At 44.9% G+C, this 143,328-nt stretch overlaps 3 protein-coding genes across 3 annotated transcripts in view; all 3 read right to left on the minus strand.

Annotated features, from left to right (window-relative positions):
• Positions 1-2,082: 2,082 nt before the first annotated feature.
• On the minus strand, positions 2,083-17,670 carry UQCRC1 (ubiquinol-cytochrome c reductase core protein 1). The gene is made up of 13 exons (XM_081184808.1): positions 17,515-17,670; positions 15,265-15,405; positions 13,662-13,748; positions 12,050-12,179; positions 10,245-10,443; positions 9,288-9,367; positions 7,641-7,756; positions 7,046-7,189; positions 5,362-5,522; positions 4,799-4,884; positions 3,978-4,066; positions 3,187-3,262; positions 2,083-2,335 (listed from the first exon to the last, which is right to left on the minus strand). The coding sequence occupies exons 1-13, from the start codon at positions 17,587-17,589 to the stop codon at positions 2,271-2,273; spliced, it is 1,449 nt and encodes a 482-aa protein (XP_081040934.1). The 5' UTR covers positions 17,590-17,670; the 3' UTR covers positions 2,083-2,270.
• An 11,825-nt stretch (positions 17,671-29,495) lies between these two features.
• On the minus strand, positions 29,496-60,991 carry SLC26A6 (solute carrier family 26 member 6). Its single transcript, XM_081184093.1, has 21 exons — positions 60,896-60,991; positions 54,642-54,816; positions 52,970-53,109; positions 52,036-52,146; positions 50,860-51,035; positions 49,890-50,054; positions 47,085-47,237; positions 45,267-45,349; positions 44,205-44,352; positions 42,574-42,687; positions 41,163-41,240; positions 40,665-40,760; positions 39,416-39,522; positions 38,774-38,843; positions 37,687-37,779; positions 36,301-36,393; positions 35,616-35,702; positions 33,927-34,127; positions 33,004-33,058; positions 31,388-31,524; positions 29,496-30,035 (listed from the first exon to the last, which is right to left on the minus strand). Exons 2-21 carry the CDS (start codon positions 54,770-54,772, stop codon positions 30,012-30,014), a joined length of 2,262 nt encoding a protein of 753 aa, XP_081040219.1. The 5' UTR covers positions 54,773-54,816; positions 60,896-60,991; the 3' UTR covers positions 29,496-30,011.
• A 10,771-nt stretch (positions 60,992-71,762) lies between these two features.
• Positions 71,763-143,328, minus strand: part of CELSR3 (cadherin EGF LAG seven-pass G-type receptor 3) — an 87,844-nt gene continuing 16,278 nt past the window's right edge. Inside the window, exons 2-36 of the mRNA XM_081183906.1 lie at positions 127,228-127,860; positions 115,753-115,975; positions 114,576-114,691; positions 111,895-111,983; positions 111,068-111,225; positions 108,499-108,662; positions 107,663-107,788; positions 106,654-106,823; positions 106,205-106,390; positions 105,863-105,973; positions 105,150-105,318; positions 104,641-104,782; positions 104,097-104,217; positions 102,483-102,666; positions 101,369-101,470; positions 100,024-100,038; positions 96,005-96,099; positions 94,156-94,365; positions 92,187-92,370; positions 91,316-91,465; positions 90,210-90,396; positions 89,848-90,015; positions 89,137-89,263; positions 88,579-88,785; positions 87,691-87,865; positions 87,000-87,112; positions 85,949-86,028; positions 85,372-85,498; positions 83,840-83,953; positions 83,316-83,452; positions 82,377-82,483; positions 81,352-81,525; positions 80,502-80,702; positions 77,832-78,954; positions 71,763-77,345 (exon numbers count right to left, since the gene is read on the minus strand). Coding sequence (XP_081040032.1) covers positions 77,318-77,345; positions 77,832-78,954; positions 80,502-80,702; positions 81,352-81,525; positions 82,377-82,483; positions 83,316-83,452; positions 83,840-83,953; positions 85,372-85,498; positions 85,949-86,028; positions 87,000-87,112; positions 87,691-87,865; positions 88,579-88,785; positions 89,137-89,263; positions 89,848-90,015; positions 90,210-90,396; positions 91,316-91,465; positions 92,187-92,370; positions 94,156-94,365; positions 96,005-96,099; positions 100,024-100,038; positions 101,369-101,470; positions 102,483-102,666; positions 104,097-104,217; positions 104,641-104,782; positions 105,150-105,318; positions 105,863-105,973; positions 106,205-106,390; positions 106,654-106,823; positions 107,663-107,788; positions 108,499-108,662; positions 111,068-111,225; positions 111,895-111,983; positions 114,576-114,691; positions 115,753-115,975; positions 127,228-127,860 — 6,416 coding nt within the window. The 3' untranslated portion in view covers positions 71,763-77,317. The remainder of the gene's footprint in view (positions 77,346-77,831; positions 78,955-80,501; positions 80,703-81,351; positions 81,526-82,376; positions 82,484-83,315; positions 83,453-83,839; positions 83,954-85,371; positions 85,499-85,948; positions 86,029-86,999; positions 87,113-87,690; positions 87,866-88,578; positions 88,786-89,136; positions 89,264-89,847; positions 90,016-90,209; positions 90,397-91,315; positions 91,466-92,186; positions 92,371-94,155; positions 94,366-96,004; positions 96,100-100,023; positions 100,039-101,368; positions 101,471-102,482; positions 102,667-104,096; positions 104,218-104,640; positions 104,783-105,149; positions 105,319-105,862; positions 105,974-106,204; positions 106,391-106,653; positions 106,824-107,662; positions 107,789-108,498; positions 108,663-111,067; positions 111,226-111,894; positions 111,984-114,575; positions 114,692-115,752; positions 115,976-127,227; positions 127,861-143,328) is intronic.

A 143,328-nucleotide genomic window follows, 5' to 3' on the forward strand; every position in this document is an offset into this window, starting at 1 on the left:
TTTGTTGCGGGGTACCCCACAGAAAGAAGGGAAGTTACCCATGGTCCATGGGCTGAACCCAGCACCCTCCAACTTGTCATTAAATAAAATTAATTTTGACTGCTTCAATAATCTCCTGCTATAGTGCCAAAAGGTTTGTACTACACCCTCACCCAATTTCCCCCCAAATGTCCTTTTTTTTTAAAAAAAGTCACGCCTACTTTAACATGTGGCCCTTAATCATGAGCTAATGTGGCCCTTGACCCCTCCAACACCCCCCAAATTAACCTCCCCTGTCTTATGTCAGGAGGCTTAAGGGAAGGTAGGAGATATCTTGACAGCTATAAAATGACCAGTCCACTCCTCCACCTCAGCTCTGAGACCATATGTATGGCCACGCATTTTGTTCACCTAGTGCTGTACAAGAAAGATGCTGTAATGGAACACACCAACCGGGAGAAAAAGGATTAAGGCAAAATTATACCCATAAACTAAGGTGGAATGGTTTATTGGCCCTGGAAGTTAGTTTTTAGATGTTTAGCAGCAGATTCAACGAGCCAGAGCTTGCAATGACAGTTTCAGTACAAATTTCAGCAAGAACATTTTAACAATTTCAAACTTGCCTAATAAACCGAAGGTTCAGACACCGATTGTAAATAAACACCCAGATTCGGCACAAATGGTTTATTTATTGGATTAGTCTCAAGTCCTATGACTAACTCCTGGAAGCTCTGACATTATTCCTAAACCCACTTGTCAGGGCAACGTCTAGAAATGAAATGGAACTTCCAAGGATACGTAACCCAAGAATAAAACATTAACAGTGACTGCGCTGCAAGAGTTTAAAAGTAATAAACTAGTGCCACCTTGTGGAGAAACTTTGCTGGATTCAGTGTGGGATTTAAAAGGCACAAGAGAAGCTGGGCTTTTAGAAATACATGTTCTGCATATTCCTAGCATATGAAAGATACTGAATTTGGAGGTTTGCACCTTCTGATCCACATAATCAATATATGAATAACCCCCTCTTCCAACATGTGGACTGCCATCTAGTCGAAACAAACCACCAAATGCAAAGCCACTGAATAAGTCCACTGTGAGGGTAAAAATTATTGATGATTCGATAGTTGCAAATTCCTAAGTGAACTATCCCAATCTGTGTACTGCTAAAACTAATGATTGGCTTGCTGCTTTTTCACCCGCTAGATTCCGTACTGCTCTGAATGTTGTGACAATTCTTAGTAGTTTGTCTCAAAATGTGTATCTAAATTTAAGTTCTTGAGCAAATGCGTATTTAAATATATATTATGGGAGGATTTTAAAAAAAACTTTTAAATGTGGAAATGGAACAATCTTATTATTTGTGTAAACTGCTCTGGGAACACAGCTGAGGGCTATGTAACAGTATTTATTTTTAAAAGCATTGGAGAAAAACATCACACCACCACTCTGCTCTCTAGGTAAAAGGAAAGAAGTGCTTCCTTTCCTCTAGTAGCAGGGAAAGGGGCAGCGGCAGTAGAAATCCATGTACACTGGTACCTTGGGTTACAGACGCTTCAGGTTACATACACTTCAGGTTACAGACGCCGCTAACCCAGAAATACTACCTCGGGTTAAGAACTTTGCTTCAGGATGAGAACAGAAATCGTGCTCCGGCAGCGCGGCGGCAGCAGGAGGCCCCATTAGCTAAGGTGGTGCTTCAGGTTAAGAACAGTTTCAGGTTAAGAACAGACCTCCGGAACGAATTAAGTATTTAACCCGAGGTACCACTGTATCCACATGCCACCTTCTCCTTCTTCCTGCCTATTTGGTGCAAAAAAACGGAATGAAGCCTCACAGTTTCCCACTAAGGCAAAAACACTAATTCCTGCTTGCTTAAGGCTTCCCCCCTCCCTTCCCTGTGAACTCCTTTCATAAGCTAAAGCAAAGCGCAGGTCACAAAGTTTTTAAAGAGGTTGTTGCGAGGGTTAAACGATACTGGAGACAAGTGTAAGCAAGATTTAAACGGTGAAAGTCCTCCCTCCTTGGAAAGATGAAGAAAAATGCCCTCAGCCCCCATGAGTCACTTCCATTGCAATTTAGCCATAAACACTGGATGCCAAATCCATTTAAATTTAATTTATTTAGCTCTCTGGGACGCACCTCTTACACAACGATAAAGAAGAATGTTTGTACAGCAGTCATGGAGCCCATCTTGCCACTGGCACACAAGAAACCCACAAGAACAGACCCAGAGGGGAGGGCCCTTCATTAGCCTCGCTGCCTCGCTTCCATTCTGCATACAACATAGCCTAGAAACGGAGCCAGTACATGGCGCTGCGGATACGGTTGTAGTCCGGAAGTTGTTCGATGGGACCTGAGAGAGAAAGAGAGTTGGTCATTAGAAAACACAGTCAGGAAAACATCTGGCATCATTGCTGTCCCGCTCCTCTCTAATCCACACTAAAACTATTATGGTCTTAAATCAGCTAAAGCAGAGCTAGTCTTACCCGACGGCTATGAAAGGCTTAAGATCAATTGTAACAATGTGTCTCTCTGTCCTCGGCTCCTCAGAGCCCAAATCCCCATAGTAGATGTTTGATTCAACAACAGGGCAAAATCCAAGTCTCAGACAATATGGTGTTTGAGGGGATTTTATAGACTCCCAGTTTTGTCTGGAAAGCCCCTTCCAAAGAGCTTTGCTTTGAAGACTTAGGTGGAAACTTTAATGACTGCAGTGTGCAATGGAGGAATCACCAGCTCCTTTAAGTAACCAAGCTGTTCAGGCAGGTTTTCCAAGGGAAGCGTTTCCTTGGCTGGCAGTCAAAGATGCAGGAATGCTGCTACAACGAGCCAGCCCACCTGCTAGTGTTGCATAAATGAAACTGACCCCAAATGAAGCATTTTACAAATGTTGCCAGAGCCCTTCTCGGTTAAAATCGTAGCTCCCTCGTAACGGGAGATGTAAAAAGGGTGGCGTGCAGACTTGTACTGCCTCAAGTGCTCAGATCAAACCTGATTCGCCAAATGCAGCAGGTGACTAATTTGGCATGGCTAATCTGAAGCAGCTCAAACAGAGATGAAGCCAAATAAAGGCCAAAATAGGTAAGTTGTGTTATGAAACACCCTCCGCCCCCCAGCAACCAAGGTTTCTAATGAAAGCAGCTACCATTTATGTCCTTTTTCATCTCCCAAGAAGATGAAAACATACAAGGCATAACCACTTACCAACTGCTGCAACAGCTGGGCATCTGTCATAGAGATATTTGCTCCAGACTTCCCGAATTGTTGCTGCATCAACCGCCTAGAAGTGTCAGAGAAAAGCAGAGGATTACACTTCAATCAATAAAGTCGGAGGTATTACTTTTCCACTACCCAGCAGACTGCTAGCCAAGTGTCATGGCTGGCAGAACTCTCAAGCTGGAAGGATCTCACATGGTTCAGCGATTTCTAAGATCATCTACAATGTCTTTCCCTCAAGATACATAGGGAAGCTTCATAATTTTCTGCAGCGCCTGTCCAATTAGCCTCAAACATGCCAGCACTGAACTTCAAGAATCACAACACGCTTTACTAAACATTTTTGTATGTTGTGATCAGGGTTCCAGATCTAGGCTTGATTTCCTGAGTTCTCTAAGTTCACTGCTGATGAGCAGGTGGTTACATATGCTGTACAGATACTTAAGTTGAACATAACCACCTACCCTGTTTCCCCAAAAATAAGACAGTGTCTTATATTAATTTTTGCTCCAAAAGATGTGCTAGGTCTTATTTTCAGGGGATGTCTTATTTTTCCATGAAGAAGAATACGATACACATATTCCAGGGAGGCCTTATGTTCAGGGAGAGGCCTTATTATCGGGGAGGTCTTATTTTGGGGGTATGTCTTACTTTTGGGGAAACAGGTTAGTTGTTGTTAAAAAGGAACTATGCAGAAGGTCCAGCTTTCAATGACAAGCATTATGTTCCAGAAATGCAAGTATATTTAACTTCTCCTTTCATTTAATAAAGATACCTACAGAAATTCTGGAATCCCATTCTGCCAGAGATATCCGGCGTCCGTAGTTCAGCAGATGGCTTCCAATATTCTCACATGCAGGAGTGGTACCTGGAATATATGAATTTGTCAATTGTCAGTGGAAACCTTAAGCTGTGTTTTAAGATGTAAAGAACATTATGTAAGACTATGCAAGCAGCACCATATAACAGGCCCTGTTATATGGTCTTTTTAGAAATTCATTTCAGAAAGCTACAATAGAATAGACTTGTTTCTGGCCGGAGGCAAGAATCCAGGCAAACAAGTGGCATTATCAAGGGTCAGATAGAAGTATCTGGAGTGTCATATTGAGTCCCAGGACTATCTTAAGAGACACTCCCTGCTTTTCTCCTGGGAAGGACTGGTTCTTCAAAGATGATGGTTCCTATAACATATTTCTGCTTCATCCAAGGTAATGATCTTAACCATATGCAAGCGGACTAAAATTCATATAGTTGAGACTTATTTTAATCTCATGTCAGCTCCACTTATTTTCTATCATGGAGACAAATGGATCTCATCTAGGAAGCTCCGAATCTGAACCAAGTGATAAAGACAAGAGGGAGCAGAAGAAAGACTGTGTCGTTTCTGACGGGCAGATAATTGCGTTACCAACAGTAGCCTTCCTGCTCCAGAGGTTGCACACAATGGACAGGTAACAGGAAAAAGCTTACTAGAATTTATAGACGTCAAATAGCTTGGGCTTTATGTCCAAGTGAGAGTCAGGCACCTGGAGAAACATTCAAAGATCCACTCAGAAAGTGCAAAGTAGGAACTCCCCAACTTTTTTAAAACAAATCATACCATCCAGTTGAGCCATCAGTGTGTTACGAACAATGTTTTTTGCTCTCTTCACCTCGCTGTCGGTCACACTGGTACAGAGGCGCATCCTGCACAGGAAGCGGAGGGGAAATGTTAATCAAATGCCAACCACTTTTAGGTGACTCTGCCTTTCATGTTTTCGTAGGCTCAATATTAAATCTTTACTATGGTTACTAATCAGTAGACAAAACCTGAGAGGTGCAAGCCATATAAGAAGTGATCAAAAGGCAGCACAAACATGGACAAATGAGTTGATATCCTGAATGAGGTGATGTCTGTATATCAGCCCTCAATGTTATTCATATTCTTTTCTATATAACACATGTAATGGATGTTTCTTCCTCAATAGACTTAATTGACATTTTCAATACCTATGGCCCCAAGAGATTTGCACGTGTCATAGATAGGTTGCAGTGAGATACATTGTGAAGCCTTATACAGTACTGTCCTGTCTACACCTAGTCTTTGTAAAGCTAACTCAATGTACTGACTCCCCTGCAGTGCAAGTTTTGTAGGAACAGAGCTGGCAATGAGCTCATACTCACCATTCACCCTGGGCAAAGTGCAGTGTGTCTTCAACATTCAAAGCATCAGTAACAAAATAGAAACCGAACAGACCTGTGTCAGAGTAGCACGTGTTGAAGGATTGGAAACTTTGACACAGCTTGTTTTCCACAGCAATTCTAGCCAGCCTGCTTGACTGATTCTGTAGGTAAAATAATTATGACCAGTTATGGCCATCTGGTTTGCCCACCAAACCCACCAAGAAGTTAAAATTAAGGAAGCAGAAAACACAGACATCATAGACCACTGTGACTGTGGATGAAAACCACCTGCACTCTGTGACAGAGACTGTTCCTCAGTTGCACAGATACTATGAGAATGTAAGTCAAAAAACCAAAGGGGATAGCCTGGCAATTACTGCTTTGGAGTTTGTTGCAAACTTGCCATGTGAGAATCCCAAATCCTTCCCTTGCTCAGTAAGCAGTTTCATGTTGCACTGCAGTCACTGCTCTCTCCACCCCCCAAATTTGGGGCACTAGTTGTTGCTGTTGTTTTTGTTTTTTAAAAACCAGACTGAATACAATGAATGAGACCATTGTCTCACTTGTCCCATTTTCAATTACCCTAACCAGAAACAGATCAATTGGAGATATTAAGGGCTGAGCCTGGGGTTTCTATATGCAAGGGACATACAACGAGCTACAACCCTCGTCGACACCTGCCAGAAAGACATCAAGGAGCACATTCTCAGATTTATATTCATGTTGATAGTCAAGGATAAACACACAACAGTTTGTGGTTCTATTCTCATGACTAGCAGTAGCTGAATTGTCTAAGTGCATGAAGATAGCACAAACAGGTACATCAAGAAGTCTTGACTGTTCAAAGTGCCTGAACGCTGACCTACTCAAGCACTGCACCAGCAGCAAAAGCATGTAGTGAACTGATGATCAACTCTAAATTATTTGAGTTCCCTCAATGAGACTTTAAATCCAAGACATGTAATCTTGCCTTCCGTAAGCCTATCCTTTTCCGGAGACCTGCATATCCGAATGTGAAAGGCAAGAATCATTTTCCAGGCAACTCATGTTTACCTGACCGTGTTAGATTTGAGGAGACTCACTGAATAGAATCCCTCTCTATTCAGGAATTATGGTTTTTGAAAATACAATCTCCACAATACACTCTTCAATGGAAACAAAAATATTGGAAGCATATAGCTATAATGGAGAATATCATTTTTTGATTTTATCATAATTTGAGATTTCAGCAAGGATTAGAGCCTCCAGACAGTTTAAACAGATTTGGCATTCCTTTATAGTGGAAGCATCAGAGAAGCCTAGCAAATCTGGAACTATGCTTGGTGATCTGATAATTTAAAGGCAGCCCTGTTTAGGGAAGTTTTTAATGTCTGATATTTTATTGTGTTTTTTGATATCCTCTTGGAAGCTGGCCAGAGTGGCTGGGGAGGCCCGGCTAGATGGGCAGGGTACAAGTAATAGATGATGATGATGATGATAGTCTACCTGAACTTTGCTATTTTAACTCATGTGCAACTAACTCAAACACATCATCAAATTAAGGCCACATTTTCACACCATGGGTTCATCTACCTAAAACTGCAAAATGGTGTATAATTTTGCTAGCATACAAAATGGAAATACATGTGGGAGGAGACTGTTACAAGTAATGCAAAATAGATATCCCAGTCCCATAGGAACTTACCTTGCCACCACCAAAAGTAACATCGTATCGCCCAATGACTGCATTAGCTACCAGAAGGGGAATATTGTCTGGATTGGCCCAGCCTGGTCCCTCCACTGCAATAGCAACATGAGCCAAAGGCAAATCATCATCTCTGACTCTGATCTGGAAAAACACACACATGAGAAATGAGTTCAGGTTTCAGGAGTAGACTGTTGCACTCTTCTCTCTCACCACTCTTCTCTCTCACCACATATTGCTGATAGATGGCACAGAAGAGGGCAGAGCACATTTAAACAATAGGGGGGCACAGGAATCCATATGCGGGATCTTTGTGCCTGCACATTCTAATCCTATACTTGGGTTTTCAGCTTCAAAATATGTATAAATACAGAGCAGCCTCTTACAATAGTTTGCCCAAAAAGAGGGGTTTGACAAAAAAAGGAGCGAGGGAGGCTATATTCTGGGGTGGTGAATTCAAGACTAGAATACAATTTTGCTAAACTAAAGGAGTCGGCAAACTATTTTATCACTATTAAGAACTGCCTAAGTGAAATCGACACTTTCTGAGATTCACTCTCTGTTTGTTGAGAATGCCAAGTATTTAAGACTCTACCTCACTCCCAGTGAAGCGGCAGTACGGAGGAATGGGAATTGTGTCTTCCTTGTATTCATAGGGAACGTTGCCAAAATGCTGCTTGGCAAGGTCCACGACTTCTTTGTGGCTGACCCCTGGTAAAGAAAGCAAAAGGAGTGACAACAATACAATGGCTTCTGTTTTCGAGAAAGAATACAAAAAATATTTTTTGTTGTTTGACAGCAGCATAACATGTTAAAATCTATTCTCTGATAGCTCTTTGGACAAAAGTACAGTGGTGCCCCGCAAGATGAATGCCTCGCAAGACGGAAAACTCGCTAGACGAAAGGGTTTTCCGTTTTTGAGCTGCTTCGCAAGACGAATTTCCCTATGGGCTTGCTTCGCAAGACGAAAACGTCTTGCAAGTTTGTTTCCTTTTTCTTAACACCGTTAATACAGTTGCGACTTGACTTCGAGGAGCAACTCATAGAACGCAGTGTACATAGTAGCCTTTTTTGAGGTTTTTAAAGACTTTGGTGATTTTTGAAGCTTTTCCAAAACTTCTTTTGCAGCCATTTGGTAAGTTAAGCTTTTAAAACTTTTTTGGGGGGGTTTGGATTTTGGGTTGGGGTGTTTGGAATTCAAGGACTTGGTGTTGGGAAGGGGTTTGCAAGAATCTGGAAGCTTGTGTGTTTTTTTCTGCATTTTTATGATTTTCTGTGACCATTGGGCCACTTTGCTGTTTTTTTAAAAAAAATCTGGATTTGAATTTCTGTGTGCTGGGTGGCTGGGGGAACAGTTGGGGAGGGGTTTGCAAGAATCTGGAAGCTTGTGGGGTTTTTTCTGCATTTTTATGATTTTCTGTGACCATTGGGCCACTCTGCTGTTTTTTTAAAAAAATTCTGGGTTTGAATTTTGAAATGCTCTTTACAGTATGTGTGACTTTAAAGAGCACTTAATAAACTCTTGTTGTACCAAATTTGGCTTTGTTTGGACTTTTTTTGACCATAGGAACGCATTAATTGATTTTCAATGCATTCCTATGGGAAACCGTGCTTTGCAAGACGAAAAATTCGCTAGACGAAAAAATTCGCGGAACAAACTAATTTCGTCTTGCGAGGCACCACTGTAGTTTAGCAGAAGTTTACGCAGTGCAAATTGTCACAGGAAAGTTAATTCTCCCACCCCAATGAAAATTTATTCACCAAGTCTATCTACTCAAAAGTCTTTTACTACATAAAAATATTTTATCTGCTTTCATGTGAAACTGAAAAAAAGTAAACAGGCCTATCTGTTAGTTTAGGCCCTATTGATTTCATTTTCACTATGCTGTACTAGCAGGAACAAAACTGGGAATGTGGTCCATTCAGTTCATAACACGGACTCAAAAGACATGGAATATGATTTAGCCATGTCTTGATTCTAAGCTTCCTTGACCAGTTGTTAAGCATATATAGGGTGTAGTGTGTACTTCCAGAAAACATTCAAAAAAAATTCTGACAAAGGTCAGTGAAATAAAGGAACTGCAAGTACCACCAGGGGAAGTTGATGGGCTGATCTGACTTGAGATATTTTGCCATCTGCTCTATGCTGGCCCCTACTGTAATCCTATTGAAGTTGTATATAATTGTACATCAGACGAGTCTAAGAAAGATGAATTATTCCTAACAGTAAACTAGTACCAACCTCCAGCAGCTGCCAGGACCATGCGAGGGGCTTTGTAGTGAGTCTCAACATATTCTGTTAGATTTGCACAGGACAAATGCCTAATGAAAATACAATAAATACATTAAATATGAAGAGATGAGTTTCTTGTGCAGTTTTTACACCACTGCAAGTCAAGTACTCCTATGTTAAGCACTCTGGAGACCTTGCCTTTCCTTCCTAACAGATAGTAGCTGCAATCTTAATTCCTGTTTTTTTTTTAAAAAAACACACAATGGTTCTAAAATATGTATAACTGTGCACAGGATTGTAATCAATGTCTCAGTCACATGGATATTAACATGAGAATAATTTCATTGGACTTGGAACTGAAGAGATGCCAATCTGGATCTCTGCTCAGAAGGTAAGTATTAGACAAGCCACTCTTTCTCACCCAGAATGCTGTATTTGGAAAACGGGAACAACAGTGATCAATTCTTAATAAAAGTTGTAAAAATACAGACTGTCAAGTCCTTGGCAACATCTTGCACTACTGATCTGCTTTCAATTGCAACTTCTTTCTAAAGTTTAGTATGTTAAGCTTTTAGTCCTGTTGTTGAAAAGACGTTATCCCTCTTCTTTTCAACATCTGTTAAAATAATGCAGGAAGTCCCAGGTTCAGTCTCCAGCATCTCCATGTAGGACCAAGAATGTCACCTGCATGAAACCCTGGAGAGCTGTTGTCAATCAGTGTCAACAATATTGAGCTAGGTAGACCAGCGTTCTAACCTGGTATAAAGTATCCTATGCTCGCCATGGAAATACACACCTTCTCTTTGCTTCTGTTAAAGCCCTTGCTACCTTATGTATTGTATGATACACCTTACCATTTATTTCAGTTATTTACTTCAAACAAGAACCTCCATAAAATATAACCTAGCAGTGGAGGGGAAATGATTTCAGATGCGCTTTATTAGCCAGGAAATAAGCTCTCCTTACTTTGCATTTGCTGTTGTTCCTTCAACAGTCCGACTCAAAGCAGTGCCTTGATAAGCTGTAGCATGCAGGTAATCAAAGACGACATGGGACAAGCTGCCATCAAGTTCTTGCATTTCTTGAAGGATGACATTCCGCTCCTTTTCAATCTGGGAATCCTCATAGCTGCTGTTCTGCACCACATCAGCCAGAATCTCAATTGCTAAAAAAAGAAAAGAAAAAGGGGTGGGGGGTGGGAAGAGACATGCTACTTAAGACATATTTTCTTGCCAAACTGAATGGAGAAGACAACTAGACATTCTTGGGCGAGAAATGAACTTGCACACAGATAAGCAGCAGTGGTTCCCAATTAGCTAATAATTGCAGCTCTCCTGTTTTTCAAAAGCCAAGCCATGGACCTAATTTTTGAAAATGTGGATATCTCTGCTGTAGTTTCTGGTATGTGAATGGTGCCACCATACCCCTCCCCCCGCCAACATCTCCCAGTGCAAAACGGGTGTGCATCTTCTGGGCTGCGCTCCTGCATGAGTCACACGACCTGTGCGAGAGCATGGTGCCCCAAACGTGTTTTGGGGCACTGCAATGTCACATGTTTTCGGGTGCTGTGCTCTTCACAAGAGCACGGCCCCCCAAAATGGGATGTTCTGGACATTTGACGGGTGTGTGCCAAAGGCACCCTGGGATCCACAGACCACCAAGTGGGAACCACTGGCCAATGTTCGGAACTCCCATTGTTCTAGGAGCATTTTGCGATAGGAAATTTCATTAGACCAAGCAGTTTCTGAGCTCTGGGCACAGTACTGTGCCAAAATTTGAGATTAAAACTGCAGAATGGAAGGAAAGGAGTACCTTTTTTCTGCCTCCCCACTTCCAGCTATTCTCTTAAGACTGGAGAAAAAAACCCTCTTAAGAGTATTAGGGGGGTGGGCAGGGGAAGGACTAGACTATGTGAAAAATGAACATAATATTTTAGCTGCAGTTCATTCATTTTCAGCTTTGTATTTTTGTTATTAAAAAGCATGCCTAGACATTCTGTTTTTGTGCCCATAACCTATGTTTAAGGTGCCATTTAGCTCCTAGATTTCATATCTCAGTTTCTAAGACTGCTACCGGCATATAGCATTTATGGCATCATAAAGCTACCACACAGCCAAACCCCCAATGATGACAAATAGAACACATCATCTTATTTCCTGCCTGTCATTCTTCTCCATCCTGCTGGTTTTATACTTCCCCTGCTTCTATTATTCTCCATCCCTACACCTCCCAAAATCTAACATCTCATTTGAGTTTACATCTCAGTTGCTGTTATATGGACTTGAATGAACAGTTCAAGTGCTTAAACTACAAAGCTTTTGCTAGCATATAGGGTAGGTGGTCCATGCAACTAGCATTTCATGAAATAATCAAAGAGTGAAATTTCTGCAAAGGCAGCACAATTTTACATCTTTTGATAACTGCTGGGATTACTGTGGCCAATTTTGGCCATCTGAAAGCAATTGCTTCTTGACAGCAATAATGTAACCATTTGTCCAGCCCTGGGCAACTTCCTTTAGGAAACCACAACACACAGGCTGCCAAGTGGTTAATACACTGTTATAATGTGGAAAATTGCTTCCTGCTGACTGAAATTGGCTTAAATCAAAAGCCATTATTTTGTGTGGAAGTGCAATTAAAATATAGCCTTCTACAAAAACCCTGTGGATTTGTTTTGTCCTTTGAAAGCTAATTAAACACAAATGCAAAGAAAGCAATATCCCCGCCTGCCAAATTCTCAAGTGTAAAATAACACAACCCAATGGCACTACCTTTGGGCAAATCTTTGGCTAACGCTTTCATGAAGAAGGCAGTCTGCTCACGAGAGGTGTAACTATTGAGATGTGCCCCCATGCTCTCAACTTCCTTTTCAAATTCAAGACCAGGGCGTTTCTTTGTACCCTAAAGAAATACAGATAGACAAACAATTGGATATCTGGGGGCATAATGAGTACGTAACAGTAGCTGAAGCACCAGAATTTTTAACATATGTGGAAACTCTCAAATTGCACAACAGAACACAAATTCAACTCAACAGTCACAAAATACTGCCACAGAGCATTTAAGTCCATTAAAAAAAATCTTTAAAAAGTAGTCTCTTTCAGAATGCCTTAAAAATGCTAAGCATTTAAAGAATTCACTCTGATGTGGTAAGCACAGGATATGTACAAATAATATTCACCACACAAAGGACATGGTATTCACTTTATTACATTTTTATTCTTTCTCCTCAACGAAGTGGAATATGAGAATTTGATTTCAGCCACAGAGAATGGGAGAAACATTAATTAAAAACAGGCTGATTAAATTTACAGACACACATCATGGTGGATCAGAGAAGAATCAGTGCAGCGTTATAAAGGTTATTCATGCTCTTCTCAAATACACTGAAACTATCAGATAGGTATGATCCAATCAATCTGATTTTTCTAGAAGTCCTTGCCAGAGATCACAGCAAAGTCATGCACTCATTGCCAATGCTGGTCTTTCTTTTTCCTATTAACTTGTATTGTCCTGATTATCTTTATGTGGGTTGTCAAGAAATAAGACTGTGTAAAAGAAATTGGGAGGGAATATGCGCTTAATGTGCTTCCTAGAGCTAACCTTGGCTGGCTGATAAATATTTCATGAGATACTAAAAAACAAACGAGGTAAAGTGTGAATTCCAGTTATACTGGTCTGTAAAAGGCATTAAAGCAAAAGTATGTATCTTTGCTGTTGGTTTGTTTGTGGACTGGGATATAAAGGATCAGAGGCAATATCATGCTTAGGGAAGGAGGAAGGAGAGCAGGCTGCTAAGATCCTAAGGATTCTGACTGAAAGATCCTTGCTTAACAGAACTCTAGCTGACGGGGCTAGCAGGATTCAAAATGCCAATCAACTGTATCCAAACAAGACAAAAGCCTGCTCCATGATCTAAGGAAACATCATGCAAAATTTGGTTGCAATAGCCTTAAAAAGGTAAAGGGACCCCTGACCATTAGTTCTAGTCGTGGCCGACTCTAGGGTTGCGGCACTACTCTTGCTTTATTGGCCGAGGGAGCCGGCGTACAGCTTCCGGGTCATGTGGCCAGCATGACTAAGCCGCTTCTGGCAAACCAGGGCAGTGCACAGAAATGCCATTTACCTTCCCACTGGAGCGGTACCTATTTATCTACTTGCACTTTGGCGTGCTTTCGAACTGCTAGGTTGACAGGAGCAGGGACCATGCACTGGGAGCTCACTCCGTCGCAGGGATTCGAACCACCAATCTTCTGATCGGCAAGTCCTAGGCTCTGTGGTTTAACCCACAGCGCCAGAGGTCTCCAAATACATAGTGAACAGACAAACAACTCTCCAAAAATATATAGAAGATATTGAGAAGAGAATAACTTGTCACCTCACCTTGAAAGCCAGGTGTTCCACAAAGTTGCCAACTCCATTGTTCTTCTCAGTTTCATAGCGGCTTCCCACTCTGATCCACACCCCAACCTGACAAAAAAAGAAACAATGAGTAAATACATTACATATTAGACCAATTTTCCAGACATTTGTCTGCTATTAAGACAGAGTGCACAGAAAGCAGTAGTTTACCTACAATTTCCACTACACAAAGAATAATTACACTCTTAAATCCCTATTTCTCCCTGTATTTTGTAGTTTACAAAGGCTTTTCTTACTGAGGCACAGCCTTTCTACTAATTGAATTTGTTCAAAGCATAATTGGAACTGAAAGTACAACAGGGGTTTGGTTCTAAAGCCTCCTCAGTGGTGGCACCCCTGGTGTGGAATAGCCACCACAAAGATGCTTGCCTGGCACCTTTCTTATGGCTGTTTTCATGCCAGACTAAGACCTTTTCATTATTTTAGGCTCTTAAAATCTTAATTTTTATCCCACTGATTATATGCAGCAATGCCTTTTAAAATATTGTCATATATTGCCTTTTATTATTTTATGCCTAGGAATGGCTTGAGTGTAGGTACAGCTTATTAGAACAATAAAGGTGTCTCTGTTTCTAGCAATCTGGCTGAAGTTATTTATTCTACTCCATGGCCTTAAGGTACTCCAAGTGAGCCAGTTACATTATAGAAGAGTGTTTTAGTAAGAAGAGCAATTCTTTCCTTTAGCAGCAAACTGTCTTTAAAACTAAAGCCCTAAAAACAGGGCTGCTGTTTAAGAATATTTGAAGCCTATAATGGGCAGAAACCAGTAAATATGCCAATGGGATGTCAAAAGCGTAATACACTCCAGAATTTCACTAGCCTTTCATACACTTTTCAGAGCCATTCAAACCTCATATGACCAAGATACGTTCTTCCTGTATCTTCTTACAATGTCTATCACCACTCTAGGTGAGTTATTTATAGACATTAACCTTGAGAGAAATATTTCCACGTTGACTTGTCTACTGAGGTCAGAGGTCCTGTGTGCCTTGTAGAAGATTCTGAAGCATATTTTAGGGAATGGCTCAGCCAGCTGGTCCTCACTGTTGCCCTGCCTGAACTGAAACTGAACCCAAGAAAATACTCAACGGCTATACGCTGAAGAGTAGATCAGTTGCGCTGGGCATGTTTCAGGAACATTTGCCTGTCATTCTGGCCTTCTCACGGAGAAGCCCCAGATAAGCTTCCACAGGAACCTTAGGGTTCTTCAGAATAAAATCTGAGAATCACTGCCATTGATCAGCAACAAGCAAAGAGCAAGCAAGCAAAATCCAAAGATGCACTGTCAGTTGCTGCTTCATAGCTGTGAATTCCTTTTCCTGGAGAGTCACTGAAGTCAGAACATTTTTTTGAATCAGTGAGAGGAATTATTTAGTGTTTGCTCCTCATTTAGTTTGATATTTATCTTTTAGAATTTTCTTTTCTGTTTTTCAAAAATAGTACTTTTTAACTTGAAACTCAGAAAGATGGCACTTCAATAAAAAATAGCAAACTTTAACTGAAGATAGGCCCAACTGAAACAACAGAGACTCTAATAATTTTCAGAACCCCATATTATGCTTACCGTACAAGTAGGCTGGCCAGATTGTTCAGAAGCCACATGTAAGCCATTGTCTAGAGTGGTGACATGTGTCTCAGGAATATTATGCAGCACCTGAGCATAAGATGCAGTGCTTCCTCTTCTTGTCAAACTCCATAAAGCTGGCTAAAGAAAAGTTTATTGTCAAAAGCACAATTCATATAACAAGATATATACACGAAGAGTCATATAAAGACATCAGATACATGTGAAAAATTACTTGTATGCAATTTTAAGTTGTTACAGAAACCACCTGATGAAATGTGACCACCACCAAAAAAAATATCCCAGCATTAATACAAAAAATAACTTCTGATCAGAAAGAGGACACCATGGTATATGCATACATCATATACCTGTATGGAGTTTTCAGTACAGTCATACCTCGGGTTACAGACGCTTCAGGTTATACGTTTTCATATTCACAACCCAAGCGTCCACTGTATTACATCACCGGTATCCAACTGACCTAACCAATTCCTTTCTATAAGGGTCCAACACAGCAGAAAATCAATTTTTGTTCAATCAACCTCAATTTTAAATATAAAGAAGCACTACAGAGAGATGGCTTTACAACTTTCCACTGACTGAGCTGAATGTAGCACACTTTTATTGTATTTTGTCTCTAAGATCTGAAACATCCCATCTACAACATTGCAATAAACATTTATAAACAACTATTTAAAATTTAGCTTTCTGCAAAAACCCAGTTATTTGCCCTGGCAATAAAGGAGAGCCCAAAGCACTCAAAGTCAATAGTCACTATAAAAGGTGCTGCTATTAAAGATATTGCCATTTGGCAGTAGCAGGTAAGTGGTATCTAAATTACAAAACTGAAAATGACAAATTCTCCATCCAGTCCCATTTATTGTTCTAATGTATAAATCTCACTATAACCTACATCTTTCATAAATAGGACTGCCTCAGATTACTGCCCACCAGCTTAGCATGTGCATCCGTCAAAGTGTAATGATGAGCAATTCTATGTCATGCCTCCCTAGCCACTGAAATTGCAAACGGAAGCAGGCATTTCGTAGACCCCAATGCCATCCACCCACAGAGGGGTGCCAAATACATCAACTCCAAAATTACCTGTTCAGGAGGATTTGCAGAAAAAAGCTTTACAATCATTGTACTATTAACTAAAAAGAATGCCTTATGAAATCTTCCTTCCAGTACTGAAAACTACATCTTTTAAAGTGAAAAATGAGGTTTCCCCAAATAAACTTGTGAATTGCTACATTAAATCTTTGCAAATGCACTTGAGGAAATACACAAATGAACACCACAAAGCATATAAATTACCTGTAGCAGAACATTAAACTTAAAGGTATTAAACTTGCCCCAAATACTAAGTCAAAATAATGCTTATCTTTCTACATAGATTGATGACAGAAACAGCTCATTATTTAAATTCAATGTAATCATTTGGGAAACGTCTCTAACAATTAAAGCAACCCCAAATTTCATTAAAAGAACTGAACTCCTAATTCCATTATCCCATGAATCAAATCTGACATGCGCACATCAGAAGCTTATTTTGCAACACAAAAACAAAAAAGGAGAGATTTTTATATCCGCATAACGGTGGCAAGTTGGCAACTTCTGCCCAATCTCACTTAAGCTCAACAATGAATTTAAGAGCTCTGGGACTACCGCCACAAATGTTTCGGAAAACATGTTTCTTCCTCTTTTTTTGGACTGTGTTCCCACAACGCTACCCAGCAAGATGTGGTCAGTACTACACGCCTAAAATGAACTGGACCGCTTGACTTCAGAAAGAAACCCTGCCCCTTCTTATGAAGTCTTAGAAAGGCTGCTCGGGGCGCAGGAAAAACACTCTGCAGGTGCTCAGAGGCACGTTTTATTTTTGCTCCAAAGGACACGGCCAATGTGGGGATATGGGAGGGTACGTGGCGATGCTGTCAAAATGAGCACCGCCCCAGCAACAGCAGCAGCGGGGGGGGGGGGGCGTGAAGGTTGGTGGGGGGGCTGCAACCCACGATATCTGTAGAATGTCACGATTTGCGCTTCCATCGCCGGCAGCTCTCAGCCACTAGGCCTCGCCCGGCTGGTGAAATGGGCGGCCTGGACGGGCGCCGTGACCTTCGCGAGCGGCTTCCCCCCGGGCTCCGCACACACTCCCCGCTTCGTCCGCTCCCCCTCTGCCCACCACCGCCGCCCCTTCCTCCTCCTCTTCCACCCCGTCAGCGGCCCACCCGGTCAGGCACTCACCGGAGCGTGAGGACCCCGAAGAAGGGCCCGGCTGGCCACACAACCCGCGGCCCGGCACACAGAGGACGCCGCCATCTTGCCGCCTTAACCCCGGCAGCTCGGCAGGAGGAGAGGGAAGAGCGCATGCGCGGGAGGAGGAAGGGGGGGGGAATCGGAGATGAGGCAAGACATCCGCATGCGCAGGAGAAAGATTGTAGGACCCGTAGACGTCGTAAAGGGACTGTCTGTATTCAGAGGGAGTCACCAGAGAGAGATAAGAAAGAGTTAAGAGTCACACACACAGGCTAAACTTACGGTAAAAGATTGAAGGCCGCCGTTGGTTAGGGGCTTCTCCATGGGCGTCGCTCGCTTGCGTCATTTGAGGGAAGAGGCCTATACCTTGCATGGGAAGCCTGAGTGGAGAACTTGTTCCATTTTAGACCGGAAGTGTGTCAAGAGGAACTAGCAGTGCTTTTGGCGAATCTTCTACCTCTATGAGGGCAGAAGCCCATGCTGTTTCTTTCAAAGTTAGCCCAGAATCTGACCGCCTGCTTGTGTGTTTCCTAAGATTTAATTCTTTCTCTTAAACATAAAAAGTCAGAGAAAGGGAGGCTGAAGAGAAAAGAACCCACCTCATTAAATGGACAGGCCATCTTCCGCCGTCCCGGGAGAGAGAATTTATAACGAGGGGGTTCCAAATTGGGTCTTTGAACAGGGTGAAATAAAGCCTAATTTCGTTTCTGCTTTTTCCCCTGACAGGGACTCAAAGCGGCTTACTGCTAAAATAAAAGCAACTAAAAACGGGGAAAGCGATCGTTTTAAAAAATCAAACATTAATAGAATCAAACTTCTAAAAATTCATCTATCCTCATTTTAATCTAAACGGGAAAATATTAAAACGACACCTGCCTTGAGAGCAGTACATGTGAAAAGGATCTAGGAGTCTTGGTTGACCACAAACTTGACATGAGCCAACAGTGTGACGCGGCAGCTAAAAAAGCCAATGCAATTCTGGGCTGCATCAATAGGAGTATAGCATCTAGATCAAGGGAAGTAATAGTGCCACTGTATTCTGCTCTGGTCAGACCTCACCTGGAGTACTGTGTCCAGTTCTGGGCACCACAATTCAAGAAGGACACTGACAAACTGGAACGTGTCCAGAGGAGGGCAACCAAAATAGTCAAAGGCCTGGAAACGATGCCTTATGAGGAATGGCTAAGGGAGCTGGGCATGTTTAGCCTGGAGAAGAGGAGGTTAGGGGGGGATATGATAGCCATGTTCAAATATATAAAAGGATGTCACATAGAGGAGGGAGAAAGGTTGTTTTCTGCTGCTCCAGAGAAGCGGACACGGAGCAATGGATCCAAATTACAAGAAAGAAGATTCCACCTAAACATTAGGAAGAACTTCCTGACAGTAAGAGCTATTCGACAGTGGAATTTGCTGCCAAGGAGTGTGGTGGAGTTTCCTACTTTGGAGGTCTTTAAGCAGAGGCTTGACAACCATATGTCAGGAGTGCTCTGATGGTGTTTCCTGCTTGGCAGGGGGTTGGACTCGATGGCCCTTGTGGTCTCTTCCAACTCTATGATTCTATGATTATTAAAATGCCCCCCATCCACCTGTTGCACAAAAGTTTCTTCAAGGCAGTGGGACCTGCAACATGATGTTTCAGCGTGGAGCATTGATGTTCAGGATTTGGTAGTGGCTGTGTTTAGTGAGATGGAGCTATGAAGCCACCATCCTGACACTTGTGCTGCTCCTGCTTTCCTGGATGGGGCTGGGGGCAGGGCAATGGTGAGGTTGGGGCAATACAGCTCTTCTGCCGGTTTAACCACACAGCCCTGATCTCACTGCCACCTTGTCCCAGGCCTGTTAAAAAAAAAAGTGTCCATCCCAACATATGCGCTGCCCTCTCAGGGTATTCCATTCCACTCCATCTGGCCACTCTCCTGATTTTCCGTTCCCTCCCACAACAGCCAGGCCACATTCTGTGGTTGCTGAGCACTTTGTTTTTTTTTATAATATATTTTTATTGCTTTTTTCCAGTTATCATATCAAACATCAAAAGAAGAAAGAAGAAAAGAAAAACAAAAGAAATCCAACTTTCAATTACATTTTTCCATAACTTACTGGACTTCCCCACATCTCCCTCACCCTGCTTTCTTAACAATAAAATGTCAGCAAATTAATGGCTTGTTTCGTGTGTTATTAATATTTTCAAATAAATCTCTTTTAGGTTCAAAATGCTTATTATCAATTTACTTTTACTTTAAACTAAACACAATATTATTTTAAACTTTAGTCCTTTCCAGGTCATATCTTAATTTCCAATATACAAAATCTTATTGCTGGAGCTTAGTTTCCCAGGTCATGCAAATTATTGGCATTCATATAACTTGTAATATTTTTGTAAATAGTCCTTGAATTTTTTCCAGTCCTCCTCCGTTGTTTCTTCTCCCAAATCTCGGATTCTGCCAGTCATTTCGTCCAGTTCCATATAGTCCATCAATTGCATATGCCACTCCTCCAGTGTGGGCAAATCTTGTGTCTTCCAGTGCTTTGCGATAAGTATCCTTGCTGCTGTTGTTGCATACATAAAAAATACTCTATCTTTCTTTAACACTTTCTGGCCGACAATGCCCAGAAGGAAGGCCTCTGGTTTCTTAGGAAAGGTATACTTAAATACCTTTTTTAACTCATTGTAAATCATTTCCCAGAAAGCCTTTACCCTTGGGCAGGTCCACCAGAGGTGGAAGAATGTCCCATCCGCCTCCTTACATTTCCAGCATTTGTTATCAGACAAATGGTATATTTTAGCAAGCTTGACTGGGGTCATGTACCACCTGTATATCATCTTCAGAATGTTTTCTTTCAGGGCACTACATGCCGTAAATTTCATACCGGTGGTCCATAACCTTTCCCAGTCCTCAAACATAATGTTATGCCCAATGTCTTGAGCCCATTTTATCATGGCGGATTTAACTGTCTCGTCCTGAGTGTTCCATTTAAGCAGCAAGTTATACATTCTCGAAAGTACCTTTGTCTTTGGTTCTAACAATTCTGTCTCTAATTTCGATTTTTCCACCTGGAATCCTGTTTTTTTGTCCAACTTAAACATCTCTTGAATTTGAGCATAATGAAACCAGTCTTGCACCTTATGCTTTACTTTTTCATAGCTCTGTAATCTCCAATTGTCGCCTATTTTTTCTAACATTTCCCCATATTTCAACCAACCGGTCTCCATATTGGGTCTTTTTCGGGCCTTGGCCTCCACTGGTGATAACCACCTCGGGGTCTTACTTTCTAATAAGTCTTTGTATTTTATCCAGACCATAAATATTGCTTTTCTGACAATATGGTTTTTAAATGTTTTGTGAATCTTAACCTTGTCGTACCACAAATATGCATGCCACCCAAAAGCATTGTCAAACCCCTCTAGATCTAGGACATCAGTATTTTCCAGTAACAGCCAATCTTTCATCCAGCAGAAGGCTGCAGCTTCATAGTATAACCTTAAGTCTGGCAGGGCAAACCCCCCTCTTTCTTTTGCATCAGTTAGTATTTTGAATTTTATCCGGGGCTTTTTGCCCTGCCAGACAAACTTCGAAATATCCTTCTGCCATTTACCAAAACATTCAGCTCTGTCCACAATCTGAAGGGCCTGAAACAAAAACAACATCTTTGGCAATACATTCATTTTTACTGCTGCAATTCTACCCAACAAGGAAAGTTTCAATCTTGACCAAATTTCTAAATCCTTTTTAACCTCTAACCAACATTTTTCATAGTTGTCCTTAAACAAATTCAAGTTTCTGGAAGACAAATTTATCCCCAGGTATTTCACTTTTTTAACCACAGTTAATTCCGTTTCTTTCTGAAACTCATCTGTTTCTAAAGGTGTCAAATTTTTAACCAAAACCTTGGTTTTTTGCTTATTCAGCTTGAATCCCGCCACCCGACCAAACTCTTGAATCAGTTCTAATACTCTTTTTGTACTAGATTCTGGCTCCTGTAATGTCAAAACCAAGTCATCTGCAAAAGCTTTCAGTTTATATTGCTTCTCTCTGACATGTATTCCTTTTATCAGCCGGTCCTCCCTTATCATGTTCAAAAGCACCTCCAGGACTGAAATAAATAACAGAGGGGATAGGGGACACCCCTGCCGTGTTCCTTTTTCAATTTTAAACTCATCTGTCACCACATTGTTCACAATCAATTTAGCTTTTTGTTCTGAATAGATTGCTTCTATGCCATTTTCGAACCCCTGTCCCACTCCCATCCCTTCCAAATTTTTCTTCATAAACCTCCAGGAAATATTGTCAAAGGCTTTCTCCGCGTCAATAAAAATTAACACTGCTCTTGTATTGATATTTGTTTGCAAAAGTTCCAAAATATCAATGATATTCCTAGTGTTATCAAACAAATGTCTGCCTGGGAGAAAGCCTGCCTGGTCCTTGTGAATTACTTCATTTAGCACTCTTTTAAACCTACTTGCCAAAATGTCTGCAAAGATTTTATAATCCACGTTTAGGAGTGAGATGGGACGGTAGTTCTTTAGTTGGGTCTTTTCAGCTTCCAGTTTAGGAATCAATGTGATGAAAGCTTCTTTCCACGTTTCCGGTGTCTTCTTCCCCTCCATAATCTGGTTACAAACCTCCATTAGTGGTTGTGTCAAATAGTCTTGGTTGCTGAGCACTTTGGGTCCTCTTTTGGCTGCTTATTGTTACAGAAGTCTGGAAAACTCTTTTTACTATGTGAGCAGGGTTATTTGGAGACAAGAAATCTGTTTTTGTCCATTTTAAACATTTTTCTTATTTATAGCATTTATAGCTTACCTTTTTCTCCAAGGAACTGAAGGTGGCATATGTGATTCTCCTCTTCCTCATCTAATCCCCACAATAACCTTGTGAGGTAGGTTAGGCTGAGTAGCAGTGACTGGCCCAAGGTTGGCCAGAGAGCTTCATGGCCATGTCCAACACTCTAACCACCATACCATACTAGCTTGCAAAACTATTTACCAGGGGAGAGCCCCTATTTCCGGTATCCATCATCAGCAAACCCTTGACCTTACTTTGCCTCTTAGGGCAGTTTTGGAGACACCACTTTGAAAATGGCTGTCATGTGTGCCACTGTGCACTAGAGGCCACTATCTTCCTTTCAGCCACCGCTACAACTGCTTATTGAGATGAGTTGCAACTGCTCTATAATAAGCACAAATTCAGAGTAAGACTAAACATTCTCAAACTTTTTTTTTATTTAAAGGAAACAGTGGTGGTTTACGCTTTGCTTCAGAAGCTGTTTTGGTAAAAAAATAAAACAAAAACTGGGCAGGCGATTTATCGGAAAACCTATAGAGTTTACAGTAGATGGGAAATAGCCTTCACCAGTGTTGCAGCAGTTGGGGGGGGTGTTAGCAAAGTCACTTAAAGCAGATGGAGTCCAGAGAGAAAAGAAATCTTGATATCACTTTACTGAGGAAAAAACAGGATAGTTGAGAAAGGAACAGAGAGGTTTTACTTTTTGCTTTACTTCAGACCTTGTACAGAGCAGGGAGACATTCAGCTAAACATGCAGAGGAAAACTCCCTCAGAACTACCCAACCAATTATGGCACGTAATACCTCATCAAATATCACACCACTGTGCACGGTTACTAAGCAATACCTCCAACTGTCCACCTCTTGGCTAGTTGACTTTAACACTTACCGTTAGACTGCTCAAGGAATGATCTCTGCTGTTGCACTTTGCACAGGGGGTGAAGCTATAGACCTTGACACTAGTGGTGTTGCTGCTTACTTGGACAGGGTAGGATAGGCGCTGGGGAGATCAAGACTGCATGGGTGGCACCAGCAAGAGAGCCAAATTGGTCCCAGTGGGGCACCTCTGTAGCCTGAACCTCACCACCAAGTTAGCATCATTTTCACTGGTGTCAGGGGGATGGCACTGTGGTCTAAACCAGTGTTTCCCAAACGTTTTTGGGCAACGGCACACCTGTGAGCCGGAAAAAAATCTCGCGGCACACCACCATTAAAGCCCCGCCCCGTGACGTCAGCGCGCAGCGTCACGCCGGGAGGGACGCACAAAAGCGAAAGTTTTTTCCCTCCCCCTTGCCGGGGTGGGAGGAGGCAGCAGAGCGAGGGCAGCTGAGGCGGCGGCGGCTGTTGTGGTGGTGGCGGCGATAGCGGGCGGAGGAGGGGGCGGCGGCGGGAGTTGCTGCTGCTGTTGTTGCTGCTGCTGCCCGGACATGCCGGCCTCCTCCTCCTCCGCTGTCTCGCGATCCTCCCTTTTGCGCGCGCTGCCCCGCCGCTCGGCACCACCACCGCGGAGCCGCCCCCGGCTCGACGCGGATCCTCGCCGCCGCCGCCGCCTCTCACCGCCCGACTCGCCCGCCTTCCTCCCACGGCACACCAGCCGATGTCTCACGGCACACTAGTGTGCCGCGGAACACCGGTTGGGAAACACTGGTCTAAACCACTGAGCCTCTTGGGTATGCCGATCGGAAAGTTGGCTGTTCAAATCCCCATGACGGGGTGAGCTCCCGTTCCTCTGTCTCAGCTTCTGCCAGCCTAGCAGTTTGAAAGCACGCCAGTGCAAGTAGATAAATAGGTACTGCTGTGGTGGGAAGCTAAATGACGTTTCCGTGCACTCTGGTTTCCGTCACGTTGTTGCGTTGTGCCAGAAGCGGTTTAGTCATGCTGGCCACATGACCCGGAAAGCTGTCTGTGGACAAATGCCAGCTCCCTCAGCCTGCAAGCAAGATGAGCCCCACAACCCCATAGTCGCCTTTGACTGCACTTACGGTAACCGTCCAGAGGTCCTTTACCTTTTACCTTTCTTCCCCATCATCAGTGCTGCTACTGCCAATGTGTAAAGTGGGATATTAGCATACCTTCCAACACCTCAACAGCAAAATCCTGGGACACAATCTTCCTTGACACCATCTTCCTGTTTTCTTCTCATGAGAGGATGGCAGCCGTTTTGGACATAATGATCTCGCACAATTTCACAGCCTGATTTCTCCCCCCAAAAAGCGCTTTTCTCAGGCACGGTGCCCAAACTGCATGCTTTGGGGTGCTGAGCGAGATCATTGCCCCAGGAAATATCATGGTGAGAAAATGCTCAAGATCCAAAATGTCAGCCATTCTCTCACGAGAAAAAAACAGGATGTCCTGGTTTTTCTGGGACACTTGCGGGGTATGGGATAGAGGACTCAGACAATGACCCTTGCTGTAAGAACCAGTTTGTAGTGCATGTGCGCACACAAGAAACTTGCCTGGGCAGGCCTGAGACACAGCTTAGTGCAGTCACAGTGGCCAAGGGTGATCAGCTACGACTAATCATTGGCAGGGATACCTTGCCCACAGTGTTTCATGTGCTGGTAGCCTCGGTTTGCATTACTGCAATGTGCTCTAAGTGGGGCTGCTTTGGGGCGTGGTTTGGATGTTTCAGTTATTGCAGAACACTGTGGCTGGGCCAGGGGAGAGGAACCTTTTTCAACCTGAGGGCAGAGGAAGTTTTAGGGTAGCACAACCAATGTGGTTGTACTGGGTGCTGAACTGCAGGAGATGCCACAAGAATACTGTAGAACAGAGCTCGAGAGGTGGGGTGTGTGTATGTGAATTTTAGCATAGCAAAGAGCACAAGCCCAAAGTACAACACTGCTTAGGGCCACATTTCCTCCCGAGCAACCTTCTCATATCTCTGCTGCATCAATGTGTTTTGCTGCTGTCAATGTTTTAAAATGTTATATTATTTTGCATAACTTACATTTTATTATGTGCTTTGTCAGTTATTTTGTGCCCTACTCTGGGATAATTTTTTTTAAAAGAGCAGGTTAGAAATCTTCTAAATAAATAAATTATATTTTAGCCTCCCCACCCCCAGCACCACCACTCAATTGAGCAATGAAGCCGAAAATTCCTGGTGAATTAATTATGAAGGCCTTTTATGTATTATTTAGGTTGTATTCAATTTTTTTGTCTCAGCAGTCAAATGTAATGTCATTTGGGCCTTTGGGCTTTGGGTAAAATTCTGAGTCACTGGAGGGGACTTAAATGGAGGTGGGAGGATTCTCAAAGGAGCACATCAATCATACAAATTAAAACCATGTAAGGCTTGTTTAAGAAAAGATGGGGTGAGCTAGTAAAAACAAAGCAGGACAATGTTGAATAAAACCCAGGATTAGATTTATAGCAATTTACCATCCCTGATTTATCTGAAAATAAGTTATCTTCTGGCAGCTTTGAGGCCAAAATCCAAAGGTCGCTTGCCAGAATGTATAGAGATTATTATTATTTCTGCATTAGCAACTGCTAACACTGAAACATTAAAAGTACAGTTACATTGTTTATCTGCAATCCCATATAGCCACGAAAGTTATATTGAACTAAATCAGGCTCTCTTGTGCACAGCAGAAGCATGGAGCCTTTTTTAGCCTGAGGTCCACATTCCCTTGTTGGCAACCTGCTTGGGGCCACTTGTAAGTTGTGGGCGGGGCAAAAAGCAAAAGTGGGCGGAGCAATGGGTGTGAACGTTACCATTGTCCAGTCGGCTAGTTTTTACTTGCCTGTTGTGTGTACACCTTCGCACGCCCCTCTCTGTCTTCCATCCAGGGCAACCAAGGGTTATCCTTCAAGCTGTGAGATACAAGGCATGTTATTCTGTACCAGAAGGTAGCCTTTAATGGTGAGCCATGAAGCAGCCTCGCTTCCCCTTCCATGGCCATGGTACAACCAGAAGAAAAACTCTGATCCTAAATCCTCACTGCCTTGTGGGATATCTTCAGGAGAAGAAAATGCTAAGGAGTAAACCCTACATGAATCTGGTGGGATCGCGCCTCGTGCACCTCCTTCTGGCAACTCCTGCAGACTGTCAGTATTCTCAGCACGCAGTCAGAGGTAACTGGCCTCCCCCGGGCAATCGGCTGAGATACTTGTTGACCTTCCCGTCTGCGTCTCCCGGCAGGATACAGGCAAGGCCATAAATCGGCGATCCTCCTCAAACGTGAGAAGAACACACCTTCTTCCTCCTCCCTGCATTCCCCCAGGGAGGGGAAAAGAGACAGACAGGAGTCTATTTACATGTCTTTTATTCCTGTCATTTCAGCAGTACAGAGAAACGTGTCTGCACTCTCCAGACTCCAGCAGTAGAGTCACAACTCCACCCCTGTACTTCCAGTACAGGTCAGATGACACTCTGAGCTAACATCCGGTGCTCAGTACAGAGAATAGACTGCCCCTTTCCCCCAATAGTACAGTTCCAGACATCAACATCCTGTTTTGCATTCCAGCCACCTGCAGCTGGCTTTTGCATTGCTGCTTTTTTCTGACACAGACAAGCTGGTGCCAAATGTTTTGCTCTGCCATAAGAAGGGGGACAGGAGGAGCCTTGAAGTTGCCCATCGACAGTAAGCTCATGGACAGCAGATTGAGCTGCCACACAGCTCACAGTCTTCCCCATTATGCTGAGATGGATTTATTGTTATTTGAGCTATAAAGGTAAAGGTAAAGGTACCCCTGCCCATACGGGCCAGTCGTGATCGACTCTAGGGTTGCACGCTCATCTCGCTCAAGAGGCCGGGAGCCAGTGCCGTCCGAAGACACTTCTGGGTCACGTGGCCAGCGTGACGAAGCTGCAACTGGCTAGCCAGCACCAGTGCTGCACACGGAAACACCGTTTACCTTCCCGCTATAAAGCGGTCCCTATTTATCTACTTGCACTTAGGGGTGCTTTTGAACTGCTAGGTGGGCAGGATTCGAACCGCCGACCTTATGATCAGCAAGTCCTAGGCACTGAGGTTTTACCCACAGTGCCACCCGCGTCCCATAATTTGAGCTATAGTCATTCTAAATTTGCATATATACATATTCATTAGCATTTCGTGCAAATCCCTGTCTTGTTTAGTCCTTTTTTGGGGTGCTGTGTAAACCCTAGCAGGGCGGCCCAGCTTTTCATACCAAGATGGCCGCAAGGGTACTTTAACATGGAACCTGCAGGCTGCTCATAGCCTTGTCACGTGGAGGTGGCGGCGGGGGTGGGGGGAAGCAAGCCCAAAATTTGACGCGCCCCCACCCAACCCTCGTGCTGTCTTCCCAAAGCTGGCTAAGTGAAGTTCTGGGCTTTGGGAAGGAGACTCTAGGCTCAGGCAGGGTCCTAGAGCCCTCCCAGCTCCTCCCCAAAGCTGGGAAAGTGCTAACCAGGCATTGGGAAACAGGCAGGAGAACTCTAGGACTCTGTCAAAGCCCTCATGCCTCCTTCCCAAAGCCCAGTGCCTCCATACCTGGCTTTGGAAAGGTAGCACAAAGGCCGTTTGTGTGTGTCAAAGGTTACTGAGGGCCACAAAAAAGGCATTGAGGGCTGCAGATAATAATAATAATAATAATAATAATAATAATAATAATAATAATAATAATAATAATAATGATGTATTATTTCTGCCACCCATCTGGCTGGGTTTCCCCAGCCACTCTGGGCGGCTTCCAACAAAAGATTAAAAATACATTAAAACATCAGTCATTAAAAACTTCCCTACACAGGGCTACATGTGGCCTTTGGGCTGTGCATTGGACCAATCTGTGCCTAAACCATAGAGACTCATGTGTGACTTGGCCATTATGGTAATTAGCAGCTTTTGGATAATAATTCATTTCATTATTTAGATTTGAAATGTTAACTTATTTTACACGCGATGTCTAAAATTCTCATTAGTTGTTGACCATGCTCTGAATGCATCTGAGAATGAACTGCTGTTCCATTCTGCCCTAATACTTGGGCAGATTATTCTGGAAATAATTTGGTATGATGGGAACCATAAATTGCATAAGTGATAAATCATGTTACAAAAGTTATGTGCGTGTCAGTTGGTGGCAAGAGTCCATGGGGTTCCAGGCAGTCACCCAGAGTCTGTGGTCCTCTGGAGAATTGAGACACGGCAGAAACAATCATAGCTTTAAGAAATACAGTTTATTCACCTATTTACACCTTCAGTCTGCATGGCAGGAGTCCAGATTTTGGTCATTTCAAGCATGGTCATTTCAAGAGAGGCTTGTATCCTGCAGAAGTGCAGCCCTGGAGTCTAAGGCATCTCTCCCATCCAGCCTGCAGCCAGCCTCCCCAAAGATGGATCTCAGCCTTTCTTCCTCTTTTTCTTTCCCAGAACCCCTTGCTACCAGACTCCCTTTTCCTGTCACCTCAGACACACACGCCTTGGCAGCGTCTGTCTCCCCAAGTCAATGGATTCCTCTCAGATGGCCCATTAACCCCTTTTAACAGATTTACTCTTCACTAGGCCAGCCAGGCTGGTTTGCATAAGCCAGCCCAGGGATTCCTGGTCTGGCACAGTCCTGCAGCTTGTACTTTCATCCATTAATAAAAAACCTACCATTTATTAATTTTTAGGGTTTTGGGGGGTCCCCCACAAATTTATAACAACAATAATAAAGGACATAGTATATCATTTCTTAAAAGAGTTTTCCTAAGTAAAATCTGTACATATTTACATTTTTCTTGACCTTGGGGTTCGGGTTTTGCATTCATTGATTTCTTCTGAAGTGAATGGAGTTTAGCAAAGCTTAGAAAAACTGGAACAGCACTCAGGCAGAACAAAAATGTATGTCCGAAATATTTTCTGCAATTACATCAGTTGTTAGTCGCACTCTGCTAAATGTATACCTCACACAAAATGAGCAAGGACATTTGATATATAAGATTCCACATATTTAAAACAAATTAAGAGGTGGGCGCCAGCGCATCCCACCCATTCCAGTGGGGCTCTTTCGCATGAAATCTTTCTCAGGTCAGACTTCCATTCATTTATTATTTCAATACATATATAATTTTCCAGAAGCAGTAATATTCCTCTTGACCTTGCCTCCTGTATGTTGTCTCAGCAAGCTGTAGTTAGGGTCTATTGAAATGGGGCAACTTCAAAAATATAAAGCTGCTTTATACAGAGTCCGTCTAGATCCACCTTTTCTGCTCTGGATGATGGCGGCTCTCCAACAGGTCCTTTTTATCACTGATTACTTGATCCTTGTAACTGGAGATGCCACAGACATGGTTTTAAAACTGCAATCCAGGAGAGAAGGAATAAGTAGGGACCCAAGACCCCAGAGGGAATATGTTAGTGTTCTGCCTCTCCAGCTTGATAGGCACTTAGAACAGGTAGAGAATGCTGCAGATGACCCTGTGCTTCACCAAATTAGTTGGCAGGATTCAGTGGAAAAATCCAAAAGTAGCCATAGCAACAAGTGAGGCACTTCCGATGTCTGAAAGGGGTCTCCCCCACCTACCCCGACAGGGATTGTGGAGTTTGGAAGTAGGTGGGCAGGAAGGCCCTCAACTGAGTCTCAGTTTCTTGAAGGTCCCAATAAATCTTTTTTTAAAAAAAAGCCAACACACGTTCCCACCACCCGGTGGTGGAGAATCCCACATAACTATTTTGAAAAGGGCAATTCATACAGTCATCTGAAAAGGCGCTGGCTCCTCTGTGAGAACTGGAGGAGCAGATGATTCCGCTGGTTACATTTTAGTGGCGTTGTTATCCTGTGAAGATGAAGAATAAAGTTGCTAGCATTGATTTCTGAGAGAACCTCAAATTAACTCAACATTTCTCTTCCGTTTACTTGTTCACTATCTGAGGTATCCATATCTCTGATAGAGATGTATATAGATTCCTCTAGTGCCTGTTCAGTCATAGACTTTACATGTCCATCGAAGAAGCTGTCAAGATCTGCCTAAGGAATAACTCTTGTACAAACTGGATGGAAAATAGCTTCTTGTTTTCACAACATCCCCTCTAAGGGAGCTTCCAGGCCAGCAGTTTACTGAGCATTTACAAGTAACTTGCACAGATGTTATACAATGTCACTGGCTTATTGAGCGATCATCCTGACATGTCTGCACGAATGTTACACAAAACTGCCAGTTAGAGGCTGTTATCCTACAATTTCTACTGCAATTTCCCATCACTTTTCTTGTCAGACTTTTTGCAACAAGAAAAGTGATGGCATAATTTTACCAGAACATGCGGATCAACAACCAACATTTGTGCAAACAGACTTGCCTGCAATTAAAACACATATGTTGGGGGTTTGCATGACTGCTCAGGTATGGAAATTCCTACAAGATAAGTCCCATGTTACAGTTGTGGAAGCAAGGTCAAGGCGAAGAAGTAATGACTTGCCTCAGGCAAACCAGTAGTCCAAGGCAAAGAAGGCATTTGATCAAGCAACTTCCTGGTTAGTATATTGGCTGTGTCTTAGTTAAACCAATGTATAGTGGTACCTCGGGTTAAGAACTTAATTTGTTCTGGAGGTCTGTTCTTAACCTGAAACTGTTCTTAGCCTGAGGTACCACTTTAGCTAATGGGGCCTCCCGCTGCTGCTGCGCCGCCGCACGATTTCTGTTCTCATCCCGAAGCAAAGTTCTTAAACCGAGGTACTATTTCTGGGTTAGTGGAGTCTGTAACCTGAAGCATCTGTAACCCGAGGTACCACTGTACATTTGATGGGCAGAGCACACAATGGATGGGGGCAGTCTCCTTAGTACGCTTGAGATATGGTGCACCCATTCTACAGATCTGGCTGTGGAGTGTGCACTGGCCTTTCAATGTAGGGAGGCCTAATGACATCTATGATCAAACCCTGGGCTGAGCAAGGAAGATGAAGAGGTCCACTACTGTGGTCCGAATGCCTGGCTTGGAAGTACCAATGCGATATTGCCCTGTGAGATTTCTAGGGCTAAAGTTTCCAGCTAGAAAAGAAGAAAAGAAAAGGGAAAGGGAAAGGGAAAGGGAAAGGGAAAGGGAAAGGGAAAGGGAAAGGGAAAGGGAAAGGGAAAGGGAAAGGGAAAGGGAAAGGAAAAGGGAAAGGAAAAGGAAAAGGCTAACTACGTACTGTGACAGTTTGTGGCAAGCTCTCTCCGCGGTTCCTGATAACATAGGTAACAGCGTCATGTACAGAAGGGAAAAGGTGCTGCTTGGTGATGGTCTGGCTGAAGAAATTGCCTCTTTCCAGCTGGGTAATGACGGAAGCTACAGGGGGAAAGACAAGGAAAAGCCACGTGAGGGTGCCGTTTCAGCCCACTTCCGCCAACTGATGCCAGCCACACTAACCATGAATGCTTGAATCTACCTATCACCTGTTTTTTCCTCTAAACTAAAAACATAGGGATTTGCTGGCTGGATCAGACGACGGGTTTGTCTCCAATGGTGGCCACCCAGATACCCCTGGGAGCTCACAAGCTGGGCATGACGTAGGAGCCAAGGCACAGAGCAGTTTCTTCACTTAGGGCCAAACCAGGCATAATGCTGATGTGGGAGATCTACGATTAGGACCTCCCACTGAGTGTGAGGAGTGTGTCTGCTTAACTAACTAGCAGCCCCCTGCAGTTGCTCTGGGAACTGGTGCTCTGGAAAAGAGTCTTTCACCTTTTCATCCCTTTCCCTGATCTAAATCATTCCCGGATGCTATTATCACCACAGGGGAGACGGGAGACACTTTTGCCCTTGAAGTTGCTGATCTAATGGGGGGGGGGGCAGAGGAAGATTTAGACTGGGCAAAGGTCGGCTGCTGTGATGCCTTCCAGATGTTGTGGGACCCCAACCGGTAGCAGCTGAAGCAAATGTAGTGAATTCTCAGCGTTACACAAGGACATTTGTGCCACATATCCTGAATTGTTAACAAGAGTCAGGTTCAAACTTTAGCATAAGCAACTGTGCATCCCACTGTCATTTATCACAAATTATAGTCACTTATGTCCTGGACCCTCTGCCACAGCATCTGAATCCCTGGCTCCTTCTGCCCTTCAGTAGCACATTTTTAACCAATTCAAAGGCTTGATGGAATAATGTGACGATGAAACAGAAGAAGTCCAAAGGGCAGGAGGAAGTGCGCATCCAGGACAAGGCCAAGAATGGAGGAATCACCAGCGAAAGAAGATGCACACACTCTCAGGTTAGGTTCGGCTTTGGGCAATCGGATCCCTCCCCGGGTGGCAGTGAAGAAGCAGATCAAATGAAAGGAACGTTCTTACCAGTTAGTTTCTTTAATAATCACAGCGAGAGACAAAGGAATGCATATTTCTTCTAGAAATGGCGTTGTTCCCAGTAAAGGCTCACCTCCTCCCCCATTAATCTACGTCACTCCTACGTCAGGTAATCTGAGGTTGTTGCCTCTGCTTTCTCTGTTCTATCACTCTCAGAGCCCACCTAGTCTTAGCCGAAGGGGGGGGGGGGTCAGGAATACTGTTCAAAGATACTGAACCTGCTAGCCGTCTCTCTCCTGGTGTTTCCTCTTCTAGCTGTTCCTCACCCAGTATTTCCCAGTTTTTCCCCTCCAAACTATGCCCCTCTGCAAACCACTGTTCTAAATCAATACTGTCCTCCTGCCCTTGGGAAGGTTCAGGAGAAGGGGGGCAGCGGCTCCCACCATTCCTCCCCAGTCCAGCCCCTGACAGGCTATGACTTGCTTATTGCAGTATGGCTGACCCGTGACTTCCTAGAATTCCTTACCATGGCAACCGACGAGAAACACGTCCACTTCAATCTCTTGGAAATCTCTAAATATCTGCCAAGGACAACAAGCATAAACAACTGAGACAAGATACTTCGCAGGAACCTGAGGGGTTGCATTTGCCTATCCTGCCACGGCAGGGCAGCTTCAGACACTAGGAAGTTATTCCACAAAGCCCACATGTTATCTGCATGGACCTCCCTGTGCAATCTTCTGCAGAAATCAATGAATTTTATGTGGGTAGTAATGGCCATTGGGCAGTGGTTAAGATGTCTGCCAAAGAAAAACTGAGAAAATAAAATGCCTTCCTCACATTTGACTGATTTGGATTATTTGGTGTCTTAAATGCCAGTAATTTCTGTGACAGATGTGATTGGCCAAGAGAGAGAAGCAATTAACAGATGAAAGCGGGTGATGAGCAAGGTTCAGAAGCACAGATTAGACATCACAATGTAATCAAAGCCACAGTTTGTTGGAGACCCCTTTTGAAGGGCCAATGAGACATGATGTTAAATCTCTCCTTTAAAGTTAGTATTAGCACCAGTGGGGAATGCAAAAAACAAAAACCCAAAACAAACACCAGCTTCAGAGGAGGGATTTTCCTCAGGACTCCAGCAGGGGAGGAAAGGTCTTAATTCCTTCTCTAATCCTGCTACATATCAATCCTCTCTTCACAGCACCTTCAGCTGGTGCCGTCTGCATTTTAAGAAAACCTACAGGTTTAGATGCAAAGCTGCATTTAACCTCACATGGAGTTTGGCTCTCAGTCATCTAGCTGGAAGTCAAGCAGCTCAAGCCATCTGAAACCCCTCCCTTTCCAGGAGTCTTCCTCATGAGGCAGATTTGCCTTTTAGATTTGGCTGCACACAGAACAACTCTCTCATGGCAGGTGTCCCTCTCCTGGTTGTTGTCCTCTCCTTACGTTTTTAAAGGTCTTTATGCAGACGGTGTCCACAAAGTTGACAGGGGTGAGGTCCAGGATGAGCGAGTGAAGAGGAGGCTTCTTCAGTCCCAGGGAATGCAAAGTGGGTTTGCCAGAAGGTTGTGGTTGGCTCTGGTTTTGGGGGGCCAAGTCAGTCACACTTCCATTAGCAGCAGTGGCTGCTGTGTCATCTCCCTGCTCCTGCGAGGAAAGAAAAATCACAGTATTTTCCCCCAACATGAAACAGTGTTCTGGCCATCAGGTTTTCTCAGGTTGGTTCTGCTCATAATGTGTCTCAGCAACACTAAGGGTGGGTGAGAAATTCAATTCATTTCACATTTAATTTGCACATTCCAAAACACTACATGGAACAAAACACAACCACCCTTGGAAATTCACACTTCTGCAAATTTCGCAGTGCAGTTCTTTAGTCAAGCAACATGCACAAGAATATACATACCACAGTAAAGCGTGCCTAAAAATGCATATGCTAGCGCGCTTATATTAATATGACAAACGTGATTCATATTAAGGGAAATATAAAAATTAGGGAAAATATGCTTTGCACAAAATCTGCATATATGGCAAAATTGCATACAAAATGCGTATATTAGAAGTTCAAACTGAAATGCTGCTGAATTTTCATAAGGACTTTAAAAATAATCACAAACTGATGTGGAAATGTGGAGAATTGAAGTTAAGATTGGGAAAATGAGGAACTAAGAGAAACCAAAACTGGCAGATTCACCCATCTCTATTCAGAAAATGTACAGAGAGCTGCAGCTGCAGGCACAGGCCTTTTGGAAAAGGAGCAGGGGTGGACTTTGCTAATCTTCAGCCTGTTTCATGAAGACCGGGAAGGGTTAACACCAGCAGGGTGAGCCCTGCTGATGCACATCAACTAGGAACTCACCTGGGGTCACTGCTCAGGGGCGTGCCTTAGGCTCTGACCTCCATAGGCTTTGGATGGGGCCATGCCCCCCGGAATCCTTTACTGGAATACCCTTCAATACCTGGGGGAGGTGATGGCGCTCCCCCCCATACATCTCCATAACAATACCCACACCAATGCCTAACCGCCAAAACTGAGAAAGTTGTGACGGTTTGCTACGAGGTAGGTGAAAAACCAAATGGCTGGTGCCAATTTGCCAAGTGGAATAAATTCCTACCAGGCCCCTTAATGGCGACCAACTGAGGTCCATAGCAAGGTCAGAAGGGAAACCTTGAAGGGCGGGCAGGAAACCAAAGGAGCTGAGAGGCCAAAGAGGGAGATTCTCGGCCGTACTTGCCTTAAATGAGGCAAGCCACACCCCCTGGGCCAGCCGATGCGGGGATGATGCGGCCGAGGATTCCTCAGATCGCACGGGGGCTGGGAGCCAGCCTCCGTACGCGTGTTGGGGGCGTGAGGTCCACAACCCCACCTCCTCTCAAGGTCGGAAATGGCTTTGTGCCACAGCTTTTCTAGCAGCTCTGGTGGAGAGTCACTTTATCAACAGTATGAAGGGTTTGCGGCAAGTCTACTCAGAGACAGACCAACACATTTTGGTGCCTGAGACAACAAATCCAGATTGTTCCCCACAGTACCAAACATCATCATCATCATATGGGTTTTACTCATATGATCATGTTAAATGCCTGCTCCCGGAAATGTTGACCACAACTTTCTTTCATGCCCAAATTGATAAATACCTGTGCCCTTGCCTCCATATCTATATCCACAAATGCCAGGTTGTTGCTCCCAGAGTCACACACTGTTTTGATCTGAGAAGCCATTTTCTGTTACCAAAACAAGAGCAGAACAGAAGTCCGAGTAAACTCAAAGCAATTGTGTCTCCATGTGACATTTTGAGAACCTCCATAAATTACTTCTGGGACAAAGAACAGAAGGCAGAAGGAACAGAGAAGTTACATCTTCTATAGAAAGCTTCAAACCCTGTGCCCTTGTGGCTGGAAGATGTCCTTGAACTATGACATACACGATAGAGCAAGGTGTGTGAGCATTTGTAGAAACTAGACCCACTCTACTGTTCATTGATCTGGCCACTCCAATCCCCATCAGCTCCAACCAGCATGGCCAGTGGTTGGGAATGATGGGAGTTGTAGTCCAACAGCATTAGAAGGGCTACAGGTTAACTATCTCCGAGTTAAAACATGGCTGGCTTAGGGCTGTATTAACAAAATCTGCAAGTATTTACAAAACACCAAAGGTCCTTTTAGCAAAAGTGTGCTTAGTGTTATGTGTGAACAGGTCCCCACATGAAAACAATGATTTAGCCGCCTTTCCTTCTTGCCTCAAATTATTTATGAATTAACTACACACACAATAAACTTCATGGAAACACACTAATTAGTAATTTAGAAGAAAATGATCCACTTTTGCCTTCTTGGCTTCCTTCTTGTCTTTCTTCTGCTTCTTCTTTAGGGCTTTTTTCTTCTTTTCAACAAGACGGTCCACATCAAAGCCACACTGAAAAAGAGACATATATTTATGTACCAGCAGCTATTGGTTTTAGCAAGGTATAGATCACTCTAGCCTGTTTGCTTGCTTCCTATGTGCTCCTTGTACGTGTTATATAGTGATACCCATAGCCATGGTCTATGAGCCTCTTTCATACTATGAATTCTGTTTGGCTTCTGAAAATGAGGCCCAAGTGGCCTCAGGTAATGGATCAGGTGAGTAATTTAGGTGCTGCTCTATTGTTAGAGGACCAAGCATTGACAGTGGCATGAAGAATCTTGCTAAGACCAGTGCAACTGTAGTGCCCCTTCCAAGATAGAGAGAAGCAGACTACAGCTATTTACACTCTGGTTGGGACCAAAACTTTGGGAAACATGTCTTGCCAGTTCTTAGAGGACTCCACTGGCTTCCAATCTGTTTCCAAGCACAATTCAAAGCACTGGTGCTTACCTTTAAAGCCCATCCTGGTTTAAGATTCAGATGTCTGAGAGAACTTCTTTTCTCTGTATCAACATCCCCAAACACTAAGATCTTGCTCCAGTGCCCTCCATCAGCTATTGTCAGAGGGCTCAGGCATCTCACTTGTGGAATTCCCTCCCCAGGATAGTTTGTCTGCTAACTATGCTAATATATTTTAGGCACCATCACTGTGAGTTTAATTGTATGCCCCTTTTCCATGGCAAACGATGCTCAAAGCAGATCACAATATTGGAAAAGCGTACATAATAAAGCAGTGAATTATCCTGAAATGTTGCTCGAGCAACTACAATGTCTAAAAAAAATTAAACTGTCACACAAATATTAATAGGCTAATCAAAATGGGCTCATGCTAGTGAATATATATTAAGATTAAAGAACCTGCAAATAGTTAATACAAAGGCCCAACAACAGGAATATAAGAGCATAATCCAAACAGCAACAAAACAAAATGAAAAAACCCACACCCTGTTCTCCAAAACAAAAATCTTACAGCTGTCCCAACCCAGCAGCAACCCTTCATTAAGACCCATTCACACCCACCCACCCACCCATCCTGATGGCCTTTGCATGCTGATTATGGTGGGACTGAAGAATGACTAAACAGGGCTTCAGTCTACGCCTCAGTCCCTTTCCTTTCTATATCAAATGTGAGCAGAGAGGACTAAGAGTACTGTGGGAATAGAGACTCTGTTGCATTTGTTTGTCTTTTCCCTCTAAGCGGAATAAAGTCCAAAGCCATTTTATTTAATGCATTGGTCAGCATGGAAACCCTCTGCCCCCCCCCCCGGAAATATGAGGGACATCTTCTGAAGCCCTCCTCACCTTCTTCTTTAGGGCTTCTGCATACAAGTCAGCATTAGCAAAATAGATCGTAGCGGAGGAGCGGAAAATCTTCACGCCTGGGATCTCCTCAGCCTAGAAACAGAACAAAACAAGGAGTTAGTACAGTGTCACAGTAGCTTGAACCCAAGGAGACTTTTGTTCAGATCCCCACTAGGCACAAAGCTCACCAGCTCGCTGTGGACAAATTACAATCTAATATCCCTCAAAGTGGTGTTGTGAAAATAAAGCAGAAAGTAAGTCCATGGTTGATCTCCTGTGCTTCTTGTTAGGATTCTTGCCCCGTGTTGCAGTCATGGAATTGGTTTTTTCACATGACGGTGTGTGTTTTCATTCCACATAGTGAGAAGTGACGGAGACAGGATGTTTGTATTACTGTGTTTCCGTGATGTAGGACGTTTGTTCCTTTGTCTCTTTCTCTTTGCTGTTTGATGCTGATGAGAAAGGAGCTGAGTTAGAATGCTCCAAGTGTATTATATGTAAATAAAGTAGTTTAGCCAAAATGCTGCGCTCCTGAGTCTGTCATGCTGACTGCCAAGACTCTGCTGATCCTGAAGTGTGCTGATGCCTGCAAGGCATCAATTGCTGTGATGTTCGGGCTGGATAAAGCTTTTGAAGCTCCAGAACGACCGACCAGGAGGGAGAGAACATGCCAGTCGGGCATGTGTCTCTGCTGGATGCCTACTCATGTGTAGGACCTCCTAACAGGTGGGATAAGTATTTGATAAACAAACAAACAAAAAAGACTAGGCTTTAGTATAGGGCATGTGATTTCTGTGGCTAGAAATCTGGATTTGAGCTAGCACTTGGTGAAATGCTTTGTGGTTGAACAGAGGTTGCTCCTAGTAAGATGTGAGCACAAGGGCTTGAGAAGGATAAATCCTTCTGCATCTTGGGATTGTCTCAACCCAGCCCTCCATTAGACATGCACACCTTCTTGACTCGTTCCGCTCATGTTTGCTTTGGTCCAAGAGGAAGCACAGTGCTTTGTTTTTCAAAGCACACACGCCATTTTCTACATAGCCCCTCCATAGTCATCTCCCCAAGTCATTTTCCAAATGTACTTTACCTTTTGATATTCAGCTACATCTCTGTAAACATCAGTTGTGGGCACTTGTCCTAAAATGGAATAATGGGGCCTTAGAGAAGATGGAAAAAGAGGGATTAGCAAAGACTCTGTTCAGTCTACTTAGCAACAACTTAATGACACCTGGAGTTTTATGTTGATGGAGAAGTTGCCAAATTCATATGGGTGAAAGTTGGAACTTGTTCAATACACCAGTCTGAGATTATGATAAGTGTCAGTTCTGGCGAGAAGTATCTCCTGGGAGGTGAACACATTGGTCGGACATCACTACACTTTCATCATTACAGACTGCTGCATTGATGAATGCCAAAGACCTAACACAGTTCCTTTAATATTTATTTCTTCCCAAATGTCTGGCCACTGGCTGTCCTTAAGAGGAAGGGCTATGAAGTGCTTCTGTTCAGGCTAAAACTACTGGTAATGATAAATCTTTCCTGGCTATGGCTTGCTCTTTGCTTTGGCTCTGATTCCTGGCTTGATCTTCTGGGTTCCTGGCTCAGCTCTGTCATTTTAACCGAGTGGCACCAGGAGGTGGTACCAGAATGCTACCATTTTTCTGCTACCTGGCAAAGTGCCATTCCCAAGCCCAAGTCCCCTCTCCTCTGCAGGCCAAGGAATACTCACATCTGGGTCCGGAAGATTACGGTGAGAAGTGAAAAGGCCACAGCAACCCCCAGCCCCATGTCAAGATTCAACACAATAGTAGCTATAAAGGTTACAACCCAGATCAGCTGCAGAGCATGGGAGGGGGAGAGAGAGAAACAATAGAGAAAGTGTAAGTACAATCGCCCCCAAATATCAACAGAAGACTTAAGGAAAACTTGCTGAACTATGCAACTGTCTGTCCTGATCTACAACTGTTCCCTGTTGCACCAAGCCATTGGGACTGTTCAGAAGCTTCAAGGCAATGACACAGAGGTCTATTGCCTCCATGGCAACTGCAGAGTTATCCAGTGGGTGGTGGAGGGTGGCTAATATACATTATGCAGGCTACTGTGGAGCCCCTGGCTGCTACTATGCATTATTGTTATATTTATACCCCTGTCTCTTTACTGAAGTACACAAGGCAGCATAAAATAGTGCAATGCAAACAAAATATGAAAGATAGCCTAAAAACTAAAGCAGAGCTAAAACAATAGCTTTAAGCCAGCAATTTTAAAGAGAATGCATGGAATCATCCAGGGATGTGTTGTTCCTGCATGTACCAGGAGGTGCAAGGAAGCATGGATCCTGGATGCACCGCGGGACGCATGGTAACCTTCATGAAGGCTGTCGCTTTGATCATGTAAGCTGAGCTTTCTGCACTTCACTGCAAAGTTTGCAACAAGCCCAACATTTATGCCACTGCCATGTGCCAGGAGCAGCAGGCAAAACAGTCGCTGGGGTAACGAAGCCAGACACACAGCAGGGGTCTGGAAAATGCTTCAATAAATACAAATTATTTGCTAGCGAGATCTGCAGGAAATACATATTTGAATGCTGCCCCTACTTTTCATTTTTGGGTAAAACAACAACAACAGCAACATTCTGGCACATAGAAAACTAGAATGTTGGGGATAAAAATTCTAGCACTGAGATTCCTTCATGACTCAAGGGTTCTATGTGCAGGGATTCCCCAAACCCCCACTCCTTAGGGGAAGCATTCAAACATGCAATCCTGTGCATTTTAGTTAGGGAGGACCAGTTTGGTTTCACATATTTTTCCAGGTGTCTGCTAGAGAGACATCTGGTTTGCTGTTCTGGAGTTTAGCAAGAACTGCACTGCGCGATTGTGCTGATTGTGTGGCGCAGCAGTGTCAAAGCAGGGCCACAGCAGGCTAGCAGATGAACAGACTTCCCCTTATTTCTATGGAGCTCCTCTTTTCTTCCTTACCAGGTCAGTAACATTGGATCTCCAGAGCATACGGATATCTCTAAACTGCTTGAACATGCCCTTCAGGTTGACAATAATGATGGAAGCTAAAATGGCCTGAGGAACAAGGAAATTGCAAAGATATAATAGAGAATCGGCAGTATCATAACACCCACAACACAGAAAACAACAGAAAAGTCTCAGTTTAAAGAGACTTTTATCGCATAGTTGTGAAGTCTTCAAAGGGAGATGCGGCTGTTGAGTCTTGTGCTTAAATGATAGTTTTCTTCAATATTCTATGTGCCTCTCTGCTGCTGCTGTCTTTCACAAGCTAGATACATATGGCGCTGGCACATATGAAGACACCCCCTGCCCCAATAGTTAATCCCACCAACAGGTAAAATGAAACAAACAGTATACTCCTGTGCATGTTTACACAGAAGTAAGTCCTGTTGAGCTTACTCCCATGTGTTTAGGATTGTAGCCAAAGACTGAGAGCACCAAGTTTGTTTAAAGTACCTTGGGCAGCTGTTCAAAAAGTGCCCCAATCTTCAAGATGGTCACTAGGAGGATGAGACAGGAGACCAGGGCAGCCACCTGCAGAGGAGAGCATAGAGATGAATAAGTGCAAGCCTGGTTGGAGTAGAAAAGGGCAACCCCCCCCCCCAATGCACACACATACACCCTCCCTTTCTTAAACTACTGACGACATTCCATTCGTTTTCCTTGTGAAAAGCCTAGAGCTCCTCCAGACTTATCGAACATTCCTCCTGTTTGGATTGCACAAAGCTGACATGGAGGTTAGACTATGCCTGGTCTTTACTGAGAGCCAGTGTGGTGTAGTGGTTAAGAGCGGTAGTCTCGTAATCTGGGGAACCGGGTTCGCGTCTCCGCTCCTCCACATGCAGCTGCTGGGTGACCTTGGGCCAGTCACACTTCTTTGAAGTCTCTCAACCCCACTCACCTCACAGAGTGTTTGTTGTGGGGGAGGAAGGGAAAGGAGAATGTTAGCCGCTTTGAGACTCCTTCGGGTAGTGATAAAGCGGGATATCAAATCCAAACTCTTCTTTACTGAGCATTCATCCTGATTTGCTTGCAGGGTGTTTATACCCCGTTCCCATGAATCATTCATCCAGTGCATTTCCTCCTTGCTTTTCCAATTTGGAAAAAGGACTGCCTCTTTTTTTTTTAAAGGGGGGGGGGGCTTTGTTGCACTGGAGTGAAAGAGCGCTTTAACCCACTTTAGTTGTGCAAAGCCATGTTTCCCAGAAGGTGCTCAAATTCCTCCTGAAAAACACTTGACAGTCTGCAGCAGGGGTCAGCAAACTTTTTCAGCAGGGGGCCAGTTCACTGTCCCTCAGACCTTGTAGGGGGCCGGACTATATGAACGAATTCCTATGCCCCACAAATAACCCAGAGATGCATTTTAAATAAAAGCACACATCCAGCTCCTGTAAAAACACCAGGCAGGCCCCACAAATAACCCAGAGATACATTTTAAAGAAAAGGACACATTCCGCTCATGTAAAAACACGCTGACCATGCGCGGGCTGGATTTAGAAGGCAATTGGGCCACATCCGGCCCCCGGGCCTTAGTTTGCCTACCCATGGTCTGGAGGCACCCCTAGGCTCATGCCTTGCCCTCAGACTGGATACGGTTCCCTGTTAATGGATAACCAAACCATCCTCAGCACATCATTTGTGCTCTATGTTCTGTGAAAATAATGGCAGGGAGAGGGAGATTTGAACTAGGCATTTGATGCAAGAGAGGGACGACAAATCCTAGTTACCTAACTTAGCCCAGGATGCGGTTCCATTAGCTCCAAGTGAGCTCTCTCTGCAACCCTGGCTCCAATGCTCAACAGCTAGATTTAGAAACTGCTACCTGCTCCTACCAGAAAAAATATGACATCTTACATTGGGGACGTACCTGGCTGTTGCCTCCAGTGCTCTCCTGCACAAGGGAGCGGGACATGGAGCAGCTGATGCTGTAACATTGGAAAAAACTGCCCACGAAGTTACTGAGCCCCAGGGCTATCAGCTCCTGCAAGAGACATACCATGGAGAAGGGCTGAGAGTCTGCGTGGCTCTGTGGTCCAGTTTCCCATTACACAGGGCTTGACACTCAAAAGGATTGACTAGGATGTTCCTATTGTGCAGCCTGCTCTTTTAAGGGCTGCCTGGCCCAAAGCCAATTTAAAGATCAAGGACCAATCACAGGCCTTGAAGATGCCCGTCAACAGCACCCGGACCAGAGACTGAGCAGGCACACAGGTCATGGATATGCTGCATTTCTGTCCATAATTAATACAATCATTTCTAAGTGTGCATCTATGCATATAGTTTAAGATCTGCAAATTTTATGCACACCTGCGGCCTGTTTGGTCTTTTCTTTGGTTTCCTCACCTTTGGTGGTGTACAAATGGCCAACCTGGGACTGACAGGCAGAATATGTGGATACCCCCCAAACTGAAGACCCACTTGTCTCATAAGTACTCATCTATCCAATGATAAATTAAAACAGATGATAAGATGGGTCAGGGAGCCCAACTTCATCCAGAAGGAAGCATCTACAGATCAATCCACATCTGACTGTTATGTACTGAGTTGAATAGGATCCAAAACGCAGCAGTCTGATTGGTCCTAGAACAATAGTATTCAGAATGCAGCAGTCTGATTGGTCCGCAGGAGCCACCCAATCCAGCTCCAGGTGGAAGTGAATCCACAACCTGATTGGCCTACAGGAGAATCCTGGAATTAGCCAATCACGTGCAGCCCATTGTGTAAATAATGTATATAAAGCAGATATTTGGGGGGAAAATGTGTCATGCAAATGCAATAACCATATTATAGCATAACAGTAGTTTTCAAGCTGTTCAGACTCAGGCCTCACTTTCAACCCAAACATGCATTAGGAGACCCATTTCTTAATCATTTGCCATATATTTGCATGGTGGTATGTCTCCTGCTGCAGCCCACCTAGGATCAGGCTGTGACCCATTAGCGGGTCCTAACCTGCCAGTTGAAGACCAGTGTAGTACAAGACAGAAAGAAAAGCCAGTCCATAATAAATGAAGGTTTGTGTCTGAAGCAAGTAATGTAAGCAACAATGTAAGTCTGAAGTAAGTAAAGTAAGCAATGCAAGTAAGTAAGTAATGCAATAATCCTAGCCAACACAAAGGAAGTCCAATGATCCAATTGCTCAAAACAACATTACTTCACCGGCTGAACTTATCAGTTGTACTGACTCATACTGACTCAGCAGAATGCTGGTCATAAATCAGTTTCAGCTTATTACCTTAGTCATGAATTCCTGATAATCATATCCTGAAAATGCAAGATAAGCCACATGTGAAGCAACACCTGTACTCAGCAAACCCTCAGGAAGAAGGTTCTCTTGAAGCGCTCTCAGCGTTCTTCACAGCTCTACAGTGCCCGCTTCCTCCACCCCTCTCCAGGAAAAACATAACAGAAGCAAAGGCAGAGAACACAAAGCAGCGACAGGGTAAAGGTGAAAGTAATGAAAACCAGGGAGCCAGATAACGGCCAGAGCCTCCTTACCTGGTTGCTGTCCACTTTGTAGCCATGCTTGAGAGCAAAGATCTTGCCGAGAGAGATAGCAATAACGTAGCTAACCATTGCAATGGCAAAGGCATTTCCTACCACCTTCTCAAAATAGTGTACTTTGGGGGCCTGAGGGGGTCTCATCCTGCAATAAGGAAACACAGACGCAGTGAGGCACTTCTGGTCCACAGACAACACAAGGCAAGGCGAGTGAGGACAAGCTTAATGCCTCCCTGAGCAATTCTTCTCTACCTGGAGATGGGTGTGGGTTGAGGGGGCAGGAAAGGGAGCTCAGTTTAGTTTCCTTGGGCCCAGGGGTGAGGAACCTCTGGGTCATGGGCTAACCGGCCTCCCCCATCTGGCCCGAGAGGTCATTTTGGCCTTGCATCTAATGTCATATATTTGGCGTCAGGAGTGGGGCAGGAAAAGGTTTAGCTCAGCCAAATTGTGTTTTGCAGGTGCCACTGATCAGTTGATTGAAGCCATTGCACAGGGCTTCACAAGACCGGCCAATTGTCACCTCTTGTGAAACCCCTTCCAAAGCACTTTGAGGCCCATGTCTGTGCCTGCATGGTTTGATTTCAAACTATGTGAGCCAAAATGGGTAATAACAGCTTTTTGCAAGCTCTCAGACCCAGATAAATTAACCAGTGCACAATATGATCAAGTGAAAGTGTGGATGAACCCTTATTATACATTTTCACCATGAGGTCCCTGAGTGGGTTACAAAATTAATATCCTCTTAAAACAAACAAGAAAGCCAACAAATATTTAAAACGACAGTACCATAAATTACAGTATTGGAGTAGGTCTAAAAAATATTTTCCAGCTGTCAAAGGCCAGGGAAAACAGGTGCATCTTTAGCAATCAATTGTAGCTATAAAGTGAAGATGCATCTCTCTGTCAGGAGAGACTCCAAATTCCCTCTCCCAGGACACTACCCCCTAAACTTCTGAAAACAGCAGAGCTAGCAAGAGAGCTTCATCTCCCCATCAGCACCCAGGAAGAGAAAAATTGCATGTCCTAAGGTGGTTATGGGAAGCAGCCAGAGTGACTCACCCGCTGGGGATTTCACCCACGATGCTAATCGCAAAATTGTCATTCAGCTTGGCAAAGTAGGAGATCACTGTGGATATAATAATCTGAAAACAGGTGGCAGGGTGAGAGGAAGGACTTGGCTACATCTAAGCATTGTTTATATGTTCATCCACTTTCCCCCCATTCAAATTCAACCAGAGTAGTCCACACTCACATGCATTTGAATTCAAATTCAAATCAAAGGATTCAAAGGATCAACTTTGATCTTTCTCATTCATGCCTGTAGCCATTCCCTTTTGTGTTTGTCCTTGCCTTCTAATTTGTTGATTCTATTATGCCTAGTAGAGACCAACAGGACATTTGTGCAGGTAGCTGTGTGCATGCCTTTTTAAAAAAAATCCCCACCCAATAAGTGTGCAAAATCACAGTCGGGCAGTGGTAAATCTGCCTGTGCATTTTTCTGAGTTTGTGCAAATGTGAGGAATCAGAAGAAATATATGTATATACTGTATATATAAGGCCAGTGTGATTTGCCTGTGCAGTATTCAGGTTTTGTACAAATATGAATGATCTTAAGAACTGTCACCTCTTCTGCTTCTCGTTTCTGATTTCCAAAGGTCACAAGTCAACTCCTATTGGCAGATCCATGAGTAAATATGAGCAATTCCCACCCAGAGGTAGATGGGATGCTCCTGTCTAGTGAAAGCTAAATGTTTGTAGCATATTTGTTAGGGGAGGCAGGACTTTTGTTAGGGGGGTCAGATTAGTTGGTTGGACAGTTAGTTAAGTATTTCTATTGTTTTACTTGATCAAGGGGGGCAGCTGCCCCCCTGCCCCCCTGCCCCCTCCAGCTACACCCATGCTTGTAGAATGAAGCTGATCTAGACTAGACTAGTCTGCCTCAGTGGCGTAGCGTGGGTTGTCAGCACCCGGGGCAAGGCAAGTAATTTGCACCCCCTAACCCGTGGATTTGCGCCCCCTAACCCGTGGATTTGCACCCCCTAACCCTAACCCCCAGATGTTGCGCCTGGTGCGGCCGGCCTCCCCTGCACCCCCCCCCCACGCTACACCACTGGTCTGCCTTGACTTTCCATAATGGATAATTGCTGGCTATGCAAACACAATCAAAACTACTGAGTAGAGCCTCCCAAAATATGGGGGAGATCAAGACGATTTTGCCCATTTAACTAACCTGGACTGTGCAGAGAAAGCACTGCAGAGTCAATTCCAGAGAAGAACTCCATGTTAAAGGTCCAGTAGCATGGCTTTCAGGTTGTCATCTTCCATTACAGAAGATTCCCTGGGTTGTTCAACCGCTGGATGCAGAGCAGGTAGGCGCTTTGGACCCACCCCGAAACCTGGTACCCTCCAGATGTTTTGGACTCCCACTCTCATCAGCAGGCTGAGGCTGTTGGGAGTTGTAGTCCAAAACATCTGGAGGGCACCAGGTTAGGCACAGCTACTTCAGACACAGCCTTCTTGGTTGCAGCCCCCAAACCTAGAGCCACCTCTGAAGCGAGATATGCCTGGCCCTTTTGTTACTCACTTCTGGCTAAGCAGCAAAAAGTGCTTTCATTTCAGTGGTCCTTATTAAAATACTGCTTTTTAATAAGAACTTAGCTCCTGCTGCTTAGTTATTTTAGTTTGTTAGTCTTCCTTATAATTGTTAAACATGATTAAATAAATCCCATTCATTTTTCCAGAAAGTTCTAAGGATGATTTAATAGCTACTACATTGTTGTTTCTTGCTAATTTATTGTTTGTGAGCCCACCATGCTATTTTTTTTTTTTAAATAGAGGGACAGGGTAGAAATCCTAGAAATACAGAGAATAAAGTACCGTGAGAAGCTCGATGGGGATTGGGATCGGAAGCTTCTTGCCAATTTTGTCATTGAGCAGCTTCACAAGCAGGATCGAAACCATGGCGACCAGAGAAGTGACCAAGGTGCCCACATTGGTATTTGGCAATTTTGAGCAAACTTCCAAAAAGGTCTGTAGGGGAGGCACAAAGCAGGGGAAGTAATTGTGAAAGTGTGAGCACGGAGGAAACGTGAGAGGAGCAACCAGAGACCCCAATGCAGTGTAATGTTCTGCACTCCCTTCACCTTAACTCGGGGATAAATATGTGTAAACAAACCATATTTCTTAAAGATACCACCATTTCTGCTGTGCCTCAAACCATGGCTTAGTGTCAAGACCCCTGTAATTTTGCTAATGCTCAGCAGCGATTGGGGTGGCTGGTAACACTATGGTTTGTGAATGACCCTCCTTTGATACAGACATGCTGATCTCTTTTATTGTGGTGGGTTTCCATTTTTAATGCTGCTTTCTTGGTTCGTCCTCCTTATATTTCAATTGATTTGAATGATTGTTTATTGTTTAGATCCCATCTTTAAAGAATAAAAATATACGGTATATTTGCAAGGAAAAATACTAAGCAACAACAATAAAAAGAGCCACGCCCGTGATCAATGGCGGTTGTTCTTCGTAGCGTGGCATGCATAAAAGCCAACAGAGGAACGGTTTTAGTATTCTAAAATCTTTTATATGCCTTCCTGTGGGTCCATTGGGGCAGAAAGGAGGAGTATTAAAGGACTGCAGACAAAAGAAACAAAGGCGCCGACACTTGTCCCTTAAAGTGAAGCGATTCTCCTCAACCCCCAGTTGATCTTTGCTGTAAATTACATTTCCATGAGACTTTCTCTGCTGTGGGCACACTTTGCAACCATTGTCAGTGGCAATCTGCTGACAGCGGCAACATTCCGGAGGAGAAAATAGGGATGTTTCATGTTTTACCTCCATTCCGATACCAAGGCCTTGTCCACACCTCACCTCCCTACTGCCACTTCCCCCCACAAAAACCTGCGGTTTACTGCTGAATCAGACCAATCCATAGATTGCCATTTGTTTTGATTCAGCAGTAAAGATCATGTTTCTCAGGGGAAAGCTGTGGGGCAAAGCAAAACTGCTCAGACCCGTGCCAAGGAAGCTCAGGACAAGCGGAAAATTGCTTGCACCTGAACTTTCTGGGTGCTGGACAAGCAGAATTGTGGAGGAGCCCTCTCTGCCTGACCCCTCTCTGGCCTTCCTTGGTTCTTCTCTGACTGTTGTATTCATTTTCTCAGAAATAGGCTGTCCTGCCCTGACTATGGAAGCAAAGCTATTTATTAGTAAACAGACCACAACAGCTTCCTTCCTTCAAGGCTTAAGAATTGTTAACCTCACAGTGAATCTAAGTGTGCCTTTTATAGAACCACTGCGCCACAAACATTTTCAGAAACATTTACAGTCTTTATAGGGGAGCTGGTGGTGATGGTGGTGTGAGGAGAGCTCTTCTACAGTATGCATGCTCACACCAATAACGTTTTCAAAAAGTAAAATAAAAGCAAGCATCCAAAATCCCCCTAAAAGAGGCAAAGCGGCGATCTAACTGGGGTAGTGATTTACCAAAGCTGCATACCAGAAAATGGGAAACAGGTGCATTTGGCATGTATGGATTTGTGTGCGCTTAAAATAGCATGGAATCTTTATATTGGGATTTATTACACCTGCCAGACATACCTAGTGATTCAGAAAACACAATCCGAATCCCTGGAAGCCACACAAGGGAAGGCACTGGCATCTTCCTGGAAGCTGTGGCACTGCACTTGCCATGATGGGATGGGCAGAGCAAGGTGGCTCTGAGGGTGGGGTAGCTCCAGGGCAGTGGAGGCCAACCTGCTGCTCTCCTGACCTCACCCTCCCTCGCCCTGCTCCGTCCTTCTCCCAGCAAACGCAGCCCTGCAACATCAGGAGGAGGCCACTGTCTTCCCTCATGTGGCTTCCAGGGATTTAGATTGTGTTTTCTGAACCTCTCTGTGGCATGAGAGGATGAGTTCATTCACACAAGCTAGAGGAACAAGCATGTATAAAAATGTCATGTGGAACATGGTTAAGAAAGGGCAGGAGTCATTGGCACCCTTGGGGGGTTTCCCTCCCAATGCAAGTAGCAGCCTCAGGGAGACGATCGGTGCTTTTTTCTAAAAAAATGTTTAAGGGTACTCTCATTTTGACTCAAGAAAATCACCATTTTATAGTTTAAATTGGGAAAAATAAATATAGTAAATGAACAAAAGTACAAAGATCCACAAAACGTTTAGGGGTGTATGCGTCCCCTTGCGTCCCCCCAGAAAAAAGCACTGGAGACTATTATTGTTTGGACCTCACAGCAAGTGGGGAGGAGGTTTTAACTCTCCTTTTCTAATGCTACAGTCTGGCTGCTGTTTGGTAAACCTGCCCAACAAACAACAACAAACAAACATGCATATTAATAGCCTCCGTAGATAAATAGGTACCGCTCTGGCAGGAAGGTAAACGGTGTTTCTGTGCGCTGCTCTGGTTTGCCAGAAGCGGCTTAGTCATGCTGGCCACATGACCCGGAAGCTGTACTCCGGCTCCCTCGGCCAGTAAAGCGAGATGAGCACCACAACCCCAGAGTCGGCCACGACTGGACCTAATGATCAGGGGTCCCTTTACCTTTACTTTAATGTTGGCTTTACATCTAGCATGTTGCTAAGATAGCTTCCAGCTCCAAAAGACTTCAAACTCCTCCACCGACTCCTCTCTAGCCTAAACCTGCCCTTTCCCGGGCCCAACTGTACTTACATAGATTATTGACAACGGCCCTGCATACTCCTTCACAGTCACCCCAAAGACGTACTTCAGCTGGGAGATCAGCACTTGGATAGAGGCCGCTGTGGTGTAGCCCCGCACCAAGGGCTCAGAAAGGTAGGTGGCCACAAACCCAAACTGAAGCAGACCAAGGGCAATCTAAAAAACAGAAAGCAGGGGGAATAAGATCCTAATGTTGTCTCTCACACACAACTCCCATCCAGAAATCTCCCTGTGGGACAAAGTAGATATGGGGGTGTGTCGCAGAGGTATCTTGCTATGAAGCCTGCTGAGACTTGCCAGAGACCCAGGACAGAAAACAGAACATAAGATCAACCAATTCTGTCCCTGTGAGATGGGGCCAAACATATAGGCTTATTTAAAAGCCTGTCAGGTTGCAGGAGAAAAACCTGAGACTTTAGAACAGGGGTAGACAATGAGCTAGAGAATGTTGCTAGACTAGAAAAAGTGCATTATATTAGGGAAAATTACAAACAAACCCAAACATATTAGAAGAAATATGCATGGAAATGTATACAACCTTGTGTGTGAACTTCTAAAATATATTTACAGTGGTACCTTGGGTTACATACGCTTCAGGTTAAATACGCTTCAGGGTACAGACTCCACTAACCCAGAAATATTACCTCGGGTTAAGAACTTTGCTTCAGGATGAGAACAGAAATCGTGGTCCGGCGGCACGGCAGCAGCAGGAGGCCCCATTAGCTAAAGTGGTGCTTCAGGTTAAGAACATTTTCAGGTTAAGAACGGACCTCCGGAACGAATTAAGTACTTAACCCGAGGTACCACTGTACAATAATCACAATCTAATGGGGAAATGGGCTGGACTGAGCTTAAGGCTGTAAAAATGATGAACTGAGACATAATTGACAGATTCATTCATTCCTGCCTCCTTTGTTATTGTTGAGAGAGAACATGCACACTTTTGGGTCCCACCACTCACCTGAAATATGCCGACCAAGAAGGCGAGTGCACCCACCAGTTCCACTCTGGCAGCATCCCTCAGAGTCTCATTGACAATGGTGACATTCGAACCATTAACTGTCTCCATGTACTTTCCGCTTGGTTCCAGTGAATCTGTCACACTCCCGATCATCACAGAGATGATAGCAAATGGGCCTGTGAGGAGGAGATAGAGGCTTGGGCCAAGAGATCAGCTACCTGTCCAACCTTGCATCCCCACAAGAATCCAGTCCTCTTTTGTCACAAGCTCAGTTGGCTTTGCTTATCCATCCACATCACCAAGATGGCAGGATTTGCATTGGGTGCCACAGGATCACAATTTAGGGCCAGAGGAAGAAGATCCCAGCTTCCTGCCTTTAAGAGTATTTTGATGATGATGATAAAATAATAATAATAATAATAATAATAATAATAATAATAATAATAAGCGATAAACCATCAAACATTAAAAACTTCCCAAAACAGGGCTGACTTCAGATGTCTTTTAAAAGTCAGATACTTGTTTATTTCCTTGACATCTGATGGGAGGGTGTTCCACAGGGCAGGTGCCACTACCGAGAAGGCCCTTTTTGAACAAAGAGGGCTTGTCCCCTTACACCTCACCAGTCACCTGGTTCGAGATAGCAAATGAGTCTTGTGAAGCAGGGCAAGAGGCAATTAAGCCAACTTAAATTAATTTGAAGATGTGTATACAAAACTGCCAAGTGGAAAATCAGAAGTCATTATTTCCTTTTTTAAAATTTCTCTTCTTATCTCTTTTAAAAATCTTTTTTTCTCTATGATTTTTAAACACTGTTCTTTTTCGTTAACTCTTATCTATATTTATGTTCTGTGATGGATGGAAGATGAGAGGCAGGGCAGAGAGGATTTCCCAGATTAGGAGGCTGGGGAAGAGAGGGAAGCCCCCAGGTGAGATGTTGGGATGTCTTACCTCCCTTGGTGTGGATGAAGAATAAAGCTATAACCTAGATAGAGGGTTTTGTATTTTCCTATATTTTCCTCTTCTCTTCCATCTTCTTCTTCTTACACCTTTTTTTTTTTACCCTTTCCCTTTTCTATTTTTCCTCTCTGCTTTGCTTTTATTGTAGTCTTTCAATAAAAACTGAACTCCTACGCAGATCCCAGAAGGCCTCTTCTCCCAGCATCCCCTGCTCACCCACAGAGATGTGCCTGGAGGTCCCAAAGAAGAAATACAGCAGGACGGGATAGAAGGCTGAATACAAGCCGATGACGGGAGGCAGCCCTGCTAGAAGCGCATAGGCCAAACCTGGGCAAAATAAAGGCGGTGTTAATACGCAGCCAATGCTTGGTACCTTTGCTTAGAATGCAGGCTCCATTGTATCCTAGGCGTCCCACTCAGACGCGCTGTAGTTTTATCCACCCACCAAGCCTATGTATGCAGGCAACTTACATGGCCTCCTGCTATTTCCCAGCATGGTTTAGTGGTTACAGTGTCAGACTAGGAGTCTGGGAGAAGCAGGGTTCAAATCCCCCATTCAGCCACAAAGCTCACTGGGTCTCCTTGGGCCGGTCGCTGACCCTCACCCGCACCTACCTCACAAGATTGTGGTGGGGTTTAAATGAGGGGTGGGACCCATACATGCCACCTTGGAGAAAAAGGTGGGATAGAAATGCAACAAGGTTGATAAATATGAGTCTGTCTCAGAAATTCCAGACTGCACCCTTCACCTACATCCCCTTCTCCTCATCTAGCTTTTTTAGCCAAAGCTTTGTCTTCCCCACAGTCCTCAAGGCCGTATTTCTAACAGTAACTTAAATCGGAAGCATGTTTTCATTTGAGTTCCCTGTCCAGTAGTGTTTTGGTATCTGGCAGCTCCTCCAATGTTTGTGAAAGTTCAGCACAATATAGCAGAAAGACATGGCCTCTTGCTAATCTGGTGTCAATGGCACACCTATGCCAGGTACACAGACAAGGACCTGTCCACTTAAGACTGAAACACAGAAGGGCCACAAAACCTCAAGGAGGCTCTTTGCTCTCCAAGAACAGGGGAAGAAATGGATGACAGTCAGGGCTGCTGTTAATGGCCTTGTGGAGTACAAGGTTGACAACTGGCTCCCTGAAAGCTTACCCTGAGGGAGATGCATGATTCCTACACTGAATCCTGAGATGATGTCCCCTAGCAGCCAATCCTTGACTGGGTACCGCGGTAGCCATTTCAGGATGGGGAAGAACTTGAACAGCAAGGACTTTGCAGTTGAACTTGAGCATCTGTGAGGGAAAAGTGCAAAAAGGCATGTCTGAGAGGGAAGTTTGGTCTTCAAATTGCACTGTGGCCCAGCAATGGAAGAACTGGGAGGTCAAAAATACCCCGTCCTATCTTGGGCATGCCTCTTCTTCCAAGAACATGACTGTTAGCCAGCAGGTGTCTCCTTCAGAGACAGAAGGGACCAAATTCCACATCTGTAACATTTGGGCAGATGTGGAGGCTAAAGGAGGCAATGAAGGAGGTGGGACTGCCCTACCTACCGCTAAACTACTCATGTGAAAAGCACAGCCTCTAGCTCTTCCTGCCCCTTTCGGTTCAGGGACTTGGCCAGGAGTTCAGCAGGGCTTGGGAGGGGAGGCTCCGGACTTGAAGCCCTCCCACAGGCCTTCTGACTGGTAATTGGTGGAAGGAACTGGCTAAAACCCAAAGATTAAAATCTCTAAAGTGGTAGAAGCAAAAGCGCACAGCACCCTCCATTTTCAGGGTTGGTGTACATGACTGTGAGCCACTTCAAAGGTACAGTTCATATGCACATAATATAGTCCTTTGAGGTCTGATTCACTTGTGACTGCATAAGGGAGTCTCACATCTTTGTCCATGGAAAAAGTCCTTGCCTAAGGAAAGCTTGCATATCAAGGACAGGGTTCATCTAAAGCCCCTTCTCACAAAATGCCAGTATTCCATGGGAAAGAAGGTTTTGTTACAAAGGGAACATGCAATGCCCTCCACTACCAGCACCACACATTCGCTGCAACCCTAAGTGGAATGACATTAGAAGGGAAATATCTTGTCTGATGCGTGTTCTCTGTGACAAGAACATGCATTGAGGGTTTTTTTTCTTTTAAGGGAGACTAGTGGGATCCATGACAAAATGTTGCCGCATGGAGTGCTGTTGTTCATTGTGTCAGCCAGCTAGCCAGCCAGCCAGTCACACCCTCCTCCATGATGCTCCATTCCAGACCCCCTCCACCGAGTTTTCAATCTATTTCCCCCACCCAACAGTCAGCGTTCTGTAACTACCATACTTAGCTGTCATTAGCCCTTTGGGTGGTTTCCTGCCCCTTAAGGCTTTTTCTTCTGAAAAGCTTTTAGTAAACCTTGGGTAATCCCCAAATAACTCCTTTTTGTGTGATGGTGGCATTTTTGGCTCTATAAGCAACAGCACACATTTTATTTTATTTTTGTCACATTTTGTCACACAAGCATCAGAAGTAGAAATAGAAAGAAGGATAAACCAATGGAAGTGACTGGAGCACTGGTCTATGGTCCTCCTGGTTTCTAATCAAGTCATTCTTCTTTTCAGGCTGTGTAGATCCCATACATTTAAAGCATACAACTTACCCCAAAGAATCCTGGGAACTATAGTGTTTGGAGTTGTGGCTCTTAGGCTGAACTACTGTTCCCATAATTCTTTGGGGGAAGTCATGTGCTTTAAATGTATTGGTATGTATACAAATTCAGGGCTTGCAAGTTCCACAAGGTGCTCTACAGCCTTCCCAAAAAGTCCCTTTAGTGAGCTATAGAAACATCATACCTTATCTTCTGGATCTTGGTAGAGAGAGAGGTTGAAGGAGCCTCATTTCTCAGGCCAATCGTCTCTAGTTCAGCCTCAGTCAATGTATGATGCTTGGCCCTGGAGCGGCACGAATCTTCGTTTTCTTTCATCTCCTTGGCAATAATGCCACCTGCTTTATGGACTCACTCTGAGGCTAGGAAGAGGGGAAGGAAGCAAGAGGGCCATTAAGACCACCTGCCACTCTGAGAACTTTGCAACCTTGGATTCTGCCACACATTTCCTTTTAAATGGGCCTGGGAATAGAGCATTTAAAATAAATACAGTATAGGCCAAGGATGTGGAACCTGTGGCCCGTCTGTGGTGGTGACAGCACTGGGCTGTTTCACCTAAGTGCCGCAACACTTGGGCCTTTAATACCCAAAGACTCCAGCCAACATGGTCAATGCTCAGGACAATAGGAATTGTAGAATCATAGAATTGTAAAGTGTGGAAGGGACCCAAGGGTCATCTAGTCCAGGAACAACATAAACGGAATATAGAGGTTCCTGTTATATGAAATTGTGGGCAACTCATGTCATGCAAGAATGAAATAACACAACCTCTTTAAAATAAAGCTAATAACCAGTTATCTGATGCTGAGCAAAATGTTGGACCTCTGGCCTATAACTCCGAGAAGTCAAATGAGGTTTCCCCTGGCAGATCGGGACAAATATATTACTGTTTTAGTGGCTTCCTTTTTAGTCACAATTTTACCTGAAAGGGTTCCCAATGAACCATCCTTTTGGGGAACAGACAGGACAAAGCAGAATATCTAAGTGCACATGATGACAATGTGACCTTATGACCCTTGACAGCTTCACCCTTGTCCTTTTAATTATCCCAGTGACCTGAAATGCTTTATACTGTGATGCCCATAAAGGTATTTGATTTGCAAATATTGTTCAACAATAGTCCTAATATACATTTATAATTCATTTTGATATTATTATCCAATAATATTTGTAAATGAATATAGACAGACAACAATAATTGCATATATATAGAAAGATTTATTTGTTTACAGACATTTTATGGAAAAAATTGAAGAAGAACAATTATATATAAAATGGACAAAGACAATGCGAAAAGTTAAAGACGACATAAAAAAGCCGGAAGGAGGAAGGAGGAAAGTTCGCTTGGGAGACTAAGAACAAATGTGAAACATAATGTATGTGTATGTATAGTATGTAACTAAAAATTCAATAAAAATCATCTAAAAAAAAAGGGGGTATTTGATTTGATAACCAGTTATCGGATGTCTGAAGGCTACTGAAGGCCTGACCATTTCCTGAGCTGGCATGCTTGCGAAACAGAGCAGGTGCATGACCCCATATAGTCCAGCACAAGTGTTAAGGGAGGAAGCAGCAACTGAAGTTTGAGGAGGGAAGGGAAAGGATTGGGGAAATTGTGGCCCTCCAGGTGTTGCTGAACCACAACTCTCATCCTCCAGATCATTGGCCATGCTGGCTTGGATTTATTGGAGCCGTAGTCAAAGAGGTTCCCCATGCCAGAACAAAGTGGAAGTCTTCCTCTGGGCAGATTTAAGGCCCCCGGCCTCCAGAAAGATCATAGGCTGGCAGCAATGGCCAAACATCAGGCATCTAGAATGCCTAGTTGCCTACTGTAATATCAATTATATTAATTCATTCATATACAATTGCTGTGTGGGCACTCAGTGTTTGAATGGTAAGTCTGTGGCAGCAAAGCCTACCCTTGTTTTAACCATATTGTACAAAACATCTCGAAGGAATAAAACATATACAACCAATTACATATATGGAAACAGTTTTAAATCCAATACATATATAAATTCAAGTATCTTCAGAAGATGAAGATGGTGCTGCTGTAGGAGAAGAGCTGTAGCTCAATGGCAGAAGATCAGGTCCCACGTTCAAAGCCTGGCATCTCCAGGTAGAGTTAGGGTCAGAAACCCAGAGACCTGCTACCAGTCAGAGTAGACGGTACTGACCTAGATGGATGAATGGTCTGCCTCAGTATAGGGCAGTTTCTTATGTGCTTCTATGTAAGAGGCTGCAGTGTTGTTTTCTCTTCAGAACTGTTGTGCAGTTCTTTAGGTGCAGCACAGCTAAGAACATATTTATTGCTCTGCAGTTTGCAAGTACAAGTAGTATTCCCTGCCGTGCACATTTTTTATAATGTTTTTAATTAACAGCACAAAGTTCAGTAACTCGTTATATGCTTTTATCATTTCATGCATAGGCTGACTTGGAACGGCCTGCCCTGCTGAGTATCTATAACCATCTGAGGTTTACTTTATGGGAACTATAAAATGATGACGCACATTTCCAATATGAAATTGAATGCATATTTTAAAAGCATTGTTTATATTTACAAAGGAATCAGGCTCTCTAAAGAGTGGAAGATTTGACACTAGAGTTGTCTTTTTAAGAGACTGCTTTTTCCTCGCACGATGGAGAATTCATAAGGGTATTCTGTTAATTGTGGTACTCAGATCGGTGCACAGAAGCTAACACCTTCATCTTGCAGCCTATGGGCTAGTTTTATGATTTAACAATGTTATAACTTAAGAAGACTCTGATAGCATATATGACTTGTTATGCCGAAATTTTTATTGCTCGTAAAAGTGTTGTGAAATGATTGTTTGTAATGAGTCTTAGTAGTGATCCTAGGGCTGTGTACACACCATACATTTAAAGCACCTCTCCCTAAGAGTCCTGGGAACTCTTTTTCAAGAGGAAATGTGCTTTAGATGTATGGTGTGAATGACGACAACAACAACAACAACAACAACAACAACAACAACAACAACAACAACAACAACAACAACAACATATTTATACCCCACCCATCTGGCTGGGTTTCCCCAGCCACTCTGGGCGGCTCCCAACAGAATATTAAAAACACGATAAAACATCAAACATTAAAAACTTCCCTAAAAAGGGCTGCCTTCAGATAATAATAATAATAATAATAATAATAATAATAATAATAATAATAATAATAATAATATATTTATTTATACCCCGCCCTTCTGGCTGAGTCTCCCCAGCCACTCTGGGTGACTCCCAATCGAGTGTTAAAAACAATACAGCATTAAATATTAAAAACTTCCCTAAACAGGGTTGCCTTCAGATGTCTTTTAAAGATAGGATAGCTGCTTATTTCCTTCACATCTGAAGGGAGGTCGGGTGCCACTACCAAGAAGGCCCTGCAGCCTATCTGTTTCATTGGGAGTAAACAAAGCAAAACTAAAACTTAAACCAAGTCAGCCATATAGCCATTGTACTACCTTGCAGAGAAACTCATGAGAAAATTATCTCAGTTAATGCCCTAGCTAGCCCCTGCCCCCTCTCTCTAACAACTCCTTGTCCCTCCAAGCTGAGCTCTATAATTGGGTATAAAGGTGGCATTAACTAAGATTTTATTTCCTCCTCAAGAGGATGCAATTAAGGACATGCCTCCCTGGCCAACTAGATGCCATTTAAGGACAAGTCTAGGTGTTGACTGAAGGAGCAAGTGAAAAGGTATAACTTGAAATGCCCTAAAGTTAGACTCTGGACTGCAGGCATTAGCCATTTTGGAAACCTCCCTGGGCACTTGAGGACAAAGGCAAGTGGAACTGCACTACATAAAGGCAGGCACGCAAGGATATGTGTAATGACTCCCCACTAGGTACTATTACAAGGAGAAACTGCAGGGCACGTTAAATGCATTTTCCATCCAATGTGCCGGGTCTGAATAATGAAAAAAGCACCAGCTAGAGTGGGAGGGAGGAGACTGGTAATGAATGAGATTTGGTGATTTACTCCCATTGCAAATATCAGCTTCAGAAGAGGGATTTTCTTAAGAGCCCGCAGTGGAGAAAGGGGCTAAATCCCCTCGTGTCTGCTCTGAGCCTGTTAATTATTAGCACCCTCAAAGGAAGATATTCCCTTTTTAAAAACATGCAGATTAGGCCTTATCCACACTTCCTCTTGTCATGTTGCGTTCCCCTGGGGAAACTGCTCTTCAGTGCTCAGTCAGAAAAAAAATGGCAATTTGGGTTTCCTTCAGATTGATGATTGTTCTAATTTATTGCTAAAGAGCAGGTTTTCCCTGGGAAAAGAGTGGGGAAAGGGGAAAACCGCTCATCCCTGTGCTTTTAAGGCATGGGACAAGCAGAAGTGTGGACAAGCCCTCTGACGCAAAGGAGTATTTGACCCCATATCTAGTTTGGCCCTGATAAATGTAGCAAAAAAATTACACTGGAGGATTCCTCTGACAACAGAGAAAGGTTCTGATACCACAAAATACAATATAGGACCAGGACAATGTGGGGAATCTTTGGTGGTCCCAGGCACCCCATCTTCCCTATTTGGATTTGTACCCCAAAGACCACAGGAACTTGTGGGTGCATGGAAGGTAAGCTGTAAGCAAGCACAATTTGTGACAGTGCACAACACCATTGCTCGTCTTTTATGGCATCATCCTTAGCTTCCAATTCCCCAAGCTTAAGCCAACATGAGATAGCCTTACATTGCTCTTAAGCCTGCAGGTCTTTTGGTCACCAAATGTAATAGAATTCTCAGCCATCTGGATCAAATCACAATTCACAGAAGTACTTGTGGTCAGCCGTGACAATTCATCTGGCAAGTTTATTTATACCCTAGAATTTTTTTACTAGTCTACAAATACTGACATGGTGCTATTGGGGAAAATAATATTTTTTGGGGGGAGTAGGGTGCTGAAAGGGAGCACATTCAGTCATTATTTTAGGAGTCCACCTAGACATCTCCATAAAAGGACACAAATTTGCATAAAATATACATATGGTAATATTGTTATGTGCACCCAAATCTCTAAGTGGTGAGAGACATCGGGGTGCCAGCACTTTCCTTGGAATGAAGGTCAGTGAAAACTGGTATATTGGTTTTATTTACACATCTATGCAGGCTGCGCATAAGATGGAAGAGCTCACATCATTAACTCTCCAACAGATCTTGCTCCCCCATTAAGTTTCCAGGGAGGCTCCCAAAGCTATAGCTTTGGTTTCAGCACAGAGAGCAAGTCAGGTCTCTGTGCCTTCCTAGCCGAGACAAGAGAGACCTGCCCTGGCCTATTGTCCTGGACTTGGCCTCCAGCCAGGTGAGGGTGGGGGATAGGGGAGGAAGAAGACCTAGCCCCTCCTTATGGAAGCATCACTAGATAGTTGTTTCTATGGCAACACATCTGTACTTAGGTACATAAGAAGAGCCTGATGGATCAAGCCAAAGGCTCATCTAGTCCAGCATCTTGGTCTCACAGTGGCCAGCCAGATGCCTGTGGGAAGGACCAACTCTTGCAAAAAGGATGCTCAACATGCTTGGTTAGGGCCATTAATGTAACAAAAAAACTAGTCTGGCCATTTTCAGCAGTTCCTTCTATGACACACTCCCATCTTACAGATATAGAATCCCAGGTCTGGAAGGACCAAAACATATCATTCAAACCACATGCCCCATCCTATAACACTACACACACATAGATGAATTATAATTTAAATAATAACCCAATGCACCTCACCCCAGAATAAAGACTGATCTGTGCACCTGCTCAGTCTGCTTTGCAGGCACTTACTGCTGATGGGCAACTTCAAGCAGTTGGGTTGAAGAATTACAACCCCCCCCCCAAAAAAAAAAGAGATGGGAGAGGGAGAACTAAGGGGGCAAACCCTCTCCAACAGATCGATGAACAGGACTAAACACGCTCACTGGATTTTACACCAAGTTTTCAGCTTCAGCCAATCCCAGTTTCCTGTTGAGCGTACCTCTATAAGGCTATATAAGCACTGCACCTATAAAGTGCATTTGAAGCACATTTTCCACCTCCTTCAAAGAATCCTGGGCATTGTAGTTTGCTCAGGGTTGCTAGGAATGGGAAACTACAGTGAACAGTAAACTACAGTGTCCAGAATACTTTGAGGGGGGAAATGTGCTCCAAATATAATTTAGAGATACCATGTATGCAACCAAAGCTAGGTTTTCAAATTTCCACACTAGTTATATTCACAATTTGCATTTTATGTGTATAGCGAGGAGGACAGCATAGCTGTGGCATTCAGATGGCAGCTAATCTCTCTCTCTCTCTCTCTCTCTCTCTCTCTCTCTCTCTCTCTCTCTCACACACACACACACACACACACACACACACACTCCATTCTGTCTGTACCAGTAGCTCCTCCTTCCCTTCCCTGGGGAATGCTAGAAAGGGAATCCCAAGAATCACCCTCTTACCTGATGTGTGATAAAAGGCAGCAGGATTGGCAATGTGTGCTGTGGCCGGACGGCTCTCTAACTGTGTGCTCCCCTTTGCTCACTATTAATACCTGACGGTGATCTTTGAGACACCACTCCCTCCTTGGCTCCCTTGCAGTTAAGTTGACTGCACTACGTCTTGGGTCACTGGGTTTCCGTTCGCCATAAGCGCGGCTCTTGGGCTTCCTGGATCTGAGCCATGGGGTGAGCAAGCTGATGGACTCATTGACCCAAGAAGAGAACCTAGATATAATGGACACATGAACATGCTGTAGAAGGAACTGAGGGGCAGGTGGGGCTCATTGACATGGGAATGTAACCCATCTAGGAGATGGAAAACTCTGATCCTAAAGAAGAAGAAGAAGAGGAGGAGGAGGAGTTTGGATTTGATATCCCGCTTTATTACAACCCTAAGGAGTCTCAAAGCGGCTAACATTCTCCTTTCCCTTCCTCCCCCACAACAAAAACTCTGTTAGGTGAGTGAGGCTGAGACTTCAGAGAGGTGTGACTGGCCCAAGGTCACCCAGCAGCTGCATGTGGAGGAGCGGGGACACAAACCCGGTTCCCCAGATTACGAGTCCACTGCTCTTAACCACTACACCACGCTGGCTCATTAAACATCCATCTATATCTGTAATCAATAAAATGGTGGCCATTTCTGATCCAGATCATTGCCTGTTTGCCATAAAGCAAGACTCCGTTTAGGTTTTGTCCTAACAAGTTAGAATTGTTGAACATATCCATCTTCTAATAACACATAAATCTTAAAATCTAAAGCATCTAACACAGTAATAGTTCTTAAACATTTATTGTTACAAATTTTAAAAGGAGAGCTTTTGTTTAAGTCCAAAATGTTACCCAGTTCTGTATGAAAGCTCACCTGCAGAGGTGGGGATATCAGGTGGTGGGATGAGTTTTGTTTCAACTTTTATGACTCTCAATTTTGTCATGTTTGCATACTCCCCACACAAAATGTATTCCATTATTTCTAGACTAGTAATTGATAAGCCAAACTTCAGGTACACTTTTGACCTTCAATTATAGATTGACCATCCAACAAACTTCAGATAAACTCTGGCCTTGATCATTAAAATTCCTCAAATAACCCTTTGACCCTTAGCAACGGGGATTTAACTCAATACTCTTTCTTTTTTGTACCCAAAGCCCCTTGTGGATTTTATGCTACCCAGAATTCATTATGAACTGGCTTTGTCTTTGCGTCCCCCCCTTAAAGCAATCACTATTCTTTGCTTATTTACACCTCCAAAGACTTAGCCATCCTGCATGACCATTCTCATTTGCCTATACTACAGCCTACCTTTATAAAATAAGGTATTTTCTGTTTCTTGTTAAGAGATGGATTGGTGCTGTGCTCTGTTGCCATTCTTAGCAATTCCAGAAAAGCTAAATAGACGCTCCCCTTAAGGAGACTTTTTTTTTTGTTTTCTTTGGTTCTCATTTAAAAAAAAACCCACGAAAACACAGCTGCTGCATTTTAAATTAAATATTTTATTGTAGTTTTTTTAAATTGTGGGATGTTATTTAATAAATAAAAAAAGAAAATTTACCGGTACATTTGCCCTTCTAGAAGTTTCTCAAGAAATGTGGGATAAGTAACATTGAATAGGTTGATTTCCCCCCCTTGGTGTAATATGGAGCCTTTTATTTCTGGTACACCTTGTGCCTCTGATGGTTTCAGCTATGAGCAGTGCTTTTTTCTGGAGGTACGCATACCCCTAAACATTTTGTGAATCTAAGTTTGGCCTCATTGAGGGGAAGTATTTCAATACAAGTAGGAAATTGAGAGTACCCTGAAACCTTTTTTAAGAAGAAGAAGAAAAAAGCACTGGCTATAGGTATAAGTTTTTGTATATCCTGAAAGTCATGTGCACCACACACCTGTTCTCCCCTTTCTTATGACGCTACTCTGCACTTACCTGCCTGTATCTCATTGCAAATATCTGTGTAACCAGTTTTATCATTTTTTTCTTGTGAATGAATATAACAGCCAATGCCAGCCTTGGTTTGGTTTGGTTTGATTTGGTTTAGTTTCATGTGTTTATTCCAGGAAGTTCTATTTTGTTATATGGGCTATATGGGTAACATTTAATAAAAATACTTTAAAAAACATTTTATTTCCAAGTCTCCTTGGGATAACCCATGGGAAATAAACGAACTATGAACTGAGGATATAAACTGTACCCAATTTATTTATTTATTTTTTGAGGAACACACTTCTAGACACAGGTATCAGGCAGTGAATGGCAAGACTAGGTGCTTCCTCCCCACAAATCATTGTGACTGGAAATATTAGCATAAAGTCAGTAACTGGGTGACTACCACCGTCTCTGCTCCATCAGTGTGGGTATGTTCACATCAGCCAGTGAGAATTCAGAAGCAGAGTGCTTTAATTGTATTAGTCTCATCTTCCTTCTCTGTCCCTTTTCCTCCTCATGAGTAGAGCCCTGCTGGATCAGGCCAAAGGCCTATCTAGTCCAGCATATTGTTCTCACAGTGGCCAATCATAGGTCAATGGGAAGCTCACAAGCAGGACTTGAGTGCAGTAGAACATGCTAGAATCTGAAGGCTTCTTCTTTGGGTTCAGAGGCCTAGGGTAGAGGTGGGCAGCCTCATGGGGTCAAAGCTGATCTTTAGGCATCTCTAACCCTCCTTCAGGACTCCCCTCAGGCCACAGCCACTCCCCAGACAACACACCTCACACATTCTGCTCCATGTCCTCTTCTAGTACTGTTGTCTGGCTGAAATGTTTTTGCATCTGAACTCATCTGTGTATAAATAAACCATATAACATAAAGATACCAGCCTCTGTTCTAGTATCCGTTACTGAATCTGTTATTGAATCTGAGGAGACTCACATTGGAAATGCAAATGCTCCTGGCAGATGTGTCTTACAATCAGCAACTATTGGCTAGTGCTGGTGTTTGCCAAACCCTGGGGAACATGGTGTGCTCTTTTCTGTGGAATCGTGGCCCATGCTATTATGAGTTACACACATGGAAGGCCCCAATCACCTTCCTTATCTTGTTATGAAATTGTAGATCGCAGAAGGCAATTCAATCCTTTATGTACTCCGTGACCTTGATAACAAGATCAGATGTTGGACTGTGGTGGGTTTTGTTTTTGTTTTTTGTCTCGTTAAGTTCTCTGTTGCTGAATCATGACCAGAGGACAGCATGCCATGCCACCTTGTTATTTTTAGATTATTACAGTAGGAAATGAATTAAATGACAACAATAAAGCTTGGGTCACACACTCAAGATGCAAATGTGATACAGTCAAGCCAATGAGAGCGATCACGGGATTTTCCAGTGCTTCATATAGCCCATGCAGCAATGCCATTAGGAAATTTCAGATTGTGAACTTAATGGTCTTATGGGGGTGGAGTCATCTTTAGAATGATGACAACATATTGTTATGAATTTGTGGGTGCCAGGCTTCTAATCCCTATAAATCTAGCTTCTGCTGCTTCTGTAACTACTGGTCTTAAGTCTTATTACAGTGATAGTAGCTTGTGTGCTACGCTTTTCTAATCTGAGCCATGCTTTCCTCAGGGAGTTGAAAATGTTGTTCATATCTGTTTTGGCACTGTCATTAAAACATCTGTTCTTATTTGTCTCTGTGTGCCACAATTCTGGTCCATTCTCTTTCCTCTTTTTGGCCTCTCCTCTTACACCACAAAACCTATAGCCCTCCAGATACAACTCCCATCATTCCTGACCTTTGGCAGTGCTGGCCAGAGCCAATGGTATTTGCATCCTAGGACCCCCATCCCTGCTTTATATAGTTAGCTTTGCTTGCAGTTATTCTGTTTAAGGTATCAAAAGAATTATTATACAGCCTCCAGCCAACTACCAGTCTCCCAAAATTCTGTTCTTCTCCATAATTCCATTACTAAGCAGTTTTTATCTAGTGCACAACCATTAAAAATGTAATAGACTTGTAGGATCAAGCCAAAGGCTCATCTATTCCATCACTCTGCTCTCACAGTGGCCAACCGTGGTTTGTTTTGCTTTTGCTCTTGCTTTTATTATGTATTTTGTGTTTTTTATCTTGTATTTCTATGTAGTGAACCGCCCTGAGATTTTTGGATGAAGGGCAGGATACAAATTTAACAAACAAATAAATAAAAATGAGTGTTCAAATATACGTCAGGCTAGCTTCCTCGTGAGGTGATTGCCAGGGCCATTAAAACAAAAGAGGGAAAGGGGCTCTGTGCCAGGTGACAAATGGGTGGGGTCCCTCCTCCAGCTCTTAGATGGTTAGAAAGACAAAGCCTGAGTTTTTAGGGAAAAACTTTGTGTGATGTTAAGAAGCTATGGGGAAAGCAGCAAGCAGAGGGTTAGAGAGCGATGCTTGATATCTGTTTGAATCCGAGGCTGCAGCTATGAGAGAAGCAGGATCTTTTTGGGGTGTTAACACTGTGAACCCCTCCATTGTAGACTCAGGTTGCATATATGTGTAAATAAACCATATATCATAAAGATACCAGTCTCCACTGTGCCTCATTTCCAAAAGGAAATGCAAACCCAAAGGGGAAAGCATCTGGAACCCCTTGAGTCTTGCACCACCTGGAGACTGGGATGACATCAGAGGACACACCCTACACAAACTCTGCTCCATGTCTTCTTTGAGTGCTATTGTCTGGCCGACATGTTATTGCATCTGAGGAGACTCACATTGGAAGTGCAAATTCTCCTGGCTGATGTGTTCTACAATCAGCATCCACTGGCAAGTGCTGGTGTTTGCCAAACCCTGGAGAACATGGTGTGCTCTTTTCTGTGGAATCGTGGCCCATGCTATTATGAGTTACACACATGGAAGGCCCCAATCACCTTCCTTATCTTGATATGAAATTATAGATCGCAGATGGCAATTCAATCCTTTGTGTACTCCATGACCTTGATAACAAGATCAGGTGTAGGACAGCAGTGGGTTTTGTTTTTGTGTCATCTTAAACACTTTGAATCATGACCAGTATGCCACCTTACTATTTTTAGATGATTATGGGGGAAATGAATGAAATGACAACAATGAAGCCTGGCTCGCAGATTCAAGACCCAAATGTGATGCAGTCAAGCCAATGAGAACAATCACAGGACTTTCCAGCAGGCCATGCGGCAATACTGTTAGGAAATTTCAGATTGTGGACTTAGTGGTCTTATGGGTGTGGGGTCATCTTTAGAATGATGGCAACATATAAGTGTATATCACTTCACCAACCTCAAAATGTGGTTGCTGCATTTGGAAGGGGACAGGGCAGAGAATGGTGTTTGGGGGCAGACTCCAACTCATTCTGCTGAGTGGGGCCCTGGTAGAGTTTAGAAAAGGTCAACTGAAATGACCAAGGGGATGAAGTGACTCCCTGGTGAAAAAAGGCTGAAGAATTTGGGACTTCTTAGTTCAGAGAAAAGGTGAGAAAGCAGCAACATGATAAAGTTTATATAGTTTTGCATGGCATGGAGAAACAGAAAATGGCAAATGTAAGTACAATCGTACTTTGGTTCTCAAACAGAATGCGTTCCAGGGGTCTGTTCGACTCCCGGAACCGTTCGAAAATCAAAGCGCGGCTTCTGATTGGCTGCAGGAGCATCCTGCAACCTATTGGAAGCTACACTGGACGTTCAGCTTTTGAAAATCGTTCAAAAACCAGAACACTCACTTCCGGGTTTCGATTGTTCGGGAGCCAATTTGTTCAGGAGCCAAGGCATTCGGCTTCCAAGGTATCAGTGTACTGTACACATTGGGGCAAAAATGGTCACAGTCATATATTCTGTGTTATGTACTGAAGTTGTCACCCTGGGCCAGCAGGGGGATTCTGTAGATAGTTTTCACTCAGGTCCCCCTATGCAAATAAGGGATTGAAAGTGATGTTCAGTGATTGGGTAGTTACAGAAAGTGGTTACTGTTGCATTCTAGTGGAGCTGTATATAAGCAGGCTGGCTGAAGCCTTCAGTTCAGTTCTGTTCTGGCCTGTGAATAAACACGAGCTGTTTGAAGAATCGCTGTTTCGTCTGATATGTTCACCCAGAACTTAACATTCCGTATTATTCTATTTGAGTTTGTTTGTTTTTGTACAATCAAGCAGTGTATAAATTCTGTGAAATTAGTAAATAAGGCTGTTCATTTTTGGACGTCTAATAAGGTTGAACGTTGGACAATTCAGGACTGATGAAAGAAAATACTTCACACAGCACCTAGCTAAATTATGGAACGTTGTCCCACAAAGACAGTGGGGGGGGGGTCACCAGCAGCTTGGATGGCTTCACAAGAGGATGAGTCAAATTCTCATAGGATAAGATTATCAGGGGCTACTAACCCTGATGGGTATGTTCTACCTCCTCAGTGAGAGGTGGCCTGCTTCTGAATAGCAGCTGCTGGAAAGTGCAGTAGGGCAGAGTGCGCTTGTGCCCAGATCCTGCTTATGGCTCCCCTTGGACACCTGGCTGGCCATGGTGAGAACTGATCACTGGACCAGACAGGTCTTATGTCTATAGCAATATGGCTAGAGCCAAGAGCAAGGCAGACTTTAGGCTTTGTTCTTCCCCTCCTCCTATCCGGTTACTGGCTATTGGATTCCCATTAAACCACTCCTTTCCTTATCTGCTTGTTCAAGGCTGAATTGCCACTTAAGCAAGAGAGACACAACCCCTCAATTAAGCTATAAACGAGGTCCTTGCAGAAAAGGACCCAGAGACCTTTCAGTCTTATCACTTATGCTTTCACTCTCCTGTGCCTGCCTAGTTTTCTTTGCTCGCTTTCTTGTAGTAGGTTCTTGCTTCTTACCCGCCCGTGAGTTCTCTTGCTTCATAGCTAATTTTCGGTCCTCTTCACAATCAGGAAGGTGCAAATCCTGTGTAGACAAATGGCATCCCAAAGCCAGAGTACTGTAGCAGCTGAACTGCCAGTTGGACTTTACCTGCTGTTATGGCTGCTGGCTGACAAGCTTAACTTTAATTTTCAGTTCCTCAAAAATACATATAACAAACAATCCCCATATTACCACCCCTCACAGAAACATCCCACGCATAAACAATGTTAATGATGTAGTCAAACATTATGCAGGTCTGTGTAATGGTTTAGAGTTGGTTACATCAGGTAGGTGCCTTCCACCCTCTGTTTCAACCAATTTTCCCAGAGTGAGCCATGCAGAGATGGCGGTGAGAGGACAACACAATCCTTTCCAGTTCCCCGAATGGGCCATGCAGTTTCTTTTCTTTCTTTTTTAAAGAATTTTTTTTAATTAATAACTTTTAACAAATCAATTTATAAATCAATATAACCAATTACGTTTCCCCCCTCCCTCCCTCTCCCACCCTCCAGAGACTTCCCTCAGCTCCCCTCTCTGATTTGTTTATACATATGTTGTAAAATTGTACATATCATTGCCTTATCTATCATATGTTCTACTAATAAATTTGTGGATGTTTATTCAAAACCTGCCAAGGAGTCCAAATCCTTTTGTTGTCTTTTTAAATAGCTAGTAAATAGTGTATAAAACCAGGTCAAATACATGCTGGAAATGTAAAGAAAAAGAAGGTACTTTGTATCATATGTGGTGGGACTGTAGAGAAGTAAAAATAAAAGGGAGATGATATATAATGAATTGGAAAAAAAATGTTTAAAATGACATTTGTTAAAAAACCAGAAGCATTTTTGCTAGGGATTTTAGGACAAGACCTGCCAAAGAAGATAAAGAACTTATTTATGTATGCTACAACAGCGGCAAGAGTCTTGTTAGCACAAGGATGGAAGAATGAGGAAATCCCAACAAAAGAACAATGGAAAGAAAAACTGGTGAGTTGTGCGGAGTTGGCAAAGTTGAAATATAAGCTGCGTGAGAAGGACAATCGTGATTTCAAGGAAGAATGGGCCATGCAATTTCAAAGCTGTCTTTGTGTTTCTTAGCGCTCCAAGATGCCTAGTTTCTCCATAAGGGTTTGTGTTCCATCTTCCTGTGGATGATGTTGAGATTCCTGCATTGCTGGGATTTGGGCTGGATGACCCCCGGGTCCCTTTCAGCTCTGCGATTCTACTCTGCTAACATCCTGAAGCAAAAGAGAAGATGGGGAGTGCGAGATGCCTGCCACTGTTTGTGTGAACACGACAGCTACATATGACCAGGGAAGGTTAGAGGTAAGTGAGGTGTGTCATATTGCAACGTATTGTAACTGCTTACTCAAAGTTCTTTTGTTTGGAATCGAGAAAGCAGAGCATGAGTCAGCACGGGCGTAACTGAGCATGTGCAGACAGCAGAAGAAGAAACCAGACCTACACAAGCATCAGCAGGGAACAAAGAAACATAAACTGTGCATGGCTGTAGTTCAAAAAAATTTCGATCATTTATTTATTTGTTAAATGTGTATACCAGCATTCATCAGTAGATCTCAGGGCAGTTTGCAGGATAAAAGGACTGTTCGAGGCAGTTCTCATTAGACTCATTCTGTGGAGGCTGTCCTTTGCTGCAGAAGAGAATAAAGGGGGCACCTAGCTGGATGCTTCAGATTTTTTTTTTTAAAAAAGATTGTCAAGGAAATGCCCTTGGGTGTTTGTCCCAGGTGGGATTAAACAAAGACATGACCATGAGGAGTGCAAAGCAAGGCACCCAGCTAGGGGCATCCTCCGCACCACCGTGCCTCTAGGGTTAAGTTAGTAGATGTTTTCCAATATTTCCATCTGCAGCCATGAAGAAGATTAGTAGGTCTTTAAGCAGTAAATCATTATGTTCATCTATAGATTCAACAAAGCAGGCCTTGGATCAGGTTGTATATCACCTGTCCCATAACAGAAGAAACTTCTTCGGAGATTCTTTTTCCAAAACAATTGTACCAGTTTGCAATCCCAACCATATATGGAAATATGGAACATAGCTGTTGACATCCTCTTCAACATAAAGCAGTTGAAAGAGATATTAACCTGTGGCATTTCGTGGGTGTCTAGTGCCATCTGTGAATTGTTTTAAAACCACTTTCCCTCATTTTAGCAAACACTGACTTCAAAGGGTTTCCCCACCAAGTTTTCGCTAGTCTGCGTTGTCAGTTCCACAGTGTACATGCATTTCCAATACAGATTTTAATGAGATTAGATCCCCTGTGATCACATCACAGATAATCTTGTAGACATTTGAGGGAAGTTTTTTTTTAATGTCTATTCTATGTAGAATTAAAAACTAGTTGTTCAAATGTAGAATATACTAGTTAACAGTTCAGGATGGTTGACATTCCATCAGTGGGACCTGATGTTTAGGAGATGGGCACAATTCAAAGTGTTGGTGCTGACCTTTAAAACCTTAAATGGCCTCGGCCCAGTATGCGTGAAGGAGCATCTCCCCAGAGTAGTTGGGGAGGCCTGGCCAGATAGGTGGGGTATTATTATTATTATTATTATTATTATTATCATCATCATCATCATCAAAGCTTGTACAAGGTGACCTACTCTTGCTTTTATATCTGTCAGTGGCTTTTAGCAGGTATAGGCAAACTTGGCCCTCCAGATGTTTTGGGACTACAAATCCCATCATCCCTGACCTCCGTTCCTGTTAGCTAGGGATGGTGGGCGTTGTAGTCCCAAAACATCTAGAGGGCCAAGTTTGCCTATGCCTGGCTTTTAGTCATGATGTATCAACAGAGACTCTATGTATCAGTTCCTGGAGATGGAGGACAGGGGAATGTTCCTCTATTCATGCCTTGCTTGTGACCACCCAGTCATTTGACTGGTTTCTGTTGAAAATGGGACGCTACAGTAGAGTGACCTTTGGTCTGTCCTAGCAAAGCAATTGCTCGTATGCCCTTTACAAGCTTTTCACTCTGGAGTCAGCTCAAATAGTAGCTGGAAGAAGAGAGCAAGTTTAAGATTGTTCATGGGGTGGAGTGGAGGGTGGATCCATGGTTTGCTGTAAATATTTATCCCTCTTCACTCTTCAGAGGAAAATAAAACTCTGGTATGCTCAGTAACGCATTTCTTGAGTGTTCCAAAGTTGGGCAAAGCTATTGGGTTACTTTTTCTTCCTTCCATGTTTAGCTATTGTTTTCAAAGAGATACTTATCCAACTATGATGACTGACCATCAATAAAAAAAATAGTAATCAATTAATGTCAGTGCTTTTTTCTGGGGGGACACAGGGGGACACATACCCCTAAATATTTTGTGAATCTAAGTTTGGCCTCATTGAGGGGCAGTATTTCAATATGAATAGGAAAATGAGAGTACCCCTAAACGTATTTTTAGAAAAACAGCACTGATTGATGTCATTCATGATGAAGGCTGCAAGCCTTTGTAAAGCTTACCCGTGATTAAGTTCCACTGTACTCAACAGAAATGACTTTTGAGGAGACATGTAGAGAGGAGTGTGTCCTACACACATTTACTTGGAAGCAGGTAGGCTGTATTGAAATGTGGGACTTAAATCTTGAGGAGGTAGGCACAGACTCACATTGTAAATTGAACAGAATAAGCCCTACAGTCCAATAGTTCTCCAAGTGATTCTTACTGGTTTACCAGGGTGGTTAACTAGGAGCCCTTCTGGTGTTGCTGGACTACAGTGCCCATCACCGTGGACCATTGATCACGCTAGCAGGGACTTATGGGTGCTGGAGTCCAACGACATCTGGAGGGCCATAGGCTCCCTAGTCTTGTTCAGTGGGGTACCATTTTATCCAGTGGAGAGGACCAGTCTTTTAATTTCCTCATCCACATAATGAAACTTTCAAAAACCCTGGAACTTCAGCATGGCTCATCATCATATAAGCACTTCTGCCATACTTTTTTCCATGAATGAAAAATTTAGAAGAAGTAAGAAGCAGACAGGCACAAAACGAGGGAGCCACACTGTGTTTTATCTTTTATTTCCAAATCTGTTGCTTTCATGGTACAATTTTACATGGCTGGGGAGGACGTCCACAGACCTCTCTCTGCCCCTTGCCAACAAACTGGAGAGGGGGAGGGAAAGACGAAAAATAGAATTAACCAACCAAAACAAATGCTCTCCAGAGCCTAGGCCACCACATGTACAATCAAAGAACCGCTCTGCAGATTCGCACGGCAACTTCATCTCCCAGGAAAGAGACGGGGATGGGGAATGCCTCCTCCCAGGAACATTCTGAGCCCTTCAAGGCAGTGATAAGAGTGCCAGCTGTCAGCAGCAACACAGCAAACACTAGGAAGGCATGAGAGAGGCTGACACTTTTGTCTACAGCTCAGTGTCATTCTTTTTGGCACACATCTCTGCGAAGCGTTTGATGAGTTCGGTGGATCCTTTCCTTACCCCCAGAGAGGCATGCAAACCTCTTGGGCAGAAGTAGCGCCTCTGAACATGACCCATCTGCTTTCTTCCTCAAACTAACAAACAGGGTTGGTGTTGTTAAAGGAGTGCCCTGGTAGACCAGGACAATCTGCACACAGCTTTGGTGGGTTTGATGGCCCCGCACCCCTCCAAGACAAAGCCATGTTCAACATGCTGGGAAGTAGAAGTGGAGGTTCTGAAAATGGAAGCCTCCTTCTAAGAAAGATCTGTACTGATGCAGTTATGTGTGTGTGTGTGTGTGAGAGAGAGAGAGAGAGAGAGATGAGGGCTTTCCTTTGATGGCATGGCCTCTTCTAGATATTGAATTGAACCCACAAGAAAACATAGCCACTCACCCAATCAAGCCCTTCCCGAAGAGAGAAAAATCAGTTTAAAATGAAAACAGAAACTCCAGTATTCCACCAACCCACCAACTAGCTTTCTTTTCTTTTCTTTTTGATGATCAATAAACATTGCAGACATCAATTGAATTATAAAGAGGGTAGAAAGTACAAACAGCATTCAAAGAAAGTTAGGAGACAATCTTTCTTGAGATCAGTGGAACAAAGAGAAAATCTGGATCCTGGTTTGGCTATATATACATACACAGACTGAAAAAACCCCAGTGTAAACAAGCTCTTTAATGGAGCCCAACAGGTCACATTCAGGGATGATGAGTACACAAAGGACTTTTGCATTCAGCACGTCTGGAATGATCTGCACTTTTACATGAGAAAGAAGTTGCATTTCATTTCTTTTACATATTTGCACAAAAGCATGCCTGGGTCTTTGCTTGCTTCTCAGCCTCGTTTCCTCCTAGCTTGATTCTTATAAACAAGTAAGTTCTGCTTAATTCTTTTTTCTGGCCCCAACCCCCCATCTTCTGCCTTTGCAAGGGTCAGTGATAACTGTGCCCTCTGCTTGGCAGCAGAGGTAGATTGCCACCTGCCTCTCGGCTTGGCACATAATGGTTTCCTCCATTTCTACATGGGAGGGTAAAGGCATCTCTGACCAAAAGCTGGAGCAATCCCACCTTTGCTCAGGCAACAAGTGGGAAAGGTCAGAAGGCTAACGGGAGCCCTTTCCCTCCCAGGGTAACAGACTGTGGAATGTATTTGAGAATCATTAAAAAAGAAAAACCCCATTCCTTTTCCTTAGTCACAGTTAGACCAATCAAAAGGCGTCTGGCCTGAGCGAGTGGAAGGGGCGGCCACAAGCCAGCTGCCACCCACCTTGGACCATCAAAGAAAAAAAGTCCCCCAGTGTAAACATTAAGTCAGTTTTGTTTAACATTAAGCTGTAGCATTCTGTGGTAATAAGGCAGTAAACGGAGCATTGTCGCCGCTGAAAGTGAGTTAAGAGACATCGACATGCAAGGGAAGCCTGAGATTGGAAGTAGATCTTATATAGCACCAAAAGACCAGTTGCTTCTCTTATAAGCACAATCCTCTCGGCCACCAGAGCTAGAAATTTAAACATTCAGACAGATATGTGGTACACTCCTGTGTGTGTGTGTGTGTGTGTGTGTGTGTGTGTGTGGTGTTATTTGGAAGCAACCTTCTCAAATTAGCCCTGTATTTGGAAGAAAACAAAATTAACATATCTGGGAGGAGGCTGCCTTCTCCCTAACTTGGAGATTTTAATGGATGGTTCTGCTTTCAAACAGGCAATTCTTGGTGATGGTTCTGAGAGAACGCATTGCCACGAAGGGACTGTATCACTTGCCCTTATGAACATTCAAGTCCTACTCTCTGATCTGGGCGAGGGCAAGGGTTTTATTGGTTGTTCTGTAACACTTCCTCAGTGTCACCACATTATTGCTGTCTGGAAAGGCACTCTTCCGCTCTGGCGCAATAAAAGTGGGGCACTTTTCCACCTACCTCAGCCCATTTGTGGAGTGAAAAGTCACAGGATTTCTGCAGGAAGCTTATGGGACACACACCAACTTGTTTGTCTACCTTGAAACTTTTGCAGGAGCAAACAGTACTGGCAGGGATTGCGTATTACTGCCCTGACACCATCATGAGCGCAAATAATCACAAATGCACAATGAAAAGGTGATCTGGAGAGGCGCAGAGTCCTAAGTGGAGTTAAACATCACTAGTGGTACCCCACTATTGCTTTTTAAAAAAGTGTGGTTAAAAAGAAAACAAACATTTGTGCACCGAGGCCCCAAAATTAACTGGGTGCCCTTGAGAGTTGACTAGACAGCCACACTCCCGGGACAAAGAAGAAATGAGTATATGGGCACCCAAAGGAAGAGTGGAAGAAAATGTGAAAAGCAAATTAGAATTACAGGTTGTTGCTTTATGTGTGTTTGTGTGCATTTTGCATTTCTATTTCAATTGAAATAAGCACAAGTGCAGTGATGAGGGCCGTTTCTTCTAATGCCTGGATAGAAAGGATGGCTTTTGACAGCAAAGCAGCTTTTCTGAATCTTTTAAGGCCATTGAGAGCTATAATTTGTTAAAAACAAAAGCACCTGGAAATGCATTTGGTTTAGAGCTGGAGAGGTGTGTGTGTGTGTGTGTGTCCATGTACAACTACATACTTCATTTCAAGACAAGAGAGAAATGCTTACAGTCCAGGGAGTAAGAAATCATGTACTGTACTGTGAAAAAATGAGCAAGTCAAAGCTATTGACTAATTCTGGAATAAGTGAGGCGAAAGTGTACAGTTAAAATGCTTTGGTACTACTGTAATGGGACTTAGGGCTACAGTCCTTATGCATACTTACTCACTAGAGAGTAAACTCCATAAAAATAGTGGGACATTTCCATGCAAATAATAGGATTGCACCATAACATGTATAGGATTGCGCCATAACATATATAGGATTGCACCATAAATCACAACTGGATTTCACTAGTTTCTACCTAGAGAACATATTTGTGTTGTTTTGTATATATGCACACCAGGACATGAACTGCTAACTGAAAACGATGAATGAAGGATTTCCTCCCTTGTTTAATTCGGTTGTGGTCTATAGCTCATATTCGTAGGTTTTCTAGATCCGTATCAGTATCCAAACTGCAGAATTACAGAGAGAACTCCTGGAAGATTAGCACTTGCTTATGAATGCCAGGAGTCAGTGGCAGACCTGAGCAGCAGCATGAAAGGTATGGAGAGATGGTGGAAGCAAGTCAGGTGCCACTTCTGCGTAAGCTTGGGGTGCCACTCTGGTACCCTTCTCCAACCTGGTGCCCTCCAGATGTTTTGGGCTCCCATTGTCCCTGACCATTGGCGACTATGGTACTGATACTGATGGGAATTGGGGAAGGCTGGCACAATGGGATAAGCCTCAGATTGACATAGATACTTCCTGAGTAATCAAGAACCTTACCACATGTGGATTACATCAGTGGTATAGCATACAACAAATATAAAATAATGCTATTCCACGGGTGGGGAAACCATTGAAGGACCCTTTAAAAACAAGGTTTTGAAAATAATGCAGAAGAGCATCCTGTCAGTTTAGGCCAATCACTGCCAAGATGAATGAGATCAGCATCACATTAATGGAATGTCTGGAATCCTCAGAATGCTTTCTTCTTCACTTGATGAGAGGGAACATGCAGAGGTTGGGTGGAAGGAAATATGTTTTCCACAAAGGATTTCTTTTGAAACCTCAGGGCGGGGGTCCCATTCAAAATGGGATGCTTTGGAGAATTCTCCAATCTCTCTTTCAGCTTTTAGTGAAGGTTGCCCATTTCCTGCCCCCACACACCCCAGGAAGGACTTCTGAACTTTTGTTTTTTAAACATATCATTCTGAATTTTTCAATACTGTGTGATGCCAAAAAAATTCAGCAGGTGGCTGTAGTCAGGGGTAGATCCTGATCTGCTAAAATCCTGCTGCTGTTAAATGTAAGAGCCCCACGGGGGAAAAAACAAGCCACCCTGTTTTCGAAGTTGTGTCCTAAACACTGTATACCATGACATTCACACTCAGGGCCCAAGGAACAGGAAATTGGTAGGAGAAGGTAGGCTGACAGCAAAGCACCGTGGTTAATGCCCTTGTCAAGAAGGAAGAAAATGAATGAGAAAGAGGAAGAGAAACGCAAGTTTCTCACGTGCGCCATGGCTGGATCACAGCTAAGTTTAGGAAGAAGCACCTTAGAGGGCTCAGATTCTTCCATCTCTTCACTGTCAGCCCAGCTCACAGGACGGATGGTTCCCAATAACCACTCTGGCTGCAAAAATGTCTGAGAAGAGGATGGAGGCCATGTATGGAAGAGCATATAAAATATATGCGAGGCCTCTAAATTGAAGCAGTAAAGCTGTGCCCACATGGGGAAGCATTCACAAGAGCTCCACGAAAGCTCCTGGCTAAGGGAATTTTGGCGCATTCAAGGGTCCAATCACGGGACTGACAGCTTGGGCCAGTGGTGGGTATGTTTGGGCCTGCCCCTTCCCCAGCAAGATGGCCGCCACTTAGTGCTGCCACCATGAGGATGTCAGGCAGGGGCCTGCCTAAAGGGCAGTCTGAAGAGGGCCTTCAAATGATCTGTCGCTCCATTTTTCCTACCCTGCAAGGCCCTCCGAGCCTTCACTTGGAGAAGAAGCCTGCATAGAATCATGCCACAGTTCGGACGTTATCACTGCCAAAGACAAATGAGATCAGCATCACGGCAACGGAAACAGCAGGACCGTAAAAATAACCATAGAAATTTCTCTTCTCTCTGATTACAAAGTTACAAAAATGTATAAAAAACCCCTTCCCGGACCCTCCCACCCTTTCACGGTTGCACAGAGTATAGAAATGTATCAGAAAGGAAGATTTCAATTGGTCTGGGTTGTTGTTGTTGTTGTTTATATGATTTGCTCATGGTGTGTTAACTTCCCCACCTCATTCCCTCGGAGCAGGGAGAGTGGCCAGTGTGGCACAGAGGTAGCCCCCCCCCTTCAAAGACACCTTTCTTCCGCAGCCAGGTCTTGCCTGACTCTCGGCCCACGAGTTCTCCACGTGGTTGATCTGGGCCCCCAATCAGCCTCAGTCCTTCCGTGGTAGCTGCCCTGAGGGATTCCCAATCCTCTGCTGGAAGTGCCTGGCCCCAGCAACCATTCCTGCTTCTTCCTTTGTTCTCACAGCAGCTGGACCCCTCAGGAATGACCTTCACTTCTTGTTATTCTTTGCAGGGGGGATTGGAAAAAAGGAAAGATATAATTAAGATGGACACTCCTTTCTTAAGACACCTAAAAACAGAACATCTCTGTTCAGAACGAACTGTGTATATGAGTTTAAGGAAATGTGCCCACCTCCCCAGATTATGCCAGCAATTCTTCACAATTTTCCAACTTCCTGACTGCTTCCCAATTTTCAGCCAAAATTTCTCCAGTGAGAATTTTCAGCTCAGTCCTGCAACTGATGGGGCTTTTAGACCACACTGAGTGGTGGTGAATCCCAAGCACCTAGTTCAGGGCAAGAAAATCACAACCCTTCCTGATATGCGAATACCTTCTCCACCCTGAATCAAGATTTTCTCTCGTTCAGCTGTTTTCTCTTCAGCAAGGAGATCCACATTTCTAAATTCACCCACCTTACTTGATAGGTCACAGGCAACATGAATTGGACCAAGGAGGGGGGAAATGCCCCCTCAGAAAGGAAGCCACTTACTCTGAGTCTGGTGAGAGCTCGGAAATACTGTGGGATGTTGCAGAGCGAGGTGGTGAAGGGCACGGCATGGAGGGTGTTGAGGAAGTCTGGGCCACGGAAGGCGTGGGTGTGGTCTGTGGGCCTGAGGGCGTGCTGGATGATTGCACAGAGGACAGGACAGAGGAGTTAAAAGATGCTAGGATGGAAGAAAGGATATCTAATTGCTCTGTGGAGGGGTGGCGGCTGGGGATGGCTTCTAGATTTTCTCTAGAAGGGAGCCTCCTGGAGAGGAGTTCAAGGTTTTCCCTGGAAGGCTGCTGTCTGGAAAGAGGCTCCAGGTTTTCCCGGGAAGCCTGCCTGCCAGGCACTATGTCCAGATGCTCTCTGGAATTAGATCTTCTGGATAAAAAGTCCAGCTGCTCTCTCGACGTCTGCCTAGCTGTTGCCAGCTGCTCCCTCAGAGGCTGCTTCCTGGAAAGCAGATCCAGCTGTTCTCGAGAAGGGTCTCGACTTGGCAGTGTGTCCGTCCGATCTCTCGAGGCTTGCCTGTTCGGCATAGTGTTTAGCCATTCCCTAGAGAACTCCCTGACTGCTCCCCCACAGTCTAGTGGTTCTCTTGACCCAAATCTACAGGGCAAAGTATCTAGATGGTCTCTAGATCCCTGCCTCCTGGGTAGGGTGTTCCCGTGATCTCTTTGATCGTGTCCAGAAGCTGCTTCTGCTACATTTTCTTGAGACCCATGCCTGCTGGGTATGCTTGCAAGGTGTTCTCTGGACCCGTGGCGGCTGAGGATGGTGTCTAGGTGCTCCCTCGACCCAGGCCTGTTCAGGATGGTGTCCAAACGCTCTCGAGAGCCGTGCCTGCTGGCAACCGCTTCGAGGCACTCGCCGGAGGTATTGCGGCTCAGCTGCTCTCTGGACATCTGCCTCCTCATCAGCATGTCCAGCTGCTCCCGGGAAGAGTAGCGGCTCGCGGGCTGAGAGAGGCTGCCTGTCCCCGAATAGATCCTGCCGTAAGAAGCGGCGGGGACGGCCCGGTGGCCCAAGGTGGAGGTTTTGTACCAGGAAAGGTCGTTGGCCATCCTGCCCACAGAGGGCAGGCCTTGCAAAGTCGGAGGGTACTGGAGCCGATTCTTCAGGATACCTATACAATGTAAACAAAGCAGAAGGTGAGAAAGGTGAGACTCTTTCCCAGGGCTCTCTCCAAGAGCTTCCCATTGGCAATGCCCATCCTATCTATAGTCATCTTACTCTATCCTGTTTCCTAATAGCAGGTCACTTTTGCATTTCTATTGATAGGAGAAAACTTCCTTATCCTACATTTACTCTTCTCTGCCAATATCCCTCCTCCTGTGTCTCTCTTTATGGCCTCTTCCTGCTGTTTCTGCTTTCTTGAAGAATCACCTTATCCTCTGTATGTCCACTCAACCGCTTCTATTTTACAAGTGCTACACAATGTTGGAAGGATTCTATCCTTCATTATGGCAGAACCTACACTCTGGAAATCCCTGTCCACGGAGGCGCCTTTTCTGTATTTTTGGCATATGCCAAAACCTTTTTTTAATGCTACCCCAGACATGTTCATTTGGCATGTGTTATAACATGCAATTGCACTCTATTAGGCATATTTTTAAATTGGCTATTTTTAAAAAAATCTAGACTATCTTGTTTTTAACATCTTGTGTTTGCTGGTATTTCAAATGTATATTTTATGTAAACTGCTTTGTGGCTTTGATGATTAAGCAGTATATAAATCCTCTTACGTGAAAAATAAGGAAGGTCATACTAACCACTGATAATAATACATTTACTAAATTTATTAGCCACGTGTTACGGTTGTATTTGAGCAGATTATTCTGTATTGCAACACAGGGGTTTGTTTATACCAAGTCAGAACACGGGCCCATTTATCTCAGGATCCCCTCCTATACTGACCAGTAGTAGCTCTCCCTGTTTGAGACAGGAGTTTTCCCCAGCCATTTCTGGAGACATCAGGGATCTTTCTCATTCAAAGCACGTGTTCTAACACTACACTATGCCCCTGACTTTCCCTGGACCCCAAGCTACCCAGCAAGCATCATGGATGAGTAGGGTTTTGCCACAAGGCCATCTTAGAGGCCCATGTAGGCCTGGACCACTTCCTTCTGAGCTTCTGAGCCATAATAAAGGCCGTGACAATGAAATTATGACACATGAAAACAAAACAAGGTGCTCCCCCTCCCTGGACAAAAGAAATAAAGGAAAAAGGGGTGAGACATAATCTGAATAGCTTTAACAAATTCATATTTCAGTGCAAATGCACTCATTACTGAGGGAAATCATGCTTTTGTGGAATTTCACAGATGATGATGATTAATTCAATTTATATACCACCCTTTACCCGAAGACCCCAGGGTGGTGTACAACATTAAAAACATAATTGACATAGCATAATAATAAAAGACAATGAAACAATCACGGGGTGGGGGGTGGGATTCATAATAACAGCTCTAAGCTGAGTGAGTGTGACACAATTTGATCCACTACTCATAAAAGCAGCTGTGATGCTTATTAAAAGTAAAATAAAAAAAAAAACCAACAAGCATCTGAGTGGGAAGCCCCCTTTGAGCTTGAGGCCTGGGCCACATGGCTCTCCCACATTGGCCCTGCTTGCCACTACAGTGCCCTGGCTGCAGTTTCCGTTTCTCTTACCTTTCCGCTGCCTCTGGGTCTGGGTGAGGGAGTTCTCATCGCCACTCGTCAAGGCCAAGTCCGGCTGGTTGTTGTTGGCAGCATCCTTATTGGCATCGAACCCAAGTTTCCGCTCGGAGCCCCATTTCTGGAGGGAGCAGGGGTGAACTTCGCATTCGCCCAGCGCTGGCCAATAGGACATCAGGTCATTGCCATCTACATCTAGAGGGAGGACATGGCTGGTATATTACAAGGTGGACAAAGTGCATCTCAGCAGATTAATGGGAGAATTCGCCAGGGTATTGACTATGTGCTGAGGGGAAGAATTGGTTAAGTTTTTCATCCTTTGCAGTGGATGGTGCAAAACTACTACGGATTGGCACATTGCCAACTCCCCCCCGTGTAGCAACCACTGCATGCTGCGCAACTCTGGGGGCATAGAAATAACAAGTGCCTGGACGACACCTGTACTGAAGGTAATATACAGACCATCAGGTAACGCCCCCTTTGGGATGTTTGCAGAGATCTCAGAGTGTCTGCATGAGTTGGAAGAGATCATGCAAGAAGACTAAGACAGCAATTAAGTATTTAGTTTAATGCACATGCACAATTATTTTTCTTCTTCGCAGTGAAATGCAGGCTCCTTAATCTTAAGAGGAGCTACCCACAGGCAAATCCTTGACCACTGGGCCATGTGGGCTGTGGATTACAGGAAATGGAGTCCAAGAGACCACAAGATCTACACTCCTGTCTTAAGATGTGCGTTCCATGTTTTGTAATGGGCCCCGACATGTTACACAGTGCATAGCTCAGAGCTTGTTGCCCAGCTTGGCCTGAGAGTCAAGGTGTTTCTCTGCCCAGGGGCACTTGCCTTTGGGTGTGGTGTTGGAAGGGTTGGTGAGGAGCCTCTCGCTGTGTGCTGCCCTTCTGAACTGGCGCTGGAACCTGCCGCGGAGATGCACGTTTTCCTCGCTCTCTGATGATGGAATGGAGAGGCTGCGCTCTTCGTCGAGAGAGAGGTCGCTGTCCGAGTCAGAGTCTTGATCTGAGCGGTGATATGTAACACATGTAAAGAAGGTGGGGTTGAGGGAACAGCTTTTCAAGTGATGGCTAATAGCTTTCCAGTGTATAAGCTGCCCTCTCCTGAGCAAGCTGAAGTTATGAACTCTGCCAAACTGGAACAATGGGTCGGTCTAGCAGCACATACCATGCCATTGATTCAAAGCCTCTAAAGGACAAAACATTAGAACGGTGGTTCCCAAATGTTTTGGGGCCACTGTCAGGGACTGGTTGGATGCAGAGGAATTGTGGGAAGAACCAGCTGAGGAACCCCGAAGGGAAGAAGGCTCAGAGCCCAGGGAGTGGTGGTGGGACAATGATGAGTGGTCAGATAGAGAAGACTGGGAGGAGGAGGTGTCGGAAGCTGAAGGGGCAACAGGGCTGTGTGAGCTGGGAGAGTCTGTGTCAGACAGCAGTCCAGGATCAGAGGCAGAAGCTGAAGCAGGAGAAGAGGGAAGCTAAGAGGCAGAGATGAGTCAGGCTGGTGAAGAGTCACAAGTGTCTCCCCCTCCTGCTGTGACAAGATCCCACCCACTGGTCACCCAGAACTAGAAGAGGCATGAAAAGATAAGAGAAGTTAGTTTTGCACAGGCACAGTCTCAGATTGCTTAGGAAAAATCCTGGAGGGGAGGGAACTTGCTACTTCTTCCCTTCCCTAGAAAAGTCTGCTCACTTAGTCACTTGCCCTTGTTGCAGGCCTGTTATATATAAAGATGTGTCAAGATGGCATACAGCATTGGAAGATTTCTTTTTAATTTGGGATCTGGAGACAGCCCTTCATCTTTGACAGCCACAGACTTCCCTATCAGAAGCACACCTCCTGGATTTTGGCCTTACCTGGCCCTGCATCACGATGAAACATTGCTATGTCAAGGTCTGTTGGACCAGCATGGTTGAGCAGGTTGTTATCCAGAGCAGAGCCTTGATGCGCCATCATGTTCTCTCTGAAACTCGTAAGAGAGAAATACTCAGAACTCTCGCCTGTCTCTTCAAGTAAGAGGTCAGAAATCAACGTGAGGAAGTGCACAGTGGTAAAAAGGTTTGTTAGACAGGCCTAGTCCATGGAAACCTATCATAGGGTGGAATTCAACATAGCGCTAATGTTCTGTCAACGCAAGCATTTCCACATGCCTGATGGAGCAATTTCCCCTCTCCTCGTCCCACGTGTTGTTCTGGGAGTTCTCTCAATGCTTCAGAGCAAATCCTTGTGTAGTAGGGAGGAAAATTGGGGAAAGCGCCATTGGGCTAGTGGGAGTCCTTGCACTAGCTTCTGCTAGCAGAACTGATTAAGAATCATAGAACTGTAGAGTTGGAAGGGACCCTGAGTCTCATCTAGTCCAACCCCCTGCAGTGCAGGAATTAGTTGAATCTGGCCCATAGTAAAAGTAAAGTCCATGAGCTCTGTTGCTGGTACTATTATTATTATTATTATTATTATTATTATTATTATTATTATTATTATCATCATCATCATCATCATCATCATCATCTCTGTTCTTTTGGTAATCTCTGTCCTGCATCAAGAGAGAAATGTGGAGGTGAGGGGTGTCATTTTGAGGGATGGGAGGGAAAGAACCATTCCGATCTGCATTGTCATTCCATTTGCTTTCATACCTAGCCTTGCAAACAGAGGAACCGCAATTAAGTCCCAGGGGCTGCTTTGGTCTCCAGCGGAAAGGCTACCCTTTCTCAGAACGCAAGTGCCTATAGCTGTATGTTCTCAAGTGGTGCTGGGGGTGGGCAGGACAGAGACTCATCCCTGCTGCTGCTGCTCACCTGAGGTAGCCCCGCTGGCTGGAATGGGTCCGAGCTGAGCGCACACTGCTGACAGAAGAGATGGTGGAGGCTCCCAGGGTGATACGGATGAGGCCGCTCTCCTCAAAGAGCGCTGTGTTGTTGTAGGCGTTGGGACCCTGGAGTGGGAGAGTGGGGGGGGAAACACACACCACAGAGTAGCCTCTCTAGGGAGATGCTTGAGGCGCTTCCATGCCCACCTGTCAAAACTGGCCTGCCCAAGAGTGGTTCAGTTCTGGATTTGACCCTCAGGCTGGAAAAAGGCTCCCCTTGCCCCAGATAAATTAAAAGGACTATTTCCTTTAGAAGTAATGAGGGAAGTAGGAAGAAGGCCTGAACCCCTTCAGGTAGGGGTAGGCCAGGTGACTACAAGGCAGTCCTCCTGCACTTTTTGATCACAGTGTTAAGGTCTCCTTGGGGAGAGGACAGTATCCTAGGCTTTAGATGGAGCAAGTTATCCTCCCATCTCCCTTAACCCAACAAGTAAGATCAAACGCAGCTCCCACCTGACCGCTTCTGGTGGATTCCTCGCCCTGACCCTTCTTGCCAAGGCAGGCTAGTTTCCAGGCTTCCTGTACCTCCTTGTTCAGCACACAGAACAGAATCAGTACTGCCAAGCCCTGTGGGGGGATAGGGAAGAGGGGCTGTGAATCTGAAACTTAGAAATTGGTGTTACACTGGGTCAGGCCATTGGTATTCGGACTAGAAGCAGCTCTCCAGATTTCAGGCAGCTATACCTGGAGATGCCAGGGGCTGAAGAGGAATCTTCTGTATGCAGCACATATGCTCTGCCACTGGCCTATGCGCATTTACTGAATCTGAGCAGCAAATGCCATTTATGAGTCACCAAAGGTGGACCAGGAAAGTGGGGTGCGCACCATCCACTTGTCCTGTCTTGCATGGCATATGGCAATCTAAATTCTTCCTCCGTGTTACGGAACATGCACAAAACCACTACTACATAAATACTGAGTGTTAATGATCTAATTACCAGAATGACTACATTAGCTTTCCGCTAGAGGGAGCAATTAGACTCTATGTGAGCTCAAGGATAGGAAAACTCTACATAGAAGCAGGCAAATATGAATCATCAGATACTCTAAACATAAACTACAGGAAGCTCTGTGAGTATAGAGATCTAACAAGACTACAGCAAATCAGAAGTACTGAAATAAGCATACGTACAGCCACCACCGGATATCTCAAAATGTCTACAAAGTCACACGATATTTAATCTGCCTTTAAGTAATATTTTGCAAGAATCTTAGCAAGTGAATTCTAGGGTGGTGGTAGATTAATTTCTGCTCCCCCTCTATATGTTTCACTCATTAATTCCTTGCTTCCTATTTATTTTTTTTCATGCAAATGCCTTCTGTAAAAGCTTTAATGTATGTACTTGAAAATAGGGGTGTGCAAATCTGGTCAATTTTGTATTCTCTGTTTTTGACCCCACCCCCTGGTCTTAAATTCAGTTTGCTGCATTTTCAGTTTGCAATGTGTTTTAAGGAAAATTCCTCATGTGCATTTTGTACCACGTACTTTGGTTGGAGAAATCCATGGCAAAATTTGGAAACAGCATGCATTGTTTTGGAAAATGTGAATTAGGTAGGTTCATATTAAAACACAAAATGTCTTGCTTCTGGACTGGAAGGGCTGCCATCATGCATTGCTTGATATGTTAATCACCACACACTTGCTGGCTGATATATCAATACTTACAAAGCATGTGCAATTTACAACAAATGTGCCAGTTGCGTGTGCAATTTATTTAGGTCTGCACACCCTCAAATGTAATGTAATGGAGCAATCACACCAGATTGGCGCATGTGACTTGATCCAGAGAAATTTTCAACCAGTTCTGTGAGTGAAGAAGGTGTAGACTTATGACTCCCAAACCACATGTGGTTCGTTTGGGGGAACTGGTGATAATTAGTTATGTTCTGCAGGATTGCTCCCAGCAGAAGCCACTATCCTCTTTGTCTGCTCCACCGTATCCTGATTCCTGCCTGACCATCTTTATCCTAGCGCAGAGAGTTACCTGAAGGCTGCAGAGGACAGTGTAGAGGTAGTGGAAAGCCAGGACACTGTTGTTGACAGCCAAGAGGCCAAAGAGCCAAGCAGTGCTAATAACTAGAAGCAGAACGAAGGAGCTTCGCAGCGTCATACTGGAGAGAGAGAGAGAGAGACGGAGAGAAAGAGCCACCCAGAAAGACAGACACAGAGGTTAGAATCTGTAGTTGAGCTGCAGGGCAAGAGACACTAAGGAGGGTCACAAACCCATTTCTACACAGTCCAGCCACACCCATAAAATGCTCTGGGAACAGGCTCCCAACAAGGCAACTCTTTACTGCTGAGGGCGCAGGGTGTTTCCCTAACTCACAAAACAAGTGACAGCGGCCAATACTAGCTGAGTACTGACAAAACTCACCACTCCTGCCTCAAGCAATTTCAGTTGTGGAGGAGGCAGACAATCCCGATGACATTTAGAAGGAGAGCATCTCAAGGCAGAGTGACAGAAAAGTGGAAGGACACTTATGGGGAATGGAAAAGTGATGCTCAGGCACTATAGAGCACGTTTCTGTCTGAGCAGATCATTGTGATAAGTTAATACTCACAGAACTGATTTCTTCTTGGCTTCCTTCTGGCCTGGTGAGCACAGCATCTTTGCAACCAGCAGAAACATCACCCCATTCATCTGGAAGCAGACTGGCTAGTTAGGAACAGGCACTCAAGCTCTGTTTTGTTTTATATTTATTGTCTATATCCCACCCTTCCTCACTTTCACGATCCAGCTGGTCAACATTGCCCCCACTGTCTTTGAGGACGCTGTATTTGGTGTGCATTGCACAGCTGGCTTCATTGGACTCTGCAAAAGAAAAACTTTGTCTCCCCTCTTCCGATTCATGGGACAGGGCAAAAGATGAGAAGATCGCCAAGGATGGGGTCACAATGCTTAAAGGCTCACAAGCCCCCAGAATCATAAAGTGTGGAAAAGTACATGAAAGTTGAGCTGGATCAGGCCAGGAGCCGATCTGTGTCCAGCATCCCCAAACAGATGCCCACAAGAAACTCGCAAGAAGGACTTGAGCGCCAGACCACTCTCCTCTCCTGAGGTTTCCAGCAACTGGAATGCAGAAGCATGTTGCCTCTTACACTGGAGCAACAGCAGTAGCATCTTGGCTGGTACCAGGGATAGCCTTATCCTCCATGAATCTGTCTAATCCTCTTTTAAAGCCATCCAAGTTGGTAGCCATTACTGCCTCCTGCGAGAGCCAATTCCATGCTTTAACTATGCGCTCTGGGAAGAACTACTTTCTTTTGTCTGTCCTGAATCATTCAACATTCAGCTTTATTGAATGTCCGCAAGTTCTAGTCTTTTAAGAGAGAGAGAGAGAACTTTTCCACTTTCTCCATGCTGTGCATTATTTTATTCACTTGTATTATGTCACATATTTCTAGAGACTGGACAGAAATGATAAAATAAGAATGAAGGGCCAAATTGGGGGGGGGGAGAGGAGAGAGAGGAAAAATAAGTGCAACACTAAATATCAATGACAGGAAAAGGAAGCAGAGGTACAAAGAATGTGGACCAAATATGCTGAATAAGGAAATGGAAAGGCTACAGCATCCTGGCAAAGAGACTGAAGAAATGTGAGAAGTGCTTACCACAATGACAACAGCAATGGGCCCTGCAAAACTCCAGATCAGTTTATCATGGATGGAAATCCAGCAGAAATCTGGATTCCCAAAGCCCTCTGGATCTAAGCCAACAGATAATCCTGTCCAAAAGGAAGGAAGAAGGTCAGCTGAACAATGTATTATGTTCTACATTCCTAGTCAATATACTTTCCACATCCTTGTAGGTCAGTGTAAACCTCCGTTCTCCTTTGATCTACTCAGCTTCTGACGCAATCATGAGCAGGAACGCTACAAACAGAACTCTCCAGTGGTCTTGCTTTTGAAAAGGCTTTTATACCCCAGGAGGCTCATTTCTATGACAAAGTTTGAGAGCCTCTGATCTGTGAGACTTGCTGCTGACTAGCCACTCAAAAGAAGACCTGAAGTCTTGGCTCCCCAAAGACATAGGCTTATGACTGACACAAGCAGTTACCCGTAGCATTTCAGCTGAGCAATGGCTGTGGGAACTGGGGCGATCCAGACTGCAATGCCTGCAGCTTATGCATAACGTCTTGGTCACATGGCATCGCAGAAAAGGCACAGTTTGAAGCGCTACTGTAGGTTTGTTCCAAACTAAGCACATTCTGCATGTCAATTGCCAGGATACATTTCTTTCTAGAGGCAGAGAGAGAGGGGGGGGGGAAGGAAACCCTCACTTCCTAAACACATCTGCACTTACCAGTGATGATGGCAGGGACGCCCCAGCCAATGGCGTAGTAGAACCTCATCGCTCCATAGTTGATGTTGCGGGCCTCCATCTGCATGCGGTAGATGTGGAGGCCTTGCACAAAAAGCCAAGCAAAAGTGGACAGGAAGAAGTAGTGGAGCAAGATGGCAATCACAGTGCAGAAGAACTGAAACAAGCAAGAGAACCACAATTCAAAGATGTCCTCTAAAACAGCGTGAGTAGCTTGCCCCTGATCTGAAACTAATATTTTACAACATTTCCCTTAAGATATCTATTGCTTCAAGGGAAGTGGGTGGCGCTGTGGGTTAAACCACTGAGCCTAGGGCTTGCCAATCAGAAGGTTGGCGGTTCAAATCCCCGCAACGGGGTGAGCTCCCGTTGCTCGGTCCCTGCTCCTGCCAACCTAGCAGTTCGAAAGCATGTCAAAGTGCAAGTAGATAAATAGGTACCACTCCAGCAGGAAGGTAAATGGCATTTCCGTGCGCTGTTCTGGTTCATCAGAAGCGGCTTAGTCCTGCTGGCCACATGACCCAGAAGCTGTATGCCGGCTCCCTCGGCCAATAAAGCGAGATGAGCGCCGCAACCCCCGAGTCGGTCACGACTGAACCGAATGGTCAGGGGTCCCTTTACCTTATCTATTGCTTCAGGAGCCCAAGGCATTTTGTGGCCTGAGGCAAAGATCAAGATGCCTCCTCCAAAATTCCATGTGCAGCAGCTGACAAGTTTGGCAGCTGAATCTTATTTCAGTACTGGCAATGGGACAGTGTCCTAGACTAAGAGCAGCAGTCTTAGTTGGGGGGTGCAGACCGTGTGGCACACATAGCTCAAAGCCTCCAAACATGCTGAACCTAGGACTTGCCTCTTGCTCCTCCTCCTCACCTGGTTTTCAGTGCGGTTGATACCCAAGAGGAAGAGCAGCTCGGAGAAGAAGAGGGTGACCGAGATGTTGCAGTGGATTCCCCGCGTGTTGGACTTGAGACCTTTCAGGCATATCAGGAAGGAGAAGGCCAGCAGCAAGAACAGAAGGGAAAGGGACACCAAGGAATAGGTCACAATGGCCAAAGTCTCCAGGTCACCTTCCAGTTGCTGCAAGGAGAAACCAAAGGCAAAAGGAGAAGTCAGAGAAGGAAGCACACAGTAACCTGATGGGCATATTAACACCAAGCCATGGTTTATTAACCATGGTTTACTAACTACCAACAACACTCTTGTGGCTCCATGGTGTTTCCTTGCCAGCCACTCCTGGAAATTAGACCTCCCACTCATTCCCTGCTTTATACACTGCACACGAGTAAACAAACATGGCTGTCTCTGACACATCTAGTTTGGTCTTTAACGATACCAAGGCCCACTGTTTTGCTTTTTATCTCTGGCCTCTCTGATCACACCTCACTTATCACTTTCTAAGTCTTGCTGTGACCTTGTCATCAGTATTACCTCTCGGTGGGAGCTGTCCATCAGGACCCCAAAGGTGCCAAACTGGGAGCAATGGCAGCGAACGTGCGTGGCGTTTCGATAAACAAGATCACAGTCCCGGGCTGTCCAGAAGCCAGTGGGCTCAATCCTGCAGTCACAAAGAAATCCAAAAAGAGAGGCCTCAAAGGAAAGAGTCTTCAAGGTGACATTTTCTTTTAGAGGCAGGCATGAGGATACTCACTATGAATTATGCTTGAATTATTGACCTTTTCGGGTCAGACTCAGGTCCATTGATTTTAATGCATTTTCTCTGAGTATAACTAACAATAGCTATCACCCTATATCTTTAAGTTACTATGGAGGGTGCCTGCGAATGGAATTCAGCGTGGCATTAAGGTGAACAGTCCATCAATGTAAGGATTTCTTTTTGCGCCATGGAATCTACCCCCACCTCTTCCCTGCACACACACCCTAAATCTGTTCTAGTGGTTCCCCCCCAATGTTCTGGAGCAGATTTGGGGATGGCACAGGGTATGTGCAGGGGGAGGAACACCTAACTTGAAGACCGCTAATTGTATTTATGCTTTGAATAATTTTTATGCCCATCATGGAATCCATTGGGCAAAGGGTGGCTTAGAAGCATTTCAAATGAATAGAATAATGTCAAAGGCCTCAAAGTAAAAAAGGAAGCGAAGGATGGCTCCCTGGGAAAGAGGCAGCAAAGCAACTTACTGGCTGGAGTGATTCCACTGGACACAGAGGGGCTTGCTGCGGTTGGCTGTCTCCAGCAGGCGGAATTCTAGCACTAACGGGGTTGCCAAAGTGCTCTGGAGGAAAGTGTGGTTGCTGAAGACAGATACGCTCACTATGGGGGAGTTCATAACAGGGTTTTTGGGCAGCCTGCAAAGAACAAAGGCAGCTTGTTACTTGATGCCACCTGGCAACACCACTGGGCCCAGACTGGTCCATGCAATGGGAGAGTGGGCTATTGCTGACCAATCCTCAGCAAACTGTTTATGGTCCATTCAAGTCAGAGTTGTAGGACCTGAGATGATAGCAAAGAGCCCAGAAGAGGAGTAAGCAATGAGTGGTACCTGAGATTGCGCCGATCCACCTGGTAGCGGGCAGGAAGAAGTCCTCCTAGAGTACGGTAAATTATGAGGATGAGGATGGTTACAGCAGGCTCAGGTTCCGGCAGGAAGTGCTTGGGAGGGGAGGTTTCCACAGTGTCATTGGTTTCACTGTTTACCAGTGTCAGTGCTGCTGTGCTGGGAGCTGGAGCTGGGAAGGCAGAACAGGAAGGAACCAATGGTATGCACCATTTTGAGGCAGGACAGAAGAGGAGAGAGGTGCCTAGCATTGTGGTGGTATCATCTCTCAAGTTCTTATACTTTGACTGAGCTGAGCCCATTGAGCCCAACGGGCCAATCCTTTGAAGCAGAAGGAAATTCCTCCCCCTTCAACACAGGGGTATGGAACCTATTTGGCCTATTTATCTCCCTCTAACCCCAGGAGTGAATTCTTGACAGATGGGCGAGATCACACACCTGTCAATCATCTGACATCATAGTGACACCAAGTGATTGACTGGTGGGTGGTCCTGACCACTTGTCAAAGTCAACCAGTGGGGTGGGCACGGGGTGATAGTGACCAAGCAGCATTGAAACCCCCCAACCGATCACCTGATGGGCAGAGGGTTCAAGTCTGCTTTCTTCAGGCATTGACCATCAAACCCTCCCATCTGCCAATATATCACCCACCCATTGAGCGGAGGTAATCTGATTAAACAAGGTGTGGTTTCACAAAAACGGCAACATGGGCCAAATTGGAATCCCTGGTGGGCCAAGATCGGCCCATTTTTGTTGCTCAGAAGGTGCTGCCTCCCACCAGAAACTTCTCCTGAGTCTTTCTCTCATGGGAAGCAAAGGGCTTCTTCTGTTACGAAGCCAACTGATCATAAACTTCTAACAATGCTTCAAGTAAATTAAACAGCCCTTCTCCAAGGGTCCAAAAGAAAAACGAGAAGCTCTCCGAGGGGGTTCCAGCCACAAGACATCCGTGTGCACTTTGCTCTTTCCCCACAGCACTGCCCAAAGGAACATAAATGTGTGCCCAGTGCAACCTGAATGAAGCATGCTGGGAAGGTGGCAATCACTTCCTGGTTACCTTGGTCTGGGCCTGGTGGAGCTCAGTCACTTACCTTCCACTTTGTGGGGTGTAAGGACTGAGAGGGGAAGCACAACGTGGGTGTGTGGGTCCCACATGACCTGGCCACGGAAGAGGGTGCTGTGATATCGGGGGTAACGCCTCCTGAAGTGGGTGTGGTTCTCCATGCGGTCAATGCTGAGCACTGCATGGAGGGGAAGAGAGAGAGAGAGAGAGAGAGAGAGAGAGAGAGAGAGAGAGAGGAGCAGATACGAGGTCTCTGAGTTGGCCTACCTGAGTGAATGATGAGAAATGAAAAGGGCCCCTTGGCCAGAGAGATGCTTCCAGCTTCGATGGGAAAACATGCATAAGGGTCAGGTAAGTCACAAATATGCTGGCTTATGTTTACCGGTGGAGCATGTTTGATGCTCTCAGAGCTACTTTCCACAGTGGTTTCTAGCAAACAGAGATTTGCACAAGCAATGTAGTCATAGGCATCTGTTTGTAAGAGAAGGCCTGCTTCGGGAGGTTTCCTGCCCAACTGCAGAAAACATACCTGTATTACTTCTGCATGCATGAAGCGTGAAGCACCTACATGGGACGAAGCCAATGGCTTGCCAACACTTGCCCACAAAACTTAAATGGAACAGTGTAAGGCAGGCCAAGAAATGCATTCACACCTGACCTCCCACTGGTGTGGCATTCTAGCAGTCCACTCCCCCCGTGCTGCCTTGCCTCCACCATTGAGCCTGTGCTACTCCAGCCTCTAGCCCAGAAATCCAACACATCCTCAGGAAGCCCATGGCTGCCTGCAAGCCAGGAGTTCACAGATGGTGGCGTAGATCATACAGACCTTCAGGGTCGTCAGTGAGCTGCTTGCGGCCTTCCAGCAACACCTCCCCTCCCCACGCAGTGCTTCTACTTACCAATATTAGGGGTCACCACACCAACAGGGTTGAGGTAGGTGAGTTTCATGTTGCTGGCCAGTGTGCCCGTGTACTCTCTCAGCTGTTCCATCAGTCCTGCGCTGCTGTGGTCATTCTGCAACAATGCTTCCCAGTGCTCTTGGTTATCTAAGGCCAGCACCGAGCTGCCAGCCCGAAGCAGGTTCTACAGGGCAAAGATCAGAGGTGGAACATCAGAGGACGTAAAAATCCTCCTCATACAATGGGCTGCATCCAACTCAGTTCTACTTAGAGTAGACACAAAGAAATTAATGATCCTAAGCAAGTCATGTCTATTAATTTCAGCAGATCTGCTCTGTTTCTGCTTCAGTTTCCAGAACCATTCGGTTTTTAAACCATTTATTTCATTTGTAGCCCACCATTCTTCCATGATGGAGCTCAGGGGAGCATACATTGGTTCCCAGGCAATCTCCCATCCAGGCACTGACCAGATGGGGAAAGGCTGTATCTCGGTGGCTGAGCACATATTTTTAATGCAGATGGTCTCAGGTTTAATCCCTGGCATCTCAGTCTTAAACTGGATGGGTACATGGATCTTTTAGGTGGGAGGCTTAGCACAGAAGAAAGGTAATAAGTTGCCTTTTCAAATCAGGCACTTCTTGTCTAGACACCTGCCTCAAGAATCTATTAGAGGCTACTTGTTTTGAGGCTTTTGGAAACTGCAGACAGTAGGTGCAAGAGGCTTTATTTTAGAATTATGCAAGTGTTGTATAAGGCGGATTTGGGGTGGAGGGAAGACCTGGGTACAGAGGTGACAGAGGAGGGGTGGCTGGATATTTGAAGAGCAAATGCTTCTGATCAGAGTCTTTTCCTATAAGCCTGTGAGCAGATGGGTATACCACACAGGAACCAATTAAAAGTATGTGTAGAAAGGGCAATGGGAAATGTGGGAAAGGTTGCGAAGATACTAAGATTATTTTCTCATGTGGCAGTCGTGCAAATAAATAAAACAGCGCAAGGGAAAGGGGGGTTTGGATAAAACGAAACAGGTGAGAAGAAATAAAGGGCCTCTAGATTCACAAGTTATCCCGTTGAAATGGTTGTTTGAAAGAAACATTGCTGCCGTGAGAAAATGCTCGCAGATAAGGTGCACACAGTGAAAAGAAAGAAAAACAGCACTTGTGGAAACTTGGCACTTTGCTCCAAAACTCCTAATGACCACCCCCAATGGCTTCATATAGATGCTAAATAACACTGGGGACAAAATGGTGCCCTCTGGAATGGCTGTGCTGCGGGTACAAAGAGCATTCCCCAATGTTACCCCCTGGACTTGAACATGCTGGTGGAAGAGGAACCACTGTAATACTCAGATACCTACCCCAGAAGTTGATGCAGGAGGGCACCATGGTCAAGGGTATCGAAGGCAATAGCATAATGTGATAACATTGAGGAAGCATTGTAGTATAACCAATGAAGTCCAGTGTAACTCCACCCTAGTATATGGAGTTGTGTACACCTCACTTGGCTGGCGCTACTGCACTGCAAAATTCACACTAGCACGAATTTCAGTTTGCATATTGTTTTGAAAAGCGCTGATTAGGTATATTCCGCTTGAAATGCAAACTGAATCAAATTGCTCCCCCCATCCTTACCTACAGCTAAGCCATCTTTGCTCAAGATGTTTTAAATATCTTAAATCATTTTTATTGTAAGCTGCCCAATCTAGAGATATGGTAAGGAAATAAATAAGCAAGCCCTGTAGCATGAGCGTAGCAGGTAGGAAATGTCCAGTTATGTTTTGTGTTTTTTTGGCAGCATCTTCTGTGATCAGCTTCATAGAGAAAAGCATCTAAGCCCAGAGACTCCCCCTGCCACCCACTTCCTTGAGGTTTCTACCTGCCAGGAGGATGGGCGAGCAGCTTCCATGCGGCCTAAATCCCCCTCCATCCATGTTCCTAGCATGCTCAGTAACCAGAAAAAGTCCCCTCACCTCGTTGAAGTGGGCATCCTGGGTGGCTGTCAGGCCAAAGCCATGCTGCCTGCTCTCAAACGCCATCAAGTGGGACAAAAGGCGATAGGTGATGTGAACATCATTGCCGAAGTAGCGCTCCATCTGATCAGTCACTGCCCGCAGTTGGTGGGCCAGCTTCTTGGCTTCTATGGTGTTCAGTTCCGTCTCGTTCCTTTCCAGACCTTCCAGCTACCAACACAGAAAACAAGGGAGGTGGGTGTGTGGGGGACCATGCAGTGGCTCTAGGAACTGAAACATAGCTCCTGTTTTTAAAGAGGCGCAAATCACACAGAGAGGAAAGGGGCTTCTTATGATGTTGCTGATGAAGTGGTGGGGATTAGGGACCACTGGAAACCGTGAAACAGAACTAGCTAGAGGTGAAACTGCCACTGTGTCCATGACCAAGTTCTAGCATTTACTGTGCCAACAAGGGAATGAGAGAAGAGAAACATCCAGTTAACAGATGGTTCTGATATTTAATCCCCTGGGGGAAAAGGAAGCAGAAAAAGAGAGAAAGAGAGAGGATTTTATGGTAACGCAATAAAAAAGGTAAAGGACCCCTGGTTAAGTCCAGTCAAAGGTGACTATGGGGTTGTGGTGCTCATCTCACTTTCAGGCCGAGGGAGCAGGCATTTGTCCACAGACAGCTTTCTGGGTCAAGTGGCCAGCATGACTAAACTGCTTCTGGTGTAATGGAACACTGTGACAGAAACCAGAGCTCATGGAAATGCCGTTTACCTTCTAACCACAGTGGTACCTATTTATCTACTTGCACTGGCATGCTTTCGAACTGCTAGGTTGGCAGGAGCTGGGACAGAGCAATGGGAACTCACCCCGTTGTGGGGATTTGAACCACTGACCTTCCGATTGGCAAGCCCAAGAGGCTCAGTGGTTTAGACCATAGCGTCACCCGTGTCCCTATCTCTTAATAATATACAGCCCTTAACACTTGCCAACAGTTAACCTCAAATTTCTGTACTTTATCCCCACCCTCACCCTGCTTTTCTCTATGAAAGAGCCATATGGATCTTAGGTAGAACTATCTATGCTAGGTTTCTTTACCATGCCTGGTGTATGTGATGTCATGTAAGCAGGATGTGTAAAGGCATTTGTTTCTATAGAGTGATGGAGCAGATTCCCTCTTATTGATAGGGTGGTAGAAGCATCCATCTAAGTATTTGGCTAATGGTATAACAGTGGAGGCAGGAGTCTCACTGCAGAGAGATGGGGTGGGCAGAAGCTGCTCATTCTGCTTTCCTAACGTTCAATTAGCTGTCTCTTCTAATTCCAGGCAACTCAACTGAGTGGTAATTGATCAATCTGACTGGATGGCACACAGTTTATGGCCTAGTCAGTTTCAGCCCTAAGGGGAAGTTCTGCACTTTGAATGCCCTCAATGGGCTACTTAATTTAGTCAGACCTCAGCATCCTTTATGCTTCAGAAGTTATTGCTGTACAAGCCGCTGCTTGCACTGTCACCTTTGCTGTGGGTCAGCAGAATCAAACCAACAGATTTGGTGCAGGCTTTTTGCAGGAACGAGTTCAGAGTCATTGCACAAAACAGGCCAGGAAAGTTTGAAAACCACTGTTTTAGCATAAACGTAGGCATAACACTTGGGAGAGAAGCCATGCACTGCTGACAACATTCATTCTGAAGCAGGTTGTATGTATGCAGCCCATAACACAGATTATCTGCTGTGCAGACATACTAGGGCAGTAAGTGTAGGCTTTGCACAGATACTGTGTTGCTTATGCAACTCAGAAATACCACAACTGTGAGCCAAGCAAAGCCCACCCAGACAGGAGACAGACAGACAGAGAGGGTTACCAATGCTGAGAGCTCCTTAAAGGCAGGTGATGTGCAGTTGAAGAGATCGGGTTCCAACCAGCCTCTTTCCTCATCGCAGTGCCGAACTGCTGCTCCTAAGAGAAGGAAGAATGCCTAAGTTAAGAAATGCGTGACTGAGGAGGACATTCCCTGCTGTTGCTGCTGCCTCCCACTAGGAGATTGTCAGGGCAACAGCATCATGCCAGGTCAGGCTCACTGAACGAAGCATTGGCAATACCACCAACACAGAACACCAGCATCAGTGAGGGAACAGATTCAGAGGAGGCTGCACAGACCCTACATTAGCATCTACGAGCCCTTTGCTAAGGTCACCACCCTGATTTTACATTCACAAATTTGAATTTTGTGAGAGCCCCCGCCCCCCAATGCTGGGGTTAATTGTTTTCAAGCTAGGCCTGGGAGAACTCACCAGTCACAGATATTTCAGTTACCCCATGAATGGACAGATAAAAGCTTTTGAAGGAGAGGGGTAAATATTATGTTGTGCAAACCCTTATCAAGCTCAAAAACAATTTCTGATTTGTAAGACTTTCTGGATTACCGTAAGAGTCAGTTGAGACGACTCCACAAAGAAGGATCAATGCACAGCTACAGCAAATCAGAACTGATGTAGAATTAAAATTTCATTGGCCAAGCTAATATAGCTTATTATCAGCCTCTGGCTGAATGCGGTCTTTTCTGTTTTTTGCCTTGTGCACTCCTGAGAATGAACCATCTCTCACTGTACGCCTGCAGAGCCGATCAGACGAGGGGAGGAAGTTTTGAATCATGATAATGATTTGTCAAGTGCTACTGGGAGGGACAACTGCTCTCCAAACCAAGATTGCAATTTTTTATTTTATTTTATTTTAAAATGAAAACCGGGTTAGTTCTCATACAGACATCCAGCAAGTTTGACCAACTGGTTGTATGGGACTTTAGCATGACTAGGTTTCTCTGGATTGGGGCAAGATTTTATTCCCTTATCAATTATGTTTGCAGAACTGATGCTTCTTTGACAGTGACACATTTGATAAGGAAAGTTGGGGAGGACTCTAGAGGGTAGGAGGCATGTACAAACATAGGGAGAAGGAAGGAAGAGCTGAGGATCTGAGTGAAGCATGAAAGATCCACACCCAGGACAAGTGGGGATCCCTCGCTAAGCCTCTTTTGGGAAAAGGCAACAGCTCAGTGGTAGGACATCTGCTTTGCATGCAGAGGATTTCAAGTTCAATTCCCAGCATTGTCAGGTACAGCCGAGAAATTCCCCTGTCTGAAATCCTGGGGAGCTGCTGCCTGTCAGTGCAGACAACACTGAGCTAGATAGGCCAAAGGTTAGACTCAGAGCAAGGCAGTTTTCTATGTTCCTCTAAGATTCTGAGTGACAGCCAGATCAGATGTTACAGGCAATTGTCTAATTTGGAGAGACAAAAACGGAAGATGATGGAAGAGGCTGCATGGACAATTTGGAGCAGAAAAATGCCATCTTTCCTCCACTGTTTCTCCACTCCACATCACAAGCCATTTTTCAGTGGGGAGGAGAGGTATGTTTGGGGCAAAGTACACATGTTTGCACATAACGTCTGGCTTAGCCCCGACATGCCACCTGCATGTTTTAAAATTTTCTGCAACCCAAAGGGCTAAAGACTTGCATGTTTTAAGTTAAAGAAACGTGACAGTCCCAAATTGTGTTTAAGCCACAGAACACTGCACTGGAGCGCAAGGTCCCACCATTTGTGGCACCAATCACAGCCATGCAGCTTTCTAGAACACTTGAATGTCACCAGCATCACAGAAAGCCAGAAGGCCCACACTAACAATATCTATACAGAAGTGATATAGATATCTAGTGGGAGCATTAAGACACCCTTAATGCTATATTCCATATCACAAACAGCACTGACACCATTATCAGCATGACCTGCGCCATCTGCCATCCTCACCGGTGGCACTAGATGTGTGTTCAGCAATGACCTGAATGGGAAAGACATCAGCAAAGTAACAACAGCTGTGATCTCTAATAGTTCAAAAGCATGGCAGGTGAATCTGTCATCTCTGCTGCTTTACAAATGGGGAGGGGAAATGAAGTTGTGGCAGGGCCGGGATTGTGTAAATCAATGCTGGAGTCAAACGAATGCTGCTCCTTAGCAAGTATGGGCTTCTATATCCGAGCTGAGATCTCCTGTGTTGAATAGAGTGTCCACAGTTCAGTCAACTGAGATCCCCCAGGCAGTCGCTAAAGCTTCTACAGTGGAAGGCTACCCATTCTGCTAGCTCAAGATTCTAGGCTCATTCCTTCACACTTTTTGTTAAACGCTCTCAGGGAGAAAGTCTGGGAAAGTCCTTTTGAAGGGCTAGGATATCATGAGCCCTGCAGATCTATGTTGCTCAGCTGGTCCATTGGTGCGATGGGCGGATTGTCTGGCCCTCATCTGTTGCCTGTAGGGCCAGCTATTACTACAGGCTGTATGGCCGAGACTGGACTGGTCCCTAAGTCACCCAGTTTTTGAACATATATAACCATCTTCCCTGAATCAAGATCTGGGAGAACCTGTCCTGAGTTTCAGCAGCAGCCAGAATTACAGCAATGAATGTCTGGCCCTTGTGTCAGTCTCCAGCCCCTTCACAGAGCAGTGTAAAAAAACTACCTGTAAAAAACTGAGGGGAAGCATCAAGGAAAAGGTTTGAGCAGTTAATCATGCAAGGCTCTTGGGGTTAAACAACAATAGCAAGAAATTCAGCCTGCCTGAAGCACAAGAACTAGAATCCAAAGATTGTACATGTGGTGTTATAAGGTGGGGTAGAAACTGAGCTTACTCCACAGTAGAAAATGTTGCACGTGAAGATAAGTCTGCATGCAGCCAAACCCTCATATTGTACAATTCAATGCCCTTCTTTCCTTTTCCTCTTTATTAGAAAGTGGCACCCTGGGCTGCTTTTTTGAGGTGTGCACCTAAGACATTTAAAGCAGACACAGAGGGAGGCTAGTGCCCATTGGGATGGATAGGGTGGAAAGCAGGGAGGCAACACTACACGGAACCACAGCCAGTGATAGATGGAGCCTGCTCTGATTTTGTCCCCATCATCCCCCACCTTGCTGAATTCTACAAGAGCAAAACTGAGACTAAGGAGGAGAATGCTGACAGCCAGTGCCACCCCCTAAGTAAGGAGGCAAGTACGTGGGGGTTGGCTAAGGGCAGGCAAAGTTTGGTGGGGTAGTGCCCCATCTGTCCAATGGACCAGCCTCCACTGGCATATACCTAAAAATGTAAAGGGTGAATGCAGCAACTGAGGGTCTGCAAACATGTGTATTTATGTATTTTCATCCAGTGAGCCAGGACTGGCTGCATCTCCTTGCTGAGAGCACACTTGGTAAAACACGTGGCATGGCCAAGACAATAATTAGCAGAAAGCAAGAAAGCCAACACAACAGGCAACAACAAGCCAATTTCTTATGTTCGTACTAGCTTTTGTCAACCCGTGCTCCAGCATCATCACCACCATCACCATTATTATTATTATTATTATTATTATTATTATTATTATTATTATTATTATTATTATTATTATTATGTCCTGAAACTGAGAGGTGGAAAGCAGGCACAGTCTACACCATTGGCTGTGCTGGCATTCCAGCTCTCAGTTTCAGGACTCATTGGTTGGTAGGGATGGTTGAGGAATTGCTCATAATTCCTAAGAGAACATCAAGGCAGTAAGCAGAAGCGGAAGCAGGTTATACAAGCGCAGAAGGAGTGGGAGGAAACAAAAAGGGGGAATTGCAGGCCATTTCCTGCAGATTAGTGTCTGGTGAAAGGCAAAGAAGCTGAAGGTTCAGGCAGGATTACAAGGAAATCAGGGCCAAGCAAGGCAAGAACGATAGTGCCAGTAGCCCTTGCAGCTGATGGGGAAAGTGTGGGGTCCAGCGGTGTCTCAAGCAGGAAGCAGGGAATGGAGAAGCCACACAAAGCAGCCCTTATAAAGCAGGTGAGGGGAGGAAAAGAGACAGCAATAGGCCTTACCTGCACCCCGCAAACCTGCACAGGTGGAAGAGAAAGAAACGTAGAGAAAAGGGACAACATTAAAAGTTCTAAAGCAATGCTAATGCACTGTGAGTTTCCCAGGAGAGTCTCTGCTGAAAGGCAACTGTGCAGAAGGTTCCCACTCCTGTGTGTGTATCGATCCTCAAAACTTATCCAAAGAGTATGTTTACCACAAAACTTATATGTACCACAAAACTCATCCAAAGAGTATATTTGGATTCAAGCGAGCAATAGCTTAAACAAAACAACGGTGTGACTCCCCTCCCCCAATCTGTAAACATTCCAAGGCAACCCATCTCCTTGAGCCTAAAAGACAACACTTCCCCAAATCATTCTGCCAAATGCTGTGCCTTGATCAGAGCATCTATATGTGGGAATGAATGGGACCACCCAATGCCCTGCAACCGACTCCTGACTAAGGACGACAGTAGTACAAGGCAGTGTGAGAACTAATAGGTGAGAATGGAAGGGTAGCATAAACTTGAGGAGAAACCTCCTAGTGGTAAGAGCTTCCTAGTGGACAGGTTGCCCCAGGAGATGATTGGCTCTCATTTGCTGGAAGTATTTATTTGTTGATCAGATAAATAGTTGTGCTAGTGCAATGGGGCTTCCTCCCTCTCTTCTCCCCTGTGCCACCCTTGCACCCCCAATTTGGCCCCCTCAAAGCAGCACATGTGGGGGGGGGGAAGAGGAGAGATTGTTCTGTAGGGCAAGCAGAAATGCTTGCGCTGACTAAGTGATCTCCTTAGCACCTCTGTGAATTCCACCCTACATCTCTCACCTTTCCACCCAGTGGCAATCAAGAATTCAAAGGCAGTAAAAAACACTAGAACAGCAACAAAAGTACAAAGGAAAGCACAGCAACAAGAAGGCTAAGATAATGCAAAACAACCACCACCTGTTAAAAGCACCATCAATATATTTACAAATCAGCTTGTTGGGTGGCTCTCTGACAGGGATGCTATTTAGATTTCTGCACTGAGCCGGGGGTGGGCGATTGGGCTGGAGGATCTCCAAAGGTCCCTTCCAACTCAAAAATCCTGAACCCTGGCAGCATCACTAACACATTTCTATTTACTGTCAGAAATAGTCTATTGCCAGGACAACAAACATCTTTGAGCCTACTTCAGAAGGCCCAATTTCTTCAAAATCTTATTGATGACAATGGCTCCCAGAAATCAGCTAGGACAGTGTTGGAAAAAAGAAGACAGAAAAGATATGCCTTAGAAGAAGGGAGACTAGCAGTGACTTGGGTCTGCTGAAACCCAACAGGACAGATCCAATCTGTCCATAAAGTCATCGCCCTGCAAGTGGAAACACTTACCCAGTGAACCTTTGGGACAAGGCACCACAGCTGTCAAGCCAAACTTGGTTTGAGGCCACCACACCCCAGATTTCAAAGATTTAGGACATGCATCGTAGAGCACTGTGAAGCCAAACACAGAAACATAAGTCACAGGGAATCTAAGGGAGGGGTTTTATTCCACACAATGCCTCGATTGAAGACAGGGAGGCCTTCGAAGAACTCTCAAAACTGATCAGTGTAACATCAAATAAAATAAAACATTGTCTAAAATGAAATTTCAATTTTCAATGGTATTTAATAGCTTATAAAGCACAAAAAAGGAACCTAGAGCACAAAACTACAGAGGCAGCAGATTTTATGCACATACAGTGGCCTTGTGAGAAAAATCTAAAATTACTGCGGGGGATGACAGAACTCATTAAAGAAATATTAGGCTGTGAACTGCTGAAGGGACCCAGAGGGGCAACTTCCAAATCCTTTGCAGCACAGACCCGAGTTGTGTGATACAGAATCTGTGTAGAGCTGTGTTCTGCAGAAAGAATTTCATATAGTACTTGAGCAGTAGCAACCAGGAAGCCTCTATGACGGATAAATGTCTCAAATATGGTCATGCTAACTAATTATGTTAAAATAAGGAATGAATAAAGGTGGGAAGGTTGGGCTCATTGGGAACGAGATGATTTGCATTTAGTCCTGGAACAAGAAATGTAATGGTCCAGTTCAGATTTTCTTTCCATGTTGCCTGTAGTGTAATTGCTTGTCTTTCAGCTTAAGCTGCCATCTTCCATGAAGTTTCAGTGCTGAAGCTGCTCTCATGAAGAACCCTTCTAAAGCACCCTGAGTTTACTCTCCCACCAACTTACGACAAAGCCATTGGCGAATGAGAGGAGAGACATATCCCCCCCCTTCCAAAAATTGGGGAAAATGACTATTCCCCTCAAATTGGCTATTACATTCACCTGAAACCCTTCCCCCCCATTTATTTGGACTTCCTGAAGGGCCAGAAGCAAAACCAGGCTGAGCAAGTCCAGCTCTGAGGAATGGACAGCTACAGGTGGAGCAATCTCCCCAGTTTGACAGGGGAGACGGGAGGCTCCCTCAGAACTGTTTAGAAACGTGGATGCCTACTCACCCTGGCACCCGCTGGGTGTCACCTCGGCAAAAGGGCTGTCACAGCTGTTGCACTGCCGGCCAATCACGCCAGGCCTGCAGTGGCACTGGCCCACTTCCTGGTCGCAGGAACGGGAGGAGGAGCCAATGGGGTAGCAATCACAGGGGAGGCAAGTGTCGCTCCCTTTGGGGCGGTAGTGGAACTCCTGTGGGGAGAAGGGAGAGGGGCAGGGGAGGCGGTTAGAGAGCCGGGTCGCAGGAGGAGGAGTGGGGCAGCAGAGGGAGCAAAGGGCAAACTGTGGGCAAGAAGGGAGGGCCGACATAAGGGAGCCCAACGAAAGAAGCAGGAGAAAGGGAGCAGGGCCTGGTGGGACAAAGAGAGGAGCACTGTTAGGGCAGCAGAAAGCAGAGGCCAGCCCAGCCCAGTCCAGCCGGTCAGTCAGAACAGGGAGATTCTATACAGTATTTCTCCAACTTGGGTTCCCAGCTGTTGTTGGACTACAACTCCCATCATCCCAATAGTCCTGCTAGCTAGTGATTGGGATGATGGGAGTTGTAGTCCAACAATAGCTGGAGACCCAAGTTGCAGACACACATAAGCTGTTCCTGCCTCCCAGGCCTGGTACCGGCAGCCAGTCAGCTTGGGGACACTGGTTCAGGGTCCCAGGGCTGATCCAGCTCTGCTGCTGGGCCCTGCCCTGCCCTAGGCAGCTGCTTTTGAGTGAGAGCCAAACTTGACTGCACAAGTGGGTGTGGGTGTTAGTAGGGGGGTGGGATTGGCAGCACTGTGCCAGCCCTGCTCCCTCCATTCCAGTGCTCCCAAAGTGCTTTCGGCCGTCTGATGCTGCAATCCACCATGCCTAGTAGGCGCCAGAGTGAACAGCAGCTTCTCAGTTCCTTAAACAGTCTCTAGCCTGGTTCAAGCACTATTCCTAAGTATGTAGCATTGGGTTCGGGTCAAGGAGTGATGTCCTGATAACAGGCAAGAAGGCAGGCAGGGACAGGTATTGAGAGAAGGAAATAGAGGACTCTTGCCAGGTGGCACATAGAAACATAGAAATGGAAGGGACCACAAGAGCCGTCTATTCCAACCTCCTGCAATGCAGGAAACCTTTGTCCAATGTGTGGCTTGAACCCAGGATCCTGAGATTAAGAGTCTCATACTCTACTATCCCAGCAACCACACAATTTTTATTGATTTATTTCCCACCTTTCCTCCAAGAGGCTCAAGGCTGGCATACATGGTTCTTCTGATTCCTCCCACCACCCATTTATCCTCGCAACAATCCTGCGAGGTAGGCTAGACTGAGTGAGATTGACCAGGCTAAGATCACTCAGGGAGCTTCATGGCTGTGCAGGGATTTGAACCCTGGTCATCTCAGGTCTGAGTCCAAGACTCTAACTCCTATGCTGCACTGGGTCAGGAGACCTGAGAACAAAAACTGGAAATGCATGAGAATGAATATCAAGGTGAGGTTTACATTCCTATAGCTCGGTGCAAGCATTATGACATTGGAGAGGGTTGAAAGGCTATATTGCGGGTGGTGGGCAAAGTGAGTCAAGTGCTGCCTCAGATCCTAAGGGGAGCAGAACCCCAAAACATTTCACAGAGAGAAAGAAAGGTCCGTTTTCTTACCTTACAGCGACATTGCCCATTGGTCTTATTACAGTCTGGGTCAAATCCTTTGGCCGCATCGCAGTTGCAGGGCCCACATGTTGGATTCCCCCACCAGCCCTTGGGACACTGCTGATCCATCCTGCGGGGGGGAAAGTCAGATGGATCCCTGATGTTATACACCCAGCACAGCACAACAGCCATCTTTATTAGTCTTCCAGGAGCTTGATCGTCTTCTTGGTTTTCCTCTCTTCCCCAAATTGCATAAATGCGGGTAGGGGCTGCCGGCCACCTGCCTTGGTGGGTCACGAATTGTGTGGGCCTGCCCCATCTCACACTGATACGCTCAGATCACCTCACTGCTAATTAGCCATGTCCAAAGTAAGCTGCTAATCAACTCTAATGGGAGGAACAAACTGATGCACAAAGAACGAAATTCTCTGGTTTTTCTCCTCAGTGGCCTATCTGTTAAAGACTGGAGTGGAGGAAACCAAATGAATAGGGAAAAGAGCTTTACCTAGGCCCATAGGATGTTGAGAAGTACGGGAGCAGTCCTGGATCTCACCTGTGCTCACAATATTGCCCAAAGTGATTCTCTCCACATTCGCAGACATAGCCGTGGGGAGCCCCAGGCTTCCGTCGACACACTGACTTGTTCTTGCAGGGGTTCAGATGACAGGCATCAACGCAGTTGGCACCATAGTAACCTGGAAGGACAGGTTAGAAGTAATGTTCTAACTGAACCCAGTGAGTTTATTAAGCTGGTGTGGATCACAGTGCTAAGCCCTTATCAATCCTTTCTTTCACCCACCCATCCAAAAAGAAAATCCTGCAACAGAAGAAGCCAAAGGCTATGATTGAGGTATAGGGATCGTTCAAATCTGCTTGATTTACACACCTTTGGCTGAAAAAATTGGCTTATTTGATCACTGAATTGAGAAGGACACCCCCCCCCCGCCTCCACACACACACACACACACACACACACACACACACACACACACACAAAATGACTGGGCAGCTTGTGAAAATCATGGGCAAGTGAAGGATCTGTGTTGCTTGTGCATCTCCTACCTGGCTGGCAGACGCAAGTGTAGCTTTGCCACTTGTCCTGGCACAGACTGTTGGCAGGGCAAGGGTTGGAGTCACAAGGGTTGGGCACAGTACATCCTGCTTCCACGTTCAGAGCGTTGCTGGGCTTGGGTAATGCCATCCCTGTGGCTGTGTCACCCAGGCGTACTCCCTGAAAGCCAAGTGAAAGGGGTATTATACAGGATCTCTTTAGGAAAGCCAGTGGACCATTTGGCCAGCCTCTCAAGCGACTCTTTTATAAAATTGCCCAGTAGCCTTTGCCAAGCTTTCCTGATATTTTCTCTTCCCTTATTACCAACTATTCAGGTGTCCTATAGAAAGCCGCCCCACCACTTCTGCCCACAAAGAGTGGCAGTCCCTGCAAGGGAAAAAATCTGTGGCTTGCGTCACATCCGTACTATAGATTTAAAGCACTCTTATACCACTTTAACAGTCATGGCTTCCCCCAAAGAACCCTGGGAGCTGTAGTTTATTAAGGATGCTGACCTCTCAGATACTCAATTTCCAGCACCCTTAACCAATGAAGGTCCCCAAGATTCTCCATGACTGTTAAAAGTGATGAGTGATGCTTTAATGTACGGTATGGATGTGACCTTTGTGTTTCTTTGTTTTCTTAAATCTCCCATTTGTGAATACTGCCTGTCACAGAATCAAAATGGAGAAGGTTTGACATTTGGAAAATTGCTGGGACTTACCTGGATGCAACCCTCCAAACCGTGATGCACTTTACCAGACTCCAGGATTCCCCCAATGTGGAGATGCTTCACTTTCAGGCCATGTAGCTCATTTCCAACAACTACAGTGTCCTGAGAAAAAAACACACCAACCAATAGCAATTTCATACTTTACATGTTCGAAAAAGAAGCTCTCAGTTACAAGGCTGGAAGAGACCATTAGTATTGGTCATATATAGAGAGAGAGGGAGAGAAAGAAGGAAGCAGGCAACAAGGTTCTGTTAAGAACACTCAAAAGGGTGGAAGAAGACTCACAAAATGTGGATCATTTGGGGATAATGTGCCCCCACCTTCAGGGCTCACCTGGTAAAAGCCAAAGTCCAAGTTGAGGGTGATGATGTAACGTGTCTCTCGACCACTCCGGACGTCCTGTAGCTGTAGCTGGAGGTCGTGCCACGTCCCATCATTCAAGTGCATCTGATCCAGGAGGAGCTTGGTGGTGCGTCCAGAGCCCCTGTTCACCATGAAGGAGAGCAGGCCGGAGTCCAGCTAAAGAAAGGGCAACATTAGAATGGAGCAAGTTCTACCCAGGGAGCAAGACCCAAGAAAGCTCAGAGCGAGGCTGGTAAGAGATGGATCCAAGGGAGATTTCCAAAGGCCAGAGAGGCCTGGAGGCTGGAAGGTTACAGTCAGCCCCTGAGCTAGATGATCTTTGGTTTTACAGCTTTAAGTGGAATGAATAGCTCTCACAACATTTGCTCACAGCACAGAGCAGAAGCAGACGATAGGCTTATGGGTACTGGGAATGGTACCTGGCAGAGTATGGTGGTGTATTGGCCAGCATGTGCCTGAAGCAGCACTCCGTTCAGTTTGCGTGTCCGGAATGCCAGGCCCATATACCAGGGGGTGGAGATCTTCACTTCATTCTTGAAGTCCCAGAAAAGGATGCTGTTGCCACGGAAATGGTGAGGGTGATGCATGGCTGGAAAAGAAAAGAGGAGCATCAGAACAGATGCTGGAGATCAGAACAGTGTGATGAAGCTTGTGACGGGAGATGCCCCAAAGCCCCCCTTGCTTCCTTCACTTCAATGACTTTTGTGCCATTTTGTGCCAAGGAAATGCCCCTGGATTAGGCCTGGGGAGAGGAGCTGGAGGTTTAATCTCACTTAAAATGCCGAGGAGTGGACGCACTGTGCAGAAGGAAGGCAAGCAACATGACCAGATGACAGGTCTAGCAGGTCTGGGCCAAACACTTGAGAACTGCAAATTTCGATGATTCTACAGACTGAAAAAACATTTGAGGGCTGGCTTTTTTTTTAAAGCTACATGTTAGAGCACGTGCTTTGCATGTAGAAGGTCCCAGGTTCAATCCCATGCATCTCCAAGTTGGGCTGGGAGAGACCCTGGTCTGAAATCCTGAACGGTTGCTGCCAGTCAGTGAGATAATACTGAGCAAGATGGACCAATGGCCTGACTCAGTCAAGCCTATGTTCCTCTGTGAAATTGTGCTTTTCTCTTCAATATCCTCAAAACTGATGCCTGATTCTTTCCTGACCATAACTCACATGCAGTTTAAAGGGAAAAGTCACAATTTAGATATACATATGTGCTCTATAAGGCAGCATGTTTTGACACTGAATACAAAACATACTATCAGTTTTGCCTGACTTTCCTTGGGAACCCACATCCCCTTCCAACAGAACCTTTCCAAGGCCGAAGTGTTGCATTTCGTTTTGACTATACCTCCTGGCTTGCACTCCCATGACAGTCCCGGCCACCCCTTCCATGTGCCTCCTGAATATTCCACAAAGTTACACTCACCATGCCTGCACTCCTTGCCTCCAAAGCCTACTGGGCATTCGCAGGAGAAGGAAGACCAGCCCACAGTGCAGGTGCCACTGTTCTTGCAGGGGTTGGAATCACAGAAGGAGTGCTTGGCATGGCAACCTGGGGACATTGCAGATGGACAGCACAAGTGAAGACAAAGGATGTTACTTGGAATAGCTTCTTCTTTGGCTTCAACTCCCAACTTTCCTAAACTATGATAACAGGCCCTCAAAGCTGAACATTAACAATCGGCAGGAACATCTCCCGATGCCATCAATTTCCTCATTCAGTCTTTCAAGCACTGCCTTTCTTCACTATGTCTGGAAGCTGCAGCAGACACCAAGAATGGTCCTCTCCAAGTCTCACCTTTCCCTCTGGAAATGCCTTTCTGGTTAGGCACAACAAGTATGAAGTCCCCAAGAAATCCACAGTGGGAAAGACTAATTTGGGATGGTGACCCCATTAGGTCAGTGGTTTGGATCTGGCCCACATCCTGCCCGGGCAATGAGAAAGCAGAGGTGCCCCTATTAGTATTACAATCGTAGCGTCAGCCAAATGGTCATGCACGTTCGTTAGATAAAACAAAGGGCCAATAAACATACAGAGCTGAACCTCTCTTCTTCCAGGAGTCTTGCCAGAGCTGCAAAAGAGAGGGCCAGCTGGTACCGGTGCAGCCTATGGTATAATTAAAACAACAGCCTGGTTCCCTGAACCATCAAGCCAGCTATAGCCAAGCTCTTTGCAACACTGCAATGGAAGGCAAGGATGATATGGGAGAGGAATAAGCCATGGCTTGGGAGAGCCATCCATGGTTAAGCAGCTGACATTACCTGTTGCGGTCCCATTGTTTGCAATGTAGGAAGCCAGGTCAATGCGTTTACTGTCAATGTACAGATCTCTCATGCACCCCACAAACTCCCTGTGCTCCACTGGAAAGTTCTCAGGCAGATTGGGGACCCCTCCAAGGAGCAAAGGCCCAGTGAGGTCCAGCGATCTGGAGGAAGAAAAGGCCCGTAAGTGGTATTTGCTGCGGGTCAGCTTTCCAAAAGGTTACCTTTAAGCTAGAAATGGGGAAAGGGGACAAGCGTTTTGCTTAATCTACAGATCAGGGAAATGCAGAAGCCCCGTGCACAGGCGTTTTGACATTAAATGCAGCCATACTGTTCCGGTAGTCCCACCCTCCCTGAGCCAAGCATGCAGGATTTAGGACAAGCCATTGGCAGCCAGGACTGTGGTGGGACACCAGATCTTCCACATATCACCACAAGGAAGGAAGAAAAAATGAAATTCATCCCACCAGCCCACACTCTCATTGATGCTGTTAGATATTTAGCATATAGAGTCCTCTAGGGTTCTGCCATTATAACTTTGACAAATGATATGTAATATCAACCTACCTGGCAAGGTTGCCGTAAGCATTACTGAGATGATATATAATTAGTGCTTGAAACATTCAAAACATGCTATATAAACTACTCAGAAGCCTAGTTTGGTATGAAGCGGTGGAAAATAAATATATAAATAAAATGAAGCTATCACAGTTGTCTTTACTACAGAATAGTTACCACCCACAATTTTAATTTTTATCCCCACTTTGTATACGTGAACTGAAATGACAGGAAGACCTCTAGACTTTCACTGAATTAACCACCCCTGATTTTGTGTGTTACAAGGTTGTTAAAGGGTAGACCAATTTGTGTTCAATGGTCTTAGACATTCTGAAGAACACCATGAGAAAGGCCAGCGTAGTGGGAAATTTGGGGTTTTCTTAATGAAAGTCATTGATAAAAAACCTTTACACGCCCACCATTTCATTCGGTTCACTGAAAAGCAAGTGTTAGCATCCAAGAGCCAATGCAAATAAGGCTATCACACGATTACTTGAGACCCATGACTGATTCTGACACTCACAAACATCAGTTGGTAACACAATATACTAATCCCAACTAAGGAAAATCCTGAAAATGAAGCTTGACTTGTATAAAGTCTTCGACAGTGATCTTTCCAAAACAGACACTCCAATATTAAGAGGCCTCTTGTTATTTCAGAAGTCATGTTCAAACTTTTCTCATGTCCGATTCCCTTGCATCTATTTTTCATTATATCCAGCTCTTCTTTTGAGTAGAGGCTTGCATGTAGTGTGTGTGTGTGTCCCTAGTCCACTATAAGGACTATCGTCTTTCCTTGCCATTCATTCCTATTTGCTTCTAACTTTCTCTGCCTTTTAGTGTGTTTGCAATCTTCACTTCCCCTCTTCCCACCCTTTCCTTAACCCCCATTCCATTTTTGCCCTGCTATCCTCAACTCCCCACTTTCCTCTCTCGGCCCCCTTTCTGTAGGTGACTTCTGATGCATGACTTAGTTACACAGATACAGCCACAAGCAAAACAAAATTCGCAAAACGAAAAGCTAATATTTCCCTTGCCTGGATCGAAGCTCTGGACTGCCTTGTGCATATGCAGTGCTTTCTAGCCAGTCTGAGCCATCACACACAGGCAAGTGCAGTGGACCTGACAAGCAGGGTGTCCAGAGGATTGCCCGAGGCTCCTGCTTGCAATTGCTACACTGTTCTAAAGGTACTGCTTTATTGTGCATTTTAATTATGGATATTTGTATTTCTGTGGTTTGTGCAACTTAGTTTTGTAAAGTCTATTTGGGCATTAGACAGCATGTGTGTATGTGTGTGTATTGGGGTAGCCAAAGTTGTGCCCTCCAGATGTTCCTGGACTACAACTTCCAGCATCCCTGACCATTGACTATTTATTTATTATTTATTGATTTCTATCCCACTGTTTCTTCCAAGGAGCTCAAGATGACATACATGGTTCTCCCCCTCCTCAATTAATCCCCACAACAGACCTATTGAGGTGGATTAGGCTGAGAGGCAGTGGCTGGCCCAAGGTCACCCAGTGAGCTTCATGGCAGAGTAGGGATTTGAACCCTGATCTTCCAGGCCCTAGTCTGACACTCTTATCACTACATCACACTGGCTGGTGTGGTGTTATGCTGGCTGGTCGGGGTTGAAGGGAATCCAACTACCTATGGAGGGTTACAGGTTAGCCATTCCTCCTATACAGGATACAGAGCTGAGTAATAAAAACTGCAGCTGCCTCTGTAGCTGTGGGATGGGGAGGCAGGCAAAAACCCAGAGAGAGACAATGGCACAGAGCAGTCTGTGTGGGTAACTGTGAGACTCCCGCTCACACTGTAGTAGCGTGTGGCTTATTATAAATCATGTGACCACACTCCAAGCTTCTCCTTCCCAACTTCCACTTGAGCATGAACTGGAGAGGGAGCTTTGACTGCATTTGGGGGTGGGGTAAGGAAAGGTGTTTCTACTTAGCTCTTTGAAGAGTGGGCAGCACATTTCTGGTCTAGCTGCAAGTGGGAAATACTCACTTTTTGGAACTGGACTGCACCCCCTCTGCTGCACAGGAGTAGTTCCCAATCTCGTTGCCGAACTGCAGTGCCACAGATGCATCGCATTTGTCCACCATCAGAATGGCCACTTTTTCTTTGGAAGGTCCCTGCACAGAGCCCAGGGAGCTGATCTTGGGCTGGAATGATAAAGCACGGACTAAGCAGGCATCACCAAAACAAAAAAGCCACATTGCCTTATTCTTAATTCACTAATGTCCCAATGAAACATTCAGGGGAAAAAGACAAGTCAGAATGCAAGATGTGGGTGGGTGGGGAGCAGAATCCCCGCAGATAGAAAACTAGCAAGGGACAAAGAACATTAGATTCTTATTTAATGTAACCCTCCCGACGCATGTCTGCAGAAAATCCTTCCTTTGAAGCAACAGTTAGCATTAGAGGGGAAATTTGTTGCAAAGCAAAGACCATTTTCAGAACAGAGGGGTTTTTTTTCAAGACTGCAACTAGGCTAATTTCCCTCTCCAGAAGGAAAGAGTTCAACTACCTCTCCATTCCTGGTCTGATACCATTAATTATCAACACTACACCCCTGCTAATGCAATTCACATTTTTTAAAAGCCAGTGTATTTGATGCAAAGAAGTGGTTTGCTGGGCGGGGCAGCAGTTAGCCAGGTATAAAAAAAAAGTACAAGAAACAAAATCAGGCCAGAGAGAAAAATCTGATAGAATGAATCTGTATCATATTTCCCCTTAAAATCCATGGCACGTGGAAAAGAACTGCAGAGGAAGACAGAACCAGGATAACAAAATAATCGCAATGGCAGAAAGCCGAAGGTGCTAGCACCTACCTTGTTGTAATAGTGAAGCTGAACCGTATGCCATTGCCCATCACTCACACCTCCGGGCACATAGGGAGCAACAATGGTGCTAGACTCTCCTGCAAGGAGAGACATCATGAAATGTCAGCCAGGAAGACTTCAGGTCAAACTAGACAATATGTAAAATGTGTAATTTTTAAAAATGTGTCCCTTTTCCTTCTTTAAAAATGGCAGTCATAGGGAACCAAACAGGAGCAGGACCACGGCACAGGGTGGCATGCTAATTCTTCTCCACTGCTGCAGACCCACCGAGAAGGGTTAAATCGCACCCCAGTTGTCGTTGCCATATCCTGCAATCCTGATCCTGCTTGGGAGCCTCCTATAGCTGTTACTTTTGAAGGGAAAGGGCACATTTGGCCCTTTGACAAACCCTAAGGGAACACTGCTAATGTGTGGTAGCAGTATCACTCTTCCAAGCATATCAAGATAAGAGAGTCTCACTTTGGCCCATATAATGACTGACAGTTCATCACATGTAGGCATGAATGTAAAAGCACAACTTGTGAAAGACAGCATGATAACACATGTGTTGTGCATATGCACAAAGACAGAGAGGGAGAGAAGTTGCTTTGAAACATGCAGTAGCATTAATTTAGTATTTCTAGATACACTTTCTAAGAAATGAATAAGGCACTACAATGTTAGGAAGAAGGCATGCACCCTTCAAAGCGATTCCGTCGAATGGTTCCAAGTATATTGGCAAGGGAACACAGCAAAGGCAGCTGCCTTGGAGCTAATCTTTGCCTGGCCCTTCCAAACATCAGCTCCCCATATTGAACAGCTTGTGAAAAAAGAACCTGTTACAGCCAAATCCTGTCTAGGATATGTAACAACTTGGTAGTGTCTTTTTGAAGAGGATTAAATTTGAGGAACAGGAGGTGATTGGTGGCTTTTAATATGGCTTTTAAGAAATGTGTGGTTCCCTCCTTCATTCTTTGATCATTTATTAAATAGGTTGGTTGTTTAATTTAATTGGTTATGGGATATTAGAATTGAAAGGCACATTGTAAATAATATAAATCCACTGTGCACATAAACATGCATGCACACCTAAGCAAAGCTGAGGAGTCCAGTATCACAGTGTTGATCTGATCCCCCCCCCCCTTGCAACTAAGCAAGCAAACAAGCTGATGCTCTTGGGTTCCTATTTGTGGCTGTGGTCAGCCATCGCACCTCGGCCATCGACTCAGATACATTAAGAGTCCCGGAAATAACAGCCCTTTCAGTAACTATATTTAAGGCACTTGACATCTGAACATTGCCTTTGAAGTTGAGCAGCCCACAAAAGGCTCTATCTCTTCAGATGGAACCTGATGTATAACCGACATGGTTTTGGGTGGGTGGTCTTGTTGTGTCATATAACAGGATGCCTTTGAAACCACAGCTTAAAACAGAACATGGCTTCCCACTGATGCAGCTCCATCACTCATCCCAACACAAAAAGCATGCTTAACTAGTCCTCTGAGACACAATCTAATTTGACTGTTTGTGACCTTCAGACCCAACATGATACGACGACGTACAAATACATATTATACAGGCACGCGAACACAAACATTGCTGTGCATACAAATATGTTCCCTTGCAATCTACACCATTTTATGCTTTTTTCCAATTTCATGCCTGCTCACACCTTATACCTACATGTAAATAGTAGCCTTGTGGTTCCCCATTAACACTCTTTAATTATAATAATAATTTATTAAATTTCTATACTGCCCTTCATCCGAAGTTCAAAGGGCAGTTTACAACAATACATACCATAATAATGAACAAAAACTATACATACCCTCAGTTTAAAAGGCCATGGATTAGCCAAAGGCCTGAGAGAAGAGAAATGTATTTGCCTAACACCTAAAGATATGTTGTGAAGATGCCAGGTGAACGTCTTTGGGGGAGCTTTTGCACTCACCCTTTTGACCTGTGCAAAGCAAAACCCAGCATTCCTCTTCAGTCTCAGTGGTTACAAATGCACCACCATTGATTGCAAACACAGCACAACACAGAACCCCAGCCCACCAGCTTATCCCGTTCTACCCCTGCCTTCAATGTCTCACCACACAGATTCACAAAGAATCACACATTCAGGTACAGACCATGAAGACACAAGGCACACAACCAGGAGTTCAAACCTGAATGCTATCCTGAAGCCCCATGTTTCTCTGCAGGGCTGCTAATATGATTTTCTGGGCCAGGTACACTGTTGGTGTTCAGTCCTTACCCCCAACCCATCACGTGTTAGTCTTTTTGAGCTCTGGAACCCACTTGAGTTCTAGTGGATCCCCACAACAGTTTCACTTGCACCTCCTTTCTGCAGTCCTGCATTGCTGATTCTGCTCTCTCTCCAATAAATCTCCTTCCATCCCATCCTATTCTACCATGAACATGTTTTGCAATACCAGGGGTCCCAAAAAACCACAGACATCGGCCATCACTCCTCTGTTGCTAAGAGAATGGAGCCTAGTGCCCCTTGGAGCTGGTAGGGCAGAAGGCAGGGAGGCCAACAGTAGGTGGCACCAGACCCAATGTCAGGCAGAGCCAACTCATTCTGGTTTCGCCCTCTTCCTCCTCCCTGCTGAGCTCTACAAAGGAGGCACCCCCGTTGTAAGAAAGTAGGCAAGTAGTACTGCAGACCCATCTAGATCACCTACCTGTGGAGTACTTCAGCTGAACCTGCCCATCCACAATCTCTACAGCCAAGAAGTCATGCTTCTCATTTAGACGTCCGTTGTAGATTAGGAGGCCACTGCGCTCTAAGGTGGCAAATCTAAACAAAGCAATACAGTGATAAAGCAGAGAAAGAATAAGCATTTCTGAAAATTCTTAATTAGCTAGCCTGGGCCTGAGATGAATTATGACATTCCCTGGGGCAAAACTTCATCGGGTACAACTGGCTGAAGAGAATGTTGCAACTGCAGAATGATTAAGATTAAGATTCAACCATCAAGAAAAAGGAGGGTTGGTGTCATTCTTTTTCTGCCTTAAATGGCAGGCCAACATTCAACAAGTGAGAGCTAACACTGCATCCCATATCTGGTAAAGCTGCACTTGTTGAATTTCTACTGTATTGTGTTTTTTAATTGCTGCAGCCCACCTTGGGACCTTATGGTGAAGGGTAGATTAAGATAAGATAAGATAAGATAAGATAAGATAAGATAAGATAAGATAAGATAAGATGATAAGAGCCATTCTGCAAGGAGAAAAAAAGGGGTTGGCAATTCTAATAAAAATTCTAATAATGCGGAACGCGGGTGGTGCTGTGGTCTAAACCACTGAGCCTAGGGCTTGCTGATCGGAAGGTTGGCGGTACGGATCCCTGCGACGGGGTGAGCTCCCGTTGCTCAGTCCCCACTCCTGCCAACCTAGCAGTTCAAAAGCATGTCAAAGTGCAAGTAGATAAATAGGTACTACTCTGGCGGGAAGGTAAACAGCGTTTCTGTGCGCTGCTCTGGTTTCCCCAGAAACGGCTTAGTCATGCTGGCCACATGACCCAGAAAAACTGTCTGTGGACAAATGTCAGGTCCCTTGGCTAGTAAAGTGAGATGAGCACCGCAACCCCAGAGACGTTCGCGACTGGACTTAACTGTCGGGGTCCTTTACCTTAATTCTAATAATCTTTTCTTCCAGCTAGATTTTAAAAAGTCATATTTGAAGAGTAGACACTCAGCTAGAGCTCATATCTCAGCCCAATCTAGTATGAAGGAGAAACCCAGAAAGGTCAGGCAAATGCATTTTGGAGAGCAGAATGGAAAATGATTATCATCAGCTACAGCTGAAAGATGGCTATTCTGTTAACTGACATGACAAGGCTCCAGCTCAATAACTTACGAGAGGGAGAGGGTCAGGTGGAACCTCTGGCGAAGTCCTCGGAACATGATGAAAGATTTTGGGGGGAAGGAACGTGTAGACACTTCACAGTAAGGCTTTTCGAAGCCCCCAGGTGGGCAGTGACATTGAAAGCCGCCATCGGCAGAATTGGTGCAGGTGCCTCCATTCCTACATACGCCAGGGACGCAGCGTCCTGCCCGACTATCCACCTCACAATTATCACCTGTTTGGGGGAAAAACAGAAGAAAAGAGATCAAGGGGCTTCTGGGAGTGGAAGAAGCAAAGGCTGAGAGTTCCTGGAGTGGAGTAATATATATAGATTGCTAAGACAAGGCACCTAATATGTCTGCATACTGTCAATCATGTTTGTGGTGCTCCAGAAAAGCCAACCAGCTACAATAGCTTCCAGCCTGATAAGCCTCCTCCTCCTGATTATACCCTATGTAAAACTTCATGCATCGAAGATTTCTAGTTTAGGAAGCCATGCTTTGGAGATCTAAAACCCCGCCCACTGCCATATACACCAAAGAGAACCATGAAAACTCAAAGCAGGGCATCTCCTTCAGACTCCAGCTTTATCTCAAGGACCTCAGCTCCATCACCCTGAAATCTGCTGGTCGCTTCGCATGGCCGAGAAGAAACTTATGCTGAACTCTCAGCGAATATCTCCTGTGAACTAATTTGAAAAGGTCTATTAGATCAGCTCCTTTACACACAAGGCAAGCATTTACTCGTATTAGAATTGGTGTCTTCCAGTCACCCAAAGAAAGAGAATGTGTGAAGTTCCTGATGGGCTGGCCATGACAGCAGATCCCTCAGTCGAGTCCTCCTTCCCAGGAACAAAATCCTTTTATATAGTTCCAAGTATGTTTGCAGGAATTTTTCCATGAGCGACTGTCAAAGTAAAACACTGAAAGTCAGAGTGACCACTTCTCATTTTAAGAAATGAGAATAATACCTGTACATTTTGTCTCATGTCTCAGGTTCTACAAGCGCCAAAAGCTTGCTTAAAAATCAAAGGCTGATAATTATAGTTCATACAGGAGAGGGTAAACTGCCTCCCTCCTGTGGACACCCATGTATGGTTCTCCTCACAAAAGCACCTTAAACTCAGCTGAGGAATTTCCCTCAGGTTTATAAACATATCAAAAGCCCTTGTTCTTGTCAAACCAGCTACAGAGGCCTACTCTCCTGAGGCTTCAGCAGGCCTCATTTCCAGGCATATACGCTAAAACAGCTTCGGATGGGGACTAGCAATTCCCTCACCATTTCATGCATTAAAAAGATTTGTTTTCTAACACGAGTATCGCCAGAGCCATCACCTGGGGACTCATAATTAGCTGATAAGAGCATGAAACACCAAGGTCATCCATCCAGACAGAAATGTTCAGCGGGGAGCATTTTGTAAGAGCTAGTATGACAATGTGCATATATGAGCAGTTTCCACTCGCAGGCAGGGTACATGGGGCTGCCATCATCACCGTGCTTGTTGACTACCGAGGAGGCAGCAAGAGGCCTATTGCTCTAGTTTAAAGCAGGCCAGGCAGCCACCCTAGGGGAAATGGACATCATCTATCTCTTTCAAAAGAAGAACCACAGTTGCTGGATGGGCACCATCAGGTGCTCCTGGCAGTGGTTAGCAACAGCAAATGTCTCTGCTCATTACAGCTGCCAAGTTGAGGCAGTTTTCAACACAACTGGAATCTGTGTCCCTAAATGTGGCTTCTGGAAGATCTCTCCTGTTTCTTTGTTGTGTCCCCAAAGAGCCACTTGGTGTCGCCATCTACCATTTGGTGCCTTGGGGAACCTGAAGCAGAGCCATCAGATTCCACACACCGTCCTTCCGACAAGCTGAACTGACAAGCTGAACTCTTCCCTGTCGCCACCAATACCAGGCATGTCAGGTTTGCTGCTATAGTTTTCCCTTGGCTGAGCAAGAAAGCAGGGAAAGGGGAGTTCTCTTTGCCAGCGGTTTGTCAGTGCGTACACAGGTGAGGAGACAACAACTCTCGGGCCCAGCTGAGAGCTAATTCCTTCGAACCGTTTGTCGGCAAGGCTCATATCCTATGCATCGCAGCACACATGAGTTCAAATACTTCTCTGGTTCACTAGAGCACAGAGTCTAGCCCTCGCATGGGCATTAAACTCACTCGCACCTTCCAAGTCTGACAGAAGTATGCTACTGGGCTCATGTTTTCCTTGTGGACTTTTCATAGGTCATTTGAGAGCAGACTGCTGGACTAAATGGGCCTTTGTGGCCAGTGTGGTGTAGTGGTTAAGAGCGGTAGTCACGTAATCTGGGAAACCGGGTTCGTGTCTCCGCTCCTCCACATGCAGCTGCTGGGTGACCTTGGGCCAGTCACACTTCTGTGAAGTCTCTCAGCCCCACTCACCTCACAGAGTGTTTGTTGTGGGGGAGGAAGGGAAAGGAGAATGTTAGCCGCTTTGAGACTCCTGAAGGGGAGTGAAAGGCGGGATATCAAATCCAAACTCTTCTTCTTCTTCTTTTAATCTGATCCAGCAAGTCCCTTTGCATGTTCGTAGGACTAATGCTGATTACAGAAGATGGTATGGGCTCAGTACGGGGGGGGGGTCCCTTCTCTTCCACCAATATTCAGTTATGATGAGGGCCACACAGCCTTGAATCCAACAGCCTTGAATCCAATTGCTTCTTGCCAGATTGTGGCAGGAAAAGACAATTAGTTTGCAAATGTCAATATCCTCCCACCTCCACTTCTCTGAAGCTGAAACAAGAGAGGAGTTTAAGAGACAGAGGCAAAGAGAGGGCTGGCTAGGATCTAAGGAGCCCATCATGCCTCTAGTTTGCTGAAATAGGCTCTCTGGAATGGCAGTATTACAAATCTAGGCAGATCTAGAGCTGTGGATGGAAAACTAACCACAAGGAGCATGGAAAGATGAACACCTCCTGCTACACTACTGGACAGTTGCCATAGCTACCAGGCCAACATACAGCTCACCCAGTCCATTGGTTTTGTTACTAACAAACTGGTCTCAAGCAGCATTGGAGGACATGTGCTATGCATCTCCAGCAGCACTATTTAAGCAGATGGTTTTGTAAAAGACTGTCTCTGAAGCCAGTAAGAGATCTGGAAGGCTAAGGGTCTTGTGGGGGGAGATGGAGCAGTTAGTTATGTACTGTATTTTTTGCTCTATAAGACTCACCTTTTCCCTCCTAAAAAGTAAGGGGAAATGTGTGTGCGTCTTATGGAGTGAATGCAGGCTGCGCAGCTATCCCAGCAGCCAGAACAGCAAGAGGGATTGCTGCTTTCACTGCGCAGTGATCCCTCTTGCTGTTCTGGCTTCTGAGATTCAGAATATTTTTTTTCTTGTTTTCTTCCTCCAAAAACTAGCTGCGTCTTGTGGCCTGGTACGTCTTATAGAGTGAAAAATACGGCACTTATTTATAAAATTTCTTAATTGCTTTATGTCCAAAAGAATCTCAAAGCAATGTACCAAACAGAAATGGATACAATTTGATGAATACCAGATAAAAACCCATTAAAATAACATTATACTGTTCCAAAATTAATAGTGACCAGGCCAGGATCATCATTCTAGGAAGGCCTGGTGGAATAAAAAGGTCCTCAATGGGTGCCGAATTCCGAAAAGGGTTGGAGTCCATCTGATATTCACCAGGAGGCAGTTCCAAAACACTTATTCAAAAGACAAGGCTTGTAATAAGGCTTGTAATCACAGATAATAGTCATCCCTGGTTGACAGATCAAACTTCTGTTGTTTTCACAATCCAAATTTACAGTCATCGCACAGTACAAATCTGTCTGGCTGACACTGGAATATGCCCTAATGCCAGTAAACAACAATGCAATAAGGAAGGTAATCTGGAAAACTCAGCAGGGCTGGAACAGATTAAATGAGAGAAAAAAATGCTTTCCCAAGTGGCCCTAGGACAGCTTTCTTTTTAATATCCAGGAGATTTGTTATTTGTCTCTGCACCACAACACTCAGAGATGGTCCTACCCATCATAGGTAATAATTGTGATGATTTGGAGGAAGCTGAGTAATGAGTGCTAGAGTCATAGTCCTTAAAAGTACTATGATTCATCCAGAAGGAGATAACGTCTATAGAGGACAGACCAAATTACCTGTACACACAACCCAACACAAGCTAAAGTAAAGGTAAAGGGACCCCTGACCATTAGGTCCAGTCATGACCGACTCTGGGGTTGCGGCACTCATCTCGCTTTATTGGCCGAGGGAGCCGGCGTACAGCTTCCGGGTCATGTGGCCGGCATGACTAAGCCGCTTCTGGCGAACCAGAGCAGCGCACGGAAACGCCATTTACCTTCCCGCCGGAGCGGTACCTATTTATCTACTTGCACTTTGACGTGCTTTACAAAACTAGATTGGCAGGAGCAGGGACCGAGGAACTGGAGCTCACCCTGTCACAGGGATTCGAACCGCCGACCTTCTGATCGGCAAGTCCTAGGCTCTGTGGTTTAACCCCCACCCCCACCCACGTCCCCTGACACAAGCAAGCAATGCCTATTTGGGCTCAGAGGGCATCCTGATTCAGGGCTGAGAAAAGTGCTGTTTGCAAGACGCCTTCCTTCATCAGTCTGCTCCTTCATTTCATCCCCTTTCTGCTAAATATCAAGGATGATCTATGCAGCTATTGAAGAGAGAGCTGCCACCTCTTTAAATCGAGGAAGAGGGAATGGTGGGGCTCCGTGTAGTCCGTCCCCAGGGGAACCTGAGGCATTTCCCATTGTCTCTGAAATGAAAGCGCCCTCTCTTTGATGAGATCTGTAATGATTCCCTCCAGTCTGATACCAGGGGGAGTGAAGACGGGAGCGGGAGCCACATTTAATCTGTTACAACTGGAAAGACAGAAGCTACCTGCTTTGCAAAATATTCATGGGCTTCAAACTTCCATAGCACCAGCTGCTGCTGCTGTTCCTACACCTCTGGTTCTTTTTGGCTGTACCACACTAATGACCCTTTCTTGGGTCTTGAATCAAAGACATTCACCAGGTATGCTAGCTCCAGCAGGGCGGGCGCATGTCCTGCTTTACAGTCCTCTATCTGAAGGGCTATCTGGTCTTCAGTTCAGAGAGAAAGACCCACAAGAAGGAAGAGCAGCAGGGGCCTTGTGGATGCTCATTAGCAGTTAGAAACTCCTGCATAGAAGAACAAGCAAACACGCAGGTCACCCGGTCGCAATCTTCCTCACTGTGGTGAGATGGATTGCATTTTAATTATAGCCGCTGTTTTGCTTCTATCTGAAGTCTCTCGCTTGTGAGCCCCAACCTGAACCTATGGGAGCCAAGGTTAGGCAATTGCGGGATGCTCCAATGACTCCCAAATTCCAGATATCATTTCAGGAGGCCCATTCTGTGTGATGTAGGAATTGGCCCTTTAGTATGGCAGCATTTGCCCTCTGGAACGACCTTCCTGCTACAGATTCAACTGGCACCTCCACTCTTGTACTTTAGCACCTTCCTACTTCAAGCAGCCTTTCAAGAGGAGATTTCTTTCTATCCCAGTTTGTATCTGCACTGAAGTTGTTTTTATCTATGAAATTGTTTTAATGGTTGACGTTTCTGTTGGAAACATTTTATAGGAAACAATTCATAAATGCAAATAAACACAGAACATCTCTTTGGCTATACTTTTGAATGTGCACATTTTATGTAAATCTATTTCTGACTTTTCTCTCTTACGATAGTGATGCCTTTCTGGGGATAGCAATGGTGCAATGCTGAGGGTGTGCCTCTGTGTCTTGTTTGTGGCCGTCCTGGAAGCACAATCTAGTTGGCAATGTGGGCAGCAGGAGAGTAGACCTGATGGACCTTTGATCTGACCCAGCTGGGCTCTCCTTGCCCCCTAATGGTCACTTCCGGTTGGCCTGCCAGTTCCAGATACTGAGCATCACCACATGGGAGTTTATAGGGTCACCAATTCACACCCCACAGATGCTGCTCATACCTTTGCCAGTTGCGAAGTAGCATGGGAGAAAGGGTAAGTGTGACTTCTCCTACCCTGTTCTCTCTCACCTATTGCAGCAGGCAATGATCAGGGGAAGCAGCGGGACTGGGCAACTCTTGTCTCCCACTGCACAGGTGAAAGCAGCATCTCTGCGTTATGGCCTGGTGACCCAGGAGCTTACCCACAGTAATGCTAAAAATTAGAAGAGCAGAAGCAGTGGCCCCAAAGGAAGACCCCTCATGCGCGGCAAGATTGCGCACCAGGCTGACTGACTACAAAGGAAGATATTTCACAGCTGTATAGAGGAGGGGGATTTTGGCAAGCAAAGCTTGCCACGCATGGGCGAGAAAACCTGAAACCTATTCAGAAATACCAAAGGCCCTGCCTTCCTCTGCATCTGCTCACCATATGTCTCCTGTTTTCATTGCTGTGTTGTTTTAATGGGGTTGCTTTATTGCCGATTCTAATGATAGATGTTTGAATGGGGTTGCTTTGTATTTCAGTGCAATTGATTTTTACGCTTGTATAACTGGTCACAAGCCTATTGAGTGGCTTACAAATTAAATAATGAATGTAAGTATTCATAATAATAACATAAATAGCGAGAGTGATAAACACAGAGAATCTGATGGGGAGGTACTTCTTCATCCACCAGTCCGTCTGTTGGGTAGGCTCAGCTCAGCACAGAGCTACTTAGCAACAGCCTGTAAGGGGAGGGGCAGAATGAAACCATCCCCTCCCTCTTCTAATTCCTCCACTGGTTCTTTGCTCTGTTCTTTTGGTCCTGTCCACTCTCCTAAGGAAATGGGGGAGATGCCAGGAAGTGACAGGGAAGCAAGTGCACATTAACCCTCCTCCTAATGTGGGCTTGCACTTCAGACGCTCAGGGTTAATTACCATTGACTTTGCTTATCTCTTCCCCAGCCAGGCTTGGAGGCGCGTCTCTCCCTCCTGGCAGGCCGAGGTGTGCAAAGCCAGTTTACCCATTGCCTCATCCTTTTATCAACCGCCAGCCCCTGGCTCCTCTGTTCCTGATTGTCTGTCCGGTGAATATGTGATCTACCCTGTAGATCAAGGGAACAGGAGGCTTGCTAGGGATGATATGTTAATAGCTGTCTCAGCTGCAAGAAACCATCCATGTGTGAGTATCTAAGCAAAATAACTGCAATGCCTATCTTCACATCCATCCTGCTCATGAAAAGACCATGTCACAATTACATGAACGAAGCCTCATTAAGCTCAGTAGGTCTTCCTTCCGTGTATAAAAGGCTCAGGATCAGGCTTGCATTTCTGTAAACCATTAGGCTGCTTAAATCCTGTTAAAGTCCATTCAGCTAAGTTTTACTCAGCATGGATCTGCTAAAAAGAATAAATATGACTGTGTTAGGTCCGTTAACTTCAAAAGGTCTACTCTGGCTAAAACTTAGGTTTCTTTATATTGTTGTAATGCTGTTATAGTTTAATTACTCTTTTATATGTTTTAAACCTTCTGTGTTTTAATTTGTGTAAGCTGCCTGGAGTCCCAGTCTGACTACCAGTGGAACATCTAAGAAGCTTGATTAATGCAACAGAAAAACTGCTGTCACAACTCTGCAACCTTTGGAACACAACAGCCAAGACCACATAACACTGGTTCTGAAAGACCTACATTGGCTCCCAGTACATTTCTGAGCACAATTCAAAGTGTTGGTGCTGACCTTTAAAGTCCTAAACAGCCTCAGCCCAGTATACCTGAAGGAGCATCTCCACCACCATTGTTCAGCCCGGACACTGAGGTCCAGCTCCGAGGGTCTTCTGGTGGTTCCTTCATTGTGAGAAGTGAGGTTACAGGGAACAAGGCAGAGGGTCTTCTTGGTAGTGGCGCCCACCCTGTGGAATGCCCTCCCATCAGATGTCAAGGAAATAAACAACTACCTGACTTTTAGAAGACATCTGAAGGCAGCCCTGTTTTGGGAAGTTTTAAATGTTTTATGTTTTATTGTGTTTTTAATATTTTGTTGGAAGCCGCCCAGAGTGGCTGGAGAAACCCAGCCATTTGGGCAGGGTATAAATAAATAAATAAATAAATAAATAAATATTACAGCTCTGTGTCTATGCCTAAAGCAACCTTTTTCTTAGGACAGCATTAAGTAACACATTGGAATACTAAGCAGGTTTCCCAGGAACAAGTACACAGATATTTGATGACATTTCTTCAAGTATATTTTACGTCCAAACTCTAGGCATCTGCTGGAGAAATCAACACTTCAACCTCAGTTATTCCTGCAGCCCTGAGAACAACCTCTCATCCATGGGATAGCAAGGTTGGTAGGGCATGAAACACATAATCCCAGGGTCATAATACTAGCCTCACGTTGGGCAAAAGATGCCTGCATTGCAGGAGGTTGGACTAGATGAACCTTGTAGTCCCTTCTGACTTTACAGTTATATTATTCTCATCTCTGATGACAAGCAGACTCTGGGAACACAACCCTAATGCCTGTATTTCTAATTTGGTGAACTAAGCTCTTTTTGTAACACACAACAGTCTCCGCCCCTTCTGCTGCCATCCTAGAGCCTGCACTTTTCAGTCTTGAGCAGACTGGCATGAACGATTCCCCTGGAGTAAAGTGCGGTTGCAAAGATTTATAACTCACAGCCTGTCCATCTCTGCAATTCTCTCACTACCTTCTTTTGCAAGATAGCCTGCCTGTTGAGCCTTAAGCTGGAACCCTGCTAGTAAGTAACTAGGTCTGCTTGAAAATCTTCTCCATTGCTGCTGGCCATGTAGTCTGACTATGGAACATGGAAAGTACCTGCCGATCACCATCACATTTTCCTCTCCTCCCAGCTGGCTCCCTGCTACTCTCCACCTGCTGGCAGACGAGTGCTTACATTATAGTAAACCCAAAGCTCTAAAGCAAGAATGGGGAATCATTTCTAGCCTGCAGACCAGATATTTATCTCCCCACCCCAGCAGTGCCAGTTTTGACAGGCGGGCAGGGAACTGGATCCCACAACTCCAGCCCTTACAATAGGGATGTGGGGCCTGTGGCCCTGAGGACCATCAGTCTTCCAGTTAGCCTTAAAACTCTTGAGTGAACAGCATTTTTTTTAAAAAAAAAGATAAATAAAACATTAGCACAATATTGCTTAAAGGAAAGGTTTACAATGCTAACTTTCTAAAAGAATAAAAGGGGAGGACCTGTTCATCATGGGTTCTTCCTCCTGATTAAACTCTTCCAATCAACAATTCTGATTTTAAAAATGAAATGTTAGTTAAATAACACTTACGTAAAATAACGTTAGAGATTTATAGCAAAATAATGCTAATAAAGGGGGGGACACTTTTCAGTCACTGCCATTTTAGCAACATTATTCCACCCTCACCAATTAAATGCTTCCAGTCACAAACCAACATTAACTACTTTTGTTTATGGGCATTTCATGGGTAGCAATGGGGAATCATGCTTAAATTAATAAGTGCTAGGCATGCACGCACCCCCCCCTTTTAAAAAAAGGATTCCTTGGATTCTGCCTTGCCCACTTCCAAATGGCTGCTCAGGTGGGCTGGATCTTCCCTCCCCCACCCACAGCCGCTCTGTCGTGCCCATGAACAGGCAGAAAAAGTACAATATCCCCAGTAGTGTAGAAAGTCAATTGCAATTCCACTTATAGCTTACAGTGGAAAAGCAGTGATTTATGAGCGCTCAGAGCCTCCCGTTTGGAAGCAGCTTTGGTATAAGCTTTGGTTGGTTAGTCAGGCTTGCAGACCAATAATCCAATATCTTGCGAGAAGGTGATTGAGGGAAAGTTTTTCTTCTAGTCACAGTTGTTGTAACTTAAAGCCCCCGTAACAGAGGTTGTGCACAAACCATGCACTTAAAGCACCAAGAATCCTTGGTGTTGGTAGTTAAAGGTGCTGGGAATGGTAGCTCTTTGAGGGGTAAACTACAGTTCCCAAGATTCTTGAGAGCAAGCGGTGTGTTTTAAATGTGCATTTTTTAAAATGGCTATTTAAAAAAGTACCATATTTTTTGCTCTATAAGGCTCAGTTTTTCCCTCCTAAAAAGTAAGGGGAAATGTGTGCGCATCTTATGGAGTGAATGCAGGCTGCACAGCTTTCCCAGAAGCCAGAACAGCTAGAGGGATTGCTGCTTTCACCTCTTGCTGTTCTGGCTTCTGAGATTCAGAATATATTTTTTCTTGTTTTCCTCCTCCAAAAACTAGGTGCATCTTGTGGTCTGGTGCGTCATAGAGCAAACAATACAGTAATAGGCAAAATAAAAAAATTCCTTCCAGTAGCACCTTAAAGACCAACTAAGTTAGTTCTTGGTATGAGTTTTCGTGTGCATGCACACTTCTTCAGATACACTGAAACAGAAGTTGCCAGATCCTTCTATATAGTGAGAAGCTGTATAATGAATCCATTATACATGACTAAGCCATTTCTCACCTTCTCACCCCTTGCCTTTTCCTGTAAGACCTATTACAGTCGTTAAGAGTCGTCAACAGGCTCATCTCAGCTATCTGCCAATCTCCCATTCCCACCACCCTTCTGAGTAATACCCACCCCCACCTTCTCACTATATAGAAGGATCTGGCAACTTCTGTTTCAGTGTATCTGAAGAAGTGTGCACGCACACGAAAGCTCATACCAAGAACTAACTTAGTTGGTCTGTAAGGTGCAACTGGAAGGAATTTTTTTTATTTTGACTATGGCAGACCAACACGGCTACCTATCTGCAACAGTAATAGGCAAGGTGATGATGATGATGATAATTTATCTATACCCTGCCATCTGGCTGGATTTCCCCAGCCACTCTGGGCAGCTCCCAACAGAATATTAAAAACATGATAAAACATCAAACATTAAAAACTTCCCAAAACAGGGCTACTGCCCTTCAGATGTCTTCTAAAAGTCACATAGTTGTTTGTTTCCTTGACATCTGATGGGAGGGTGTTCCACAGGGTGGGCGCCACTACTGAGAAGGCCCTCTGCCTGGTTCCCTCTAACCTTACAGTGAGGGAACGATCAGAAGGCCCTTGTCACTGGACCTCAGTGTCCAGGCAGAATGATGGGGATGGAGACGCTCCTTCAGGTATACTGGGCTGAGGCCATTTAGAACTTTGAATTGTGCTCGGAAATATACTGGGAGCCAATGTAGGTCTTTCAGGACCCGTGATATATGGTCTCAGCGGCCACAAGCATGTTCTATTGTAAGAATATTCCAGGAGGCAGATCAGAGTCCAATCTCCTTCCAGCATACATGTTTACGGGTAGTGCCTATATTGAGCCTTAATTATTATTATTTTTAAAATCAGTGTGACGAGAAACATGAACCCACACAAGTAAAACACGTCTAGTATCCTCAGTGCAGAATGTGGATCCCTTTGGCACACGGACTCCGCCTGGTTCTAAGTAGGCATATGGAAGCCCCTCAGAGCAGAATTTCATTTGGGAGAACGCTGCCCACCCCCATCCCACTGCAAGCCTCCTCTTTCGCTGAGCTTCGACCACGGCCTTACCTGTGAAGTGCTGGTGGCAGATGCAGGTATAGCCGCCCTCCTTGCGGGTGCAGACCCCTCCGTTGCGGCAGGGGTTGGAGTAGCAGAGGTTGATCTCCATCTCGCAGTAGTCTCCGGTGAAGCCCTGGGGGCAGCGGCAGCGCAGGCCCGTGATGGGGTGGATGGGCCGGAAGAGGGTGGAGACGGAGGCGATGAAGGGAGCCGAGCTGTCAAACTTGAGCACCGAGATGCACTTCATGTAGTTCTGGCAGGGCTCGCGGAGGCAGACGTTGTCGTCGAAGGGGAGCACCTCCAGCATGGAGACCGCGGTCAGAGTCATGCGCTTCATGTACAGCTGTTCCTGGAGCTCCTCCGAGCTGAAGAAATGGCCGCTGCGGGGCGCCATGGCGGAGAAGCTAACATTCAGCACCTGCCCGCCGACGTCTGTGTCGTTCTGGATGTTGAAGATGAAGACGTCCTCCTTTGGGGTGGCCAAGACAGTGGCCACGCCCTCCAGGAAGTTGGCCAGGAGGGGAGAGAGGAAGCGCTCCTGCCACATGTTCTCCAGGCGCACCGTGATGCTGTTGGCCAGCATGTCCTCGGTGATGACAATGACGCGCAGGACGCACTGGGCTGTCACACTGTGGATCCCGTCTGCAGGGCAGAGAAGGGAGAGGTTAGGACAGGGGTTCAGAGTGAAGGGCTTCAAACACAAACACCTGATACAAGAGAAATCAGCTCACAAATTGAGACTGGCAAGAGGAGCAAAGCACAACAACAACAGCAACAGCAACAGAAGCAACAACAATTTATTTCATTATTATTTATACCCTGTCCATCTGGCTGGGTTTCCCCAGCCACTCTGGGTGGCTCCCAACAGAATATTAAAAACACGATAAAACATCAAACATTAAAAACTTCCCAGAACAGGGCTGCTGCCCTTCAGATGTCTTCTAAAAGTCAGATAGTTGTTTATTTCCTTGACATCTGATGGGAGGGCATTCCACAGGGTGGGTGCCACTACCGAGAAGTCCCTCTGCCTGGTTCCCTGTAACCTCACTTCTCACAGTGAGGGAACTACCAGAAGGCCCTCTGAGTTGGACCTCAGTGTCCAGGCTGAACAATGCGGGTGCATATCTTTGCGGGAGAATGGCAGAGCTTTCTTCCTTTTACCAATCCTCCAGGAAACCACAGACCAGTTCCAAAGCTTGTGGGTCACTTAACAGGAATGTGTTTTTCAGAAGTACACTGCTAAAAGTTGTGGTGTTATGTATGGGAATATGAGTTTTGCATACTTTATTTCTTTGGGAGGGAGTCTCTGAATGGGGAGGGAGGAGCAGGGGTTCTGGAAGTGGATTATCGCAAGCGCCCACAAATCAAGAGCATAGAACACTCTGTCCCCCATAAAGGCAGCTAAGGGGAACAATGCACATGTGGAGGGTCACTTCTGATATGGTGAACCAATCACCTGATGAAACCAACCAAGAATACTACAGCAACTTAAACTTTACTATGAATCAGCAGCATTTTGCTGGTTGAAAGAATGGCTACTTTTTGAAAACACAGACATTTTGGATTTAGAAGGTTTTAACAATGTATTTGGTTGGCATGCATATTTATGGTATGATAAGGTCAAAGCTCATAAAGCATTTAAAAATCATATTGTCAGGAAAGCTTTGTTTAATGTTTGGATAAGATATAAGGACTTGTTGGAAAATAAAACCCCAAGGTGGCTGTCACCAATGGAAGCAAAAGCTTTGAAAAGGCTCAATATGGAGGCCAAATGGCCGACATACTGGGAAATTTTGGAACAAAATGGAGATAGATTGAAATTGCAGAGTTTTGAGAAATTAAAAAACAAAGTGAGAGATTGGCTTCATTATTATCAGATAATGGAGACATATAATTTGGATAAGAAAATTGGCTTCCAGGTGGAAAAGTCAAAATTAGAAACAGAACTGTTAGAACCCAAAACTAAGAATTTGTCAAGAATGTATAATTTGCTGTTGAAATGGAATACTCAGGATGAAACGGTGAAATCTGTTATGATTAAATGGGCACAGGATGTTGGACATAATATTATGTTTGCTGACTGGGAACAGTTATGGACCACAGGTATGAAGTTTATGGCATGTAATGCCTTAAGAGAGAATATTATGAAAATGATATACAGGTGCTACATGACCCCAGTCAAGCTTGCAAAAATCTATCATTTGCCCGATAATAAATGCTGGAAATGTAAAGAAACTGAAGGTACATTTTTTCACTTTTGGTGGACGTGCCCAAAGATTAAGGCCTTCTGGGAAATGATATATAATGAATTGAAAAAGGTATTTAAGTATACCTTCCTGAAGAAACCAGGGGCCTTTCTCCTGGGCATTGTCGGCCAATTGGTGCCAAAGAAGGACAGAACTTTTTTTATGTATGCAACAACAGCAGCAAGAATACTTATTGCAAAGTATTGGAAGACACAAGATCTACCCACCCTGGAAGAATGGCAGATGAAGGTGATTGACTACATGGAATTGGCAGAAATGACTGGCAGAATCCGAGACCAGGGAGAAGAGTCGGTGAAAGAAGACTGGAAGAAATTCAAAGACTACTTATAGAAACATTGTAAAATTAATGAATGTTAGAAGGATGTTGGATAGAAACTAAGCGGTTTCCAGCTGTAATGCTTTAAGAGATATGAAAAAAAGAGGTTTTACAAATGGGTAAAAGTTTAATGGTAAGGATTTGCTGAACTAACAAATCAAACTGGAATACAAAGAAGGGAGGTATGAGGAGGTCTGGGGAAATAAGTGTATGGAAGTTATGTTATTGAAAATTAATGTGTGTTTTTAACTGTTTTTTATTTTGTATGTTTATTTTTATTTGTTTGTTATATCTTAAAAACTTTCAATAAATATCTTTTTTTAAAAAAGAATACTACAGCAACTGTTTTAGTCTAAGCTTTCGTTGAATAGAGCCCACTTCATCCGATGCATCTCACAGACGCACACAGGTGGAAAAAGGCAGGTGATTCGTGTGAATTCCTTCCACCTCCTGCAGCTTCTATACAATGATTAAAGCTGCAGGAGCCTGCCCTCTTTGGCATTGGACCAGCCTAGCCAGCAGGAGACTCTTCTATGAGTAGTTATGGCCCAAGTTTCTACAATAAAATATATAGCTATGGTGGAACAGACACAAGTCACACCCATACCATGCATTTAAAGCACACCTGATGCACATTTAAAGTGCATGGCTCCCCCTCCCCAAAGAATCCTGGAAACTGTAGTTTTGCCGTCACAGAGCTACAGTTCCCAGCTGCCTTAACAAACAAGAGTTCCCAGGATCCGGGGGGGGGGGGGGACTGCATAGTTTAAACACACTTTAAATCAGGCATAGGCAAACTCCAGCTGTTTTGGGACTACAACTCCCATCATCCCTGACCACTGGTCCTGTTAGCTAGGGATGATGGGAGTTGTAGTCCCAAAACAGCTGGAGGGCCAAGTTTGCCTATGCCTGCTTTAAATATATAGTGTGGATGTGGGACTGGTGCTTCTAATGCACGCAAGTTTTTCACACATCAAAATGCCACCCCATATTTCCCCACCCTCATTTAATCCGGGAAAATCCAATAAGAAAGAAGTCTGTTGCCAGTTACTGATTTGCCACAACTCAATGGCTCCCTTGCAGTATTAAACTCGCACCTGAAAGCACCAGGGGAATTTAAAAAGGGTTCACAGCCATATGGACAGGGAATGGAAGGTGAGGCCGTGTTCTGGGGAAAGTGGAAGGCAAAGAGCTGTGGCTCAGTGGTATAACACCAATGGACTAATCCTCTGTTTTGGCATAATACAGCTCCCTCTGTCCCTGTTAGCCATCTATTGGTATTAATTGCAGCTTCCAGACTCCAGAGGCTCAGACCAGAGGAGAGAACTGGGTCCCTGCGGCATGCTTTTCCGCGGCCTGCACAAACTTCTGCAAAAAACATTGCTAGAATCTCGTGAGCGATTTGCCTTGAAATACATCTTTCGCCTGTAAGCTCTTCAGGGCAGGGTTGTTGCTTATGGATACTCAGCAAGAGACGGAGGAAATTTACAGGACTGTAGCAATGTTTTACAATCACCATAAGGAGCCTTGCCATTCACCACCAAATGGAGTACTCCATCTTCAGACTTAACTCGCATGCTATTTGTCACTTTGTCTTAAAACACACACACACACACACACACACACACACACACACACACACACACACACAGTGCTCTCTGCCTAGTGGCTTTGCTTGCCTTGCGATTGCCAGCTACCCTTCTCTTCCTGGAGCAGGGTGGGGGCTGTATGAGGGTTTGGAAAGGGGTAGAAATTAAATACAGTTCATGGCTAAAGGCAAACCTCTCTCCTTGTCCCAAACACACCCAGACCAGCGAGAACAATTAACTGGAGCCCTGAAGGGTTGTACAGTGGTACCTCGGGTTACAGACGCTTCAGGTTACAGACTCCACTAACCCAGAAGTAGTACCTCGGGATAAGAACTTTGCTTCAGGATGAGAAAAGAAATCGTGCTCCATTGGCCCCATTGGCTAAAGTGGCAGGAGGCTCCATTGGCTAAAGTGGTACCTCAGGTTAAGAACAGTTTCAGGTTAAGAACGGACCTCCAGAACAAATTAAGTTCTTAACCCGAGGTACCACTGTACTATTATGGGGCGCCAATGAGGTCTGGGTAGCCACTGTTATATTCTTCAGTGGGGTTGTTTACAACAACCTTTACAACATATGTGCTACTAACTCTCAATCTGTGAGATAGTTGAAATACATGCAACCAAAAAATCAATTTGAGTTGTGCAACTCAAATTGTGTCTACTAAACCTATTTTATTTAAGCAATGTGGACTAAAGTTGTTTCTGGGGTCCTTCCAGGATTAGGGGCCCTGAAACCTAAGCTTCATTAGTTTCATAGTAGATCAGCCCCTGACCTCGCTGTCTAGGCAACCTGGGACCGTGGACCTGTGCCCCATCTCAGACCGTGGACCTGTGCCCCGTCTCAGACCGTGGACCTGTGCCCCATCTCAGACCGTGGACCTGTGCCCCGTCTCAGACCGTGGACCTGTGCCCCGTCTCAGACCGTGGACCTGTGCCCCATCTCAGACCGTGGACCTGTGCCCCATCTCAGACCGTGGACCTGTGCCCCATCTCAGACCGTGGACCTGTGCCTCCTCTCAACTCCCCTCTTCCACCACCACCTGCAGCTGCTCGTGGATAGCACAGAACCCCAGAAATCACTGGCTCCTCCCCCTGGATCATCCTCCTCCCCAACTGCCTCCTTGGCCCATGCATCCCCCCACTTCTCCGGCTCCTGCCCATCGCTGACACTCATTCGTAAGCTGAAACACAGTCATCCTTCAAAATTTGCACTTCTCTGAATTTTGCAATGCAGTTCTCCAGTTGAGTGTGCAAAAAACACATATACTAGGGTAAAGTGTGCATTAAACACATATATTAGTGAAAGTGGCATTAAAATGCATTATTGGGGGGAATGTTTTTGCAAAAATGAGTATTTTTGGCAAAATTGCGGACGAATGCTTTTATTAGGAGAAGTTTGCTAGTGGATTTTGAACGAGGAATTTAGAATAAAATCACATACGGGTGTCGAAATGTGTAGAACTGAACTTAAGATTGTGGGGGGTGAGAAATGGAGAGAAATGGTTAAAATGGTAGCATTCTGTGGTAGATCTAGGAAGAACCCCTGCCTGAAACCCTGGGAAGCTGCAGCCAGTCAGAGCATATCCCAAGATAAACCAATGCCTCAGCTTGGTCTAAGACAGATTCTCATGTTTCTACTCTTGGACCTGTGTTATGGACAATTGTTTCTCTTTGCTGGTGCCTTCTTTCCTAGCCTGAACCTCCCCCTCTCTCTGACAGTCCCCAACAACAGCTGTAGTGAGAGAGAGAGAGAGAGAGAGAGAGAAAGCAGGGAGAGATGGCATGACTGTGATGGAATGGTCCCCTCCTGGAAAAGAGTTTCTGAGGAATAAGAAGTCAAGCCATTACTCCCTGCCCATATGTCTTTGCTCTCTTTGTGCTTTTATTTATACACATTTCATATTTTCTCCTGCAGCTGAAAAATAGCGAGGTGCAGCTGTGGCTATTTATAACCAGAATGTGCGCTCCTCTCAGCTATAACAAAGCACCACGGGACATCCAGCCAGAGCGGCCACTGCATTAGCAGAACTCTGTGCCCTCGGCAATGTGCTGTGGTTGCACAACAGTTATAATGGTGCCCGCAAGTGTCAACAGGTAGCGAACTGCCTTAACTCTCCACAAAGGACTTTTTGAGTTAGCACCAGGTGGGGAAGAGAAGATTTTAGGAACATATAGGAAGCTGCCTTATCCAGAGTCAGGTAAAGGTAAAAAGTAAAGGACCCCTGGATGGTTAAGTCCAGTCAAAAGCGACTATCGGGTGCGGCGCTCATCTTGCTTTCAGGAGCCAATGTTTGTCCACAGACAGCTTTCCAGGTCATGTGTCCAGCATGACTAAACCGCTTCTGGCGCAACGGAACACTGTGACGGAAACCAGAGTGCACAGAAATGCCGTTTACCTTCCCGTTACCTATTTATCTACTCACCCTGGTATGCTTTCGAACTGCTAGGTTGGCAGGAGCTGGGACAGAGCAATGGAAGCTCACTCTGTCGAGGGGATTCAAACTGCCAACCTTCCGATCAGCAAGCCCAAGGCTCAGTGGTTTAGACCACAGTGCCACCCGCGTCCAGAGTCAGACCATTGTTCCAGCTGGCCCAGTATTGTCTGCACTGACAGGCAGAAGCTCTCCAGGGTTTTAGGCAGGAACTCTTTCTCAGCTCTACCTGGAGACCTAGGGAATACAACTCAGCTGCTCTATGGCCCTCTCTCACAAATTCCACACGGTGGAATAGCGGATTACAGGCGTGCTCCCTGTTCAGGATGCCAGCCACTCCCCTGCTCCTGGTTATCCATTTCCCCCTCCACAATCAGTCAACATTCTATTATTCTATTATGAATTTATAAGCTGTCCTTTATCTGAAAGTCACAGGGCAGTTAAAAACATAACAATGCAAAACAAAAAGACAAAATACGTAATACACAATAAAACAAAAACAAACCAATAATGCCCCCTCCCACAGTCTATGGCCGATGAGCATACTCAGTCCTGATTAGGCTGATTAGGCTTCTGCAAACATTGGGATTCTCCCAAGCCTTCCAATACTTCCCCTTTGGGCCTAGGTGCTGCTGCTTTAGCTACATAAGCCATGACACTCATGTGCCACACCCTGTAAACACCAGGAATTATACCTCCCTAATCCCAGATTGCCCTGTTCTAAAGGTTTTTGTGATGAATTCTGCATGCTGAGGTGTGCATCGGGACTTCTGAATCCTGTCTCTCCAATAGCAACTCCCCAAGCCTACGGGGCCTTCTTTGTGGCAGCCCCAAAGCTGTGAAACTCACTCCCTATAGAGTCTTTTGGACTTACACCATAAGTCTTTGGTTGTCCTCCCTGTAAATGGTGTTATTAGTTGTATTTGTTTAATGCTTTGATTGCTGTCATTTTATGGTTTGTTGAATATTCATTGTTTCATTATTGGATTTTGTTTTATGTCGCCTGCTCTGGGACCTGAAGGGGGAGAGTAGGTAAGAAATACCAGAAATAAGCTGCTCCAACTCTTAGCAATGTGATTCCACACAGCCCCACGCAGAAAACTGCTTACAAACATTTCCCCATAGATTACTCCATAGATTACTGGTACTTGCTGGGAACCAGATCTGTAGCACAGTTCAGAGGCTCACATGGGTGTGGGGAGAGAGAGAGAGAGAGAGAGAGAGAGAGAGAGAGAGAGAGAGAGAGAGAGAGAGACTAAGATTGGTAGGGTAGGGTGAGAAGACTGTGTCAAATTTTTTATTAGTATTTCCCCCTATCATTCTCTGACAAGCTCACTCAAGATAACTAGCAAAGCAGAATACAGTGGTGCCCCGCAAGACGAATGCCTCGCAAGACGAAAAACCCGCTAGACGAAAGGGTTTTCCGTTTTTCGATGCGCTTCGCAAAACGAATTTCCCTATGGGCTTGCTTCGCAAGACGAAAACGTCTTGCGATTTTTTTTCGCTTCCCCCCCTTTTTCTAAACTGCTAAGCCGCTATTAGCCTTTTAGCTGCTAATCCGCTAAGCCTTTAATAGCCGCTAAACCGCTAAACCGCTAATAGGGTTGCTTCGCAAGACGAAAAAACTGCTAGACGAAGAGACTCGCAGAATGGATTATTTTCGTCTTGCGAGGCACCACTGTACATATCATGCTGGCAAGGACTGATGAGAATTGTAGTCCAAGTCACCTGAAGGACACTAGGTTGAGGAAGGCTGCTAGAAGCTATGAATCAAAAAGAAATCCAGCACACTCCTAAAAAACATGATAAACTGTTTAAAAAATATGTATATTTTAAAAGCCTTTTTGCAACTAATTTCTAGCAGCAACCATAGTGACAACATTGACACAGGTCAGTTACCTTGCAGTAGGTAGAAGGTAGATGAATCTTTTCCTTTAGCATGCATATGTGAGCCCTTCCCCAAGCACCCAAAAAGTTATCTGCACCCAGTTACTGTAGTTCAGGCAGGCTTCATTCAACTGGAAGATGCTCAAGAGCTTGACGAAACTAATGATTCTTAAGATGCCATTAACATATCTAATAAAGTTCTTGCCAAAGTGTTCTTATGATTCCACACTCTCCCAGCATATGAAGAACAGATGCTTTAGATGAGTCACAGCAACAACAGCCACAACTTGTCACTCCATTAGCAAACAGGCACAGTGGAGTCCAATAAGCTCCGTGGCAATATCATCAACACAATTAGTTCAAAGCGAGGATCAGAACAGAGGATTGCATGTTCTGCAATATTACAGAGGAATGATTTTTTAAAATGTATTAGAAACAGCAACACAGTGTAGTCAGGACTTTCAAAGGGTCCCTCCTGACTGGCCTTGTTGCTGCTGCTGTTTGCAGGGTTGTATCCTGCATCATGCCACTAAAACAATATTTGTGCATCAGTAGTGGATTTATCCTGGACTGTCCACACATCATTTCCCTTCATGAGTTGCTCCTGCACTGTCATTGCATCATTGTCTCTTGCCCTGCAGTGGGACAAAAGTGGGATAGCATCCAAATATTTGTAATATAAAAAGTTACAGGAATTCAGTGTGCGCTCGTTGGTCAACAGAGCATTTGTCCACCCCAGAACCTTTGCAGGCACAAACAGTTCTGGAAAGCGGGTTTCCATAGAACTGCCCTGATACTGTCACGAGCAACAAATCACCACAACTACACAATAAAAAAGGACCCCTGGAGGGTCTTTGTGTTCAGTTCTTCTCCCACCTTCAAAGCTTATAGGCCACTATGGTAGAGATGGAATAAAATCTTGCAACTGAAATACATGCACATTCTCTTCTCCCTGTTTTCTATTATATCCTTTGCCTCTCTTGTCTCCTCTATATTGAATTTTAGACTGTAAGCTCTTCAGGGCAGGGGTCCTTTTCTTTCTGGACTTTGCTAAGCATTTGGATGGTGTTACATAAACAAGCAATGCCTTAGGAGGCATTACGATAGATTGAGTAGGTGGGCTCATTCATTGCATTGCTCATAACAAAACATTCTGTGAATAGAACTCGTGAGTTGGCCACGGATATAGGTGGGGGCGGGCATGGAATCATCCAGTTAGAGCACTGACCCAAGTTTGGGGGAGATCCAGAGTTCAAATCCCACCTACCCACAAAGCCTCCTGGGTGACTTTGGGCCAGTCACCATTGATCTGCCGAAACTGCCCCGTGATCCTTGGATAAAGAGCAGTATAGGCATTTAATAAATAAACAACCTTCCAGGGTTGTTGTGAGGATACAGCAGGGAAGGGGAGAGCTGTGTACCCCACCTTGAGCATCTTGGAGGAATTGTGGGATATAAATGTCCTCATAAATAAATGACATAGAAATCATCATTTGCAGTGTGAAAAACAAAAGGGGAAATGCCCCCCCCCTTCCTTACCCTATATTAATGGTGCCACTGCAGAGATGCAATTCTGAGACGCATCTACTCTAATGGATTGTAATACTGGAGGCAGTGCGTTGTCAATTGCATAATTGTACCAAGCTCAGTAGTTTTGAGCAATATATATACGTAACAGAAGAGACCTTGGAAGAGGTGCTAAGAGAGGGCTGGCAGGTTGATCATCTTCAGCAAGCCATACAGGTACATCTCTGTGTCAGCATCCCACTCCTCCTGTTCCCAGGTTGAAGCCTGGCAATGAAAAGTGGCTCAAGCTTAAGCCCTGGGCTCTGTCACCTAAGCCAGCTTCCTCAATAGACTTGTGACAGGAAAAGCCCGGGGGTCATGAGCTGTTAACACGGCGCATAGGGAGGCATTGTATTGCAGGGACAGCACAGCGGGAGCATCTTTTCTGCTCCCCTCTCTATGCATGAGCTGCCAGCCCTGCAGAATGGCAGATAATTGCATCTGGTGTCTCCCGCAGCGCTGACATAACCTAGACTTCAAGGCAGAGCACACAACAAATGGGCCCTGTCTGCCAGGGAGACCCACAAGGGGGTTCATGCTCCACTTGTCACGCTGGACGGCAGGCTGCAAGGGAGGCTCGTCTGGGGAGCATCGAGGCCGGCTCCCTGCCACCACCCACAGTGCTTTGGATTGCAAAAGGCAGCGACATCCAATGCGAAACCCCACCTGCGTTTCAGAGAGATGAACAGGTAGCAGTGTGGATTAATCCCGTTTAGCGTGCATATAGGGCTCCAGTCACTTTGCAACCTCCCTATACAGTGGTACCTCAGGTTACAGACGCTTCAGGTTACAGACTCCGCTAACCCAGAAATAGTACCTCGGGTTAAGAACTTTGCTTCAGGATGACAACAGAAATTGTGCTCCGGCGGCACGGCGGCAGCAGGAGGCCCATTAGCTAAAGTGGTACTTCAGGTTAAGAACAATTTCAGGTTAAGTACAGACCTACGGAACGAATTAAGTACTTAACCTGAGATACCACTGTATACGCCAATATTCGAGAGGGAATGTATTTGTTCAGAGACATCCCAAAAGTTATCATGTAGGGTATGTTATACGCATTACACAGATGACAGGCTGGGAGGCTTGCCTAGGGCCACCTAGTGAGTTCATGGCTGATTGGGATTTGAGCGGAGGATTTTCTGTCTGACAGCTGGGGTTAGCCAGCACACTCCACTAACTTGCCCCCTGCAGAAGCTGCAAATGCATTTCCCACATTCTATCAATGCACCGTTTTTTAAAAGCAGCCAGAGGCATTAGAGCTGGAAGGGAATGTGGATCTGAACACAGGCCGGACTGCCTTTCCTAAGAGAGGTCCTCTGCACCATGACGTCTTTAGCTCACATCATCCATGGGATTGCTAAACACCCTTGAAGAGGTGTCTCTAGAATAGTAAACCAATACAAAAAACTCAGGCAATCGGCCAATGCTACATGCTCCCTGGGAGGTTAGGGCTGCATCAAAAGGCAGAGAGATTCCCCCCTGCGGCATCTCAGGCCAGGAAATGCTTCACCCACTGAATGCTCACTTACTGTGTGACTGTTAAAGATGTAAAAGAAGGTGCTAACCTCCTGAGGGATTCAGTGAAATGACCTCCTAAATACAGGACAGAAATAGGGGGAGCTGCCTTATACTAGGTAAGGTTATTAGATCCATGTAGCTCAGTATTGTTTGCTCTGTTGCCTGTTCATTTCAACAGGACACGGCAGGGATTGAAGCTGAGGTCTTCTCCATGCAAAACATGTGCCATGCGGTCAAGTTGTGCTCCATCCCTTAAATGGGCCTTGCCCAGTGTGGGGCTCTCCAGCTGTTCTGGACTACGATTCTGGTCAGACTCATGACCAAAGATAAGGGGATGATGGGGACTGCGGTCCAAAACATCTGGAGAAACCAGACTGGGTAAGGCTGCCCTAAAGCACTCAGGCCCTGAACTTGAAATCAAAAGCCGCTCTTGCATTCTGCCTGATATCCCACCTGCAGCTGCAGTAACGGCTGATGTTTCCATAGAAGAAGTGTGCATGCACACGAAAGCTCATACCAAGAACTAACTTAGTTGGTCTTTAAGGTGCTACTGGAAGGAATTTTTTTTTATTTTGTTTCCAAAGAAGTCGGCTTTTCCTGTACCTCAGTTGCTACCTTCAAGACCTAATCCATTCCTACATCAGAAGTGGGAATAAGCTAGGCAGGACTCCGCTGCTGGAGTACGAATCCATTTCTGATGGACAAGCAAGTCGTAGAATGTTCGCACAGAATGCTGGATTTGGCAGCTTTTTATTAACATTTTCTTATTATTATTATTTATTAAATTTGTATACTGCCCTTCATCCAAAGATCACACCCGAAGATCACAACATAAAAATACAAAACAAGAACACAAAATAATACATAATAAAAACAAAAACATACCCCAAAAACCCCGTCTCTCACAAGCACATTTAAACAGCCATAAAATGTTAATCAGCCAAAGGCCTGATTAATTAAAGGCCTGATAGAGAACATTTTCACCTGGTGCCTAAGTATATGTAACAAAGGCGTCAGGTAAGCCTCCCTGGGGAGAGCATTCTGCAAACGGGGAGCCACTGCAGAAAAGGCCTGTTCTCGTGTTGACACCCTTCAGACCTCTCAAGGAGGCACATGAAAAAAGGCCTTAGATGATGATCAGAGGGTCTGGGACAGTTCATACAGGGAGAGGTGGTCCTTGATCTGATCCAAGGCAGCATCCATAGGATCAGTTTGTCATGTCTATTGATTCCAGAGTAAAGTGGGGTTAGGATCACAGCCTTCATCATGTCCATTGATTTCATTGAGCCTACTCTGAGCATGCCTAAGCATTAGATATGGCCATACCTTTCCTCTTCAGGTGTTCATGGTTCAAGAACATCTCTGTAAGGGAACTTGGTGCAAGTCCCCCTGTAAATAATACTAATACTAATAATACTACTAATAATACAGTGGTACCTCGGGTTACAGACGCTTCAGGTTACATACGCTTCAGGTTACAGACTCCGCTAACCTAGAAATAGTACCTCGGGTTAAGAACTTTGCTTCAGGATGAGAACAGAAATCGTGCAGCGGCGGCGCAGCAGCAGCAGGAGGCCCCATTAGCTACAGTGGTCCCTCAGGTTAAGAACAGTTTCAGGTTAAGAACGGACCTCCAGAATGAATTAAGTTCTTAACCCGAGGTACCACTGTATTTATATATATATTTCTACCCTGCCCATCTGGCTGGGTGTCCCCAGCCACACTGGGTGGCTACCAACAGAATATTAAAAATGCAATAAAACATCAAACATTAAAAACTTCCCTAAACAGGGCTGCCTTCAGATGTCTTCTAAAAGTCAGATAGTTGTTTATTTCCTTTACATCTGATGGGAGGGCATTCCACAGGGTGGGCGCCACTACCAAGAAGACCCTCTGCCTTGTTCCCTGTAACCTCACTTCTTGCCGTGGAGCTGGACCTCAGTGTCTGGGCTGAGCAATGGGGTTGGAGAAGCTCCTTCAGGTATACTGGGCTGAGGCCATTTAGGACTTTAAAGGTCAGCACCAACACTTTGAATTGTGCTGGGAAAGGTACTGGGAAACAGTGTCCGGAGTGAACAATGGGGGTGGAGATGCTCCTTCAGGTATACTATCATGTTTGCAGCATTTGGTGGAAGCAAAAACAGCCAGCCATGGATACGGCCAGGGTAATAAGCAAGGGTGCTTCCATCACAGCCCCCCAAAGCACCCCAGTCCCCCACACTTTGAAGCTGCTCTAATTGGGAACCAATATTCCAGGAAGGAAACAGTGTTGTAAAAGAGAGAGAGAGAAACGCCCTCCTTCTGCTGACCCGAAGAGCGGCTAGTTGATGGCACTCCCTCCATGTACGGCTCAGGTCTGATTGTCTTCTTCTCCCTTGGCAGCCACAGAGCCCAGACACAAGCACTTTGATTCCTCCCGTTCCTGTTTGAAGTTAACGGCTCAGGAAGATTTAACGATGGAAATAGCTCTTCCTTCCCCTTCTTCTTCTTTTGTCCTTTAAAGAGTGAGATTTCCTTTGGCAGCCCTGGAAAATTCCAGAGGAAGCCTCAGGTGCTGGCACCAACAACCCCTGGAGCTCTGGAGATAAGACAGAGCTGGTGGAAGGGGGGTTGGGAATGTGTGGAGGGAGGAAAGAGCAAGGGAGGAATAAGAGAGCAAATAGAGGCACCGGTGCAATAACACAGGAACTAATCTTCTTGATGGCGGAGTCAGAGATGTAGGGGGTGTGGAGCACAGGGGGCTTTCATTTCTCTTTTGAATCATCCCTTTTTAAGCCTCATGTGGAACCAAAGCAGGAAATTCTGCTGTGCATCCTCATGCCTTGAGAAAGACATTTCCCCACTCCACCTGCTCCTCTGCCTCAGGGAAAGAAATACAGTTAAGTAATGCTAAATCTGGACTTCATGGTCTTGGGGTTGCTAATGCTTTGGGGGGCTGTAGGTGCACTTACAAACTGGAGGGTCTGCCTTCGACATCTCAGATGCTTCTTCTATTCTTGTGATTGTGCCGTTATAAAATTTTAGGGTGCGCACACATAGCAGACACACTCCACAGTAAATCCAGTCCTTCACCCTTCAAAACTGAGGAAATATTCCCTGAGAAAATTACACTTTATTTTAGCGCATAGAACAACCCACATTTTGTCTCTTCTAATGACTCTAAATATTTCCTCCTCAGCCATGAAGCCTAACCAGTCTCACAGAGTTATTGTGAGGATAAAACAAGTATACATGTACAGTGGTACCTCAGGTTACAGATGCTTCAGGTTACAGACGCTTCAGGTTACAGACTCCGCTAACCCAGAAATAGTACCTTGGGTTAAGAACTTTGCTTCAGGATGAGAACAGAAATCGAATGGCGGCAGCGGGAGGCCCCATTAGCTAAAGTAGTACCTCAGGTTAAGAACAGTTTCAGGTTAAGAATGGATCTCCAGAACTAATTAAGTTCTTAACCTGAGGTACCACTGTAATAATAAACAAACTACCAATTCATTTGAAAGAATAGACATATGGCCTGTGATACCAGATTATATCATATCTATATGCTACTCCTCCTGTAGGCACCTCAGATTGACATACAGGGGGATTCCCATGCAGATTCCCAACAGGGATTTACCAGATTGAGATGTATTCAAATGCTTACAACGTAACAGCAGCACCACACACCCAAGCACTGTCCAATTGCTCTGTGGGCAGATCATCCGTCCCACTGTGGGAGAGATGCACAACTTCCCTGTTTGAATATTACACCAGAAGAAGGACAAAAACAAACACAAGTAATTCTATTTTTCAATGTGGCATCCAAAGATCCACTTCCTGGTTCTCGCCTTCCAAAGAACAAAAAGAAACACTTTCCCTGGGCCTCACGTTGCACCTTACCCGCTGCCCCTCCAAGCTCACCCCTGACCCCACACATGGCCTTTATACCATCTCGCTTGTTCCCAGAGGCGCAGCCACCTCTTCTTCCCGCCCCTTCCTGGAGCCGCCTGTTCCTGCCCTTTGCAGAACAGACAGCTACAGTGCCCACTCCCACTGCTCACATCTGGGCCAGGCAGCACCTTATCGATAGCAAACATTGATTTGCCCCAGCAGGTCACAGTGTGTCAGGGATCACTGCTGCTGCTGCTGCACAAGGATAGTTTTGGGTTATGGCAGTGGGTTTAAATGAAGGATGGAAACAACTGAACGATGCTCGGTGGACCTGGGTAAACTTTCCTTATAGAAGTTCCTGCTTTCAAACCCTGGCACTGACAACTTCGGGATACTAGGAGGATGGGCTGGAGAAATCACCTGCCCAAGACTCTGGGAGGGGCTGACAGGCAGAGAGTAAGCAGGACAGCACTAGATGGACCATTAGGCTAACAGGGGGGCTGCTGATGCCTCTGATGCGGCAAAACAGAGAAGAAAAAAGCCTTCCCCACACAGAGCATGGCATTACTCATTATGCAAAGCAAGCTGCAGAGCAGAAACTGCCTTCCTGAGAGGAGGCAAGGCAGAACAGCCATCTCAAGCAGTGAGGTTGGGAGGCAATCAAC

Source organism: Podarcis bocagei (assembly GCF_964188305.1).
Source record: "Podarcis bocagei genome assembly, chromosome: 2".
Lineage (NCBI taxonomy): Eukaryota > Metazoa > Chordata > Lepidosauria > Squamata > Lacertidae > Podarcis > Podarcis bocagei.

Excerpts from the sequence above, each read along its gene's own strand:
- UQCRC1 (XM_081184808.1), bottom strand. The coding sequence starts at position 17,589 with ATGGCGGCGTCCTCTGTGTGCCGGGCCGCGGGTTGTGTGGCCAGCCGG. Across the intron at positions 7,190-7,640 it reads GCCGCTTCACTGGGAGTGAG|ATCAGAGTCAGAGATGATGA; the intron begins GTAGAGTCTTAA and ends GTGTTTTTCCAG. Across the intron at positions 4,067-4,798 it reads ACTGATGGCTCAACTGGATG|GTACCACTCCTGCATGTGAG; the intron begins GTATGATTTGTT and ends CATATATTCCAG.
- SLC26A6 (XM_081184093.1), bottom strand. The coding sequence starts at position 54,772 with ATGAAAGAAAACGAAGATTCGTGCCGCTCCAGGGCCAAGCATCATACA. Across the intron at positions 35,703-36,300 it reads AGGAAGCCAAGAAGGCAAAA|AAAATGGCTTCTCAGATCAA; the intron begins GTGGATCATTTT and ends TTTTGGTAACAG. Across the intron at positions 31,525-33,003 it reads GTTTCTCGTCGGTTGCCATG|CTTCCGTCATTACCCAGCTG; the intron begins GTAAGGAATTCT and ends TTCCCCCTGTAG.